The sequence below is a fragment of the Balearica regulorum genome, chromosome 16 (assembly GCF_011004875.1).
Source record: "Balearica regulorum gibbericeps isolate bBalReg1 chromosome 16, bBalReg1.pri, whole genome shotgun sequence".
NCBI classification, from domain to species: Eukaryota; Metazoa; Chordata; class Aves; order Gruiformes; family Gruidae; genus Balearica; species Balearica regulorum.
Genome location: NC_046199.1, coordinates 16,014,353 through 16,158,531, shown reverse-complemented (window position 1 = coordinate 16,158,531; position 144,179 = coordinate 16,014,353). Strand labels below are relative to the sequence as shown.

The 144,179-nt window shown below is 45.0% G+C and overlaps 2 protein-coding genes and 1 long non-coding RNA gene across 6 annotated transcripts in view; all 3 read right to left on the bottom strand.

Moving 5' to 3' along the window:
* Window positions 1-8,481, bottom strand: part of SALL4 (spalt like transcription factor 4) — a 15,158-nt gene extending 6,677 nt beyond the window's left edge. The window contains exons 1-2 of one of the 4 annotated variants that reach the window (XM_075769092.1): window positions 7,993-8,481; window positions 1-39 (exon numbers count right to left, since the gene is read on the bottom strand). The exon at window positions 1-39 is cut by the window's left edge and continues 2,496 nt beyond it. In XM_075769092.1, the coding sequence (XP_075625207.1) occupies window positions 1-39; window positions 7,993-8,062 (109 nt within the window). In that variant the 5' untranslated portion in view covers window positions 8,063-8,481. The other 3 variants (XM_075769094.1, XM_075769093.1, XM_075769090.1) reach the window with 3 other exon arrangements.
* Window positions 8,482-34,318: 25,837 nt separating this feature from the next.
* Window positions 34,319-102,797, bottom strand: LOC142604189 (uncharacterized). Its single transcript, XR_012838068.1, has 5 exons — window positions 102,548-102,797; window positions 58,305-58,369; window positions 45,073-45,124; window positions 43,550-43,583; window positions 34,319-34,406 (listed from the first exon to the last, which is right to left on the bottom strand). It is a non-coding gene; the product is annotated as an uncharacterized LOC142604189 (long non-coding RNA).
* Window positions 102,798-123,126: 20,329 nt separating this feature from the next.
* ZFP64 (ZFP64 zinc finger protein) lies at window positions 123,127-133,733 on the bottom strand. The gene is made up of 6 exons (XM_075769095.1): window positions 133,565-133,733; window positions 132,722-132,961; window positions 131,184-131,345; window positions 130,111-130,173; window positions 129,274-129,525; window positions 123,127-125,171 (listed from the first exon to the last, which is right to left on the bottom strand). The coding sequence occupies exons 1-6, from the start codon at window positions 133,617-133,619 to the stop codon at window positions 123,871-123,873; spliced, it is 2,073 nt and encodes a 690-aa protein (XP_075625210.1). The 5' UTR covers window positions 133,620-133,733; the 3' UTR covers window positions 123,127-123,870.
* Window positions 133,734-144,179: the final 10,446 nt, after the last annotated feature.

Here is a 144,179-nt window from a genome sequence, read left to right as displayed (position 1 = left end):
TTTCACCATCTCCGTCACCTGGGACGTCTTGTGGACTCCCTTAAAATAAAAGAAAGTCACATTATTAATAGCTAGATTTAGACCGAGTATTTCCTATTCTTAAGATCACTGACTTCACCCGAATTGCAAGTTAAAGACACAAGACACCGGAATCAAGTCTGCAGATCGATCTGAACTCCTGCTCTTTGTTTTGCAGCTAAGTCATTTGCAGCCCCAAAGAAATCTGCATCTTAGTTCCGTTTTCAATAAAAGCAATATAAAAGGAATCTCACAAGGCTTGGTGGAAAGAGGTTTATCGCAAATCCCTTTGTACAGGTAGAGACAGTGCAGCAAGGCAGCTAGCACCCGCAAAATAGCTTTAACAACAGGAACACGACTCAAGGAAGACAGAGAAGGCACCGTAACATTGAAACGTCACATAAACTTATTTTGTGTTTGTCCTTCAGTCTGTAATGCTTAGCTAACCACCTCACAGAAATTCATACAAGGTTGTTAACGCAAGACCTTCAGAGCAGATCTTAGTTGTACGCCGATCTATTAAACGACATTCACTCTGCCATTATGGAAGTACCTACTACCAAAGAGGGCCGACAAAAGCAAAAGTAAGTCCAGTATTAGCTTTTAAATACTTCAAAAGCACGCTCACATAAAAAACAACCTCTAAAAAGCCACAGTAGTAAAGAAGAGACGATTACCTTACAGAGCCCCACATGTGGGTAGGAGCCTACATCGATACTGATGATTATTAGAGCGATGCAACAAGTCCTGCTTGCAAAACGCGAAGTCATTTCAGACCCGCTCGGGACACCCTGTTTAGCTGCATCCGCCACTCACCCACTTTTTGGGAGGGGGAGGGAAAGCAAAGCTGGTCTGTAAGTCCACTCCTGCCCTCCCTCCATCAGTGCCCCACAGATTACGCTGAGCAGAAATTGCACACGGACCAAAAAAAAAAATAGTTCAGGGAAATATCAGAATGGGGAGAGAGGTTAAGAGAAATTCTACACCAAAACAGGATGTTTTTGCTCAGTCTAGCCATCCTTCAAACAACAAACTCGCACCCAGCTCGAGGCAGGCGAGTGCACAGGAGGCGGGAGCGTTGAGAGGTAAAGCTTGAGGGGAGCGGGAAGGACTGCAGACGCGTTGCAGGTGAAGCATCCTGAAGCTCCCATTATTGGGTCCAATTCTGATGGGTGCCAAGGGTGCAGGAGCCAAGCACGTCGCTCCCACCCCCGCAGCGGGGCTCACTGCGGAGCTCCACCAAAACGGAGAATTTGTATTACGAGATCTCTTCTGCTCAGGTCTGACATCTCCGGTAACTCATGTCGGGGCTCAGCTCCGGTTCCATGTTACTAGCCCACACCATGTTACAAGGGGAACTGAAGACTCTGCAAGCACAGGAGCTATTTGTGGCTTTCATTTTAAAGGTGTAACTGAACCACACATCTGATACATGTGTATATCCTGTACATGGCGGGGTGGAGGGGAAGCATGTCCAAGCAACGACTCAAGCACGTTGACTTACTGTTTCAGGGTAGTGTAAAAGCTCTGTAAGGGAGGACATTGCAGACCTTGGCATTTGTTAGGTTAACAAGGGTATTAAACAAATCAAACTTCAACTGTTTAACGCGAGTGATGGAAAGTACATGTGATTTAAAAAACAAAACCAAAGCAACTTGATCCATTAAAAAACGCAAATATCAGGGGCCTGATATGCTATGGTGTGCAAAGCAAAAACTGCACATCCATATGTACATAATTCTGTTAATCATGTACACGTCAGGGTTACAAGTCCTTGAACAGGGAGGAAAGGTGTTCTTGGCACAGCTATGATCAAAACTGTTTGGATCCCTCATATCTAAACAGGGAGAATGAAATACTTTTTTCCCCCCCTCCTTTAGCCCAAACAACTTCCACAAGGGAAGGAAACAAGATAAAAGCATAGTTCTAGCATACATTTCCCACCCCAAATATTATTAAATTGATGCCTCTGAAGTTGATTTAACTCTACGGAAAAATATACAGAGAAATCTAGTCTGCAGACACCTACAGAAAGTACATGATTCAGAACTTGGTCAATAGAGTCAACTGAGGCCAAGAGTAGATGGTTTTAAACCCACCTCTGCAAGACTCTGAGCAGGTATAATGGGAGAGAAAGCACTGGTGTCAGGGGGAAAAAAAGAAAACCCGAACAAAAACCCCCAAACCAAAACAAAACCCCCAGACAAGAAGCATCTATAACTACTGTGTACACTGACTCCAGAGGTCTTTACCTGACTCCTTTCCTATTTCCATCCAACAGGTATTTCACAGAATAGGCTAAAACATCAAAACCTCTCTTACAAATCCTTCAGGGCTTTAACAGTCCCATCTCCCAGGCCCAACTATACAGTTTCTCCGTGTTGCAAAATAACCATAAGTGTTACGTGAGAAAGCACAAAGCTCTTCCTTCCACAGCCTCTCCTCCATGAGCACACACATTTCACACTGCAGTTTGCACCTCCACAGTGGCCATGCAAAATGTTTCAAGTGGATTAGAAACGTCTGCGTGAAGCGACTGCTGCCACCCCCAAGCAGATACTCCAGGATAACTATGTCTAGACAACCCTCAAACTTTAACTGCTTCAAAGCATCTGACCATTTATCTCCCTCCCATTGATAGCGCTTTCTTATTTTTCCACTTTTCCACTGATAAGACCACGCTAAATTCAAAGCCCCCTTTTCTGAACTCCAGCACAGCCCATGCCCCTCATTTTCACCGTTCTGAGGAGCTCCAGGGGTGGCTCTTCTGGTCCCAAGCACCAGCTGCCACCTCAGAGAAACTCCAACACGCTGAAGGCAGCTGCGCTGGGCAGCAGCAGGCAGGGTGGCAGCGCTGCCCTTGCCCTGCCCGCTCTCGCTGCCACACAGCTTAGTTCCAGTTCCTCGGGGCTGACAGTAAGGCACTAGCTCAGGACTCCAAATAAATTCAGTATTTTGTAGGGAAGAGTTATGCCTTATTTTCCCTTCTACCTTAGAAAGAGCGAGTACAACAGCTTCCCCTACCTCAGAAAGCATTTTAAAGATAGTCAGTAGAAGCAGGATGCTTAACTATTGTGTAGTAGCTGGAATAATACAGGAGCAATTTACTGTTTCTTAACAAACCCAACAGCTTCTCTGAAGCTCCTCATCTTGGTTTCTAGCTACATCCTCTCCCCAGCCTCGAAGCACCAAGCGCCTGCAATCAGAGCACCGCATTTACCCAAACCCGCGCTGCCCGTCCCCGAGCACTTATCACGGACACGAACGGACGGTCTGAAATCGCGGCGTTTCTCCCCAAGGAAACCTCCCTGGGCGGCCAGCTCTGTCCACGTACTGTACGGGGATTTGCCGAGAGCCCTGCCACAACAATTGCTTGTGCACTTCACTTAACCCTCTCCAAAGGCTTCCCAGGGATAGGACTTCTACTGTTTTTTTTATCTCCCCACCCCCGAATTTCAGGAATGTTATCTCTCAGCATCTAGTTATCCAATAAGTTAGAAGAATGCAGTAAACCCAGCAGGGGGGGTAGATTGAATCACTGGCAAATGGATGGAAAAAATCCACTATTGTGTAGGACAAGGCGGTCATCGACAAGGAAGGCTGATAAAATCCACACAGCTCGAATTAATTTTTTTGGAGGGGAAACCAGTGAAAGAGGAGTGAAATAAGTCTTGTCTGGTTTTATGTGATTTCAGAAAGGGTGCTGCTGGTATACCACTCATCTGAGCACTAGTGATTTTTTTTTTTGAACTGTGATATAATTATATTTCACTTGAATTGGAAGGAAATGGTCAGAGCTCAACCTTTCCTCCCCATTATTTTTTTTTTTTTCCAAGAGTTTAATACCTTTGGGTGAGCTTACTTTTTCCACGACTACACTTTATCAACTTCTTTAACATTAACATAACCGTGCAGCTGCACGTTAAAAATCAACTCATGCAGGATTAGCAAGTACCACTGCAGCCAGACACGAGAACCTCTGCCACCAGCTCCGGGGGCTCTCCCATCGCGCCTCCCTCATGACCCCCCCCCCTCCTGTTCCCAGCTGAAAAGCTAGGGCTTCCAAGAACTTTAAACTGTTCAAAATTTCCCTTCTTCCCCCACTATAAAACACCATTTGAAGCATTTTCTTTAACTATGACAAAATCACTTCCTTGAGTAAGCAAAATACACGACTGATTACTTACAGAAATATTCCACGGGCCTTGAGGTTTTCTGCACCGAGTTTATCAGCAGCATTTTTCTACCCAAGAACGAGCCAGAAACGCGTTACACCTAACAATTAGGATTTCGCATGCTTTCAGGTTACTCTCCCAAGGCTTTTTTTTTTTTATTATTATCTACCTACTGATTCACCCTTTTGATTATCCACCTATTAAAGAGAAATATTCGGCCAAGCACAGAATAAACTATTGTGCGTAAACGCTTCTGAGGAGCCTTAAAAAGAGTGTTAAAACAGGCAGGAAAACGTAAGATCGGGGGCCCTCGCATCGAGCGAGGCCACGGCGCGGCCCGAGCAGCCCCGCGGCCTCCTCAGCCCCTGCCAGGGGCTTCCCACGGCCGGACGGGAACCCCGAGTGCGCGGGTGCCGACAGACCCCCCTTGGGGGGGGACAGAGCCCCCTTTTGGGGAGGGGGGGGAGCAGAGCCCCCCTTTTGGGGCGGGGGGGGGAGCCCCGGCGCTGCCTGCGCGGCGCACGGCCCGTCCCCGGTCGGTGGGGGGCACTCACGGCCTGCGCTGCCCGCCCCGGCCCCCGCGGGCAACCGGCCGCCCCGGGGCTGCCCCGCTCGGCCTCCCCCCCCCCCCGCACCCAACCGCCAGCCCGGCGTTGCCCGTTACGATGGCTTTTATGGGGTGTTTTTGAGGCAAAGGGCGAACGCCGGACCCGCTCTGGAGGTAGGAACAAAAGCGGAGCGTTCCCCAGCAGCGGCAGCGCGGCCGCCCGCCCTCGGCCCTACCTGCTCGGCGGCGGAGGCTCCGCGGCGGCCGGTCCTGCCCCACCGGCGCGGCCCGCAGCTGTACGGGCGGCGGCCCCGGCCCACACTTAACACTAGTACAGTGTTTAAGACCCGAGCTAAACGGCACAAACCCCGCTGCCAAGGTCAATTGCATGAGAGTCCTAATTGTAAGCCTGACATCAACTTACCACCCACAGCAAGCAGGAGGAGGCAAAGGTTACAGCAGCAGCTCTGTCAAAACGTCACATGCCGCCGAGCCCGGCAAAAGGGCTTCATCACTACAACCAATATAATGTTTCACTTACGTAAAAGGAAAAACAAGCCGGGCACGGCCGCCCCCCCCCCCCCCCAGGCACCCTCTGGCCCTCCGCACCGTGCAACCCCCCGGCTGCCAGCCCAGGGTGCTCCCCCGCCCCGCCGGCGGCTTCGGGGAACAAGGTACAGGAACCCACGGCAGAGCTCGGGCTCCTCGTCAAACACCCCGCTCTCCCCTCGGGCAGAGCTCAAAGCACGAACCGGGGAGTTAAATAAAGGAAACCTCCAATTTTACCCTGAGACAAAGTTGCAGTTTGATACTGTATTTTTAAGAATGATTCAGACTTTTAATGGCAGCAATCCTGCACAATGGGCATTTTCAAGCCCTTTGTGAAAATGCTAATTTTCAGTATGTAGCATTATCCTCCAGTGACCACCTGCTGATTTTTTGACCTGTTAATTGATCACCAGGTTAGCAGAACCGTTTCTTAACGCGCCGCATTGTTCAGAGTTGGGTCCCAAATCGCTTTGCAAAAAACTCGAACAAAAACCCCTCCCAAAAAAGGAACACTTGCTAAAGAGGAGATAAAGGTTTGATTTTATTATTATGATTATGTATATAGTCGATAACGTCCCAGGCAAATCCCTGCGGTATTTCGACTTTGTAATGCAGCTTCATCACTCGTTATTTACCGGCACACCTGGAGCGGGGAGTATCACGACTATTTCGGAGATTCGCGGGCGATAAGAGCCATCGCAGCCGCGACTGTGATTTCTGAGAGCCGGGACGCAGGACGCGCCGGACGGGGTTTCAGCGCGGGGACCCCCGGGCGGACCGGACCGGACCCCGCCGTCGCCCCCGGCCGCAGCGGAGGGTCCCGGCGGAGGTGGCCGCGGGGCGGCGCACGGCAGCCCCGGCCCCCCCGCTCCCCCCGCCCCGGCCACCGCCGGCCTCGCCACCCACAAAAGACGGCGGGGCGAGAGCTTCGCCAGGTCCCCCCGGTCTGTGCAATCGCTGCCCCGGCGGGATTTTCATCCAGGGTTTTGTTGTTAAAAGAGATGGGGAAAGAAAAAAAAAAAAAGCCAAAAAAAAAAAAGCCCCAACACCAACAAAAAAGCAGCTGGCCATTGCCCCGCAGAGCACGGTGTGTAGCGATCCTCCCTCCCTGCACACCTCCCCCGCCCCACGCGGGCCGCACCAGGAGTTATTAACCCTTTTGTTTCAGCGCAGCCCCGGAGGTGCCTTTCCAGCAGCGGGCAGAGATTTACATGTGGAAACATCACCTCCATCCCCCCACCTAACCATATGCACAAAGGAAAACAGTCATGCATTAAACATGGGATTTATTGCCTTCTGGCCAGCTTGCTGTTTCTTAAGTCACCATTAACCGGACCCAACAATCGCGCATTTCGACTCAAAGAAGAGAGGGGGGAGGAGGAAAAAATGAAGAGCCCGAACCTCCTGCGGGCTGGGAATGGGCAGCTCCTGTAAGGCGCACTGGTACTGCTCAGTGCTGGGATGGGAAAAACCTCCACTAAACCAGCCCCTCGGGCAGGCGGAGAGCCCAAAGAAAGTTCTTGAGGGACACACAGACGTGTTTGGGCACAACGACCACAGCAACTCTTGCTACCAAACGCAGCCCAGGTCAGCCCACCGCCAGCCTCCCCTTCCCCGCCCGGGACGTGCCCTCCCGCTCCACTCGCGTTTCGGGGAGGGACGGAGCTTCCCCCGCTCCGCCGCACCGAGGGCGTCAATACCGGGGGGCAGAGCCCGCACCGGAGCGCGGGGAACCGCCAGCCCCCCCCGACCGGCTGCAGGCAGCCCCTGCGGGGAGATGCTGCTCCGGCAGCCCCGGCCCTTCCCCGCTCCCGGGGGGGCCCCGGCAGGCGCCCTCCGCCCCTTCCCCCGCACGCCCACCCCGCCGGGAGCTCAGGGCTAATTCGAGCGCAAATTTATACTTTATTCTCCCCTTAGCAAAGCAGAGGGCTACGAGCTCCCCTAAAAGGAGGGACAGCGATTTGCAGTAGCAAAATCCCCCCCCCCCCGCCCAAATACAAAGCGCTCACGCACACCCCACATTAGCTCACCGGAGTTATTTTAGGAAGTCGGAAATCAAAGATGGCTGGAGGTCAAGCTACAAAAGGTCCAGGGCGATTGTGATCTCCAACAAAAATAGTCCGAGCGCTTTTTTTTTTTTTTTAAAAACCCCACAAAAATCCTCATAACTACCGAGAAAGTGTTAAATACACCGGGCAACCCAAACTCGAGCCATTTCCTACTCCTGCAACGACTTCGCAATTCCTTCCTCCCCCCCTCCTCTGTTTGCCGCCCCCCCATCTCCCCCACCTAGGCAGCCTTTGGGGTTCACCTCCCGTGAGGCTGCACCCCCAGCGCGGCAGCTCCGCGGGACCGGGGGGGGGGGGGGGGGCGGGGCATTGGGGGGCCGCCAGCCCGGCAAGGGACCCCTCGAGCAGCACCGCGCAGAGCTGCGCCCCGGAGCAGCCCAAAGCAGAGCCCCCCCGCCCCAAATACCGGGGGGCCGGTGCCCCGCTCGGCCCCGCGGAACAACACCGCGCTGGGGCTCCGCAGGGCTTTAACCCCCCCCCCCCCCCCAAAGCCCGCGGGGAGCGGGGGGCCGGGCCCCTGGCAGAGCCCGCAGGGGAAAAGGAGCGAGGGGCGAAGCACGAGGGTGAAGAACCCCCCCGGCCGCCCCCGCCGCGCAGCAGCGCAGTTGGGACCCGCCGCGGCTCCGCGCCTTACCACTTCCAGCATCTGGGGGCTGCTCCTCGGAGTTGATGTGCTGGGGCTTCGCCTGCTTCCGTCGCGACATGGTGCACCAGCATCGGGAGCAAAATAGTAGCAATTATTTTCCTCTTCACAACAAATTCCTAGAGTTGGGAAATTACCCCCATTGGGCGGAATGCGCATGTCAGAGTAATTATGATTATCAATAATGCATTGCGATTTATCATGGGTCCCTGACAGCTGATTGGCCTGAGTCCAAGGGCTCACAGATTATTCAAATAAGGGCCATTGATCCGGGCGCAGCGGGGCACGCTGGGCCATGTAGTCCCGGCCCGGCCACAAAGGCGGGTGCCCGCGGGGATGGGGCCGCCCCGGAGCCCCCCCGGCCCCCCCGACAGCGGGGCAGGGTCCCGCTCCGAGAGTAAACAAACAAGCAAGCCGGCAGCCCGGCTTTCCCGGCTGGCGAGGGACAATACCTTTGTTATCTCACCTGCGCTTTTTATATTGTGCTTTAAAGACTTTTTTTTTTAACTTTTTTTTTTTTTTCCCCTCCCCAAAGCAAGCAGAAGCGCGGGACAATGCTAATTCTTCCCTTTGTCGTTAGATAAGGTGGAAAAGGAAAGAGCACTGATTGTCGAACGGGCGAGCCCGGGGTCTCCCGGTGCTGTGGGCAAGTCAAGGGGCTTTAAAAGCGGGTCCAGACGGCGCGTGATGGTGCTTGGTGTTGGTTCGTCTGTTCAAAGACTTCTTTTAAGTCTCACTTGCTGGGAAGCCGACAAAATCGAGCCAATAGTATTTTTAACAGCAAATAAAAGCGTTAGACGCGTAAAAGATTCATGAGAAAAACTCGAAGCAAGTGAAAAAACGACGCTTTGGAAGCGTGCGCCTGTACCCAGCTGGCTGCAGTACACCCCCGCAATCCTCTTCGGTTTTACTCCCCCCTTGGGCTCCACGCGAGAAGGCACCGCAGGGACACCCCGCTCCAGGGGCCCCGGTGCTCGGTGGCACGCCGGGGGCAGGACCTGGCTGCGGGACCCAGCTCGGCTGGGGCTCGGATTTACCCTGCTGGAAAGCTCCCGGGTGTCACGGAGCAGAGTCACCTCCTCCCCTCCCATCCCCACTGAAGCCAGCTGGACCTTGCATAAGCAAAAATGTGAGGATCCTTGAAAAAACGGAGCCACGGATTGCAAAATCTTCGCGGGAGACACGGTTTCTGTTTGCACGTAGAGCACCTCCCCTCCTGGGTCCGCTGATGAGAACTGAGATGGGGTGCTCAGGGCATTGGAGAGAGATTGATTTGGTGCAGAGATGATTTTGTTGACTTGGAGGAGCAGGGTGCTGGGTAAGCGTTCGGAAGATCTAGGTTCAGCCAAAGTCGGACTCAACACACACGTGCCGTTGCGTTGATCAGCAAACAATTTACCAGGGTCCGTGCCTCGGTTTCCCACTTGTGAGCTGAGGATGACGTTTCCCCAGCTGCAGAGCTGCTGTGAGGATAAACGTCCAGCCGAGATGGCGTGGGGTTCAGGAGGGCGATGCAGGATGGAAAACCCAAATCTTGCGAGACGGCAGGAAGCAATGGTACGGAATGAGGCCACACGGTTGCCACAGAACGTTGCACAACACCACAGTATCATTTTACTGGTTACTTTACCGGCACTTTTACTGTGCAAAAACCCTGGGGTTTGTGCAACGTTTATTATATTCTAAAGTTTGTTCCTGGGCGTAGGGTCATGCCAAGTGTCCGTGGTACCGCTCAGCATTATGGGGGTTTTTTGTGATGCTTGAGAAGGGGGCAAGCTGTAGTTTGCATGGGACAGCCATGAAAATATATTAACGTTGTAGACCAATGTAAACAGCACATCATGATTTAATTAGTTATATATCCTCTTGGGGTTTTGTTTTGTTTTTATAGTGTCTCATAAGGGGATTTATTTAGCTAAGGATAATACAAGCCTTAGAAAAACCCGTGCAGAGCAGAAGGTATCGCCCTCCTCCTTGGACAATTATTGAACATGGAGGTCAGGGGACAAATTTTGTTTTTCAGGCCACTTTCCTTGCTGTTTCCTCTGCAAGCAAATAATGGTTTTACAAACCCTCACTCTTGATACACTTAAATGGACATGGTACATGCAGAGAAACTCTGTGTTTACTAATATAAAATAGAAGAGATTAACGGGTATTTAAAACCACTCTGACCATTTTTATCTAGCGATTACTCCACCCCCATGTTGCCCAAAGAGCTTCTATATACGTGTTTGTTTAACCAGCACTTTGAAATGCTCTTTTGTTTCCAAAGTGTGTCCTGAGGAAATAGACTGTTAAACAAGATTGATACCAATTGATCCACAGATAGATATTTACATTGATGAATTTTCTCCTTTTACACTTGATATGCTCAGTATAACCAACAGATTTTCGTTTATTAGGCATAATGCTACCAACCCACACCAGCGAATTTATTAAACACGCTGTTTTATGTATCAAGCTGAGAGACAGACAGCCCCGTACAGTAGATCCATATTTAAAATAGACGACTCATGTGGAGCATTTGTACTGAATTTAAAAGAATATATTATATGAAATCAATGGAAGTTTTGGTATTGATTTCAGAGGACTGGGATTTCACTCGGTATGGCTATAACACACTGAAAGAATAGAAGACGTGGGGAGTGTTAGTTTAAAATGAAAAATAAAAAAGCAAGGGACGTGGCTGTGTTTAAGGCTGGGAAGACAGCAAAAGTAGGGAAAAGAGCACAGCTGGCTGAAAAATATAGGGAGGAAGCAGAAGAATGTGACCAAGGAAAAACTCTCCTGATGATATTTTTCTGGGGAGGTGTTCCCAGCCAGGGGTGATTATAAATAGGCTACGCTGGGTGATTACATCATATGCAAAAGGCATGTTGCTTGGCTTTGGCACGATCGTATGGATTAGCATGATTACAGCTTCTGGATTTGAAAAATAGCAGGCTTCCTTTTCTGGCTTGACATTTATTTATTTTTTTAAGAACAGTCCAGAGGGACAATCTTCTACCACCAACAGAGCGGAGGCATCATCCTCGATAGGCAGACGTCCAGCAGCAGCCCAGCCCCACCCTCGGGGCTGATAAAAGGCTTTTCGAGCACCCAGCCCCAGCAGCACCTGGAACGCGTTGCCACAGGACGCTGTTGCCAGCAGCAGGAACCACAGCTCTGCCCAGCCCGGGAAATTCCTGTCTTCAGGAATGTCACTGCAAAATGATTACCACTATGGAAAATCTGATAACTATGTTTGTGGGGAGATATATATATATATATATATATAAAAATAGACATACACATTTGTATGTGTGTATACATATATATCTCCATGTGCACACTTACTAACTCCCACCAAGGTAAGGAACACCATCTTAAATCCTGTGCTGTCCTACTCCCATCAGCTCACTTTATTGCTGGGAAGAACACACAAATTAAAAACTTAGTTCATCTGTTCTTCAAAATTCAGAATTTAAATGTAAATAAAAATGCCTTTTCCTAAGTTGCACCTATGTATTACTTACCTCCTTATAGTTTGAAGAGAAAAAAAAAAGGATATACTTCGAGGCACAGCAGTTGACTTTCCTCCTGCGTTGTTCCCCTGTTCCTTACTGCGGCTCACCGCAAGGCGAATCCCCCAGCGTAGGCTCTCGGGGCTTATCTCCACTACAGGGAAGACAACTTGAACGTTACCCTGTTGGAGCATGTTTAGGAAGCCTCAAGTTTGCTGATATGAAGTTGACCATGGCTCTGTAGGCAATGTAAATCAGGGTAATTAACGTTCATTGTTGGGCCAGTTAATCAAGATTGAATGCAGAGACCCAGACATTCAAACTCAGAGGTGGTTAATAAGTGTATTAAATTGCATCTTGGTAAGTACTTATGACTCCTCCAGATGAGACTAACTGAGTCCAAAACCACGAGACACTCTCTTGAAACAGTTTTTATACCATTATAACTATGGTAATTAAGGGATGTATTTTTTCCTACTTTGTAAGAAAATAAGGGTTACGTTTTTCCTTGGTCCATCCACCCATCTTCCTTTTTTGAACCTGCTGACCACTTCAGTCAAACCTGACAGTAGGGGAACAGTTTCAGACACGAGTTTGTGCAAGTTGTGTGACAATCAGCACCTGGATAGGGAAGCAAGATCCAAATTAATGTCCTCGTTGAAAGAATTGTGGTTCGAACCCTACCCACATGCAGCCAGCAAGCCAGACAGCACCTACGCACTGCTGGCCCATCAGCCAAGCCGTCGCTCCAGACCCGCACACTCGCACCGGCACTGCGCACCCACGCGGGCTGCGGATACTGGGCTGAGCAAGGAAAACACGGGGGAGTGGGAGAACGCCGGAGCACAAGCCTTTCGAAAGAGGCTTCCCTAGCCCGCGACTCGGGGAACAACTCGCTGCTTGACCTAGTGATGCTCTTAGTGCCGCAGCTAATGCAGCCGCAATACAGCTTAAGTACCTTCCGTGGGGGAATTGCTACTGCAAATACAACTGCCCTCACTACCTCCTTCTTTGGGTGCGTTTGCAGGGCAACGTCACTGAGGGGACACCTGCTCATTAATAAGCTTCAGGTTAAATTTAGAAACTCTCCTGAATTTGCTTTATCGCTGCGCTAAAATCTTTGATGTCGATTCTTTTGAACATCCTGAAGGGATCTAGGCACTCAGTCCTAAATATTTAAGAGCCAAAATATTAAGTAAAGCAGTAATGAAGAGCTGCAACAAAGGTATTAACAGAGCGTCATATTTTCCTGCCATTACTAAACAAACACGCTGTCCACGTCACAACATCACAGAATATTAATTAATAACTAGTTGTTAAGCGTGAGCAGCCGTTTATATTGTTTTGAAATGCTCCGATAGCAGCAAGCCTCTTGCTTGTCATCTGATGGCCCCACGCCCTCTGTTCGCTCCAGCTCCGTTAGCTGGGATCACTGTGAGAAGGTCGCATTGTTTCACCTGATTATGTTTTAGGAATAATATTTAGACATCCATGATGAGACCGAAGAGGGGAGGAGGTGTTCTGAGGTGGCAAGATTTTGGCACCTCCATTTCAGTAGGGAAAGGTGAAGCAGAAGGAGATGACATGGGGTGGAACAAGTAAAAAAAAAAAAGGTAGTTCCCCTCCCCCTTGTGAACACCGTCTCTTGCACTCAGGCTGACAATGCTGCCAAATCTAGGAGTTTATAAACACCACAGAAACAGCACCTTCGCAGTGCAAGTAACGCACTGCTGATTCCCATGGGTTCTAGGCTCTCACCTCTAAAATGCATTTTACCCAAGATGCGCTGACTGGAGATGCAGGACGCAACTTGATTTCAAACCTCGGCTCTCCCGAGCCAGGGAAGGGGAAACAGCGGCATTGTAACTTTGGGAAGAACCACGGCTGGCTCCGCAGCCAGGAGGAATGAGAGGCATGTGGGCTCGGCAGGTAAACAAACACTTCTCTGGATGTTTGTTAAAATGCCCAAGCGTTTCATCTAGGCAAGAGTAAACATCGCCTCAATTTCTTCCAGCATGAAAAGTGTCCTCGTGTAATATCGTGTGTTAGGTGGCAGATGCAGTCTGGAGAACGAGAGATCCAGCTCTGCCTGAGAATACAAACCAAGGCTTTCAAGGGATGGAATAACTGTGTGTTAAGTGAATAGCATCCCCCCCACTCCACAGTATTTGTTCATTTTCAAACACTTACTGGCTTCTGAATAAACGTAAGATCAGAGGTAAGTGTAACTTGTCATTGCGGTGCTGTCTTCACTGAATTTCATGACCCAATGATACATCACAGATAGTAACAGGAATCCTGTGAGATCGTTTCCTTCCAGACAAGGTACACAAACCCTTTTTTTAGCACTAAGCTGTAATGGAGCCTTTGGAGATGTCTAATTATTATCCCTTTTTACAGGGGGATGTAGGGCCAGCAGTGGTGTAAGGGTCTCGAATAACCCTGTGAGCCAGCGGCATAAGGGCTGCATTTGCCTGCGGGAAATCCCCTTCAAAATTAGGAACCAGGCTGATGGGATTTGATTATGAGGTATAATTTTTTCAGTGAAAACCAACCTGAATGTGATGGTGAAGTATTTAATCAGATGGCAATGATAAATACAACTTAGTAGGTGACAAATTAGGACAACTCCCCCCGTGTCCTTATCGTCTCAGATAACTGTGATTGAATCGCATGTAGTATTGCTTCATAATCAATTGGTCGATACCGGGTGCCATTAGGTTTTCCTCAGTGCAGCTCACGAAAGGCACATGGAGCACGTTGCCTGTCCTGGCAAAGGACGGAGCCTGGCTGCAAACGTCTCTTCCCAGGTCCGTGTTCCCGGCGGTCGCACAGAAAGTCTGTTAGCTGGGCTCAATGCCTGCGGTCGTCTGCAGAGATGGCTTGAAGCGACGGCTCCGAGAGAGAATTATGAATTTCCTTGTTCGTGTCAGTGAAGCACCAAGATCGAAATTGAATTATTTTCAGATGTCAAAACACCACTTAGCAGGGGTCTTTTACTTAGTAAAATTAGCTCTCATTCTCTGCTTTTACGACTATGATTAGTAAGATTTTTAATTTTTTTTTGACATTGTAGACCTAATTCCATTTCTTTTGTTACAGCGTTTTTTTCCATTTACTTTTGTCAGTTATATCCCAGTCCTCAATTTGCCTAGTTTCCATGTGGGTGAACTTGGTTCATGCCATACCTAACAAAGGACCGACAGCCAATTGTTAGTGGAGGTTCAGAGCATTAGCAGGTTTTGGAGGTGCCATCTAGTCTTTGATGGCTCAGCTTTTAGTTAAAAAGTAACAAAAATTAACAACAACCAAAAAAAATCCCCAAGCCCTCTGTCTCCAACTGTTATGGTTGGAAAGCAGTAGGAAAAAAACCACCAAAATGTTAACACTTAAAACTGTGAATAGAATGAAGTCAACACAAAATTATCCCAATGACAGCCTAAAAGAAAAAAGGACCAAAATCTATGAATTGCACTTTTTTTTCTTTGTGAAATGTTAGCTTAGTTGCAGAATGACTTAAAGTGATCAGGCTCAGTACTCTACTCTTTGTGGCAGGAATGAGGGGAGAAAGGGAGGGGATATAATAGTATGATGGCTCCTGAACATCTGAACAATTTATTGTGAGCAGTATCCTATTTTCACAATTTATGGATCTTGTACTGAGAGTGAAGTTTGGAAGAAAGTCATCCCTTCCTTCTCCTCGTGCCAACTTTCCTACAGATCAATTCTTCCCCAAGACTCAAAGACGGTAGTGTGTTCTGTCTGCCGTAAGTAATATTATCTCAAGAAACTCTGATTTAAATGCATAGATCCAATTTTGATGAAATTTCCAATACCATTCTGTAAATACATGTCATTTATATGTCATTACTGTATTTAAGAGAAGGCATGTGCCTTTCTAAACAAGTCAGGTCGGATCAGAAAGTTCAGGCCAAACTGGGGTAAACGGACATTTGCTGCAAGGTGTTCCTGCTGTCAGACACTACTTTCAGCAAGAGACAGCATTGCTGCTCCGTTTTCTTTTCAAACCAAGGAAATTATTGTTAGTTCATACATTGTCTCCCAAAATGGTTGAAACAGACTTTAGTCTTCATCAGGGCAGCTTCAGTACAGCCCTTAAAACTGAAAGAGGGAGCCAGAATTGGTGGGGAAATACACTGAGGCTGAGCAACTGGCAGCTGGGACAGAACTAATTAAATTTAATAGCTGCCCCCAAGTATGATTGAATACAATAGGACATCTTTGCTGTTTTGTTGGCCAAGGTCACTTCAGACAGCCAATTCTGGTATAAATTTTTTTAAAAAACCCTAAACACCAAAACACCCCCCCCCATTCCCGCCTACAAAGCGCAGTTGTTGCATCGTAACCCCATGCACACGGGCTGATCAAACTGGTTTGGGACCTGGTGGTTTTAACATCGGCCAGTTAACTCATGATCTGAAGTCACACTGACGCGGCAGCGCTGGCTAGCAGGGCTACCCCCGTCTGTAAAGTTCCCCTGACAGCTTTTACAATCCGTCCGCTTTTATACCTTACAGCCCCTTAACGCTGTCCGATCGTTCCCCGCAGCAGTGTGACTGATGCACCACAACTGCGGTGCGTCACCGATGCACGTCAGGTCACCTACCTGCTGTCCCTCAGCACGCACTGTCCACTCAAGGGCAGGGGGCTCTTCGGGTGAGGCTTTTTCGGGGAGGTGCGCGGGTGAGGGGGGGGTGTGCGAGGCCTGGGTGTCTGCCTGGTTGCTCCAGATGTGCCGTGGTTGCTCCAGATGTGCCGTGGCCACACCATCAGCAGGTGAGACGCCGCGCAGCTGCTGGGCCACGTGCTCCAGAGGGCTGCAAGGGGATGCGGTTGTGCAAGGGGCACGGCGTTAGTGCTCCCGAGCCCACTGCTGGGGGAGCTGGGACGAAGCCTTCGAGAGGAAGAAAACAACTCGGCCAGGCTAAGGTGGTTGTATTGAGCTCAGCCCAGAAGTAATTTTTAAGGCCCTTTATAATTAGGAGCTTGGCAGAGAGTTAGCTGCGAGTAGAACCGACGCAGGGTTTGGACGTTACATGAAGATCAGCCCGTTTACCTCGCAAACCTCCCGCTTTCCAGCTAGTTCTGGCTGTAACTTGGTTATCTCTGATTACAAGTGTCCAACAGCTTGAATGTTAATTTAGTTATGTTAGCTAAGGTGCAGTCTACTCTACAGACTTTAACTAGATTAAGAGACAGATCAGCTATAATTGGAGTCCCTGATTGAATTAGATTGGGATTACAAATATAATTGGATACTACCCTATTTGAGACACTTCAAAGGAAATATATCTCCAGAGCATGAAAGCTGAAAAATCAACAGAGCTTTGGAAATCCTCAGTCCTGTTTCCTGTGTGGACGTAGCCAGTCCTGCGTCGCTCCAGTGCCTTCTGCAGACAGATATTTTTAAAAAGACAATTGCACTGGTGGAAACTATAAACCAGACTTTTGACACACATCCGCAAGTCAAAGGCAACATAACCTTGCAGCTTCATAATCTTGCCCATGGTAGTGATACAGCCAGATTAGGGTAAAACTGTGCCTGAAAGGAGCTTTAAAACCTAGTAACAAGTCCTAAGTATGGACTAATAGGCCTCAGGTTTTGTTGTAGGATATAAGCTAGGAGCCACAGTTTAAGCAAAGAATTCCTTTTGCTGACATGGCTTTTGCAGACATTTCCATTTGAAAAGAGCAGTTGGTTGAACAATGGTCTCGGCCCTGGTTCAGTGCTTGACACCTTGCAGCATGTAAAGGACAAAAGCCTGAAAACTTTTTTTTTTTTTTTCATATGATATCTTTTCCTGTTTGTGGCCTTTAGTCTTTGCACTACTGTGAGCCTCCAGCCACCGGAGCTCTGGTTAAGTAGGTCACACCATAAACAGTCTTATCAGAATAACAACAGGCTCAGAACCGAGTAGGAAAAACCTAGAGAATACGTTTTGCGGAGGGGAAACAAAACAACTCTCACAGCCTCTTCACTGACCAGCCCTGTGACAAAATGAAATTAAAATTCAGCCCTCAAAATATCTAGTCTTGTTCCAGTCCGAGTCTCCACGAAGATACCGACAGCATTCAGAGCGTGGCTGTGATGCTCCGTTCTGCTCCCGGCACGAAATGACTTTAGGTCTCTTGAGCCTTCAACGCCCTAGCCCCGTTTGGTCTCCTTATACACGCTCCTCAAAATCCCCAAACATTCAACCTGGTGTGGAAATTCGTTACGTGAGAGGCATTTTCAGGGCGAACACCCAGCTTGGGGTGCTTTTCGTCCTTTTTTGGATGTTCCCTTTTTTTTTTTTTTTTTTTTTACCTTCTCCTTTAGGCTTCATCAAAAACTTGCCCCTCACGGAAAGAGCGCTGGCCCAGCTGTACGCTGCTCGCCCCTGGAGTCTCAGCGTGCCTTCCACGTGGGAAATATTGTTTAGAAAATAAAAATGGCCTCAGCAAATCTATAATCCCTTGACCCATTCCTTGTAACGCTCAATCCTGGCTCCCTCCACAAAAACTCAAGAGCAGCCAAGCGCCTTTGCAGGAAGCTCAAACAAGCTGGAATTACAGTTAATAAATTGTAACCCACACACTTGTGTTGCCTCACACTCTTTTTGCTGATTAATTGTTAACAGCATCTCTGTTTAAAGGTACTCCAGGACAAATTGGATCCTGATTTATTTTTCTGACATCCCACAGTTAGGTATTTTCAGGGAAGAAGACAAATGCATTAAAGTAATTCCGTGTCCCAAAGTGAGACCTATAACCATGGAAAAAAAAAGGAGATATGGGACTCTTGGCTCCTTTGTGTAAGAGATCATGGATATCTAGGAGAGGTTTTATTTATACGTCATTTGTATACACAAGATTTATGCTTGCAATTAAGTTTCAGTGTAAATTAGCCTAGCCTGTGTGTCTGTTTAATTGCAGGTGCAAATCAAGTCAGTAAAACATCTTTTTCTGCCTCTCTTGGGTTTGTAAGCAGCTCACATCTGAGCTTCAAAACTCTCTGCGTATATTTTGCAGATGATGGTCGTGCCTTGAAAAAAGCACCGCAGATCCTAGCTCTCCTAAAGCTTCAGCCAGTAAATGCTCTTTTATACATTTTAATTAAAGCGGTTATTCAACAAGAAGCCCTTCTTGTTAAGTTTAGGTGCATAAATTCCCTCAATTTTGCACATCAAGAGAGTAAATCGTATACAAATATTGATATATGTCGAAACTATTGATACAGCCGAACAGGTATCTGTCTTCTACTCAAGATTTTCCAATTTCTAAGCCTGGTGTTATGTGACAACTTTAGCATGAGCAATCTTTATCTCTGTGCTAGTTAATTGAGAGGGGTCAGATTACTTGAAGGAGCCAGTCACTTCGGGGTGGGGGTTGCTGTAATTTAGGACATCAGGAATTTTGACTCCAAGAACAATTCCCTTCAAACGTCTCTTTTCATCTCCGAGATTAACTTTTACATTTTCGAGGAGGAGGGGAGGAGAGATGGGGTGGGGGAGCAAACCAGAAGCACCGAAGAGATTGGCAGTCACCTTGAGTGTACTAAAGAGTGACCAAAGAGAGGAAAAAATTGCAATTTCCTTTATTTACTAAGCTTGCTACATTCCCAATTGTGTATGACTTGGCAACGATATATTGATTTTTCAGGAGTTTCTTTTTACAATTACAAAAGAAAACAAAATTACTGATTGGGAAGGAAAACTTCTTTGTTCTGTTTTGTAAAAGAAACAGTTTTGTGTGTATTTGGAAGAAATAGAAATGTATTACAGGAAGAAAAAGAGAAGGAAGAAGACGATGCCACAGAAATCAATACAGAGAATTAGGTGAAATAGAACATCTTGTATGTTTTTTAGAAAATCATTTTTCATACACTAAATACGTTTGCAGACTTGTTTTCTACAAACCTTTTCAAGTTGCAATTTGAGTCTGAAGCTATACGCCTCCCGAGAGGTTTCCAGATGGCTGAGAAATCTTTTTTATTATTTGGGGAAAAGCAAAAGATGAGGAAGACCTCAGGCCTTCAGAGACCGTCTGAAGCGATCGTAAGAAATGCACGTGTGTTTGTCATCCCTGCAGCCATGTCAAAGAAGCTATAAACTTACTGCCGGGGCGTTGAAAGCCCTGATGATGCGACATCACGGTGCAGGGTGTTACCTCCCTATGACATAGTGAGAGGAGACCTCAGTGCCGAGGTGGCACATCCTCACCCACCGTACGCACACCACTGAACGCCCAGACAGGCTTTATGAGAGAGCGTGGTCTGACCTCGCTGTGAGCGAGTGATGGTGAAACCAAGGCTGAACAGCTGGAATTTTGAATGCTAATGCTGCTCTCAGAAATGGCATCACCACCTACAATGATCAGGGAGCAGTCCAGCACCTCATTCCCCCCCCCGCTACTTATTTTGCAGCTCAGCGTGCTCAGGACGGTGCAGGCACAGAAGATGGCACAGCCCAGGTGGCTTACAGGCGGGAGACCCGGTGTTTTCTCTCAGGGTGAGGTTACAGTTTGGGATGAGCCAAGATACCTACTCACTGCCGTCCCTGTGTCCAGCCAGGGGCGGGAAGAGGAAGGATGGGGGCACCAAGTCGTTAGATCTGGTTTTCATGTTCACGGAGCCAGAGCCTCCCAGGTTAGTTTGATGACATTTGAGCATCAGCGCTAACCAGCATCATGGCTAAACCAGCCTCTGCTCCCACCTCTTTTTTGTTCTTTTTATGCTGCACTGGCTGAAAAATAACCCAGTAAAAAAAAGTTGCTAGCTCAGCTGGACGTGTTCCTCGGGCCACGGCCACACAGCGCGCCCGTGGGTCCATGTGGCGAGGAGGGGGGGCACGTGGGGCCGGACCATGGGCTGCAGCTCCGGGCATCCTCGCTGCCTGCACCAGCCAGGTCTCTCCCGGTCCTGGGGTCTCGCTGGTGCAGCCTGGACCGGGCAGGGTCAGGTCTCGTGTGTGCAGCAGCATTTCTGCTTCCGAGAAGGCTGTGCAGGGTTTTGCTGTTTTGTTTTTTTTTTGCCATGAATGTAACTTCACCTCTAGGAAAGGGGAAATTAGTCTGCAATTATGTAATTATCAGCCACCCTGAAGCTCAATTAATGCGTTCTGTAACTCTTCCAGAAAAGGGGGAGGTCTGTTGGATGCACGGTGTAAATAGAAACGATGGGAATTTCTCCCTCCAGCTTTGTTTCTCTCTATTTTTAATTTCATTACTAAGGGGGCACGTAAAGAGGGCTGAAACCAGCTCAGTTTGGGTTTACAGCTGCAGCTCCTGGCCGGCGCTGGTTTGCTGCGCGTCGCCGGACTGTGCGTTAGCGCCGGCCCTGCCCGTATGAATGGAGTTGCTTCAGCACGAGGAATTTTGCTGCGATAGCCTGGGGCAGCCGTACACAAACAAACAGCCTCTCGGACGGAAGGAATACTCCCGATGAGTAACCCAGGATAGAGTTTCCCGGGCTCGGGTGCATTTACCTCAGTCGTGGAGTTGCACAGTACGGGTATAACCTTTTTTTCGTTTTAAAATCCCCTGCCCCCCTCTTTGCGGTGAATCACTGGGGGTGTTCCCCGAGGTTAAGCAGCTTTTCAAATATTTAGGGATCTACAGAGAGTTAATCCGGAGCAGGGACTCCAGAATAAGGTTTCACGTAGATAAAGACTTAAGAAGGACTTGAAATTTCACGAAACAAGGAAAGGCTTGATCACGTCACAGCACAAACACCACGTTCGCTTGTCACCTCCCCTCCGCGCTCTGCCATGGCTCCGCGCGGTGAATTTGCACCTGAAAAACCCTGAGGGTGCTGATTTCCTTCTGCACCAGGACCCGGTCCAGCCAAAGCACGCTACTGTAATACAAGAGGGGAAGGACAAAGTCACCCATAAATTCACCTGTGCAGTCTTCATAAACCCTGAGGAGTGGGATGTCCAGCTCTCCCCCTGTGCCGTCGCTCTGCGGAACAGCATCTCCTCCCGCGTGCACCCTCCAGACCTTTGGCTTGTTCCTCGCCCGGACGGGGTGGGTGTAGGTGGGCTTCGTCGCCAGCGCTGTGACCTAACAGCCAGGCTCTGCCCCGCAGCGCCGGCAGCCCACCGGCTTCTCTTCTACCTTACCCCCTACTTGCAATGTTTATCCCAGAAAAACTGATTTTATTTAATCGAGCCCTCTGTGTAATTACGTGCTATCTGTGAAATACGATGGAAGTTCCAGCCATGCACATGCAAAAAAAGAGGAAAAAAGTTTTAATTTGCTAGTGCCTGTTTGAGGAGATATTTACGCAAACTTCCATAGTTTTGGGAACCTACTATCACATGGGCAGCTGACGGCACTTCTGGAAATGAATGGCTACTATTCAGAGCACGCAGTGTTCATATCGAGCAGTTTCTTGATACAAACTCTTCGGTTTTGGGTTACTAACTCCCACGATATTTGATGTTTCATTTAGAACTGAGGTTCCTAGAGAAACAAATGGTTGTAAGAGAAGTCTTTCTTCTGTGGATCTGTAAAGTAATCTTAAAACATGTGATAATAAAGAAAAGCTTGAAAACGTGGGGTCTCTGTGGGGTTCACCCCAAGGTCACAAACCCCCAGAAAGTAAACAGAACATTTCCAGTATATATATATATATATCTCCAGTATATATATTTTTTCCAGTATATATATCTCCAGTATTTATATATATACAGTGTGTATATATATATAAAAATGTCAGATAACTTTAAGATAATTTCGGAGCTTTTGGGGTAATTGAAGCAAATATTTGTTTTGGGGTTTTTTGTTGGGTTTTTTTCCTCTCTGAATACCTGTGAAGCATAATGCCGTGTTTATCATCTCACTCTTATGTGAAATTTATTCATCCAAACGCAGTGCATATTCGTTTTTTCAGGTACTGTCAATGATACATGAATAAAACAGGCAGAGGAAATCAGATTTCAGCCTGCTGGGAATATGAGCTTCAGCCGCTTTCTGGTTGTAGTCTGATGATCACAGCGGGTAAATAGATTGTGGAGATACAACTTGGAAAAGGTATGAAAAATAAGGAGAAGAAATCCCAAGGGAGGTAGATGGCAGGAAGTGAAGGAATAGGCAAATAAAAAGAACCACACATTCTAGGGCTGGGGAGGATGGGACGTCACCGTGATCGATTGGCTCCGAGTGACAGAGGTAGAAAGACGCCTCAGCGAGATTGGGTTTAACTAAGTGGGCAGATCCACGGTGGGCTTCTAGCCATGAAACAGATTTGCCAAATTGCCTTTGATTCCTTATATTTATGAGTTTTAAAAGCATGTAAAATATTTTTACTTTTTTTTTTTTTTTTTTCTCCAGGAAAGAATAAACGTAAATAACGCAGGAGAAGGCTGAGTTCAGCGGTGTGGAAGCGGTGCCCACCTGAATCCTGATGAATCTGAGATTAAGGCATGTGGGATTGGGTCCGTGTGGAGTGGGATGCTGGGGACAAATCAGAGCATCCAGGGAAGAAAGCTTTTGTCTAGGGAGCTGGTTATTGCTGTGCTGGTAGAGCTCATTATCTCTGTCTTCTAGAGACAGGACATCTCTGCAGGGCATTTGCACAGCGCTTTTCCGGCAGTGCCTGAGCACCAGAGCTTGATTTTAGGACAGCAGAAGTTACTATGCGGGACCAAACGAGGCGGGGGGAAGGTGCCCATCTCAGTCAATAGCCACTTTTGATACTGGACATCACTGGATGCTCAGGGAAGATGATGGTGTAAAAGACTCTGCAAGATAATCAGCCACCACATTAGGTTTCATCTTGACCTGAAAATCAGAGTGTAGATTAGACCCTGAAACCTGAGGTTAAACAACCCTTGCAGAAATGCCATTAACGATAACGGTTAAACAAAGATAGTTCTGTCATCCAGTCTGTGCACAAAACTTTTAAAATCTTTGTCTTGGTGGCCACGAGTCCCACAGTGCAATAAATCACTTCACTGAAAAAGCGTTTCCTATGAATTTGCTGTCTAACATAATAAAATATCTCTTGAATGTCATGTCCCCTTTTTACGTGTCTCTCTTCAAATTTTAAATGATTTTACTTCATGCTGGAGTTGGGCTATCGTTCAATCTTTAAAAGCTTCTTGCCTGATTTTCAGAAGTGCTGAGCACCCACAAACTGAGTCAGCGGGCTCTGTAAATGTTCAAAACCCTTTTAAGACCAAGGCCGGTTGGGATGTGCAGCCAGTTCACCGATGCCATTGATTTGAGCCCATTTGATGGCAAGGATGCGCTTCGGGAATACCTTGGGAATGTGTGCTTCAGAAAGGGATACAGTCACCGCTCTGAAGAAGCATTTAAAGAATTAAACCCCCAAACGAGCCCAAACCCCAGTTGCTCCAGCTAACAACTTACCTTCCACAGCTCTAAGTAGTATTTAATCTTCTGAAGAATAATTGCTGCTTGCAAACATGTTAGCAAGAACAGCACAAGATCGGCCCAGAATCCATATGTTACAATTATTGGGTCTTGCTGTGGTAATGTGGGTGGGCTGAAGGCTGATTTTTTAAATAAAAGATGCACAGGGAGAGAGCGAGAGTGCAGTTGAACCGGCCCGGAGCGCCGAGGCTGTTCTGTATCTGAACTTACTCAATGGAAGTAAAATATTTTGCTTATAAAGAATTTTCATAAACATGTCTTAGGATGTGTATTAGAGGTACGTCTTAGGATGTGCATTAGGAGTAAGCTAAACAAGATGGTATAAACACAGGAATGGCCTGTAATAGGAGGATGAATGGCCTGCCTCTGCTCCCGGCAGCACCCCCGGCCGAGGCTGCGTGCCCGGCTGGAGCGAGGAGCCGCAGAAGATCAATGCCCCGACCAGGCGCTCGCTGTTTAAATCTGGGAGAGAGATGCCTAAATATAGAAGCGCACGGCTAATTCCAGGATCCCGGTTGCAAAACGTCTCTAAATTGTGACCGCGTCTATCTTACCTTCAGCTAAAATTAAAGAGGGCAGATCTCCCTCAGGGGACGTCTCGCCAGAAATACCTAAATTCTGCTCAGGCAGAGGAAGGAACAAATCAGAGGGAACAGAGAGATTTTATTGGGTTTACTGTTAAACATTTATCCAAAGTGTCCTGCCGGATTTTGAAAGGCATTTAGGCGTTGGAAGGTACAGAGAGGCACGTCAGAGGGCTTTCAAAAGAGCCCCAGCAGGTCAGGTGCCCGGTTCCCATCGAAATTCAGAAATACCTCAAAACTAGTTTCCCTTTGCTTTTATCTTCTGGCCTTGATTCCCATTAAACCCCAAGCTTAGGGGAACCTCAGCTTGAAAAATCAGATGTTCAGCATTTAAAATCCAGTAGATGCCTAAATATAGATGCAAATGCCTAATTTGAGACTTCCACTAAACTTCTGTTTTAAAACTACTACCACATCTAACCTATGTAAAGACGCAAATCCGCCCTGAATAATAATAATTGAATTCAAATGCTTTCATCCAGATAAAGTGCAGCAATTGAATTAAAATCTGCAAGGATTTTTGGAGCCGGGGTGGACAGTGTAAGTTATAATCTAGTTTATGGTATAAAGTACTAATTATATGTCCATGGTATTCATCAGGCAAAAATGTTTCCTGCGTGATGTAAAATAAGTATGGTAAAGATTAATTTAATTATGCATTTTATAGATGAAACTATGTTTCTAATATTTTGTAACTAACAATAACTTTAAAGGCAACAGTAAATGTATAGTATTTTGGAACCTTAAGAGATTAAAATAAATAACATATGGACCAAAATCATGTGTGAGGCCTGGATTACAGTTTTGCTAACATCCCTTTCAGAAGTACGATACTTTACTGACAAATAAGGCCAGCAAAAGAGCCAGCTCAATATAAACTCAGTAATACTGGCCAGGAAAGGACTTTTTACTAGCAAAACCAGGAACTGATTTAAGCTCAGCTGACAAAAAGCCAATATGTTTTGTGCTGGTGAGGTTCAACAGTTCCGAACCAGTCCGGTTTCTGGCACCGCGGTACGAGCAAACCTGCGAGGAATGAGCCGCGCATTTCGCAGCTGTCAGCGCTGTCCCTTGACAGGTTACCAAATAAATTAGAATTTCCACCTCCTTTATCTAACTCTCATCTTCCTGCTGGCAGCTCTGCCAGGGTGTTTTGGAGCAAGGCGCACGATTGAGTTCTCGTGCCGTGGCAGCGCCTGGGGTGTAGCGTCCTCCCCCCGCGGCGGGGTCTGCTCTGCGCCCCGGGGCCGGTGCTGTGCGGAAAGGTGAACTTCAGTGAGGTTGTAGCGAAGGGAAACATCGCTCTCCTTCTTTCTCTGCCTCATCTTCAGACGGGAATTAGCGTCGTTACCTCATCACCAGCGGCTCCCGGGCGACGTATGACAAACGCATTAGAGGAGGGGCCGTGCTAACAAAACAACAAGAAGTTTGCTTTCTTGACGGAGTAATTAATTTTGACGATTCTTTTCTGAAGCAGTGGCTCTGCTCTGTGGATAGGCGTCAGGTCGTTCCGGTGAGAAAGGTGGCGAGGGGCACGAGCAGCAGCTGTGGAAACCATTGGCGCTCTGACGGCGCTGCTGGCGAGAGCCCCGCCGCGTAACGAGCCCAGACAATTCCCACGCGATAGCGAACAAAGAAGATCTACATGAAGATCGTCTATGTGAACTCACTCTTGTCCAACCTTTTTTCTTTTTTTCACCCATTCCCCTGTTTATTTTGCAGCCTTGGCCTGATTAAGGTCCCCGTTTTGTGTTTCTGCTCGGTCTCGTAGGCTGCATCGCTAACAACTTGGTGCTATTTAGTTTTATTTGCTCTTAAAATGAACAAGGCATTCTTAGGATGTGTTATGTGATACTACTGTTTTGTTACTTCCCCCAGATAATAAACAGTCTGGAAATTAATGATTTATAAAGGGTTAGTGTGTGTGTGACACAAAGTGGGACAAGTGGCTTGACTCGGGTCCCGCTTGCGCCTGTAACTCCAAATATTTTAGATGATTCACCTCCGATTTGCATTTATTCAGACCCCTGCCCAACGCGCTTCTCTTAAGACACGCAAGTCGAACATTTAGCACTAAGGAACCTGGCAGAAGTCATGGCTGTATTTTCTTTGCAATGGAATACATACACAGCTGAGTTATATTAGAGGGACAATTCTGCGTGGTAAACCCCAACCGGGCCTTGTTTGTTGTACAAATAAGCTTCAGCCCTCCAGGATTTAGGAAGACAGAGCATCAGCCCCTTGCTCAGCGCTGCTGGCAGCCGCTCACCCCTGGGCTCGGTCCTCAGCTGCGACTAACCTCGTCTGCCAAGTCACGGCGAGCTCCGAGGCCGCCGCAGTTCTGTGATCCAGGACTCCCTCCACGTTGTTTCCTCCGTGCACCACAGTCCTTCCTGCGCTGGCACGTCTAGTTGTGAAATCAGTCTGCCATCCAGTTTGGGGCACTGATCCAGCTTAAAAACACCCCCACCCCCAAGCAGGGGATGGAGAGCTCGGGAGCGGAGCTGGGGAAGGCGTAGTGGGGCAGGAACCTCTGAGCCCCTTCCGCCACCGAGCCGTGGTCACGGATGATGCCACAGTTCAGTCCGCAGGTTTTGGACATTTTGGGTAGCTACGGGTTATGTCAGACACAGTGAGGAATATACTGCCTGGCACATAAGGCTTGATCCTGCAATCACACTTAATCATTTATTAACTTAAGGCAGCATTTACACGCAAAAGATGAACGTATTCGTATCTGGGCACATCCTCATGCTGCCTTGGACTTGATTTAGCCCTCGCTGAACCGTACAAGATGTCTCCCACCCATATACCCTATTTAATGGAAAGATACTCAAACACACCCTTAATAAATAAAACTGAGTAATACTAGGTGTTACAACAAAAATTTTTGAGATCACTGCTAAAAGTCGAGTGTTGCTGGGAACGGCTGTTGCTCCAGCTGAAGTCTGGAACAGTTCTGTAGATTGAGAGAAGAGCCCTTATTTAAGTTGTGCACCTGCACAAATGTCCTTACAAGTCCAAACAGAAACACTAGAAAGCAGTTCTCATGTGAACTCACCAACACTTTCACGATACAAGCATAAGTCCCGGGCCGAGCACGTGGGATATGTAACACCCTCAAACAATGGGCTTTTGTTAATGAGCTCAGGAGAGGCTCCAGTATAATTTACCATACAATGGTGCAGTGTAAGGGATGTGCAAATCCGTAAACATCCCCCCCCCAGGGTTCTGTGGTTTTGAAAGAGCACGGTAAGATCACATAACCTGAACTGCAGATGTAGGGACAGAACGGACGTATCGGCCACCCCCAGCTCAATTACCGAGACAGGGTCGATGTCTTGAAAATACTCCCAGCGGCATGGATCAGCGGCTGTGGGAAAAGGAAGAACACGATGGCGCTACGCGTGGGGCTTTGCTCACGCGCGCCTGTAAGCGCTGTACAAGGCTTGATGTCTTTCACGAACTTTCTGAGAATCGCGTGTGGACAGGAGTCCCTCGAGCCGTCCCGGTTTTCTGCCGAGGACCTGCCCTGGGAAGGGACGCCTAACCAAACTTGGAGGTTTTGGTACTAAAATCCATTGGCAGCTTGTGAATGGAAAGATTGAAAGGTGCTATGAAAATTGTAAATCGTTACTGTATTTTTCTAAAAGATTAATGTCAGCTCCTCAAGACAAGGGCATGTCTACAGGCTGCTAATTTATTACCAGTAAAGCTTGGTTTAATAAACTTGTGGTAAACATTTTCTGCTTTTAAGACCCTTTAAGGCTTCAAAGGGTCCCATTTGCTTTAGGGTCCCTGGGGATGCTGGTGCCAATGAGACATGTTTCATTAATTACGTTGCACAAATAAGCCAAATATTGCACAAATGTGTGTAGAAACATTGTGAGGAATGCAGCAAGGACTCTTCCTGACTTCACACGGAGCAGGAGCCGCCCAGCTGGGTGCTCTTTTGAAGGACAGCTAGGGCCTGAAGCACACGCTTGGGTCCTGTCCACACCCCAAAACTGGATCATTACTGCTTAGGTCAGCACAAAATTGCAAATAGTTTTCCCTCTGGAATTCACAAACATCAGGCTGTCTTTCCCAGTGCACAGCACCGTTAAAATAGGAATAAAAAGGAAAAAGCGCTCTGCAGAGATATCACAGATCCCTCACACCTCATTTGGTGAGAAATTACGCAAATATTGTGAGATACCAGAGAATAACGACGTCTGAGGTCGCGTTCCCACAGTCGTCCTTGCCCGCGAAAGGTTGAAAGCGGGGCACCTCGCCTCGAGGGGCCTGGGGTGAGGCGTTCCTGGCCAGGCTCAGAGGCAGCGTCCTTCGGTGCTGGAAAATGAAGACATCAGCGCTGCGAGCAGGTATGCTGCAGCAAAACTGGCTGTCTTGGGGCAAGGGAATAACCTGAGGTGTTTCACAGCCATTAGTAAAAGGTCACTGAAGCCACACGATGATTGCACCTTTCAGAATGAGGACCGTTGGGAGAGCTACAGGCAAAGATGATTTTCCCCGGAGGAGCACACAGGGATAAACCCTCATTTTGATTCTCACCTTACCTTTTTGCTTGCGTAACTCGCACATAGAGCAGCAAAAAGCTGCGTCTCGTCTGAGCAGGTGAAAGCCCCCTGTTAAACAGGCAGTTGATAAACTGAAAGGCTGGAGATAAACTCTTGACCAGCCTCTCTCTAAACCAACTATTCTCACAATCTGTGTTTTCCTGGTAGCTGAGAGGGAAAATTAGCAAAAGCTCAGCGATAACTGGAAAATGGGAAGATGCTGTTTGACTGGCCGGACGCAAGAGCAATTCCAAAAGCACACTGAAGTACTTACAGCTGGGGGAGACCTTAAGAGCATACGTTGACAGTGTGCCATATGTCCGGGCACGTGCTGCTTTATATTACTTGCTGCAGCTTTGTGAAGGAACTGTACTTGGCTTGCGTATGAATTTTAAATGAATTGTTAACACATTTTTATGAATCTGGTAAAGGGGTGCTGATGTGGGAGAGCGTACATGTCTGTTCTGCGAGATGCAGTAAATAAATCATGACTTTCACAAGATAAAACTTTATTGAGTAGCAATAAACGACAGAAATACTTCTAACAGCATTTAAAGCTGTGTAAAAGCAAGCACGAAGGGCTGATTGCCCCCGAGTACGTGTGCTTGTAACAGCTCGTGTTGCACTGACGGGAGCCAAGGTGCTTTGCCAGGGGAGCACCGGCTGTCACGCTGGCCCACGTGCCGTAACTCCCTGTGTCTTTGGTCCTCAAGGCCTTTCAGTACCCACATTTGCTGCTCTCAGCATCTACAACATTTTGGTGCCTTTCCCTAGACATAACCCTTCTCTCACTCTGCCTTTCCTCGCCATAAATTCCTCTGCTCTTTTGTCCTGAGGACAGTTTTGGACCAGAGGACACGTCAGCTGTGCTGCCCTCCTGCCTGGGTTCGTTCTCTGGAACGACACGCTCATCGGGGATCGGCAAGCCAAAATCAGGCTGAAAAGCAGGCAAAACAAATCCCCAAGATTGTCTCTTAAAGTTCTTCCGAAGAGTACCTTGACTCTTGCCAGTGCATTTTGGCCATCCGGGCAGGGCGGGTGGGAGCTGCCTGGTGGTTCCTCTGCAGTCGGGGATGGACTCCAGAGCATCTTGGTAACACGTGGGAATGGTGCCGCAAACGTCACGTAACGTGCTGGTGACACTGACATCGTGCTGCACGCAAAGCGTTAGGGATCTGGAGGAGAAAACTGCCTGAATTGGTATCAAAAAGCTCTGGTAACTTGAGCAGCGTGAACCAGTGTCCTAACGCAAAAAAAACAAGGCACCCGTTCTGGAAATATTTACTCAGCTTTAAGAAACACCTGCGTAGAAGTTGGACTCTGAAAAAAGCTTTTGCTCTATTCCCACCAGCGAATTTAATGTCAAATCCTCTCGGGCAGCAACAAATTCTTTTGATGGAAAGTAACCTAATAATTTATCTGGACTCTCAAAACTGGAAAACTGTAGTTCTGCATTATTGACAGTAATGTTATAGATTTACTTTACAATTTTATTCATGAGAATCTCTGAGTCTAAATGATCAGCTCCTGGATTGCTCGCAGGATTGCTGAATTCTGTTCACATCTCAGGTATTCTCTTCAGCACCTCTCTGTTCACAAGGCGTTGATTTATGCTGCTAGAAGCCCGCTTGCCTCTCTTGCCCTGCCCTATCATGGTGGCTCTTAGCGTTTGCTTTTGTCTAAGACTATCACTACTCATTTTATAAATAAACCAGCTATTTAAAAAGATGATTTCTTGTTCTCTGCTTGTACTTGTTTGTTTGCTGTTTGGAGAAGAAAGAATAGGGGAATATGGAGGTGGTATTCTGGGGAACATGGTGTCTACCTGCGCGTCTTTCCCTTCTTCGCTGGGTTGTGTGTCTGAGCTCACCTGGGTCTCCAAGAACCTGCGGGTCTCTTGAAAGTGCATCAGCCTTCAACAGGCTCCGCACCTGAGCGAGCTCTGGAGATTCCTGCTTTCCAGAAACAAAAAGCCTGCAGATCGGCCACGGGACAGACAGTGCCCAGGTTGGTACCCAGGGTCCTGCCTTTTCTGACGTTGGCTCCTTCCGTCGGTGCTCTTCCTCTGCAGCGCTCTCCTGCCCCTGCACCGCTCAGGGACCAGCTGCACCCTGCGAATTCACCTCTTCGTGTACTAAGGACACTGAGGAAGGTTAGTTCTGCCCTCGGTGGGAGCTGGAGGCCCGGACGAGCTTGAGAGCGAGCCACGCTGGTCTTCCCGCAGAAGAGTTACAAGGCAGACAGGCGATGCGATACCTGGAGGTTTTCGAGAGCCAGGACTGATCTCCACACACCATGAAGGTGAGCAGCAGGAGTGAAAATTTGTACCAGAGCATTTTCTGTTGTTTCTCTGGAGTGCAGTTTGTACCAGGAGATAATGCAGAGTCCATACTGCAGCTTCAGGGCTGGAACAGTCTTGATACAGACCTAGTGCTGTTTTGAGAAGTAATTTCCTTTCACCATCAGGAATACGGACTTTTACTGGTGAAGCCGAGTCTGGGTTCATGCAAAGATCCCTCCACTTCAGACGTATGTTACCAGTCAGGCCTGGTAGGTCTGTCCTTTTAAAGAGCTTAACTTGAAATACTACAGTGGTGGTATCCGTGTTAAGATACTACAATGAGACAGCACAGGTCTTCTTAATCAGGGGGTTACTCTGCAGAAGGATTTTTTTCCCCGCAATACTGAGTCAAAGATACTTATCTAAACTTACCCAAACAGCTTTTACTTCAAAATCTTATGTAAACAGGCTTTTATAAAGTGAGAAATATCATTCTGCTTTACCCCAGCCCTGTCAGATTTATCAAGAAACAGTTCACTAAATTTGTAGGTGCAGTGGTGACCTGGTGAAGTCAGCGGCAACATTTCCACCGTGCTCGGTGGGACTGGGATTGCCGTCTGTGATTTGTGAAATTAGGATTCTCTAGATTTAGGCCTCTGGTTTGATTTTGCTCCAGAACTACAATCTGATCTGTTATTATTATTACTTTCCTCTTCATGGATATTGGGATGATCATAATAGGTCAAAACTAGGAAATAAATTAAAAAAAAATTCCAAAGTTCTCTTGTACAAAGACCCAGGCAACATCGCTGTATGCTCCCAGGGAAAGTTGGCACTTTGCACAGACTCACATTTCACGCAACTATTCCCTTAGCTCAGCGCTCCATAAAGACGAGGAATTTCCATCATCCCAAAAGTTTCTTGGTTCCCAGAAAAATTCCCCTCAAACCTCAGAGATACCCACAGAAGTGGACAGATGAATCTTTCTTCTCAGTAAAAAAAAAAAATGTTTTGTAGGGTAATAAAGTTAAAAAAAAAAGTCACTTGCCTGATTGATCCCTTTTGGCTGAATGTGGAGTGGAATAAACCTCTTGCAATGGGACAGTCTTACTTTTCCTCTAACGCACTCGCTGCCGGCTGCAGCCCAATAAATCTGCTCCTCGCCGTACCCTCAGTACCATCAGCTGGTCGAGGCTCAGCCGAACGCTGTACGCGTAGAGATGGTCTAACAGAGACCCCAGATAAGTGACTTTATATAGACATGGCAGCGATCCCCCCTCCACTCTGAACATTTTAAAAACATCTTGATATAGAATTATACCAGAGAGATGTGAAAAGAGGTAAAATTTTTCAGGATATACAATGGAGGAATTTTATTACCAAGCTGACTGTGTTATAAATCAAGTGCTCTGTAAATGCAATAAAACAATTGTTTAGTCTGCATGATTCATACCACAAACCTCAGTATTCTGTGTTTTGATCTTATTGCAGCAATAAACTGTCTAGACAGCAATTAACAAACTGTTTTTTCTTCAGATGTTTGGAGTGCCTTTGCTGCCTGATCAGCACTCAGAAATACAGGGCTTTTTCTCTATTCCTATTAATTATCAGGTTGATCGAGAAGCATGGTTAGCCATTGTCTGTAATTGTACAACATTTCTCTTTAAGTGAATTGCTGTAGGAAAAGTACCGATAATATTATTTTTCATTAGTATTAAGTAGCTAAGATAAAGATTTATTTTACCATGGTGCTCTAGAACAAACTTTAATTTATACTGAGCTATAGCGTGCCATTTGAGGCCCCGATTCAACAAACTGCTTACGCATGTGCCCAACTTTAAGCATATAAGCAATCCCAGGAGAATGCGTGCATTTAAATTTTGGTGCACGACTCAGTACTTTGCTGAATTACAGCCAAATAATTGATCCCTCATATATAGTTATCCCTTATCTTTTTACACAGTAAGTGGCGCAGATGTGTTGAGTTTTGGACTTCAGCTTAATGGCTCACGGTCCTAAAACCCAGGACAGCTTCCAGGGGAAAACAGAAAAGCCTGCAGAAGAGAGATTAAAGATAGCTTCTTCAGATACCCGTTTTACATAGGTGCTACAACGAAGCCTTTAAAGATCTGTATTACAACTACACCAAGCTTTACGGGAAGGGGAACAGAATGGTATTTCGCACGGTGGCCTGCGCAGGCAAACCCTTCCTTTCCAGGAACCATTCCAGGCGCGAGAGGCATCCACGCTGCAGCTGAAGACGGGTGTCACGAGCTGCAGTACGTTTGTTCAGCACAAACACCGAGGCTGTAAACGTACGCGTCTGTGTGCGTGTTTGTGCTCATAAAGCAGAGAGTGACTCACTGCACATCGTTTCCCTTCTACAGCCCCTGGCGTTGGAGCCTGATGCAAGTCTGTAAAATTTACAGGAGATGAAAACAAACAGCCCCCGATTCTCGCCTAGTACAAACCAGCAAAGCAGCGGTTCCTTGCCTTCGGGGACATCCCTGGCCGCTCCTGAAGCCGCTCCGTGCCGGGAGGCGCCGCGCAGCGCGACGGCCGCTGGACAGCTCCTGCCGCCGGGCTGGGACGGGCTGCGGGATGGATGGGACGGGACGGGGCTGCGGGGATAGACGGGACGGGGCCGGGCTGCGGGATGGACGGGACGGGGCCGCGGGATGAGACGGGACGGGACGGGGCCGGGCTGCGGAATAGATGGGATGGGACCGGGCTGCAGGACGGGATGGGCTGCGGGATGAGATGGGACGGGACCGGGCTGCAGGACGAGATGGGACGGGACAGGCTGCGGGACGAGATGGGACGGGACCGAGCTGCGAGATAGATGGGATGGGACCGGGCTGCGGGATGGGACCGCGGGATGGGGCTGCGGAACAGGACCTCGGGATGAGATGGGATGGGACTGGGCTGCGGGATGGGACCAGGCTGTGAGGCTGCCGAATGGGGCCAAGCTGCAACTGGGCAACACTGCTCACCTGCACAGGTACACAAGGAGAAACAGTGTGGAGTGAGCTCAAGTCTTCATGCAGTGGAGATCCAGATAAACATCCAACGGCAGCTGGAAGAAACACATAGGAAACTAAGCTAGGGCACTCTGCTTGCTTTAGCTTGCAGAAATAATTCCATAGGATTTGGCTATTTTGACTAAATATGTGAGATCTCAAAGGCAAAATGAAAAAATTCAAGTTGAAGCTGCTTTTCAGAAGTTATTTGAATAATAACCCTTCTGAAAAAAAAAAAAAAAAGAAGAAAAAAAGAAAAAGTAGGTTCCCCTGCCCCCCAGTGTTTTCTCTCATTCTCTATTGAGGAAATGGAAAGGGGAATGAGAAAAACAAAACAAAACCCCACCAAAAAATGTACAGAAGAGAGGAAAACTACAATCAAATTTGATTTGATTATCCTCAAAAATGGAAAATAAGAAATTAGTTGAAATGGAACTTTTCAGTGTAGCTTTCATTCATAGTGCAACAAAACAGTACTCCAGAACTATTAGAATGTGTGGAGGTAAAATATTTTATCTCAGTGTAAGAGAAAACACTATGGGTCTAGTCCTGACAAACACTGTACAAAACACACTTGCCACTCTGGCCAGCAGCAGCAATGCAAGTGGTATTTTTAAGTCACAGGTTGCAAACAAAGACATGAAAAATACACTGAAACTTGGGAAGTTATTTTTTGAGCACTACATGGTTTATATGAAGTACTGGAAGGCATGTAATTTGTTAGTGATAGCCACACTCCACAGCATCTTATAATAAATCACTGATCTCTCGGCCAGTGGTGATAAGGTGACTGGTTCCAGCGCACTTGCAGAGGGAGCGTACAAGGCTGGTGTTCAGAGGCGAGGGGGTCCGTATGCCTCGGTTATTCATCCATCTGTTGATGGTGACCCTAGCATCGCAAAGATTTCTTTGGTGTCTGTCTTGCAGCTTCCTTTGCTTTCCTGGGAATATTTGCAACAAATAAGCACAGTCCTGTTGAAACTAGGAGCAAGTTTCGGGGTTCACATTTACATCATTTGTCTCTACAACTTAAGAACATAGACGAGTAAGAGGCTTAACTGCCCTTGAAACATGGGCAAATGGCCTCAGTTCATTCCCGAAACCTAGAAGCAAAGAACCCCAAAGCTTCGCCATGGTCCATTTCATTGAGCACTGGCACAGTAACAGGGGGAAAAGGAAGATTCTGCAAACAGATATAGGAGGATACGCATCTTACAGGTTATTGATCGAATAATTGATAAGTCCAGCACACGGTAATTACAGTGGAGAAGTCTGGATGTCAGGATTTGTCAGTAATATCTGGAGGGGCTGGAGCAGATGTGAGGGGAGTCTGTTTAAATGTGACCCTGGGAAGTGTGGGAACCACTGCAGGAGTCAATCAGTGCCCCATAATCCACTGATAAATACTCGCTATGTTTGGTTTTTAAATTTCAAGGAGTTTTGCTTAAAGAGTTGTACACCATTTATAAAATCCTTCTCTTGCTTCAGTTGTGGTTTTTTTTTTTTTTTTTTTTTTTTTTTTTACCCAATCTCATTCCTTTGGAAAGCTTGCAAGGAAAGCTTGCTTTCATTCTAATTTGCTTTTCCTCTAATATGAATGACCACTAGGCAGATTGAGCAGGATTGACCATGAAGTCAGACCTGCAGCTTTGATATATTTTCCCTGGAGAAATATCTTTGTCTTGAGGAAGAAAAAAAAAAAAAAAGAGAGAAAAAAGGTAGAACTATGCAGACTTTTCAAACAGTTATTAGGAAACACGCACATGCAGTCAAATCAAATTCTGAGCTTGCTAACCTTGACAGTGTCCCTTTAAATTAACTTTGCAGCCTGGAAACACACAAACAAAACGTTTTACAGACTTTATCTGAACGAGCAGCAGTGGCAAAGCTGAGGCTGCCGCACCGCTGCCCGGCTGGAGAGCGAAACCCGGGAGGGCTCAGCGGCCCCCGCGACATTCCCGGGTGCCCCCGGCAGCCCCCCCCGGGCAGCCCCCCACCCCCTCCGGGCAGCCCCCCATCCCCCCGGGCAGGGAGGGCAGCACAGCCCCGGCTGGGGGGGGGAAGCGCTTTTGCTCGGGGCCCTTCGCCAGGCCCGGCTCAGCGCGGGTGCCCCCCCGCTGCGGTGCTGCGGCTCCCCCGGGCACCGGGTCCCCTCACGGCTCCAGGGCATCGCCCCCCCCCCGCCGCGGGGGCCGGGGCAAGCTGCCTTCGGGCTGGGAGGGATGAGGAGCGCTCCGAGGAGGGCCCTGCGCCCTGGGCTGGGTACCCCCGGGGTACCCCCCCCCCCCCCGGGGCGAGGAAGGACTCGGAGGTGCGGCCGGACCGCTGCGGCCTGAGGGCAGGGCCGGACCGCAGAGTCCGTCCTGGGGCTGCAGCCCCTCTGGCTCCCCCACCCAACTAGGCACCCTCTGCCATCCATGATGGTGTTTAGCGCTTCCAGAATATTTTTAAACGCCAGTTCAATACAACTTAAATCTATTTTTCAGGTTTTCATGCAGAAAAAATATTCCTAGCACAATTTTTTCCTAGAGAGTTGGTTTGTTTTTTTTTTTTTTTACTTTTAATCTTGGGCATGCAAACACATTTTCCCTGTTCACTTGTAAATTTTTCTTTGGCTTAAAACCCCCCCAACAAACAGAGGGTAAGGGCTGTGCTGATGAGTCTTAGGAAGGTGGGTGGAAAGCAGAAGAAAAAAAAAAAAAAATCTGATGTGTCTTTTGTGCTGCTGCACAAAACCTGCTGCCTGTAACACTACAGCCAGGCACGCTCATTGTACAGCCAAGCAGCGGAACAGTAGCACTGTTAAGCTGGATTGCTGGATTTAATTTGTTTCTTTTTTTTTTTTTCCCCTTTTCTTTTACACAGGGGTAAAGCCATATTTTTACAGAAGGCAGAAAAGAAGGTTTTTTAACTATTTGTCAAGATTTTCTGTAGAAGCACAGAACAGCTTCTACAAAAGGGAGATGCTGCTGCTGCAACTCTGCCAAACTAGATGCAGCTGTTACAAGTTTATTTTTTCTTTCATATTATTTTTTGTTAATTAACATTGGATCTTTCAAATAACAAATAGCACTCCTGGCACCCGTCTTGCAGCACAGAAAATCTTGGGGGGGGTGGGGGGGGTGGGGAGACACTAATTATTAGAACCATGGAAATTGTTAAAAACAGAAGTAGAACATCCCACATAACTCACTTGCTTTGCTCCAAGCTCTGTATTCAGATCAATTCCTTCAGCATGCTCCCTTTCCAAGCAAAGCCTGCACTCACCAAACAGCAAAAGCCTTATGGTAAGAGAGTCCCATCTAGCTCAGATTTATAGCCAAATCAAGGAAAAATAGTTTCACCTGGTTTTGACTCAAAAAATCAGGTGATGTTCATCTATTTCAGATAACTATAAGTTCGAGAGTTAGCTTTCCTTTAAACTTTGGGAATTTCAGTGGATATTCATCAGGACCTGGCAGAATATCCTAATAACTGCCATTTATCTCTCAACATCAAGATTTACACAGCTCTCAACGCAGCCTTAAAGCAAGGCAAACCAAACCAAGCTTAAAATTTCAATATTGCAAATACATTTCTTTGCATTTTCTGCCAGTTAATGCTGCCAAACAGTGAATCTAATTAACTGGACACAGGAGGGCCTTTATGAATGGAATGTAACGTAACCATACAAAGTAATCTCGTTACATTGTAACAAGAGGTTAAATACCACTTCCTGCTATGTAGTAGCTGTTAAGTATAGTATTGATGAAAAATATGCTAATAACACCTTCTGAAAAGAATAGCTTAGTTCTTGTTAGCTAATCTCTGCAAGCTGTTTGGTAAGCTGCTTTTGTGGTATGGTTATATCACATGCACATCAAGCAAAACTATTCTGTTCTGTCTATCACCCGGTTTTAAACTACGGGATTGTTGTGGGTTTCTTTCCCTGGGGAAGCTTTACATATATATACATACAAATATAGAGGCAGCCGAATGGGGGGTGTTTTGCTCTGCTCCTGCGCACCCTGAGCAGAGCCTTCCCGGACAGGCTCTGCGGGTGGACACACGGAACGGAGACCCGGCCTGGGTTTGGAACCCGGTTGATGCTGAACATCCCCAAAGTTCCAAGCGGGGCTTTGGTGCACAGATTTATACCGGGAAAGGAGAATCGGGCTGATTCTTCCACTTGTAAATCAACAGAAGTCTGCTCGTAAATCATTACTATTTGCATCCGGGGGATAATTATTAGTCAAAGCTCACAGTTAAACCTGAAATTTTAACTTAAGAATAACGTCAAAAATGTTGACTGTTTTAAATCGCAGCAGCTGGAATGGATTTTCAGAGTCACTGAGGTGATTTGCAGTTGTATTAGTCGATCAGCATCTCTCATTAGGTGTCTATAATGCAGGCAGGGACATCACGCTAAGCCCCTGGGTTTCTTCTGTGCATGGGCCCGTCTTTATCCGGAGAGTAACGTTCTGTTTTCTTTTCTCCCTCTTCATTTCCATAAACAATATGCACAATTCTCTGAGCTATTCAGTCTGCAAATAAAGGCGGAGGGCTAAGTAAATTTGCTTCACACCAATTATTTTTGTGAGGTCACTGAGTTAAGCATTAAAGAATACTGCTGTGGATGAGCACTCGGGAACAGTATGATTTGTGCTATGAACTGGACAAAAGCACTCGGCGCATAGCAGACTACGACATTTATTGGGAAGCTTTGTTCCACGATTTAACAAAAGAATAACCCTTTTCTTTTAACAAGTACGAATTACTCATTTTACCGCACAACCCGGCCGCACTGTAAGTCACTTTTGTAAGTCACAGCACAGGGAAGAAAGTGAAAGATGTGTGATTTCAGGGAAAAAAATAATAATTGATTGCTCAGTTCAGTATTAAGCTGTTTCGCTTCTATGCGCAGCGTGAGGGTGAGTAGTCGTCAAATTATTGTGTTGTGTTTTTATGCAAATAGAATTACAGAAGGAAAGAACATTTTTAAATAATCTGAAGCCAAGTGAGGAGCCAAGAATCCAGCTGTTGTGGATTTGCATCACTTTATTGTCACACGTCTCACAGCTGCTTACACCAGCAAGAGGCTGGCCCCACATTCTGCTGTTTACTATGTATGGCTGGCTTGTGAGCGGTAAGTAAGTGTGACAAAACGCTCTGCACATGGGTAATTGCTGATGATTACATTTCAGACAAAGGACTCGGGCTTGAAAAAAACAGCAAGGCAATATTTCCCTGATGGAAGACAAAATTATACAGCAGTTACGTTGCTATTAATGGAAGAAGGAGTAAGTCTTAAAGTCACTCCACTCGTTTCAGGATGTGAGGTCAGAATCAGACCCTGGCATTTCGGGGATTTAAAATATCCAACTCAAACAGGAAAATATGATTGTGTCTGAAAAAATGAGAGATCAGGCACAGGCTAGAATCAATGGAAGTTTGATCTGGAAAAATCACTGCAGGATCTGATGCTTTATCATGCTTCCTAGGAGACAGGGCTAAAAAGTGGTACTTGCACCAGCATCTTCAGTAAGACCAAGCTGCTTTATTTTTGGACACTTTGTTATAGTGGAACATTGGTGACTATTACGTGTACCGATAAAAGAGAGGCAATCAAATCACACATGTTTGACTGTTTAGTAAAAAATAGCTTTGAAATTATACATCCAGATGCAAATAAAGCACACGGTGTGCCCTTTGAAACCAGATGAGAAGCCGAACGTAACTGCGGCCTGAATCCTCGCTGCCCAGGTCTATGTGTGCCTTTTACTCCGGTGGTACCCGGGTCAGAGGTTGCTCCCTCCACGCCCCCGTGGAGGTTTCTACGGCCCCCAAGGACCAAAGGAAGGGGAGGGTCCCCCCGCCGCCGGGTTGGGTGCAGCGGTGCACCCCCGGGGCTCCCGCTCACCAAGGCTGCTCCCACCACGCTCCCTGTGGATCTGCGTCGCGAGTGCAGAGCCCCGCACCGGAATCAGGCAACGAGCCACCTCCTGTTCAGTTCAGGGGGCTTGGAGCCGGCTACAAACCTTCTTTTGTAGCAGCTTTGGGTTTCTCCTGCTCTCTTTTTAACTGGCGCCCACTCAGCATCTTCGGGGTGACATGCCGGTATCCTGGAATGACGGATCGTAGCGAGAGCTTCTTATCAGAGGCACAACAGCATTTAGAGCCATTTGTTGGTTGGGTCGTGGTGGGGTTTTTTGGCCGCTCACTATATCAAGCTTCCCCAGGTGCTTTCATTAACCATTTGAATGACGTTTCCCTGCTCTTAAGTGTGCTTCAGTTCCGGGTGCTGGGTGACCGTATGGGATGCTCGTTGTACATCCGAGCGCGCTGAGATCATATGGCCAGGCACGCAAGGGAAATATCACCGTGGAGAGTGCTGGGGGTTTATTAAAAGAGAATATGTCCTGTATAAAACCTGACTTCTTAAAGAGAGTTTTTAATCTTTCACTATTTTAATGCCTGCCTTGTTTTCATTAATAGTAGCAGTGATCACAGCTCTCTCGGAATGGGAACAATGACAACCGCACTGGTGTAAGGCCTCATTGGGTCATCTCTTTGTTCAGACAGTGAGAGTATCACTTAATTACTGTCAAACAGACAAACCTATCCCTCATCCATTTACAGTATTTAAGTTAGTAAGGGCTGAAGCCGATCAATACCCGAGCCTGGTAAAAGATGTCATTTTGTCATTTACAGTAAGAGACAATACAATGAATGCAATATTTGCTCTTTTCTTGAGCCGTCTGGGTGTCAACGATAACATCCAAGGTCTTTGCCTCTGTCACAAATATTTGATTGTCTCTTCAGCACCCTCAGTCACTAACAAACACCTCCGACATTTACTGGCTGCTGCCCATTTTCAAAGCGAAAACAATGCCGAGAACCACGCATGCCTCTGCTGCAGAAACTTGTGAAACTCGTTGTTTCGTTTTTTCCCCCGCTGTGCTGAATAACCCCTTGTCCCATACGTCGGTAAATTTGAGTTCCTTTACGCTTTCCAGATCTGTGTGGACCAGGCTAATGCGACTAGTGCTGACAAAGGGACTGCTGCCTCTAGATATTAATCACGAGCACTGCTTGGAAGAAGAAAATTAAAAGGGTTTTGTAAGTTGATTAGTGTCTGCTTGGAATTTGGTGCTATTTATTCAATCCCGGGAATGAATGGGGAATTTTCCTTGAGTCATCTTCCTATTCTCTAGTGCTGCAGACTGGAATGAGCATGCAGCGCAGGCATGACATTGCTGCTCTGAAGGGGAACGCGGAGAGTGTAAACAGTTCTGAAATGAAAATAGCAAATTCCACAGTTATGACTCCAGTAAAAGTTACTCAAGCATTTAAATAATGGGACTTCCTACTCCCCAGATATCTTCCTTTCTGAAGAATTGTCTCAGGAAGGGATAGCATCAGGGATCATAAATTGTCTTTTGGCTTTTCAACACTTTACAGGCTCCCATGCATTGCCAACAATAGGAGTGGGGAATGACTCTTAACAGCTCATTAAGGCTGTTTTTGCCAAATGCAAATAATAAAAAGGCCTCTTAAGAGGCTGTCTCATTTTTATTCAGAAAAGCCTACTACAGAATATAAAAAGATGCCATAAAATGGAAATGCAATAGAAGAGCCAGTGCAGTTATCTTTGGTGTCCTTTGAAAGATTTCCAGGCTAACTTCAAATCTCATGGGCATTTCTGGGTGGATTGCTGAATGATTCTGCTCTGCAAATAAGATGGGTAATTCAGAAGGGCACTGAAAAAAAAAAAAATCAGATACAGACACTGTGCTGGCAACATACACGTTTCTGAGGAGTAAGGGAGCGGAAATAAATAGGAAAGAGCGCTCAGTGGGCTTGCATCACATGTGCCACAATTTTTTAATATTAGCTCCCAATTCACTTCCCCTGGTTTGGTCTGACTGTAGCGCTGACTCTTTCGTGCTTTTGACCTTCCCAGAGACAAAGAAAATACACTTTGGCTAGGCATGAAATGCGGTTTGGTGTCCCCAGACAGGAAACTCTCTCCCCATTTGTATGCTAAGTGTTGGACTAGAATTTCCTAGAGCCGGGGAGCGATGGCAGGAGCACCCCTCCGAGCATTTGCTGCAGTTTCAGGGCTATTGCCCCCTCCAGCCTCGCTACCTCCCTGCTCCGCTCGACTCCCATAGCTTGGGATGCTCACTCCCACCTAACCCTCCGCGTTCAGCATCGCCGGGTCAGACACGATGTGTCTGCGTGCGGGTGCTGGTACCCAAGTTGCCTGTGAGAGAAATACGTGCCGAGGCCTAAGAGTTTCGGCACTGATATTCCTTTCTTTCCCTCCCCAGGATGATGCACCTAATTTTCAGAGGTGTTAAACACCTAAAGCTTTCCTTGATTTTACCAGGGGACTTGAATGCTCATTACTTTCTAAAGGCAGGTCTGCAGGTAGTCTATGGTACCAATCACTGAGAGACCTGAAGATTGCATTGCAGACGGCGATAGTCTAGTTTGTACAGACAGGGCCTTTGGATCCATCTCTATTGTTAAATCCACATGTGTGCCACAGTCCTTAGACAAAGATGTCCACTGAGTTCAACTGAATAAGACAATTACTCCAGCACAGCTTTAGAATAACTCTAGGAAAACTAATAGAACGACAATTTATATCGGCTGATGCACTAGTCCAATTGATTTACACAAGTGCCCAAAGTTAATGTATTTATAAGAGATTTAGATTTACTTCCTTTCCCTCTCAGAAATATTTTCTTACAATATTGGTTGGAAAAAAATTATTTTCTGAAAGCTGACCATTTGCTTAAATCTGAATTATTTGAATACTGGTAGGTTTTCCTTATCTTTGTTATAACCATTGTTATTTATTATGTAATAACACTAGAAATCCCGCAGTGAGAATCAAGCTGTCGTTGTGGGAAATGAGTCCGTTACCAGAATTCCCCAGAAGCTCACTGAATGTCGCCATGGGGAGCCTGTAGTCTGCAGAATTAGGACTCTTCATAAATTTGTTCGACTCTCTTAAATCAAGCTTAAGTATTAACATGAAGATCGGACTTGGTAACTTCTCTCGAGTAGGGCTTGAAAAAGAAAAGAAAAAAAAGAGAAATCCACTGGGTAAGGCTGCAGAACTTGGCCCAGCCAGGATCCATCTCTGGGAATTACTCCTGAGCCAGTGCTGGCCCCTATTAACTCCTACATCACGTTCCTCAGTGCTTACCATTGTCACATCTCTACATCTAGGTTTGATTTTCCTGAAAGAGAAATGGGGGAGAGAAAAAGAAACAAAAAATATTAAAAAGAAGAAATGAAAAATTATGTCTGTTTTTGAGTTTTTCTCTGGTGCAAAACTTGAGGCTGCGTCCCGTACAGTCGCTGCTGTCGTGCCACACGCAAACTTACACTGTGATTTATTGCAGTTTTCACTACCTTGGCCTTTCAGAGTGGAAGGGACGGGCAGACTTGACTTTTTAAAATGCAAATGAACCAGAACCTTGAGGGGCCATGGAATATTTTCCTGACTTCCTGAGAGCCCATAAAAACGTGTCTCTAACATTGTGTTATGATGGGAGACCCCCAAGAAGCAGCATAATGAAACATGGTGCTGAGTTTTAAGGGCAGGAATCCAACCCATCTCCACACTTGCTGCCTGGTAAGTTAACTTCTCCTGCGCCTGCTCTCCCTTTCCCCACCCTCCCACGCTTAAAGACTGCATTGATTTGATAGTGCTTCATTGGCGCTCTGCCCTCTGAGGAAAGAGACAGTGGGGTTAAATGGTGAATAGCCCTCAGTTTTGAAAAACTGCTGAGGTCCACCATATGGACTGCTATATGGCAAGGAATATGCTTTATTGGCATTGCTTGGAGGTTTACAAGCAATCTTCTTGAAGTTTTAATGGTTGCTTGGGTGATTTATCCCATCTTGAGAGTCAGTGCTGTTAGGAGGCACCCAATTCTTGAGCTCTTGCTTTCCTTTATTATGAAAACCTTTAATCTTTCCTACATGTACCATAAATAACCTCATTATGGCCACACAGAGAAAATGTAACAGTTCCCATGTAAGTTTTGACTTTTTACTTAACACTTTTATGAGCTACTTTAACTTCACAAGGGGGATGCATAATATACAGCAGCAGAAATTTGGGGGCTGAGGAGTAAGATCAAGAATGAAAGTGTCATATACAATTTTGTGTCTTTCCAGCCATTAAGTCCAGCATCATTTTTCAGCCAGGACTGCTGGCATCAAGACAGGCACTCTTTGCTTCCTCGAAATTCTCAAGGGCATCTTGTGCCGCTTCCCCCAGTGACTGCTTCAGAGCATTTGGTACCCCCATATCTGCACCTCAGCCTAATATTTCTCCCCCAACACATTACTTAAATCTGTTCTGCACCAAAGTGTTTTCCTGGAAAGAGAGAAGGGCTGCCTTTGGAGGCTGGGATGGGAAGCACTGATAGAGTTAAACTGAAGACAGAAGTGTTGAGGTTCACAGCAGGAGTAACATTTACTTCAAGTTATCACCTGCACGTATTGAAGACAAAATCCAGAAAAACTGAAGGACATGCAGGAGAAAGGAAAATTATGATAACCCTTGTAGCTCAGTTATATCACCCTTTTATATTATCATTTAAAGAAAAATGGGGCATAATGTCCTCAAACCCATCAGATACTCCAAATCTCCATATCAAATCTGTCTTTGTCCAGGTCTATCAGATGTAACTTTCTGCTCTTTGCCTGTTCTTGTACCTGTAAAATGCAGATGACAACGTTTACTCCTCTTTGTGAAGCTTTGTGAGATCTATAGAGAGAAGAAGACTGTATTAATGGTCAGTGCTAATACTGCTATTTTTTCTTTGGCTTTAGTGATTCTGCCTCAAGGGATTTTCTTTAACAAAACCTCGGCCCTGGCGAAGAAAAAAAAAGAGTTAGCCTTTGGGACTATGTGGGATGTAGATCACCACACCCAGGGGTGGAAAGCATGAGACAAATCTCAGATAAGGAGAGAACAATTAGAGAATTCAGATTGATGTTTCATGCAAAAGGACATTCAAATTAGCATAAAACAGCACAGCATATGACTTGAGATGGAGGGATCTGTAATTGAAGCAAAGGTCTAAGTGCATCTCTTGCCCTAATTGCCATCGCAAAGATTGTAAAAAAAGAGAGAGGAAGAAAAAAAAAGGACTGGAGGGCAAATTACAACTTTGGAGTAGGGATGGACTAAACTTAGAGGATGCATGTGAGAGTTATGCAGGGAATTTGCAAAGGGTTGGGCAGTGTTTTATGGAACATTTGCCTTTAAGTTTTAAATATGCCCTTGGTCGTGTAAGGGGGATGGGGAGCGCAGGGTCGAAAATATCTCTCTTTTTGGATAGAGGACGTTTGATTTGCAATTAAATAGAAGAAATATATAATGCAGAATAATAATGGATTAAAATAGACCATCATTTACTTACCGTGACAGCAACCCTTATGTCAGATGGTGAAGACTAAATCCAAGTCCCCAGTCCCACGTACATCACACCTTTACCTGGGAGGTTTTCACGTTGCCCAGCGCACAGACGTTGCTCCCAGCCAGGAGCAGGAGCCCAGGTCTGACAGAGCAGGGGCAAGCTGGCGAACCCGACGTTCCCGTATAACACATCAGCTAATCACCACTGGCTTAATTAGCAGCAGCTCATATCTTTTGGAAGTGCATTAGTGCAGAATGTAGAGAGGGATACTTTATCAACATGCCCAATAAGGTGTCCTAAAAAACCCTAATAATAAACATATATTGCAGAAACTTCCAGGGGTTCAGACTATTAACCCAATCCATTTGCTGTCTGTCCCACCTTGTTATCTTTTCTCACATAGAGATTGTAGCAATTTGGAAAAGGAAGCACCTTTTGTGCTGGCATTATTTCCAGCACCCAATACAGCTGAAATCTGGGATATTATGAGAGTGCCTGTGTGCTCCTGCAGTATGGAATAAACACCTCATATTAAACTAGGATTTTAGGTCTACTTTACAATTGCTATCAAAAAAATGTCGATAACTCTTTTCCCCTTTGTGAAGCTCGGTAAGGTCTATGGATGTAAGAGGGATACGTGATGTCAATAGTAATCTTACTATTTTTCTCTTCTCATTCAGTGATTCTGGTAAAGGAACTTCCATTAACGAAACATATGCCCTGACAAGATAGCAAACCTGTGTGCATTTAGCAAAGCTGGGAAGAGTTCGCTCTGGAAGAAGCATGAGCGTGGTGTGCCAGGTTATGGGAACCAGAGACCATCCCTTCGGGGAAGGTCAGAAACCCAACCCAACCGAAACGGCTGGGACTGCTTCCTCACCTCGAGTCTGGCTTCTCTGCGTGTCCCCGGGGAAGGGAGCAATTACTCACCCTGCAACATGGTGCAGGAAAATGAACTTAATTTGCACTTACGGAGAAATAGTCCATTTTGGGGAAACCCAAACCCAAACCAAACCCCTGATGCCCATTGCAGTGGTTCATTCAAGGGGCTGCTTTATACACCTCATCTTACCCCGTCTACATGCTGCACTGATGGGTGCGCTGTGCGGCGAGAGCGCGCTAACTCTCCTGGCACACGCTAAATTCTTACTGTAAATGGCATACTTGTCTGTGAGGATTTGGTCTTCAGAGGTCATTTGCTGGGATAAAGACAGATTATACAAGTTAGTAATATATTGTCAGGTATTTTCAGATACTATTACTATCAACACCATCAGTTATCGACTTTAACAAGCTGATCTGGCAGACAAACGTGCTATAATCTCTCCAAAAGTTCATTTTCCCTGCTTGGGTCTCAGCATCGCGCCCGCCTGTGGTCGAGGCCACACAGTCTGGGAGAATTGTTTACTTAACGCAGCAGCATATTCCCATAAGTCTGGGGCTATTTCCCAATTTTGAAGATGGTGCGGGGAGGGGATTGGGAGCTGATGATAACGGGGATGGAGGAGATTAGGCAGCTAAGCCATCCATTTTAGTTCCAGTGATCAGATTTCACCGTCTTTATCTGAAGCACTGACTAGCTAACTTTCAAGTGAGGGTAAAATGAGGGAGCGCAGCTATAACCAATAACTTAATGCATGTTGATCGCCACCACAAAATTGCCATCTATCCAAAGGTGCTTGTGTCTTTGTGCTGGCATGTGTGCTTGAGCTGGGGAGTTTGATCTTATAAATGCTTATTCTTGTTATCTATAGAATTACTCATAGCAGAAAGCTCTGCTCCCAGTTGTGATTGCAATCACAGTACTCACAGTAAGTATCGCAGCAGAGAGATGAGGTTTGTAAAGATCAGCATAGATACCAGGGACCAGATTCTGCTCTTAGGCAAACAAAATGCTTAAGGATTGAAAAGCAAATGCTGAACTGGACCATTAGGTAGAAATTTCTTATCAAGAGGGGAAAAAAACCAACCCCAGCTCAGGAGAATTAAAAGTCAGTGTTGCCCAGACGTTTTACAAGGAACTGTAAATGCTTAATACCATGGGTGCCAAATGCTACGAAATACAATTAAATGTTATTAAGCTTTTCTATGGTAAGAGGGGACTTTTTCTTACAAATAGTTTTTAACTAGCAGCTTTACTTCTTTATCCTCAAAAAGAAAAATCTTTACAGGTTTTATTTAAAACTAAAAATGCCGTGTTATACATATTAACATTCTTTGAAAGCTCCCAAGAGTTTTCCAGACCTCCCATAGGTACCCTGAGGGGAAAATCAGAACCACATATGGGGAAGTGTGGGGGTGAGAAGAGAAAGAAAAGTTAGTTCCAGGTGGATTTTAATGCATCTGATCTCAGGAGGCATGAAAAAAACAAACAAAAAAAAGGTGCATTTTACAAGGTGAACACTGTATTGATTTGAGATCTTTGTATCGGAAGGAACTCAATTAATCTGATTTCAGTCGACTGCTAACACATCCCATTTCAAACCCAGAAGCAACTACCATAGCAACAAAATACAAATAAACGTACGCAGCAAAACCCACCGTAACAAAAGATAATGATGCATATTGTTAAAAATGGAAAATACTGTAGTTTAGGTCCCAAAAGCTTCACAAGTGTTCACAGTGGTATTTCTGGTAGAGGAAAGACGTGAGGTCAGTTTTAAATACAGATGGTGATTTAACTGTTTTGTTACTTTATTCTAATGATTACATGCTCTATAAACAGAACTAGACAAGTTTCTTGTGAACTGCTGGAGTAATAAACGCACTATTTAAATTAACCCTGTGGACTGACTGTATGAAGATGAAATGAAACCAAACAGTAGAGAGGAGAGGTGAGAATTTGGTAACAAACACACAAAAATGACAAGTCTCGTGGCTGCCGTGGGATCAGAAGCTCCCGTGCACAGACGGCGTCAGGGCTGCTGAGGCGCTGAGCTCGCGGGAGCAGCACTAACGGCATTTCTCCCAGGATTTGCACGGACACCGTCACGATGCCTGCCTCGCACAGACGCTTCCAGCGTTGCTATTGGTATTCGTAACCTGGAAACCTCTTTTTGTTTGCGTGTGGCGTAATATATGTGTGTGTTCTGGAGTTCTTTTGGCTAGTTTGACACCGGAAGATAAATAATACAGCACCATATGAGAGTTCGGAGTCAGCTGTCGCCCCATAATGAACAAAGTTATTCGGGGGTGTTGCGGCAGGCTAAAACTTGGCGCAAAACTGCTCCGGATGATAGGTAAAATTTGATCAAACTGGCTTCATTCATAAGTGGGTAAAATCAAGAATTTTTATGCCTATTTAAATACATTAAAAGTTTAATTTTCAAATTGGATGATAATAATTGATTTCCATTATTTTACTGTTTAAAAAAAATACAACAAACCAAACCCATGAGAACAGTAGCTTAAAACTCCGACACAGGTTGTTGAAAAGAGCTGACACAAGGGTTCGGGCTCCAGGGCCACCTTAGCACTGCAGAAAGGTGGCAGAAGGCGCCGGGCAAACAACCGTCCCCTTCGCCAGGGTCCACGATGCTCATTCGGAGACCGTCACCCAACAAAGTGCCGGCACTGGGCCAGGACACCACGCGGGACATTAATCTGCTACAGCCCAGGCACCTGCACACCAGAACATGACTGAGACCTTCCTCACTCCTTTCTCAAAAAGGAATTTCAAGAGCAGGAATGCTTTCTTATCGAGAGCTGCAACTTTCCGACAGGCAGACTCATGACTGCTGGATCAGATAAAGTAGCTATGGAATTTATATGGTCCCCATCAAGGAGTATCTGAATATGATGTGTCACAACATCACGCTGACATTGGGAAACATTTTAATCTGCGCATTTCCCTGTATAAAGGGTGAAACTGAGGCAAAGGGAGCGCAGCTAAGTTGCTCAGGGCTGCCCAGGGAGTTTGCGGTCAAGGGAGGACCTGAACATGGGCTGTCGGGGTCTGCAGCCAGCACGCTCCCCTCCGCACAGCTCCTCCTAAGTTGGTGAGATTTTCATTGACGATGGTGTCTGACGAGCTATGTAAACTACACGGACATGTTACAGCTGATGGACAACGTGTTGTCAGAAGTCTATGAGGCCCGCATCGTGCCAGACGCACGCCTCTCATGGTCCGTACAGAACCTGGGCTGAGTCCTGTGCCACGGTGAGCAGATCACGGACAGTGAACAACTCAGGGATTGTAACGGCAGGTCGTGTGGACCGGTAGCTAGATCATACCGTCCTGCTCAGCTGTCAGCTCTTGGCCGTTTGTGTTTAATACAGCTGTGAGAGTGAATGATGGACTGGAGCTGCCCTGCGTCACGCTGTAAACTGTCCACACCGTCACACGGGGAGCGTGACAGCGCAGGGTTTCCGACGTGTCAGCAGAGTGAGTAAAGACACAGGAGGCACGGGGCGGGGGTGAAGGCAGCCATACGGCTTTAGCTGATAGAAAACAATGCTCTTCGAAACCAGCCAGCCATTGACGGTCACCAGTCTAACCTCTTAGCTTCTGTCCTCGCTCAACTCGCCCCACGCATCGGGGCCAACTTCGACACCATTGCTCGCTGGCTGGAAGTCGAGCATTTGAATCTGACACGTCTCCTCTGTAAAGAAGTAAACACGAAATCTCTCTCAGGGCCTGATGTAGCTCACAGACGCAATCTGACATGCTGCTGATGGAAAGACATCCTGACCTAACTGAACTTCCTTGCTTTTGCTCGCAAGAATCAGAAGGTTCCCTTTGCTTTCCTTTGTACATCAGCCCTACCTGCACTGCTGTATCTGTGATTTGTTGTAGATAGGTTTCTACTAGTTCCTTTTTCAGGGTGAACCAAGCACTTTCTCTTTTTGGTTATTGCGTGACCACAATAACGGCCTACGTTACGCTGAGGAGCAGTTAGGCCTGAGAAGAGTGAGGAACGCTTTGTGCTTAGAGAGAGATGTTATCTGTCGCTCAGCAAAAGTCATTTTGTGCAAGAGGAAGAGATAAGATAATATGAAAAACATTAGACATTTATTTCCATTTCTTATATTCAGATGTACAGGGGTTTAAAGAGTGTTTTAGCACTTTCTTAAGATTTATTACAAAAGACATTTTTATATATTACCAGTCTAAGAAACAGGCATGCTCAGGCAGCAAATTAGAAGTCGATAGACACTTCCGACTAAGTTGAATTTACTTATGTTCTAGCAAAACCATGCCAATAAGTGTTTGTTTGTTTGCGGGCATACTGAGAGTGGGTCATATGATCATATGCCTTTTGTAAATCAAGAGATAAACCTGGACCCTACATCTAAAATCTCCTGAGTTGAGTTTGGAAGCTGATTGTAACCAGTCAGTCAAACACAGGTTTCCTAAGCTTTCACAAACCATGAAAAGACAAACAATCCCAATGTACTCTCTCTAAAGAAACAACAAAACCTGCTTTTAACTCAACAAGTTTGCTTCTGACACAAAGTCGTACTCAACGTGTTAAGAGTATCAGAGCCCACCATGCAGCTGTTTCAGTGCAGCAAACCAGGGTTGGTGGCTTTTGGTAAAGGCTATTCAGAAACAATGAATCCAGCCCCAAATCTACCTGCTGATACACAATCCATGAACACATCCTCCATTTCCTCATTTTAACACACTTTTATCTACGCTTCCGATGTACTTAGTGAAACTCCATGGGCTGCAAGCCATGTACCAAGCCTGAAGTTCATGCACAGGCTGTTGAGATCTGAATGATGAATAACACAGAAGAAAAATTAAATAAAAATAGTTTTGTATCATTTTTCTCTCAATATCACACGAGAAGACAGAGAAATGGAGCTCAACGCCACACGTCAAATGGATATAAGTATGCTAACTTCAGGGCTGCAAACACATGAAGTCCAAGGGAAACTTCACTTCTCACGCACCAGAAGTAGCTTCTGGTCATCTGAAGTCAGTGTGAAGTTCTTAAGCGAGACGCTTAAGCAAGGAACTTACTTACATGCTTCAAAGAAAGATCTTTAATCTGAAGTCCAAATCTTAGAGCAGAATATGCTGTCCCTTTGAGTCAGAAGCTGTCTTGGTACTGGATTTGCTCCAAGAGCACAAGGACAAAAATGCAGACTCAAAATAATTGTGAAGAATCCCACGGCCTTCAGATCGGGAAGAGATTTCACAGAGGCTTTTACCTGTGCTGGAGATTCCTGGAGTTCTAGAAATGTGACTATTCAAAATTTCTGTAGATTAGAAAAGGTATTTATTTAATATAGAAACTACACTCTGGGGGTGTGTGTGGTTACAGATCTAAAAATGTTCTGTTACTATGACAGTTTATGAGTTTTGAATATTGAGATTTTTAATACCACTTTAAATTTTAAGTTAATTTATCTTTGCAACAATTTGTCTAACTTGACCACAATGTTTTTGTTTTGCTTTGTTTTTCTTCAGAAGGAATTAGAAGCAAGAAGCGGCCCCCCCTTTTTTTTTTTAATTTTAGAAGACAAATATTATGTTTGTGTGACCTAAAAAACCAAAATACCCCCCTCAAAACTTATGAATTCTCTCTTTGTTCCAGATGACTGTAATACGTCTGAATTAGGCAAACCATTTGGTGTGTGCGTGCGAGACCGTGGAATGAATTTTATTACAGCTACAAAACAGATTTTCAGAAGTCGCTTAGTAACTGCGAGCAGATGAAAGGGGAACCAGCTGAGATCTGTGCACTGCAAATTGTTTCCCCATGATTAAACTATTTCATCCTCCGGGCTAACATCTCTGTACTTGTTTGGCAACAAGTGATAATGTCAGTGATAAAAGTCTCTCCTGCATGATCAGGGAAGGATGATAACAGTTATTATTAGCTTTTTTTTTTTTTTTTGTGGTTAGTAAACACTTACCTTACAGATATTTTGCCAACTGCAATGAAATATGAGGGATTAAAATAAATAATAAGAAGAGACTAACGTTGGCAAACTGCAGCGTGGGCAAAGCTTGTGACGTGGTGCTAGTTCTGCCTTGGGAAGAAAGGCGAGAGCACTCTGTTAGCACTTAAAGAGTATCCAGTATGAGGCTGTGTTCCACTTCAGCCAAATCATTTTTTCTTTAATAATCACTTTCTTGTCTCAATTATGAGTACTTAATGAGATTATTGCTATAAATTACTAGTGATTATAAACTAAAGTTTACAACTCACAACAAAACACAGCTAGCTACTAATAACATGCCTCCAGAGTGAGAGAAATACTATTTATCCCCAGGATAAAAATAAATAAATAAATAAATAAATTAAAAATGTTGAACAAATTATGTCAATTCCTTTGCTTATCTGTTGTATTTTTGCACTCATTTTACAGGGTAACAGTTTGGACAAAGCATTGCAAATTTATGGGCATCATTTTCAAAAGTGAGTCTAACCCCAAACTATGGATTGATATTTTCATCAGGTCAATGGGAATTCTAAGCATTCAGTGTCTCTGCAAATCCAGTCACATTTTTAGGTGCTGTAAGCCTGAATTTTGACTTGTACTTAAAAATACAGTTTGAGCTGATGTTTACAAGCATTCCTGAATAAAGGCTTAATTATCAATTCAAACACTAGTTTTCAGGCATCCGAATTTACAGTTCTGGCTTAATTTGTGTGTGTGTGTGAAAACTTCTGGAAACATTTGAAATCACAAGTTTAAAGAAGTATGGATAAGCCAAAAGATAGATTTCTGAGCCATTTAAAGTCAGATAGAGATTTTTAAAAAAAAAAATAAAAATTCACAGAAAACTGACACCAAGGTGCAATCACTGCTACAGGAATCTGAGCACTTGGGCTCCCAAATGCAGAGGTGCTGCCTGCACATAAAGACCCCCCTTATTTCAGCTTGCACGTGGAAATGTGTGCTGGGGTGTGCGGAGGCACCTGGGAAGCCGCTTCCCAGCTAGGGAAGGTTTATACGCAGCCTATTCAATACCCGAACTTTTGCTACTAAATGGCTTTCAAATACAGTTCATTTTCATGCCACGATCTTTAATGAAAAGTGCCTGCTGAGTGCAGTACAAACCATTTGGTGCCCCAGTGTCAGGGGAGGAAAAGAACAACATTCAGTAAAGCTGAAGGTTTTTATTATCACGTCGTAAATGAACAAATGGCATCTGTCAATACAAAGGAACTCATAGGGGGTATAGAAAGGAAGCTTAGTTATTACACTCAGGGTGTGCTGCTGAAGTGACAAACTGGAGTTTTATTAACATGCCAGTTATAGATCTCCTCTTCCTCCCCCACCGCCCCGACCCTGTTCTTTTACCTCCTTCAATTTGGTACATACCAGAACTGCTGTAAAATGAGCTTTGGTCAGACAGCGCTCACCGCTTCATGCTGGAAGTTGCAATCATCGCTACGAGTAATTAAGAAGCGGGGGCCTCTGTATTCAAAATGAAACCCTGGCCCCAAATTTGGCCCTCCTTTGGGGGACACCACTGCCCGAGACCAGGCAGCGAGCCTCCCGAAGCACTAATCCCATCGTAGTTTTTGTATTTAGGCAATAAACATCTTTCACTGCACTGATAAATGACAAAGGTGTTTATGAGCGTCAGGAAACGTTTATACCAAATGTATAAAAACCAGAGATGGGATTGTTCGTGCTAGCGGGGCACTGGGTCCGGAGCGGAGATGCAGAGGGGAAGGGAAAGGGAGGCGCCGGGGGGGGGAACCTCGGCGATGATTTTCACCGGGAGGTACGAAGGGGGTTTTCTCATAAAGAGTTCAGTGGCCTGGAGCAGGTGTGGCTGCAAGCTGGCGAACGCCAAGGAGGCAGCGCCCCGAGGAGAGCCGGGGAAGCCCTGCGGACCCCACTCCCGCCCGGCGAAGGAAGTGGGGCTGGAAGTGCCCCCCCGTGCCCCGCTGGGACGCTGAGCCCGGCTGCGGGTTCACAGCAGGAGCGTTTCGGTGCCATAGAGAGGGGGAGAGCTGGTGTTCCTCTTTGGAAAAATTGTACAATTAGACCTACAGTACACTGAAAAGAGCTTAGCAGGCCAGACCCAAATCACGTTAGCAACCGTGCAAATACGGGACATTGAGCATTTTTAATGGAAACAAGAAAATCCCAGAATTGCGTGTGTGCTTTTTCAACTGCAGAGACCAGTTTGTATTTTATGATTAGGAAGCATCAGAGCTGCATTTCAAATGAAGCACGAAAGGAAGTGCCTTTCGGTTAAAACTATAAACAACAATTTCAGTGAGACTTCCTTTATAAACTGCCCAGCGCACAAAGTCGAGCCGTTTCTTGCTGATACGCTAAACGCAAGCAGGAGTTTCGTACTGTCCCAAAAAGACAGGATTCCATGCAATGAAGCCAAAGTACCAAACCCATGAAGTCAGGAGATTCAAAAGACGCACAAGCAGCTCTAGATCAATTTGCAACTCAGACTGACCTTGTAAACCAAGGCTCGCTGGTGCGTGGCGGTGCGTGGGAACGCCGGGGTGGTTCCCTTGGGTTCCCTCCCCCCACAAAGGAGCACGCTTTACCTCCACTTTCAGAGACTAGTAGGGGGGACACGGCCCCCCCAAGTTCTCAGGGAACATTACAGTTCCCAAAGGGTGCGCTGTCTCCCGCAGTTCCCACTGGGACGATGCACACCCAGCCCGTGTCATACCTCTGGCAATGAATTACGGCCGTAAGCGTTGGAGCAAACTCATTGCAAGTGGAAATTGTGCAGACACTGACACAGGCTTCTTGGGATAACACCTACTCGTTACTTTTCACCTTCGCCTCCTGATTCCACCTTGCTCCAACACTATTAACACGTCACGAAAAGAGAAGCCAGTCTCTCAGATGGGCCACGATATTGAAAAAACCCTGTTTTGTCAAAGCTATTTGGACGCTAAGCTGCGCTTTGCTCGTCTCTCCAGCGGAGATCGTACCCTCAGCCGACAGCTCAGTCGGCCGCAGACCCTTTTCACGCCTGCAGACAACCTACCCCCGCCACATGTTCAGTGCCGCTTGTCATGAAAAGATTTATCAGAACCTTTGCACAAAAGTCGTGTTTCCTTTCACCGGTCGACAAATTAAAAAGCCTCTTAAACCCAGAATAATCTCAGGGATGTTGCCTTTTGTAGGGGATGGCTTTATGCGCCCGCTTCCTTCCCGTGCAGCCTCCTGCTTTTACAGCTTAATGACAACCACCGCTCGGCTCCAGCGTCTCTGCCGGGAGGGGAAGGGAAAGCAAATCGGGGTACCTGGCTGCGAACGTCCTTCTTCTCCGGCTGGCAGAGTAGCATCTCTCAGACCTCCCTCCCCTCCCTGAGATGCAGGCACACACCGGTGTGAAGGCTTGGCTGAAACCTGGTAAGTGTGAAACACCGGAGCACTCCTTCAGCCCCACTGAGCACAGAACATTTCGGAGGGTTCCCAGAATATGAAAGCAGGAATCTTCCCCTAGTAGCCAACGTCCTACAGCGGGGTTACGCTGGGTTTCTGCAAGAGAAGTTACCTGTACGCTGCCAGGGAGGTGGATACGCTCTCTCAGAGAGCGGGACTTGCCTTCAGCAGAGTTTTAATTCAAAATCAACATAAAGAGCTAATGGCTGAAATAAAGATTGCCAGGCTGTTTCAGCAACTTGCTTCTTTTTTGGTTTTATGTGGTGGGAGATTAAAGAGCTTGTGTATTTTTGGCAGATGGAGGGCCGGGAACAAACTTCCATGTTTGTTTCAAGTTAAGAAAAAATCCCAAATCATGGTGATTTTACTTGGTTGTCTCCATGTCCTTGTGGTTTCACCCCCTCTAAGAGATGGGGGCAAAATCTTACAGAAAGAGCAGCTGTTGTTGTAAAAGGGAATGTTTAGGAAAAGCAACTTTTAAATTAATAATTTACACTGGAAACACGATTATGGTCTAATCTGGGAACAACACATAATCTTTGACATCATGGGTCTTACACATCTCTGGACCTGTGCACGTTTCAAAGCTTTGCTGAACCAGGACCTTTAAGGCTTTGTCTTCACCGACACAAAGGTGTCTTTTTACAACCAGCCAGCGAGCCTGCAGTGGGGATTTTACAGTGAGATAACTAAGTGGAGACAAGGCGCTTTGGTGTTTACGGCGAGGAGGTGACGTCATTGCTGCCGCTGCTGACCTCACCTACTCACCATGCGTTCCAGCAGCACTGTCTCCTCTGGGGTTTTACAGCAGCGAAGCTGCTCCTGATACCCGCTATTTCCCTGTGGAAAATGAGGTGTTGTCAGGGATGCCACAGCACGAGGATCTGCGCTGGGATTGAAGGAGGTGAGCTAACATCTAACTAGAGGTTCCCGAAGGGCTGGATCTCATCAGCCCATCATCCCATTCTGTATGAAGAATTCTTCCTCCTCTCAGGAAGAAGAACAGCGATGATGTATCAGCACTGGCAGCTCGGTGAGCGCAGGACGAAGCAGGTTCCTGGGGAGCTCTTAGGCTCTCGCCAAGCCATCTCACGGGCGCAGGGTGGCTTAGCAGTGAGCTCGGTCAGAGGACCTCCAAGACAAGCTGCCATGAGCTGCAGGCTCGGTGGTAAGCCCCCAACTGGAAAGGGACGTGTATCCACAGCATTTCGCGCAATGTTTTATCCTTCTGGTCTTTTCTGTTGCAGAGCAATGAAATTAATGGTTTCCTGCCTCGTACGCAGTTGGATACTCCACAGTCCAACAAAGACAGAACACATTACAGCCCTTTCTGCAGTCTGGAAATACAGATGCCCTGCTCTGATATACAGCTATTTTCATGAAATACATCATGATCTTTGAGACTTCTGTCTCCCCATCAAATTTAGGTCAGACCAGGCAACAAATTCTAGAGTTGCTTGAGGAGAAATGTCTACAGAAGGAGACAGACACCACGTTATCGCACGGGTCTCCTTTCCTGCATAAATCAGGACAAAAGGCTTTAAATTTATAAAGACTTACTTTATACGATGAGAACGAGAGACTGAGAGTACTAATACCGACTATTCCTGTAGGTACCACAACGTGACCAAAATGTTTCTTTTGCCTCATTGTTTTGACCTTGATCGTACAGTAGTGTGAGATGGCTAATGAGTTAATTATTGTGAATGAGATACCAGTCACGTAAAACTTTCCTATTTTCTCTGCTAATGGAGATTTATACATAACATACCAAAGCCCCTTTTGTAGCTGATATGCATGTGACTCAGTCACATGAATAGTTTAAACACAAAATTCTCCCCCCCGCAAATTGTCATGTACAAACAAAGGAAAAATCCATTCAGTGGAGAAGGGGGAAAAGCTTCAGCTGAGGGTGGGGTTTGTTTGGGTTTTGGTTTTTTTTTTTTTTAAATTTTTAAAATTTTAATAAGAAAGTAATTGTTTGAATCTTGTGAGGAAAGGGTTTGTTATGAAAGAAAGCCCAGGCAACAGTCATCCTTATCTAAGGACCCTAAAATAAATAGGGTGAGATCATCCAAAGAAGTTATTAACACATCAGCTATGCTGAGTACAAGCACTGTGACCCACGGTCATCTTTAGTGCAGTGTAGTGACTACAAAAGGGATATAAAATGTATGGAACTTTTTTCACCTTTTAGCTCATGCAGTGGTAAATTGTCTCGTCCTGCTGATACATTGCTGTTTGTCATGAGTGATCTAGAAATGAAAGGAACAAACACAAAACAAATCACTGAAACATTTCACACCTCATCATCAAACCCATGTTCAGAAACGCTGTGGAGAACTCTTTTGTTGTGCTCTACCAATAATCAGGAGGGGAGAATCAGCCCATATAGTTTTTATTAGAGGCACTAAAAATTCTGCTTTCGCTGGATGAATCTATAGTATAGATTTATAAAGTCAGTATTCTTTTTTAAGAAACAAACCAAATACTGATATACTGGTTCTAATACTTGACACCTTTTCTAACAGCTTTCATCTAACAAACTTCACAACCTATTGTAAATAAGGAAAAATACCCTTGTGGAAGGAGTATAATTAAACCTAGGTACGTGATAAAACCGAAGCACTGAGACAATTTCTGTACGTTTTCCAGCACAACTAACAGTATGCTGGGAGTTCTTCCTCTACTCTTTGCATCTGATAGTTTATTTTACTATTTATTTAACATACTTTTCTTTTGCAGTTCAGCGGCAGCACTGCTGGCGTTCTGGCGTTGTATTTGCACCAGGATCAGATAAGCCCCAAGCTCACTTACTGCAGCCGAGGAGCCAGACTGATCACATTTAGGGTAAGAATTTCCCATAGTGTTACTATTCGTATTCAGAATCAGAGAAATGAATCTAATCTCTAGAAAAGCCTGTTGGCATTGCGCTAAAATTGGCAGTACTTGCAAGTTTCCCATCAGGGATGAGACCAGGCTTTTCTGCCCAGCAGAGTCAGCAGCAGCGCTGCTGAAGTCGCATCTGAGGTCCAGCTGCTGGTGGAGAGGGGATGGCAGCTCCCAGCACCCCCTCGCAGCCGGAGGACGTGGCCCCTGAGGACACCAGTTAAGCAGGCACACGGTGACACGTCTGCCGGGGCCACCCCACGTCTGCCAGGGCCATTTGGAGAGCTTGGGGTTTGTCCAGAGGCCCCTTCAGATGGCTGGGGCCATGCACAGCCGCCACGTACTGAATGGGGCCAATCAGGAAATAAACCAACCTTGATGTGGTGTTTTTGCTGAAGTTTCAGGTGGATTTTTCCCAGTGCTTTTTCTGCATGTCCCCGCAGCAGCTGTGCCGGTGCACAGAGACAAGAGTGGCTAAGCCCAGCGTTATTACACGCACACACCTGTACGTATATACAACCAGTGATAACAGGCACATCGACGTAAGTCTGCTGGCAGATCCCACACCCGGGCTGGACGGAGGCCTCTTCTGCTTGGGAGCAATGCAGCTCCTTCTGCTTCAGAGGTGGGGACACAGCCTCATTTTTCACAGGTACAAAGAGGAAAAACTAACTTACATTGAATTGGAAGAAATGCATTTGGTGTAAATATCTTTTACCCTCTCTTGCCATCCACCTCCCCTGCTTCTTCTGGCATAAACTATTGCATTCCTTTAAGATTTATGAAAGATTATTTGAGTGAGAAGTGAATGTTTCAGCAAATGACTAACTGACCTTCCACCTATGATCATGACCCTAAACCAGATGAGTCTTTTGAAGAAATATTTTGGATTCAATTAGGAAATGGCAGTGTCATGGTTTAACCCCGCTGGCAACCAAGCCCCACGCAGCCACTCGCTCAGTGTCCCTGCAGCAGGATGGGGGAGAGAACCGGAAGGGTAAAAGTGAGAAAACTGGTGGGTTGAAATAAAGACAGTTTAACAGGTAAAGCAAAAGCCACGCACACGAGCAAAGCAAACCAAGGAATTCATTCCCACTTCCCATGGCAGGCAGGTGTTCAGCCATCCCAGGAAAGCAGGGCTCCATCACACGTAACGGTGACTTGGGAAGACAAACGCCATCACTCTGAACGTCCCCCCTTCCTCCTTCTTCCCCAGCTTTATACACTGAGCGTGACTCCGTATGGTATGGGATATCCCTTGGGTGATGGGGGTCAGCTCTCCCGGCCGTGTCCCCTCCAACTCCTTGTGCACCCCCAGCTACCCGCTGGTGGGGGGTGTGAGGAGCAGAAAGGCCTTGACTGTGTGTAAGCACCGCTCAGCAGGAACAAAAACATCCCTGTGGTATCAGCACCGTTTCCAGCACAAATCCAAAGCACAGCCCCGTACCGGCTACTGTGAAGAAAATTAACTCTACCCCAGCCAAACCCAGCACTGGCAGCGTAACTGAGACAAGCTTGGCGGGGCTGTTCAGCTCTCGGAAGGACAATGCCACGGTTAGGAAACCTTTGTCTGCTGCTTTGTCTTCTGGAGTGAAGTTAATGGTCGATTTTTCAACGTACAAGATAAGACACAAGGAACTTTTCAGATTGTAGTGGTAATAAAACAAATAAATAAATAAATAAGAGTAATTTGTTTAAAAAAATTATTTCATGTCCAGAAAATAGCTTCCATCAGGTCTATAAATCAGCTACAAAATAAAGTACTTGGAAGCTGGTCTATTGCTGCTGTTAGTTTGGGGTTTTTTTGGTTTTTTTTGATTGGCTTACAGCAAATATGTGACCATATTTCTGAACAGGGAACGATGGGCATCTAAGAGTTTGTCTTTCAGTCTGACAGGAGATACCCAGGCATTCAGATAACCGGTGTTGCCCATGTTCCAGACCTTCATATAATAAGAGAGAAACTGGTAGGAACACCAGTGACATGAGATGCTGCGGTAAGGAGAGAAACTGTGCCTGGAGCCTGTATAAATGATGGCACTTCAAAATTCTCAAGAGCCTCCGAGCCAAAGGTCTCAAATACAAATGAAATGTTCTACTACCCCTATGAACCAAAGCAGGTTTTGCTGCTGTTTAGTCTTTGGTCACTCCTCTCAGAGCCACTACCGAGGTGGTCAGAAGTTACCTGCACAGACGTACCTGTGAGCCAGCTGATGGTATACGCAGGGCTGTGTTTTGCTGCCGCATATCGGGAAATATCTCTAGGGGAAAAGGCTTCAGTGCTGAACAGCATCGAAGTTATTTCTTTGCTGTTTACATTGAAAACAATGATGTTAAGTAGGAAAAAAACAGAAGAATCTCAAAGGCTGATTTCATAAAAGGATTGACTTGGGCAAGAACAGCTGAAGTGAAGAAAACTCTCAGTTAAGACACAATGAGTTTACAGACTATCACTAATTAACCCAATTTACAAACTGGAATTCAGCCCACTGCCCTGGGCAGAGGGAGCAGTTTGCGTCACCTAAGTTTTGAAGAAAGATAATTTTGAAAAATGCAGTAGGGAGGGATGTGCACAGACCAATACTCTTGACCTCCTTAGGCTTTTTTCTTGCCCCCTTTTTTTTTTTTTTTTTTTAAATTCTCTAAGTGCTTCACTTCTGCTTCACCTTCAATATTGTTGCCTGAAATGGGCTGGTTTTAAAATTCCAGGCTTACTCTCTTTTTGCGTGTTTTAAACTAGGGAAAAAAACCCCAACAATTTATCACAAACAGCAGTAAGATACAGCTATAGTGCAAGGTCTAGTCAGACATTTTAGTATATGACCTTCATCTTTGCAAGGATCTATTGTTACATTCCGTTTATTTTTGTCAATATTGACATCTGACCATGGACACAAAATGATCTTTTTTTCTTGCCTATACTCTCCTGTCCAACTTTGCATTAAGAAAGCAATTGAAAAGCCTAATGCATGGAAAGTGAATCTTTTGTATTCACTATAATGCCCAATTTTTCCTTCGGAGTTACCAAAGCTGTCCAAACAAGAGCTAGATTTTCCCTTTCAGGAGAGAATAATGGAAACTTTAAATGAAATCAGAAGGTTACTTGACCTGTTAGAAACTCTGAGGTAAAACTGATGTGAAATTATAACATAAAGCCATGTGAGGCTGTTATATACACCGTAGTGCATTACGCAATCTCATATTTTCAACAGAGCTACAAATGAAAAAAGCTTGGAAACTTGGCATGATTATGCCAGCTGCTTAACTATCATATTTTGTGTTGTTGCCAGGATGCGAACCTGAATATGATTTTCTTTCAATTCACTCACGGTGAAAGATTATGAACAATGAATCTACCAAAAGGCCTTTCAAATAACTATGAAAAAAAATGCCGCATGCAACTGAATTTCACCCAACGCTTTGCAAGATGAGTCTGCTCACCCCAACCCACATTTCCACAAAAGCAAGTCTGGGAGTCCTCAACCTCAGCAGCATTTTTACATGCGTCAAGTCCTAAACGTGACACAGAACTTCAGACAGTCAGAGCCCAGCTATTGCACCGACAGAGAAGGACTGTTAGAAAGCAGTGATCCCACCTAGGAGAGTCCAACCCCTCCTTGCAGGCATCTTCCCACCCTCTGCTGGGAGAGTACAGTGGAACAGAGAGGGCAAAAAACCTGATTTTCACCCACTTCAGCAGATCTAAAGCCATGGCTTTACCACTGAATGTGCAGTAGAGATGAATTTGGTACTTTTGCGCCAGATTAGCTTGGAATGTGCTAAATGAAACACCGTGCTAGAGGTCAAATCCTGGAACAGAATCAGAAGGAACGGCGCTTACTGCGTTAAATCTTATTCTGGCCCCCTAACATTCTGTGATAGGCATCCACAAAGAAAGGAGGTTGCGCTGTCTGTGGCTCTCTACAAGAAGGCAAAAAAGGGGAGAATTGTGTTTGTAGACATTTAACCAGTAAAACCATTTAACATCAGCTTGTGTCTCTGCTGTGCTTGTTCAGCGAGACGGAGTTGGGGACGTCCAAGGCATTGCTCATACTCATCATAGCTAGAGAAGGAATCACCCTGCTTAAGATCACTCCAAGTCCAGACCCAAACTCTGAATTACGTCATGATTACAGAGCTGCATAGCCAACTAAACATACTTTTCCTTTAGTTCCAAAGAGAAAGCAGAATTTGTCATGTTATATTGCTATACATTCATTGCAAGCTCATACGTTTCCCAGCATTATACAAATGGGAACACATGAGCCTGTCTTAATCTGCCTTCCACCCACACAAATACATATTCTGAATAGGCAATGTGTGTGCAACACAAATCTTTGATATAGTCAGGAAACACTTCAAATACTTTGGGAACGTTTTGTTAAAAATAGGTTACAAAAAAAAAAAAAAAGCATTTTCAACAGCTTTTTTTTTTTAATAAATTGTATTTTTTATTGTACAGGAATTAAAGAGATGGTTGATATTGTCACTGCTAAGAAGTGTGTTCAGCCTTTTCACCTTTTCATTTTTGTATGTGCATTTCACCATCATTTCTTTTTGAAGAAAGTGTTTTCTTCCCCAGTTCCGCACATTAGTTTGACAATGCACAGAATTGCCAGACAGTTTTGTCGCTTATGCCATAGACTTTACTATTCCTTTGAACCCTGCTTGGCCTAAAAGAAGTTTTTCTTAATAAGTAGTTGTTCATCCTTTGATATGCACATCTGGATGTGCCTCTTATCTGCAACATGGTAATGCTGCTTCCTGAAGATAATGATAAAAGAACAACTGCAACCCCCCCCCCAAAAAAAACCAAAACAAAAAACAAAAAAAGAAAAGCCCCCAAAGCCTTCAGATTTCTTTAAAAAATACCAAGGTGGAGAAAAGGGGAAAACTCTCTCCCCTCATTTCTTTGGCCTTTTGTAGTAGCTAAACAAACAAACCAACCGACCCAAAAAGCAGAACAAAGAAAATAGCTGAAAGATTTACATACAGGAATCAATGGCATTATATGTTTGATGATATCTAATATCTTTGAAAAGTCTTATATAGCTCAATTAAGACCTTCTTTGGCTCTCAATTTGCTACCTATAATAAATCATAACATAAATGTGAATAGTCACCAATTCAAAAACATATTTCCCATTGCAGCTGACAAACTGGTGAGGAGGAAAAACCTCTACGGCTGGGACCAAGTTCTTCCAGCGTACGATGCCGTACTGTATTTTCTGTCAAGGGATTTGCAATATTTTCCTTAACTTTAGAGAAAAAAACTGTTTAGCATCACTTTTAATCATGCCTCCACCAGTTCTCCAATCAGTTCCTAATCGCAGTTTTTTCATCTATTTTCCCTGCTGGGAGTTGAGGAAAATGGTTGGCGGGGGCAGGATCAATCCCACCGCACACAATACACTGCCGAAACGTGTGATCCGAGGCCCCGGCGCTCTCCTGCAGAAGGTGTGATTTGCCTTTCCACTAACTGCCTGAAACACGGTGCTCCACACAGAGTTTCCAGGTCCCCAAGTTAAGTCAAATTCACAGAAGTCTCTGCTTTCCCCATGACAGGCAGCTGAAGCAATTCCCTTATCTCTGTGAATATTTCACAGCTGCTTTTCCCCGGGACAAACCAGAAAATAGCAAATCCATCTTTTTTGGTCGCTACATTCAGTCGTTAGCTCTGCCTGCTGCATATCCCCACACAGAGATGAACACAAGGGGAACAGCAGCAACTCTGCCCCTCAGAAAACTCTGCGCTGCGACCGCAGGGCTGCGGACGGAGGTGCCCTTCCAAGTCCCGAACGCACCAGCGAGCGTGGTGCTGGACCCTTCTCAGCCTTACAGATAACAGTCATGAATTGATCCCTCATTAGTATGCAGCAGGCATGGGAAAATGATAAACTCCTATTAACACTGTCATGGCAACTGAAAAAATGGCTGCTTTGGAAGAGCAAGGTCCACAACAGAAGAAAAGCAAAGGCCTCTTTCCTTTCTTCTGTTTGACATCTGTTGTTTAACATACAAAATTGTATTATAGTGACACACACTAGCACAGGCATAGTTAAAGGTTTGTCAGCGATTGTTATCATTATCAGCTCCTATTTTCAGGGCTTACGTGGCTCATCTCTGAAATTTCACTCTGGGCTGCAACCTGTCATACAGGATTTCAGCCTAGAAGCAAAATTTATTGTACAGATTTTGTCTGGATTAAGGCTAAGCAGCGAAGAAAAAGAAAAGTGGCCATTAATTAATTCTCCTTTGTGACAAAACCTCAGAAAATACACTGTACATTGTTTTAAACCAAGTTAATTTAAGTATACCTCTCGAGAAATTTAGGAGTCTAAGATTTATTTTTAAAATCCCATCAATTTTTAGGGTGACATAGGCACCTAAATCAGCTAGGCACATTATATTTGTTAATTGTTACAACACTGTTAATGTGTAATTTTATGTATTTGACATGAATTACAGTTCTGCCCTAATCTGCTGAGTTTACTTCCAGAACAAACTGCGTGTGCCATTTCCTACTGCGCTTGTGGCTCCTAACGTGGGTTTTGTGGCATACAGATGACGCCTTGGGCCGTTCCTGACTTGGTCGTTCTGCTGACCTTGGGGCTCCATTTTCTTGTTTCTGAACTGAGGATAATCACCTACAGTTACAAAATATTTCATCTGTCGCCCCGTGAAGCAAAATAAGTGCTAAGTATTGTCACGGAGTCCGAATCGATTGGTCAGAGATTCAAAAGGCTAATAATTAGTCTCCCTTCCTCGTTAACCAAATCCAACCAAGGGAAATCCATAGGCTGCGATGCTGTACTCCTGAGGGGCTGCGGGAGGGCAGGGTCCCGCTCCCCGGGGCCGGCTCCTGCCCCCCTGCCCTGGTCTGGACCCTCCAGGGGAAAATCTAACTCCTGCACGTTGGCACAAAAGCCAGCTGCAGTAAAACCACGGGGGACAACGCGGAGACCTCACCAGCAAGTCTGGGCAGCGAAAGCCCAGACCTCAGCACCCGCAATTACAACCAACCGCCATAATCTTTGATATTTTCATCTCTGTGCCAGGGATTATTGTTACCCAGGCTGTTATTGTTACCCAGGCTATGTGCCCAGTTACTGACCCACACTTCTCGCCCAGCGGCGGCCACATCTGCTCCCGGCCTCCGCTCACAGGGCCAGGCTCTGGGATAGCCATCTTCTGCTTTGGCCCGTTAACTGGTACGTTTACAGGATTAATTCCTCTTCCAGTGCTTTACGGTTATGTGTTATGGGCTGAGATGCTGCTAAAGATGTGACGGAAGGAAAAAAACAAAATCCAGCCCACCAACAAATCTATCAGTACTGAGGATCTGGTTTGGATTTTATCCATGTCTCATCATCTTCATTTCCATGGGTCTGGGGCAGAAAGTTCCTGTTGACACAAAGGCCCTTCTTCCCATGGCCTCCTGTCCTTCTTTCAGAAGATCCATTTTCTTTTAAATACAGCCTTCTCTCCTCCCGCTAATCACACACATTCATCTTACCGAGGATGCCTCTCATCACTCTTAGCTGCAGCAAGACCCCGGGATTTTCTGGCATTAGGACACCTCCTTTTTATTCGCCTGACTGCTATGGGACACTGCATCAGGCGAGACTACGATACCTTTAACAGGTTTCCACGTGAGCTGCAAATGATTTACATCTTTACTACCTTACCCAACTGCATCTCCGTTACCTTTTGAAAGGAACTCTGGAAAAACAATACATTTTGCTAATTATGGAACTTGTGTGAAATAAATCACCTTGTATTTGTGAAATCTGGTGATTAGCATGCCAAAGAGCGACATACGCCTGAATACCATCTGCATCTTTCAGAGATCTACAAGAAATGCATTTTTTTCTGTGCACCTGCATCTATGAATTGCTTTCCCACAAGAACTCCCTCTCCTCAAGACTGAAGCTGTGCTGTGTGCAGATAAACGCGCACAGAGGTGATCTAATTTAATTTCCTCTCATTAATAGCCTTCCTCCATGGCAACATATCAACTGTGACAATAAGGACACCTGAGTATACACATATTCTGTGCAGTCTCCTTTTGGTGAAAGCATGTCAGGCTTATTATACAAAACAAAAAGAGAATTTTTAAATGTGTTTCAAGCAGTTTGTTGAGAGTTACTCGATCAGGGTAGTGTTTCAAGGAGAAGGCATGGGCTTATACGCACTTGTAGGCAAAACCTAGAAGACAGGCCTAGCATTTTAGCTTTTTATAGCTGCTGCTAGATCTTCGTTATCCCTGCAAAGATCTTAAACAAAGGGGGGAGAAGGGCTGCCCCCTCTTAACGGGGCGGAGGGTAGGAGGCGGCAGCAGACCCAGCCGAATAAGGGCCAGGGCCAGAGGTGTGAACCCAGCACTGCCATCCTCCCATTACTCTCACCCAGTTGTTAACTACAATGCTGGGCTATTTAAATGCTAATATTATTTAGCATGAAACAATCATTCAGGTTGGAGTCCCGGATTTTCTGAGGGGGGAAAGAAAAAAAGAAACTTTGAAACCATTGCCTTGCTGTTCCCCAGCACAGCTCCTCACTCACACGTAGTTTGGGAAGGACGCGCTGACAGCGCCTCACAGTTGATACATGGGGTTTGGTTTTTTTAGTTCTCCACATTTTCAGCTGGATCCTTGTTAAATATAGACGAGTTTTGCTTTTACCTATATTTCTGTCCTTTGTCTAAGCGCAATTTTGCAGGTTTTCTTTGCATCAGATCCCGTAACACTCCTACACTTTGTTATTTTTCAGAGGAAATTTGGAAATGGAAAACCCATCACAACTGGATAAAGTGCAAGCCCCAAGTTGAATTTCATTGTGTTAACCGATTTGTGAAGAGGAGAGGAAGAAGGAAGGTCACAAAGCGCACTTTGGAGTCTGACCGTTTCTTAGATAGCAGTCTCTTTACAGCCCGTGTGTTGAATGTCACACCACAAAACCTGCCGGTGTTCAGATCCCAGTGGCTGGTCCCCGCGGACCACAATCAACACTAAAAGAAATCATTGCTGACATCACAAAATAGCATCCGTGTAGAAATGCTGCACTCCAGTTTGCATCACTGGAGCTAAGATAATGCTCAGAATGACACCAAAATCTGCTGCTCTCCAGAGAAGAGAACAAAACCAGAAGCCTCTGAGGTGGTCGGACAGGAAAACCAAGTCAGATGAAGAGCTGAACAAAACTCACAACTTCCTCATTGCAACACCGACATCCTGGATTTAGAAATTCCTTTCTCAAAGCAATTTAATTCCCCTCAGCTTCCAAAAAAAGAAAGAAAACCTGAAAGTGCAAACGTGCTCCCTTAGTCCCCAGTAGCTGCTGAGTGGAACAGATGCTGCTTTGCTGGCCGCCTTTCAGGTGGAAGCAGCACTCCTGGTTTCTTGGAAGGGGGAAGGAGACTGGGAGACAATTGCTCTGATCTGGGGATCTTTGCTCATCCCAGCTCGCAGCCGGTGGGGAAGGAGCTGGGCGTACTGGTCACCCTGCTCCTGGTACAGCCTGCCTTGCAGCTCTCCCTGGAGCTACAGACGTTTGATGCCAAGACTCACAGGGTGGTTGTCCAACAATAATACAGACCTCAGCAGGAAAAGGGAAATAGAACTGGAGATTTCTCTCCCTGTCCCCCTTTTGGCGTTCCGTAGTTTGAACTGGAACAACATTTTGTGTTCCCCTTCTCCCTCCCCATTTACCGGTCTGGTAAATGTCTATGCAGTCGGGGAGCGAAACTGCCAACCTACCCTGGAGGTCCGAAAATTCAGCGCGCCATCCCACAGCCCTCTGAAGACAATCTGTCTGCGCTGTCACGCTTTCCCAATTTCAGTGAGCTCTGGTTAGCCTGTGTATAAGCCGCTTTCACGTTTATGAGTGCTCTGAAACTTAGTGAGAGAATGTTACTTGGTCTGGATCTGAAACTTGTTATTAAACTTAAATAAAACAACAAACCCAAACATCACAAGTTTTTGTTTTCAAATGTGATTTTTTGTCCCAATTCTGCCAACTCAGGAGGTTGAGAGGTTTGGGAAAAACACACTTATCTACAGTGAATACAAGCCCTGAGCTTGTGACGACTCATGTATTGCTAGTTCCCACGCATTTTTGTTTTCGAATTACACAGTATTTCCTTCGAAGAGTTTGTGAAGGAGACAGTACCCCAACGGCTTTTTTGGAGCCAACAGAAGCACCACAAGTTGTACAGCAAAATGGATTTTCGTTGACGTGACAATCTCCTGAGATACACTAATATGTAAAGCAAATCTAAATTTATTCCTTCAGAAGATAATTTGTTGCATTTAGCCCCAGTGACAGTGGGATCAGAGCTGAGCACAGCTGATCCTTTTCCTACAGAGAAATAAACTAAGTGCACTTTGAAATTAAATTACAGTATTGGGAACTTCTCCACCACCAGACACTACTTTATAGCAGTGCACAAATTAACAGAAGAATTTCCTTGACAGGGTTTCTGCCCTGAGAAGTGACAACGCAAACGCCATTTCTGTGCCATGCAGCTCTGCTTCCTGGGCCCGACTCAGACGAACAAGGGTTGTTCTCCTTTCAGTGGGTTTCCATGGGTGGCAGCGCAATTATTGCTGATCAACGGTGGTCCAGGACAAGATCCATCTTTTGGGACCGGTCTGAAGTCCTGCCTGATTACCGCAGTGGCTGAGATACAATTTTACTCCTTTCAGCCTTGCAGGACATAGGCAGCACAGCTTTCCTCAGCACTGGAACAGTTTATGAAGTCACGGCAACGGGGCCAACACCCCCGTTTTGAAGGCTAGACAGAGAAGAAAGCAGATCCCCAAATTCAGACTACAGGAAGAGGGAAGAAAATCTATTTTGCCTTTCTCTGTTGCTTGTAGAGCTTCACGGTTTATGCCAAGGGCAGAAATTGTGGTTTGCCAGGGGCAAACACCGGGGTTTATTCCTAGTTGCAGCAGTTTGGGAGCTGAACAAACGCTGTGCTGCAAGCGGGCCCTTGGCACAATGTTCACGGCAGTGTTATCGCACTGCTGTGTTCAAGTCATCCAATTCCAGCCATGAAAAACGCCACCTTGTCCTGCCAGTTTTACAGGTAGTACCTAAAAAATCTCAGACTTGCATTCCCAGTGTCGTTGTTATTATTCCAGTGTGCATCAACAGACCTGTTTCACAGCCTGCAACTATCTTTGAATTACATATTACTCCAGAGGTGCTTGGGGTCAGATAGTAACTGCATTTTGTATTACAGACATTTCAAACTGGAAAAAAAGAAGACCAAAAAAAGAAAAAAAAAAAGGCCTGTACCTGATGGTGGTGAAAGATGCTAAGCTGGCAGCTTAAAGATGGAACGTGCACTATGTGCCTAGAAATAACAAGGGTCCCTAAGGTCGGTCTGACCTGTCCTGTCCCAGAGAGGTCCCCACTGGGAAGAAAGCTGTTTAATAGTCCAGAAACTCCTTAATAACATTGCCAAAACCAACAATAATAATAAAAATAGGGTACGTGGTAGTTAGAGTGAGACTCCCAGTGTCTCAGAACAGACCATTAAACAGTAAGCAAATGCGAATGGCTGGCAGGGATTGCTGCATGCCCAGAGCAAAGTGCCATCAGAGCCCTAATAATACCAGGAAGTTCCCTTCTGGAGGTATTGCTCTATAAATGTCATGGTTTAGGACAGAGGGTACAAAGAGTTCTTCATTTCAGAAGACGCAAACAGTGCTTAGGGAGGCACCTGGTCCCTATAGGAAGGTGGCTTTTCTTCCTGACTAACTTAAGACATCTCTGCTCAGTGTGCTGGTTTCTGCAGAGCCTGAGGAAAAACATCTCGCATCAGTCGTGCACCATGCAAGGCGCTCAGGGGCCGCCTCCAGGCAGGGTCTCCACTGCTGGCCAGGCCACCACAGGGCGGGCTTGGTCAGTCTGAACAACCCGGAGGACTTGGCCCTAAGTAGCTGGGAAGATGTTTGGAAGAAAACAAAACGTTTCCTAGCCCTCAGCATGACCCTGTCACCAGGGAGGCTGCGGAATACCACCTGGAGAAGTCCTGTTCCTCACATCCCCTCAAACCTCTTTAGGTCACTGGTGGTGGTGTTGGAAGGAAAGGGAAATTCTTAATATAGTATGTCTTCTCCCTCTCCAATTTTACCCGTTTCATGGAAGCTGACACAACACTTGAAAATGCATTTTAAGCCATCACATCACAATTCAACGTTCTGGATTTAAACCGTAAGACAAGAAAGGAAACAAAACCAAAATAACACTACACATCCTGCTTTACAGTCACTTGAGTCCATTAAAAATTGCCAGAAACATGCAAGAACTTCATATAGTTCCTCATTATCCTGTGCAGTTTATCATATATATTTCCTCTGCATATCTCTGGTCACCTACTAGCTGAATATCTTTTAAAAAAAATCAAAGGCCACCACTGTGGGAACACGCTGTGAGGTCTTCCTTACCGCAGAGACAAAACTCCAGGTCTGGCCTCGCAGAGATCCGAGTGCTCTTGCTACAACTCAGGGGAAACGTTTCTGTATGTGAGTCATTTTAAAACACATGAGGAATTTCAGGAGCCTTAGGTCATCTGAATAATCTGCGAGGATACGGCGACTTCATTAAATCCATGATGCATAGCCATTCACATCACATGATAAAAACTGAAGGGGACCAAAGCCACCCTGTTAATTAACGGATTTCACCGCTAAAGTTTTTCCCTGCCCTCATATTAATAGAGACCTTGAAGCCTGTAATGGCTGTGATAAGATATTTGGTTACATTGATGTAATGTACTTTTTCTTATCAATATGCAAACAGGACCCTAATCTATTTATCTCCTTCACATTTTATTTGGGGTTGGGGGGAAGGAGGGTTGTCTTTGAAGGTTGCTTTCAAACTTCAGTGTCTAATGAAACCAAGTTGACTTCTAAAGCAAATAATAATTGTTGTGTGCAAAGACAATTGTTTTCTTTTTCAGTAGTATTTTCCAGGTTTATCAAACAATTTTTGGAACAGGCTGCAGTTATACATAGGATTTACCTTCTGCAGAGTGTGTTTGCGTAGGTCAGCCGTTACAAGCACCCTTGTCAAAACAAGGCACAGTAATGCACAGATGTCCCTTGGGAGAGCTAATGTATCAGGCTAAGTATACAATAGTCTTTAATTTTTCAAAGGGAAAAAACACTTCAGAAGATGCTGGGGGGTTAGTGCCAGGGAGCCAATGACGTCCCGACAACTGCAATCAATTAATTTCAAGAAAAGTACAGTGGTTTGGACTGCAGGAAACATTGATCTGGGCCATAAGAGCTCCTCCGTGCCATCCACCCCTCCCTTGGCCCGTGTCTCTCAGTTGTGTCTGTGTGCGACTGCAAATCCTTGGCTCGGGGACAGCATTACCAGCATATGCTCTTGAGGAGGTTGAAAAGGGAGCTAAATAGAGCAGAAAAAGATAAACTGATTTTTCTTTCCCCATCCATTTTATCTCCAATTTATTGCTATTCCCTATCCCCATGTAGCAGTGCAGATTTTTTTTGGTCCAACAGATCATTGCCAAATCCTACACCTCAGGCAAGTGAAAGCAACAGCACAAAATTTTGCACTTGCAGAAGGGAGGCTGATCTTCTGTCCTCATATTTTCCTGATTTATTTAAAGGCAGGTCCTATTCTACTTCTGTTTGAATGATCAAATCTTCCTCTTGCTCTAGGGGGAAAAAAAAACCCAACCAAAAAACAAACCACAAAAGGTAAAGGTACTGAGATATCTTTTAAGTAATTTAAAGCCAGAGTATCTCAGCAGGGAAGCCCTGTAGGCTGTTACGGTTATAAGGACCATCTGTAATACCACTGATCCTCAACTGCTCCCAGTCATTTACAGTTATCCCTTTGCTCTTTAGGCTCTTCTTTTCAAAATAATAGCAAATCGATGGTGTGTATTTTCCCTCTGTTATCAGGGGATCATTTGAAGTTGAGCCATCTAATCCTGAAGATTTTTTAGCTAAACAAAACTCGTGCACTTTATTGACTTGGGCTGTGGCACGTAACCACTAGTCCGAGCTGGGGCTGGTGGATGGCCAGCGTGCCCTTGGGGAAAGGAGCAGTTCCCAGCCAGGGGTGCACCCCCCGGGGGGTTACCAAAGCACGTGTATGCTGCATTTTCACTGCAGAATTTTCACCGCGGCTCTCCGTTGCATCCTGGGAGATTCACAGCGTGACTCCCAGCACACCACAGGGCATGCCATGCCATGCTTCTGTCATTTAAACAGTTCAAATCTTTATTTTTAAAATATCTGTAAGGAATAATGCCGTGTTTAGCCCTGGTAGATTATCTGGGCAATGAACTGCCATCAGCCAGAAGTTTGCACCTTATTCCTGGCCAGCTTCCAGCCATTAGATTTCCTACCTTCATTTATGAGCCCTCTATTTCCTTTCGTACTACAGGCGATAAAACTCCTCTCCCCTCACTTGATGCCTTCCACTTCACGCAGCCAAGAATCAAATCACCAGTTTTGGCCTTGCCATCTGAGGAGGCAGAAGCTCAGTCTGTTCTCATAAGAAATGACAAAAAATAATTGCAATATAATGATACGGGGAACCCACGTTATATTCTTTAAATCTGTGTCACTATGCTGAAACTCAGTAGAAGATCAATATGCTAAAAGCATTGGGCAGCTCTTTGCTGCGTAAGACAATTTCAGCAGACTTTTACCTGCCCCCTCTCCTTCATTTGGATTTGGTATTATTTTACCCCATTTTTCACTCATACTTTGCAGATGTGGACAGTAACAGAGCTTGTAAACAGGGAGAAAAATAAAGACCGAGGAGAGCACATCTTGCAGTTTCTGTTAGTGGAATTAAATATGCATATCAGGGAAAAGAGAAAATTTCCAGCAAACCCATTGGCTCCAGTTCTAGGAATTGGCTACAAAAAATTAATTTAGGCAAATGTAATTAAATTGTGGACATTCTGCAAACAGAACAAAGGTTGAAGAGTCGAGAATTTTTCCACAGAAGAGTTGGCTATATACAAACGAAATCACACCTGCTTTCCGGCCACTCCTGCACACACGGATTGATCATTCCCGTGTTTGGAAGATTTCAACCTGAATGGACCTTTAGAAACACGAGAATACGCGCATTGAAATTGGAAAGGTGTATAATTCCTCTTCATCTGAGGAACAGGCAGGGTTTGGTTCGCTTCCAGCAGAGGACAGAGAAAACGTTTTAGCACCTGCAAACACGCGTGTCCTCCGCACACCTTTGGTCTGGACAAAACGAACCTTTTCTCACCCTGCCCTATTTTCCCGGGGAGACAAATGCCGTTTTATAATGACCAGTTACCTGCAGCACTGATGAGATATCAAGCTATGGAGGACGCAAGGGAAAGGTTTCCAGAATTTCGTACGCAGAGGGAAGATTCAGCGGGTGCAGGAGCGGGCTGGGTAACCGGGCTGCAGAGCCCCTCGCTGCCTCCGGGCTCGGCACGCTCTCCGGGCAGCTCTCAGCCGCGGCCTCCCAGACACGTCCAGGGAAGCCTTTTATAGCCACTGCAGCCTCCACAATTCAAATTTCATTTTTTGTGCGCTCATACAAGGCTTGTCAGGCTGCAAGGGGACTAGAGAGCCCACTGCTGTGGGACTCTGCTCCGGAGCTTGCGCTGTCTGCCGTGGATCCCAGCCACGGCAGGATGCTCTGGGGGGAGCAGGGTGCTTTCTTTTTCAAGACTAGCTTCTGCTTTGTAATTTCTCAGTTAAATCTTTGGCGCTGTTACTCAAAAGCAAATATTTGCATTGCTCAATCATAAGAGAATATTAAGTACTTAATTTCCACGTGAGCTGCCGTTCGCTGTATTCAAATGGAACATTTCTTTCACACCATGCAGTCCCTAGGTCACTGGGACCCCGAATCTCTTTGGTTAGACAGACCACTGGTCTTGCACAAATACAGATGTGAACGTTACTGCCTTGCCACCAAGAAATTATTTTTGAGCATAACGCTTAAGAGTGTTTACAGTTCAAATACTAACAAAACATTTAGAGGTACACATTTCAATACAGTATATGGGAAACACCTGGCCTCAGAACCATTTGGGTAAAAATTGCTGTCAACCTTCTGTTTGTCAAAAGGGTATATTTATCCTCTGACTTTTTGTCATGACCTCTGCATTCTGAAATGAATTAAAGGTTTATGTGCAGGAATGCAGAGAGCAGGAAATCAGGAAATAGCATGGGAAATGGCTTTCCTGTCCCGTTTCACTGCTTTACGTACTGTAACGTCATCGAGTGCAGAGATTCTGTCAGTTTATGTTGGCGTCCTTAATTTGGGGTGTGCATGTCATATTGCTTTGTTCTCTGCTTCTGGAGTACCAAGAGGATCTATTAAAGGATACAGTGTTGATTTAATTTCACTACAAGACAGCAAGACACATGGTCAGATTTCAATGGTGATTCGTTTATGTGGTTAACGGGCAAACTAGACATGTTGGAGTTAGTTAGACACAATTAACACGCACTCTGAACCATTGGCCCTTGCACACATTTTTAAAAGTAAGAGCAGAAAGATCAGCTCTACCCAGGAAGCAGATGATTCACCTAGCACCCTCATTTTCACAAACTCATTTCTCTAAAGGGATATTCAGCGTGGAAGTGGAGTTCGTAGACTAAGAGTGAAAGGCAATAATTTGTATTTCATAAACAATTTTCTGTAAGACTTCGATGCTTTTAAGCACTACAACAAAGAACCAGGTGGGCAAAGTGCATGACCTGTTTGGTGCTTAACAGCCTTATTGAAATGCATTGAAATACCGAGCTGGGTGGAACGGCTCAGTCTGGCTCTCAATGGTAGCAACAATAAATTGCCTGGATTATTTTCAAGTTGCAGCATTGAACTAAAGGACATATGATTAAAAAAAAAAAAAAAAAAAGAAATCAAACAGGTTTTATAGTGGCTGGATACTTTCCATGAAAACTTATCATCAATGCTTTCTAAAAGTATTTGGTAACTGCTGGTTAATAGAAGATGGAATCTCCAAATATCTGAAATATCAAATCTCTTTCACTCAGGTACTTAAATATGATCTAACTTCAAATTAGCGACTCTTTGGCTCGGTGGCCTTTTGAATGAAGTAACGTCAGCGGAAATGGGGAGAGCTCTGAAAGCAGCAGAACTCACTCAGCACTTTGTAACATGAAGTTCTTAAAGACAGCCCTGAGACTCTTAATTCTTCTTGCCTTTCCTGCTGAATTTGACAAGAATTGCCATATGTAGGACAGTAAGAGAGGTCTTACACTCAGTTTTCTTAGCAATACCTCACCTAAGGGAAAAAGGGCCAAATACTAGTCTTAAAGATGATCACAAAATATCTTTTAATACTGCGCTCAGCTGAGCTTTTCCTCTCTTAACACTACTGTAAACAAAATCTCAGTCTACCTACATCACTCAACTCCCTCCTCCCCAGAACAGTTTTTGTTATTCACTCTATATATCCCGTATCTGGATGGAAAAACAATTGATTCCGATTTTTAATATTTTGGTTTCTATGCCTTTGTTTTAAACAAATCTACCAACACGGCTAAAACATGCGGGTTTTCATTCAGCTGTTTAAATGGAGTATTTGGAAGTAGATGGGTGTTTACAGGAAGCTCCAGAACAGGAATGTATATTTTTATGCAGTAATTAGTGATTGTTTAATATACCAACTGGGAAGGCAAAGAACAGCATAAACACATAATTGTTACCAGGCAGGGAGAAGTAGAGCATTAGGAGATAGCATAAATAGTCAAACGTGACCTCGAAAGGTCAAAAGAGAACTAAACAATTTTGTCACAGCACTTGCTTATTTAAGTCAATGCAAGTCCAATTTCCTCTCTGCTGTTTTGCCTGGTATTTTATACTGTCCAGTATTATTCTTATTTGACAGAGAAACACACTGAATGAGTTGTCCTAAGTACATTTACAAATGGTGTGCGACTATTAAACAAGAAAAATCTAGAGCATTTTGCAAGTCAAAGATGACTATTTTAAACATAACGCCATGTAAAATGCTGAACAAAACCCATCCACATTATATTAATTTCTAACAATGATTTACTGAGGTCAATGACAATAAAAATGCAAGTCAGCTATGGAGGCATTTTGTAACCTAGTTGATTTTTTTTTTTAACCCCCTTCGTGCTGCTGTGTACAAGATTACCTGGCACTGAGTAGAAACAAAATTTAAAATTTAATCCCTGCAACAATTTTCACTAAATTCATTCATGTTGTGATCCCCACTCCCCCCTGAAAAAGAATCCCCTTTCTATTTCAATGCAAGGCTAGGATTTCGCTGTGGGCGAATAGCCCCTATGTGTGAGCCACATGGAAGACAGGATTATTTGGTTACACTTTAAATCATGTTCATTTTTAGAGCCTGTTCTTCATAACAAATAGGGCATTTTATCCTCATATTCTTTATCTTTTTTTTCCCTTTTCTTTTTTTTTTTTTTAAAGTTTCCTTGGAGTGATTATAAAAATCACTTAAATCCTGAAGGGGAACTATGCCTCAGTGACAAAACAAATTTGCCACAAATCATTTTACAAAAGAACAGCAGGACTTTAGACCAAACTCGGGAACTGTTCCTATTCATCATTCATTTGTTTTGGAAACTCCACCCTCCTCCTGCCATGTTCAATATCTAATTGGCATTCTGACACTTCAGATAACTAAACATCTGCTGCATGGATGCTTCTCAGAAGTCTTTTGTTCTGTAAGTTGGAGTTCAAGGGATACAACTCACCGATACACTAGATTCATGCCATTGTTAGGGCAACTACTCTTCCTGAATGGAGAGAAAACAGTCAAATAAAAGCATTTTGCACAAATACTTCCCCCTGCCCTTCTGATAAGCTTCCTAAGGGGTTAGTGTATTAAAATTCAGATGTCAGAGTACTGCTGCTTCTTAGCTATTTCCGCCGTTTAGGAAGTCAGGGTCTTTGCAACCCTCCTGTTAACAGCTGTTGACAAAAGGTTAATTTCTGTTGCAGTGACAAGCAGGTTTCATCACTGAGTAAAACTGGATGCAGATTTTGTTTGCTTTTTTTTTTAATGTAGTAGTTCGATGAACATAAGTGAACAAGGTGGGTAGCTACCATTCGGTGCTGCTGTGAGACCTTAGGAATTAATATTTTGAAAGGAGTTTGGAACACAGAGATAAAAAGATGGTGTAGATCTGTGAAGCAATATTATTATTGGATCAAGAAATAAATCATATATAAAATTTTGTGAGCATGATTTGCATGTTTCTGCTGCTAGGTGTTCTTTAGCCTAAAGGCTTTATTATTTGATGCATCCAGCCAATATTGCGAATACATTATCTGTACTGCAGTAGCTTCTAGAGTTTTCAGATTGGCCTCTGTGTGCTGGGCCCTGTTCAGCCCACGTAAATGAGAAAAAGTCACTGAGCTCACGAAGGACAAGACTGGCAAAGGCTGGGAGAGGAGGACGGCACATGTCGGCACCTAAGCTACGACGTGTTTTGGTGAATGGCCAAGGATAAATCCCACATCGACAGGGTCCTTCTGCTTCACTGTTAGACTTTTCACAGTGTGGTTCCTACTGAATTGCAGCCGAATCTGACTCTTATCCAGCGGATATTTCCCTGTTCATAACCATAGAAAGGACATTCCCTTCCCAAGTGTGGCCTTTGTTTCTAGAAACAGGTTTTTAAATGCCTGAAGGACCTGGGCAGAAGAATTCCCCACGACCTGGAAGAGTGCAGACCTCAGACCGGGCAGTGCCTGGGACTCCTCCCGCTCCAAAGACTCTTTTTGCCAGGCTGAGCAGCCGCCCAGGTGCTACAGCAATCCCCTGCCTGGCCACATTTCCAAGCCTTGCTTGATGCATTTTTTTTTTCCCCCTTCTGAAAATCTAACACTCTCTGAAATCAAGTTTCTGTAAACTCTGTGAGGCAGGTTGCAGAGGAGGGCACTGATGAATGCCCCTAAAAACCCATTGTGCCCACGCCGCTGCATGAAAAAGACTGCTGAATACACTGCATAGGAAACAACTCACGTCATTGTGCTTCTGCACACACAATCACTCAAATGATGCATGTAAATAAGAGATTTTATAGGCACATTCACTTTGCAAATCCTTCCCATCTATTCCAAAAGAGCCACATTGTAAACATTAACAGGCTGATCATAAGCCTGAATTTAGCAGAAAGGCTTCCAGTAACGCACGAGTGGGACTGCATCAGACAGACTTCTGTATTCCAGATACCTCGCTGGTTACCCACCTCGGACTTTGGCCCTTGCGAGCATTCAATGTGCACAAAATCTCTTCCGTAACATCTAAATGCACCAGCCAACTATCAGAGGAAGGAGGCAAAATTGTGTTAAGCATCTGTGTAGGCAGAGAAAGGGATAGAAGAAAATAAAATAATCGTGGCTACTTATTTTAATTAATGTCTCTTCAGGAGCTGACACAGACAGTACAGTTGATTCACAAAGGAGTCACATTTGATATTTCCCTCTGCTATTTTTGATGAAGAGCTGGGTAGTTATAAAGAGCTAGATGAGGTAGGTGAAAGTGGAATAGCCATTTGTACCTCTTAATAACTATGGCCAAAAGCAATCTTGTCCCTCGTTAAATGTTGATTTATATTCAGTGTGGATGAGTCCAGACTGGCAGGATGGAGCTGGATTATGGCTTTGGGAAATATGGATTTAATTCCTTGCTTTCCTAAGCAAAATCTTTCTTGATCTTGGCCAAGTGACTCAGGAGTTGGACCTTCAATATGTATAGTCTAGTGCTGCTGAATGTAAAACACGTTTGCAGCAGCGCATGAATTGGCAAATGCATCACATTTCTCTCTATTTTCTCAGGGGATATCCTAGTGCATGGCTAGGAAAATTAAATTCTCCAAGGAATTTTACTGGGTCTAGCACTGGGTCAGCTTGGCCAGCCAGGCAGTGAGTGCCACCCCCATGGCCAGGATCAGCAACAGCTCTTTGCCAGGAGAGTAGGAACTGAACCACGTGAGAATCAACATTTGGGAATTTGGTACCGTCTGGATGTGGACCAGAGCCCATCATTTGAGCAACTTCATAAAGCACGTTGTAGGACATGAGCTTCCTTTCTGTTGCCTGGAAAACACACTGTAAAATGACAAGTCCTTTTAAGGCCATTTCTGTGCCCGCTGTTGAGATTGCAAACCCCGTGGCACCTTCAGATACACATCTCTTCGTCTGAGTCAAAGCACTCAAAGCGGAACATTTTGGGTTTTCCCAGTTCAGCACACAGATCTGGATCCAAGAGGCGGCACTATTTCACCGAGAAACCTTCAACGACATTTCTGCTGCTCCACAGAAACTTCTGTGTGCAACTTTTCTGGCTGATAAGTCTTTCTTGTAAAGCAATTGAGAGCCTGCCAAATGAAGAAGGGGAAGGAGCTGGAGCTCTGTGCGCGCCACGTCTCCAGTTCTCCGCTCTCAGGCTCGTAAGACCAGGTCTGTAACAGGAAGACCAAGGTGAAGTACTTCCAAATCAGTGCCATAGCTCCCACGAGTATGCTTTTCCATTGCTGGGCCCAAAGGGTCCCTCGAAGCAATTTTCTTTTCCTTTGTGCCCCCTCTCACGCCTGCTCTCACGTCCTCTCACCGGACACGGCTGTTGGGGCCTTCTGTCAGTCTGTCCAACCCACTTTCTCTTTTCTACCCCCTGCCTTTTTTTCCTTGTAAAGAAGAGAGATGAACATCTATGTCAGTGAATCCCTGACCTACATAGGCTGACCCCGAGGAGTCAGAGATAATGCACAAGAGTAAATGAGGTAAAAAATGGAGAGAAGCCCCCAGACGGTGAACTCCCTAGCAAGGTTTAGCCACACCACGACTTCCTGAGAACCACTCGGGGCGCAGTTCAGTTTGAACCTCTCTGTGTCCCTTAAGGGCCTTTCAGATTCTTCATGCAAATTTTTGGTAGGGTTTATTTCCAAAAAGGGTAACCCTAGAGAGAGGCCGATAAGGGAAGATTTCCTCCTGCTCTCCTTCCTTCGCCCCTCCGCAGTGCCGGCACGCTTGAGTGGACGTGACAAACTCGGTTCTGCTGAGGAGAAGGCGACGCGATGGCCCAGGGGGTCCCGCGCAGGACTTGTCCCTCCGCCGGGCTGCTGAGGGGACGGCCGGTCCCCGCTGCCCTGCCCGGGGAACCCAGCGACACCCCGTGGGGCCACCGCAACACCCTGGAGATGTCGATGCCCAGCAAGGGAAAGTTTGATCTTCTCCGATTTACTGGGACTGATTTTAAAAAAAAAAAAAAAACCTATAGATAAACATAAAATGTCGTTCCATGTATTTAAGCTGCTCGTACCTGGCAACAAGGATCATATGCAAAACATGCGAAAGCATTTCGTTCGAATGGGACAGCCTGCAGCTTTCTCACATACAAAAAAAAAAAAAAAAAAAAGAAAAAAAAAGATCCTTTCACAGAAGAGGTCTGAGAAGTCTTACCTGTCGCTGAGAAAGCAACAGTGTCAGAATCATATATATTCATCCCCAGCATGAAACAGGCTGCTTTACTGATGGTAACATAACATCCAGGTGTTAGGCCTCAACCCCACTTCAGCTATTGTTTATTGCCATTGCATGGATTAATCCCTGCTGTCAGTCCAGTCTGCGAGATGCTCTCAGAAAGAAAGGTCTGCATAGCATCACGAGTGTCAGATCCTGCTTTGATACACTTTATCTTCCCTTATCCCTTCAAACTCACCATGACTACTCTGCCTGACATGCTAAAAATGCTTTAGAATTGGTGCATATAGGCTAAACTCTGGTTTCAGGGGAAAAAACCCTGTCCACCCCCACTTCTTCTTTTTTTTTCCCCTTTTTTGACAGAAATCATTGTTGATCTGATAAGAAGTTTGTGGAGTATCCAGTTACAAACTGAGAATCCCCAGAGTCGGTGATTCATTAGTAGTTATCCTAGTGTTACAGGAAGTAAACAGCTTTTAGATGTGCATTTTGCATCTAATTATGTCACAGTCCACTGGCCTTCTCAAAGGTGTGTTGTTTTTCAGGGTAATACATTAAAGATAACAGATTTTACAACAGCAGCTGGGAAAAACAAAAATAGATAAGTCCTGGAAGCTTTTCAAAAGAAGTGGGAGATCTTTGCTACCCAAGGGGAGACGACTGGGTGTCGTTCGGAAGGATGTGAAACTTTATCCAGCAAAAAGGTGCCTGTCAAAGCATCTCTATTTTTATGGCTCATATTCTCCTTCCAGAAAGATCCTGAATCCATTTCGTTTTGTACTTCCCCACTAAATGATTAATTTCGCTTAATGCTCAATGGCTTCGTTCTGTCCTCAGATTCATTGAAGCAAACTATTCTGGATTTATACCGCAGCACGAGAGGACGGAGCTGAGCCCAGTGGGATTTCTCCACTTAGAGGTTTCAGTTTACTACTAGGGGTCAGGAGCTGAATTGCTGTGTATCTGACACTAACGATTTTTTAACATAAGTTATCTGTCATTTTAGCTGAGTTGAGTTTGTCAGGACTCAAGAAGCGTTTTCTCTAACAGCCTGGATGCCAACCCACCGCTCCCATGCGGAGGCTTCGCCCGTTGCCCATCGCTCGCCCGCTCCAACGCGAGTGCGGCAGGGGATCTGGCACAACCCTGCTCGCGACAAGGGCGCCGTGACCAGCACGGTGCGGGGCTGACGCCTCAGGCCGTGCCCAGCCACGGGCAGGGAAGAGTTCGGGCGCGCTGAACGTGGGTCGCTAAATCACAGGGCTAGAAGGAGCCGGAGGGGTAAGGCAAGGAGAGCAGATCCTCCGGGACATGGGCCAGCGTGCCGGGAGAGGTGCGCCCGCAGGCACGGCCTGCCGAGACCCGGTACCGTCTGCAGTTGCCACGATCTTCACTTATTTTCAGAGACGCTGCGAAGAGGACAACAGCGCATTTTGGACACAAACAACGACATTCCTGTGAATGCTGTCCAGGATGTGTTTAAGTAGGGGATGACGGATCCTATTAGTCTGCTAAATCCCAGACTCAGGGGTGCACAGAGCACCATTCTTAAAAAACAGGCAGTTTTATTTAGTTTTGCTTTTAAAAATGCAATTAATAGTCTCAGTTACATTGAGGTAAATCATAATTTGATAGTGAATAAAAGTCAGAGGTTTCATTAAAGCCCTTTTCCCCTGCCATGCCTCCCAAAATTCTGTTGCCCACGTGGCAGGAAAAATTGCGTAGTGATTTTAAAGCACTTGTGCGTCCCTTTTCAATTCCAGGGACTACTGTTCCGTTATTTTGCTCTGCTATGGTTTGCTGGTTTTGCGCAGCCCAGGGCAGCGTGGTCAGGCTGCCTGTCCTCTCTTCTGCTCTTTCACCAGTTCCAGCCGTATCTTAGAGAGCACCAGCATGAAATATCTCCCTCCTTCGCCCATTCGTAACGGTGGGTAGCAAAGAGAAGCTCCATCTTTTACTAACCTATGCACCTCGGTTTGTGCTGTCAGCTTGATGAGCTAAACAGGTAATGTTGGGGTGCCCTTGACTTCCCAGCAGTGTGCGGATTCACAGGAGCTTTTTCCTTCATGCCCCACCACACTTGTCCACAATCACCTGCCTCCACCTCGCACCAATCTCCTCCTACTTGATAAAAGCAAGGGTGGCTGTCTGGACAAATTTGCCTGTTCCCAGCTCCTCCTGGGCTGGGAATGGAACTACAGGGTGGAGTCAGAGGATGGCTTTGGTCACTTGGGCTTTTGCCTTCCATCCCCTCCTTCAGCACCTAAAATGCTGTAATGCCACAAAGACAACACAAAAACAAATAAACAGCGAATACAGCTGGGTTTCCATTGCTTTTTTGCCTGTGTGGGTTCTCCTGTTTCTACCAAGGAAAACCCAGGCAGCTGCTCCTGCCTCCGTCAGCGCACTAACGAGTTACCTCCTTCCTTCCACTCCGCACACAGAAACCCTGGGAAATTGATCTTCCTTTGGGACCTCTATTTGTCTCAAATTGGGTTGAAATCAGACAGTTTCTTGCAGTGGGGAGGGGGATGAGGGAGATGGGCACACATTAACAGAGGCGCAGGGAGTACAATCACGTACACATCATTTCCGTAGGAAACCGGGCTAAGCTGAGGCGGCCGGGGAACCGTGAGCAGAAATGGGCCCTGGGGATGCCCGAGTGCTCTGCCGGGGACCGGGGCGGCATTTCGCTCAGGGACAGTGCATCCCCGGGGAATGATGTCCTCCTGCCTGGCACGGCGCTGCCCGCTTCAGCTCTTCCCAGCCTCGGCAGCAGCACTGCACAGCACCTGCAGCGCCTGCCCCAGTTCCTCCCAACCGCGGAAGGGAAATTAAGACTTCCTTCCTCATCCTGGCAGGGCATTGCTAAGATCTTCCTACTGTATGTGGAATATTTAAAATCTGCTGATGAGAAAGGCTACAGAAGGCCGCGTTATTTCAGCACTGCGGCTGGACCCTACGTCAAGAATGCTTATAGTATGTGAATTTAAAGAATACATGTGGTTTTTTCCATTTGTTAAATCAGCGTTTCACTAATACAAACGGAATTAATTTGTTTGAACTCACAGCTAGAATAGAGGTTATGTTTCTAGGAAACTGCAAAATGAAGGCGTTTTAGAGTGCATTTAAAGAGAAATGCAAAAGCCCTGCTGGCAATGACAAAACAAAGTTTGAGCTTAGAATAGAAAATGGATGGGTTGTAAATAACAGTGATGTTAAAACCTCAATTGATTCAGTTCCACAGTTAATCTATTATATTCTTCCCATGGAATTTGTTTTGCTTGAAAAGGATTATATGAAATCATAACCTTCATTAACTTTGAGTGATTCATTTTTTTCTGTAACCAGATGTTTAGTTACAGCTGATAAAGCATGAAAACCTGCATTCCTCACAGCTTGCTCTGCATGGGTGTGTTGGGTAATGATGACAAATATTAAGGTACAACATTGCTGCTCTTTGCTGACATAGCAGTGACTGATTTGCTTATCAGATTCAGCTGGGAACTGGAATGCCAAAAGAAGGGAAAATATGAATGTAGCTGATATGAGCCTAATGGATCCTGAGAGTATTTACAGCTCAGAGCAGATTGAAAAAAATGAAATGCAAATAAATCTGAAGAGAACCCATACTGCCATTCTGTGGGGCAAAGAAGGCATCGCATGGCTTTTGAGGAGATGTGATTGTTATCTCGACTGTATACAAAGGTAAAAATGCAGCTGCAGTTGCTCACAAATGCTGCAAGAGCTCCGTCCCTCGCAGCAGCCCGTGAGCCCCAGACGAGAGCCGAGTGTCTCTGCAGAGGGCCCTGTCCAGGGGATCCAGCTGTGCCTGTGAACGTTCCGGCGTGGGCAACGCGCTTACACAAATGAAACTCCTACGTAGGGTTGGTACAAGCCTGGGGGATGGGAACGTGTCTTGTTAGTATTGCACTACCAAGTTTTCAAACACATTCAGAACCCAAAACTTCTGTTGGTTGCGGAGAGGTGCGTCACGGTGCCGAGACAAACTGGCTGCTCAGGGCAAGTAACCCGTAAGAGCACAACCGTCCAGTCTTCGTACGTGCCAGAGCACTGGGATCGGTGTTTCTTTGAATAGCAAGTTCTACATCTTCTAACAAATGGAAAATGTAACTCAGTCTTGAAGAAATCAATGAAAATGTTGAAAGAAACTTCAAGGCTTTTCTTAACTGAACTTTTTATAAACAGATTAATCATTTCCAGAAATAGAAAATGTCAGTCAGATCATCTTGTCTGACACAAGGTCAGCTTTCTGCAAATAAGGCCAGTGGCATGTCAGATGTGGAGATAAAATAACAGCTTTGCATTATGCGAGCCCAAGGTGCAGTTACCTGTGAAGGGGTTTCATTTCATTTCATTTCATTTCAGTGCTCTGCCCAACCCTCCCTGGACCAAATCGAGTGTGCAATTTTATTATTGCTCTTTTCAATGTCTGTGTTTAAACTGGTAACGCCAAAGGAGAAGCAGTCCCCACAGACCGAGCACGCGTCAGGGTCCAGGCCCACGCTGCGGAAACGGATCTTCTGACAATTTCAGAAGTTACCACCCTTGTTTGTTTGCTCCCACCTCTCAGCTAGTTATCACCAACCCAGAGTCAGTAATAAACAGCGGCAGGCAGGAACTTTGTGAACTGCACTAACCAGACCTGCAAGGCTCTGTCAGTCAACACTCTTTGTCCTGACATACTGCAGCTCCGACACCCCCGTTCTGGCCTGCGCTTGTTCAGGTACTTTTGTTCACACCACGGTGGTGCATTGTACCAAAGCACTACAAACTCCAGTTCTGTTGGGAATTGTGACATGACAAAAGTGAAGTGACTTAAAAAAAAAAAAAAATAATCTTAGTTTTCATTAAGGAAAAAAAAATTTTTTTTTTCTTTTTTTACACAAGCCTGATGGAAAGAAAAACTCTGATATAGAGGGCTCAAAAAAGAGTAAAGAAATTAAAAAATGAGTGTTGAGTCTTTTTTTAAATCTCACGATTTAAAACAATCCCTGACTTCAGATGTTAATGCGTCTTAATTAATAAGGTATGGATGAGCTATACACGTTTCCTGCCCAGCATTTCTAGCAGGACCATTCTATGCCCACTTCCCAAACACTCAGGTATACCTCGGACCCTTGCCTTAGGCAGTGAGCGCTACAGACAGTGATACGGAAGAGAGAACAGAAGCAAGACCGTGTAATAAAGGTTATTGTTTTCCCCAATATCCTTCATTAGAAATTGAAATTGGGTTTTTTTGAGATGAAAGCCCATAACGTCTATGTACTTAATAATGAAACTTAAGTGACTTGCAGTGCTTCTGCCAATGAAGATTGATGTCTTACTGTTAACTTTGCCACCCGAACACGAAGGAATTTAAGACTGTATTTCCTGAAATACCGGCCATGAAGAACACAGAACCACTAGCGTCTGGCCCCAACAATCCTCCCAGGTGTTTGTTGCCCTGCTGGCACGTTGCAAGAGCGATTGTTTAGCCAGGAGCTGAGGGAGCCATCCCGTGCAAACGGAGTACGTACTGCCCTGCAGTCCCTGCCCCTCGGAGTACAGCTCTCCCACTCGTACCTCCGCCTTGACATCTGCTGACACGTGTCACAGCACCAGCAGAGCAGCTGGACAGATGTGGGCAGTCGCTTTTTCAGTTCTTCTAGGAACCATCCAGAGGCCCGAACGCCTTTTATGTCAAACTACTCAAATCAGTGCTTTATGAGCGTTCACCCTCTCCTTCCCAACTCTCAAAAACCACTAGTCTCTCCCTCTAGAAAGCAAGCTATTCTACCCCGTGCGTTTTTCCTTCGAGGGAGGAGGACGGACAGGCGCCGCATTGATTAGGGACATCACTTACTGCACTGCCGGAAGATGCGCAGCTGCTTCCCGACAAGGTGAACAACGTGAGAACTTGCAAAGTGTAGGTTCACGTTGGCGTTAGGTAAAATCTGGACCACGAGTAAGTTAATGTACGATAATAGTGATAAAACACTGCAGAAGCCAAAAGGCGCACACGCGGGGAAGAGCTAACGCCTGGTCGTGTCGTAATACAGACTGGCCACGGTGCCGATCTCTGTGAAAACGGTCACTTGAGTCGTGGTAAGCACGGCTGGCTGCAAATCACAGTTTCAGCACTTAGTGACAGGTTGGCAGGTAGAAGGATTAGCAGTAGCATGTACAGTTTTATGTGCAGCCAGCCAGCCCTGTATTCCCACAATTAACAGGTTTGCCCTTCTTGAGATCCCAGATGTATTTTGTGGAACTCGGGTACAGTATTGCCCCGCTCCAGAGCCTTTGAAGTCAGCAGAGATCACGAGCTATTTTAGCATTTGCCAAAAGTGACAGTGTAATCAGCCATGCCTGAAAATAATGGGAATTGTCAACAGTTAATAAAACTACTTTAAGAGGTTGGACTGATCTCTTTTCAAAGGCAATCTTGCACCTGTGAAAACTTGTCTATAGCAGCATGTATCACCAAATTGTACAATTGTTATTGCAGTATAATCATCTGTTTGCACCTACAAAGTTGTAATCCAGCTGACTTGAGGGCAGGTGAGCCCAGACCTTCTGTTTCCTGCAGTTTCTTATGATTTTATGATTCAGAATGCAACATTAGAAGAGAAAGAAAGCTCCTGTGGTAACTTATCTGTGACTGCTTAATAAAAGTAATGGAAATGTTTGCTAAAGCAGAGCCCCGTATTTGTTTACCTCTCCCAAGACAGTGCCCTGACCCTGAGGTAGGAAAATTGTATGTATTCTTGTTTGCTCCTTACAACTCCACTTCAAACTCTAATTATTCCATGAAAAGTGAAACAGTTCCAAGAGGAAGGACTGAGAACTCGCTCCCGATTAAGACGCACTATTGCCCCAGGCTGAGAAAGGAGGAGATGACCCGACACGTGGGTGACTGCTCCAGCCACAGAGACCTGGGCAGGCGGGGGGATCCCCTCCGGGCACGCCGAGACCCTGCCTCCGCAAGGAGTGCTGGCAGTAGAACAGGACGTGGCCCATCTGCGTGACCTGACTACTAAACCTAAGCGAAAGCCAGAGATGAGGCCCTCAGTTTCCATCTCGTCCTTCTTTGTGGGACGGGGACCAGACGGCTTTTACGCTAGAAGTGACACTTGGAAACAATTGCTGAAGCTGCTTTAGATGGCACTGGCCTCTCCTATCCTTTCAAAATCTAACCAGAAGTAACACGATACGCTCAAACCCTCTCATTGCAGGAGACATTTAATGAACCCAAGGACTAACTAAGAGACTTAATTTCTTTTTTCCTGCTTTCTTTTCTCCTCCCCCCGACCAAGCTGGGATGCATTTCTTATGCAATGCTTATATGAATGACAGCATGCAGAAGGCATAGCAGAGGATTTCCACAACACCCGGGCTTGTATTGTGCTTCACCTTATTATCATTCTCTAACCCTGCACATATGGTCATCTTCCATTCTTCTAACTGGTTCCAGGGCCCTGGAATTCAGCATGACCCCTGAGGGCTATTCTAATGCAATCAGTAGGAATACTATATCCAGGGCCAGTCCAAAATCAAAGGCCTGGCCAAAGCCCAGGATAAATTACAGCTGTTATAAAGAAATCACCTTTTCACCTTGGCCCTCATATTCTTTCAGTTTACAGTCATAACTCAGCAAGGCCAGCAACATTTGTCATTAATAAACCTGGTTGGATAAACAAGACTGATGGATTAACAAGTCACATGTAAAGAAATCTGAGAAAGTGAAAAGCTTTAGACAGAAGGATAAGCTGAAAATTTTTTTTTGAAGTGAGAGAAAAATTGATATATTTTTACATCTATTTTTCTGTACATTATCTTCACTTGCAACACGTGCTGGCATGACTGACAGCTGTAAGTACAGTAGGTCTGAACAACTACTGGAGAGGAGACACTGGCCTACGTGATCTCGGAATGCACGGATGACGTGTGATCTATGAGCCTGATGTTAACGGACACCCTGGCTTCACTAAAGGAGAGACTTCTTGCCAATATTTATCTTTTATCCTACTTGGACACCATTGTTTTCCTCCAAACAAAACCCTTTTGTGAGTTTAAGTGAGAGGAAAGGATATCGGACTTAAAAAGATACATAACCAATTAAGACCCTCATTTCAAATTGAATTAAAGAAATACCTTGCATAAGAGTTATCTGATTAAGAGTGCTAAACTAAAGTTGTGCCCAAATGTGCAGTTCTGCAACTTTGGCAGTATCTGATTTTCCGTTAATGAAACATCTACGCCATGGCGGGAATGGCATGCCAGAACGTGAAGGGTTAAAGAGAGCTCTTGGAAACCTGTGAGAAAGAGGAAGAGCAGATTATATTCCCTAGCTCTCTTGGGAAAGCCTGTAAGGGCGTGATTTTTCTTTATTAATCTCTCTGTGATTTATAGTATCTTGATTTGAAAATTGTTAAGTATCTGTTAAAAATAGGAAGAGCAAATGCTGTGAAATACATGTAGTATATTAATAGTTTATATAAAAGATTATACAGGAGTATATTACATAAAAAAAAAAAACCACAACCAAACTACTAAATTTTGTTGTAAGGGGGAAAAAAAAAAAAAAGAAAAAAGAGTTGAATAGTTGAACTGTACAGTAACAACAAATATCCACTAATGATCTGAGATCAAAAATCCTCCCCAGCGCTGCTGTGACAGCGCAGGGACAGCAAGGGACAGGACAGTTCAGTTGGCTTTAAGAAAGTGAGGTCCAGGTGTTCAGAGATGTTTGCATTGAAATTCAAACTGATTGAGAAGTCTGTAATCTCTCTATTTTTGTTTCTGACACAATTTGGTCTAATTAGTCCTAATTTGCCACTCCGGGTAGTGGTCTCCATGCAGAAGGGAGAGGGTGGGCTGGCGGTAGCTGTGAATGACTATGCAAACGCCATGCTAGAAGCTCAAAACAATATCCCGGGGAAAAATAATTTATTAGGGTTTCGATGGGTGGTTTTTTAAAAACTATTTGGCCTTAAACTGTCTTCATCTGGACATCAGCTGTTTACTCTGCAAACATCCCCACCCAGCCGGCACAATGCGAGGTGCCGCTGCGGAGCCGGCAGCTGCAGAGCACCTTTTGTGTTTTCAATTTAAAGCCTTTGGGTTGATAGTTCACATTAACATGGAGAGAAATATACAACTTGTGAGTTTGAAAAGCAGTTTTTACTCATAAAAACCTTTGATAGTTTAGCCATCTGGTCAGAGTGAAAGAAGCTCATAAAAGAGGCCCAAATAGGGTCAAAGGTCTCTTGCTACGTGGGTCAAGGGGGCCGAGGAGGGTTTGCTGTAGTGGACTTTACTAAAAACTTGTCAGTGAGGATCTTTGACAAATTATGGCACATTCCATGGCTTTTTGGGAAAGTATTTGATTACAGTGTGCAGGAATGTTGTTGATATTTGCAAGCTTTAGGGAAAAAGGCATTTAAATCAGAAGCTGTAAAGATCCTTTAGGAATCATCTTGTGAGTGAATATGCACAGGGAAGATTTGTATTTTTGTCTGATTTAATTTTTTTTTTCTTATTTTTTTTCCAGTATAAAAAGATTCAGGGGAAAACAAAACAAAAACCTCTCTACTGCAGAAAGCACAAAGGCTTTGACCTTTGATTCAGGTCATTTATTCTTTTAAATGGTCACAAATTATAAAACATCCAATTACTTTTTTTTTTTTCTTCTTCCAACTTTTGGTAAATGACAAAGCAATAAACAAAACGGGGGCAAGGAATTAAACATCTACCTTATTTTTCTGGTTTGTTCATATCAACCTAGTTAACTATACTGGTTTTATTTGTAAGGGGTTGTTATGAAAAGTAACAGGATTTAAGCAGACTGAAAGCAATTTTCTTGTAAAGGTTCAGAAGAAAGCAGAGGAAATAACATTATTTTTATGAGGTGTTTCATGGCACAGCATTATAATAAGTCATAGTACAGTAGTCATGTCTGAAGGGACGAGGCTAGATCACTGAAAAACACAAAAATAATTGTGTCAAAAGTTTTGGTTTGTTCTTTCATCCTGGAGAAGGGGGGGAAAAGTGGCAGAGAAATGACTCAGTTAAGATTATGTCCTTAAAATATCCTATACTAACATTCCTTAGTGGAAATCCACCTATTTCAGCTTAATCCAGCTTCCAGTTGTGCAGCCCCAGAAAATTGGACACGTATTTGTCTCACTTGGAGCAAAAACTGCACATAGTTTTCTGAAGACCAACCTCAATGAGGGGAAAAACAATAAAAATTGGGACTATTGGAACTTATTAAAAACTTGGCTGGCTGGGATGACAGTTTGAAAAGCATTTTGCAACTTCTTGATTTAAAGGTATTTTGTTGTTTTTAAGGTTGACAGGGCAGTTTATAGCTACTGTGACTGCGGAGGAGCTCAGTGTTGCAAAATATCTGGTTTTTTCTTTGCGTGCACACAAAGCAGCAGTGTGTGCTTCGTACACTACCTTTCTTGTGACATCCGAAATTAGACTCTGACCTTAAAACAGTGAAACATCGTATCTACGAGTGCAAAACAAAAATGCAGGATTACACCAAAGCAAATAAAGATATGCATCAGTTAGTTGTCACCTGACTGTTTTTTAACAAACATAAATCAGCTTTAATAAGTTGGATTAGTCGTTAAGTTTTCTTTTAAAGGAACTCTGATTTCTGTACATACTGTTGACCCTGAGAAGCCTGGGTGTCATACAAACATACCAATTTACCCGACTTCTGCATATACACGTATCTCCTACCTCCTGGCTGGAATTTATTTTAGGTGGAGATTCTCGGGATGTAAATCAGCAGAGCCCCATTGATTTCACCAGATCCCGGCTGCGGGGGGCACGCCGCTGTATCAGCGGAGGTTCTGGCCTATGGCATTTATACTGCCCCTAAATAAATGAATAAGAAGCATTAAGAGGTGATTATGTTTAGAGTGCAGATCTGCTCGCGAGCAGGTTACAGAGTGACAGTTAAATAGAAATCAGGGCTTGTTAACTACTCTTTAACAGACTTTATAATAAATAGGCTTGTCCATTAGTTGTAATGATCGTTGCAGAAGGGCATTGGCCACGCTGTCAGGCTTTCTGAAATTAAGAAAGGAATAAAAAAAAGTGTGAGGGCAAAACCCGAACTGCTGAGGGTGTGAAGTAGTCCTGACCTGACCCACAGGGACAAAATAATCCCTCGCAGAAGAGAGCGGTTGTGCACTCAGTACAGTATTTCGCCCCGATTGCCACGCACGCTGGTACCTTGTCCTTCTCCAGGAAGGACGGACCTTGTCTTGGAGACCTGCTGGAAGCCATGGGCTGGAGGAGTCATTGCCCTTCCTTAGGCTAGCGATCATTTGCTGACCTTATGTATCAAATCACACTGGGAAGAAATTACCTTTCTTGAATCTAGAGAAGGTAACTAGTAAATGCTCTTCTTATTCATGTGTCTAATCCCTAAATCCTACTAAACTATTTGCCTCAGTAATATCCTACTGCAGTAAATTCCACAGGTTAATCATACACCAAAGACAAGATTATTTTCTTTTATCCATTTTTGTTGACATATAAAAGGACATTTTAAATTTGCCTGCCATTTATCTTTAATCATCAGATGAGTAAATAAGTGTAATTAACCACACAACTTTATTGCACCACATGCACAGAAGCACCTCTGGTACTCATGGGGAACGCTAGCAAGATGTTTGGAGGCCTCAGTCCCCATACCCACGGGCACGACTGTGGCACTGGATGAGACGCAGCCACCAGGACAAGTGCAGCGCCTGGCTGTGGCAGGGAGGACCTGCTGTAATTTCTCCTGAGGAGGAAAGTTGGTTTCTATCCCTGAAATTCCTTAGAGATCCATTCGGTTAATGTGGGGCATCAGTTGCCCTTTGATGAAAGAGCCCATGGAGCCTATATATGCCAGCAGCTGCTCTTTAATTATAACATTACCCCGGGACCTATAGGGACAAGCAGTTGCAATCTGGCTGAGGAGCATATGTGGGTCAGTAGCTGATGAAGCTGAAATTTATCATCGGAATGATCCCCAAGTGCTTTGCAAAGCAGGAGAATGATTAAGTATGAAGGTAGCGCTAAGCAAGGTTTAAAGATTAAGGAAGAACAAGCTCAGATGAGAGGTATTTAAAATCAGATAATGATGTGAAAGCAATGGACAGTACTCTTGGTAAGATGTTAAAGGTTAGAAATACAAGGTTTTACAATACGGAGGCATCTCTTGGATCAGGAAAGCCCTTATGCAGTCAGCAATAGACCAAATCAACTCTCAGTCACACTGGGTTAAGTCACAGAGTTACTCTCAGTCATTCCTGCGTAAGGGAAGTTGAACTTAGCACATCACTTGTTCTCATCTTTGGTTTGTTTTGTTTCATTGGCACGTACAGATTTTGCTGTGTCCTAACACTGGAAGAGAAATAAAACAAAGAATATGCAGATATGAAGATATATTGTCTCTGCATCACTAGTCAGAAAACTGAAGAATGGTACATTATATTTCTTCAACAGGAGTGGGGGGAAGACCTATTCACAGCACATATCATGGTGTTTTCTTTCACATTACTAATTCATGGACCTAAAGTTGCCCTGAATGAGAGAGCTCATAGACTCTTCGGTGAGTCAGAAGTCCCCAGGTCTGTTCTGGTTGAATACCACCTTTCAACTGGGCCAAGATACATGTTAAAAATTATGCACACATTTACAGTGCTTTTCCTAGTCAAGACCCCGTCCTGAGCACACACTGCGTTTCTCTTTTTGAGACCATCCTTTTCCACAAGGGAAAAAAAAAAAAAAAATAAAAGAAACCCCAAACTTAAATCAATAGACTGACAGGTAAAACCAGGGCAAAAGTTGGACTTACTGTATTGAACTCAATTATGGGCAGCTTTATTTTTATATAAAGACAGCTCAGGTTAAGAGACTTCTCTGATAAATACAATGGGAAACACACCACAAGTGACTAAGGTTTGAGTCATCCACTTGAGATATTTCTTCCCAAGAACAGTTTGATACAGATGATATTCCTGACTGTCTGCACTGCAGAACAGTTGTTGGTTTTAGGTGACTGTTTGACACAAACAGTCCCACGACCACGTTTTTTAAACAACCTCCAACTCCTGTTACTCAGTTATCAGCTGGCTTTGTGCTTAGCGTGGTGGTTAACATCGGACACCTGCTTAAAAATACTTGCTATTCATAATATTGCACAGACTCTAACACGACAGACGTGATTGTTTAGCTGCTATTATCACCTGATTTACACTTCTTGTTTTGTTCTGTTGCCTTTTTAATCAGGATTTTAGATGATCATCTTTCCAGCACAACAAACAAAACACGAGTGTTGCGACGAACTTATCAATCTCCATTAATTATATCAGCGATGTGGTGAAATCATCTATTCTGTCATCTCTGGAATATTGCTTGGCTTCAGGTTTGGTGCTCTCAATCCGATTTGTAGATACTTATTCTTGCACTCGTGACCTCCTGATTGGATTATTGGAATTCTTTGCTGACAGCTCTTCCTGATAAGGCCTCGCACAGGATTCAATTAATCCAAATGCAGCAGTGAAGAAATTCTGTTAAACAACTGTTCTCTCCTTATGATGTACATAGCCCTTTCCTCGCCTGACGGGACTGTGTTTTAGGTGGCTGCAGAGGCAGCCCATACTGTACCAGGAGCCAGCAAACATCTCGCTCTTCGGTGTGCCTCTCGTCTGCCTTCTTCCTGCCTCCGCAGTAAGATGTGCTGACCTTTTGGGTGCTCTTAATCTCTTTATCTACTGACCTCCCACTTACTATTTGTCCTCACTATTGAAATAATTTCATCCTCAGTATCACTCCGTGATGAAGATGTGAAGTTTCCCCCTTTGTGTTTGCAGGTGGTGCTCAACCCTGTGGTCTATACAAAGTTCGGTTTCCACAGCAGGAGACCGTAAGGAGCATCACGTAGTGTCCCATCCCTCGCTGCGGGCAGCTGACATCACTGTGCTCTTCCCACTGGCAGCGGCCTGGGCTGGGGAGGGGCAGATACACCCCCCCAGCAAGTCTACCGGCTCTTTTGGTAGGTCGATATGGAAATTGCAGTGCTAATCCCAGTTCCTCAGGAGTTTCTTTAAATGCTGTATTTATTACAACAGAGATGGAATCTTAAAGTGATCCTGAGTCTTTTCAGATGCCCCGCAACAGCGCAGAGGGTAAACTGCTGCAGAATTTAAAGCCAGGCATTGCAGTCTCCAGCCAATACAGTTTATCCAGCGGTAGGCAATGTGCACGCATGTTTGACTGACAACGTGCTGAGCTACTGCTGTGATCTGTAAGAGCCCTACTGAGAAACTGGAGGAAAGAAATAGGAGCCTCCTATTTTTTGAAAGAAAAAAGTAAATACACTCAAAGATCAGAAATTCAACAAAACAAAAAAAAAAAAAGGCAAAAGTTTTAAAATTAAATTTACAAAGTAAGACTCCACTGAATATCCTTGAGGTTTACTGAGTAATATATGACAAACTCTTGCCACTATCTCAAGGCAGTTGGAACCTGGTGCTAACGTAAAGCGGCCTGGAGTGCAACGACACTGCAGTCAGAAATGCTGGTCAGACTTCTGAAAGATCAAAACTTAAAGCATAAAGTTTGCCACTAGCTCCTAAGGAAAAAAAAAAACAACCCACAAAATCACTGATAGATTCGAGGGCTGTATTTATTTGGACCTTTATCTTTAAATGAAAGAAAAAAGTCTGGATGACACCTGCGTTTGCACAGAATTTGACTGATTTCCCTGGGATGGCAAGCTTAACGCTTGCACGGATCTCTCCCAAACCAAGATCAAAGTTCTCTTTTGTTTTCCTTATCATTCCAAAAATATCTTTCATCATTGTTTTTAATACAGCCTGTTATAACAACAACGGATATGACATTTTTATATCATAATTTCTACCTATTAAAATATCTGACTTCACTGACATACACCAGAAAGCCAGGAGAAGTATTTCTGTTCTTTTGCACAGAACGTTGATTGTATTTATTAGTCAAAACCTTAACTGGGGTAAGGAGACACGGTTCTTAACTGACACTAAACAGATTTAGACCTCCTCGGTCGTATTTTCAGTACCCAGTGGGTTGGAGAACCTGGCAAGCCGAAGTCCTGCATCCATTTGGGTAAGACAAAGGGGAGAAGCTGGAGGTTATCCATGCTATGGGTAGCCACGTGTCCACACACCCTGCTCACACACAACCTGTGCAAATATTTTTAAAATTCCAGAGCCCATAGTGTGTGTGGGAGGGACGAGGGGACCCTCATGAATCTTCCTAGTAAATCCTGAGGCTTATCGAATATTTATCAAAACTTAGCAGTTGTTTTGCCAAGGGTTTATGATAGATAGAATTTAGATAACTTCTGAAAATTAGGAGTGGATAATGAAGTTCACATGAGGAATTTGTTGTTGCTGTTCAAGAGTGTCGTCTGGCACAGAGTTCAAGGGTCCTGGCCTACTGATATTTAAAGAAACTAACATTTCACTCCAAATTTCAGCTGAGTATATTTTACACCACAGAAAAGCAAGCTTGTGTCAACCAAGTGTAATGTAACCCAGAGCACGCTACTGTTCCGTGTGAGGCTATTGCAAGGGAGCTCGGGAACTTCTGAAACATCGATGCTGGAGCACTTGGCTCATAAACAAAGCACACGACCCTCCGCATTCACAGCCCGCAAAGCTGAACCAGCTACTTCTCACTGCTGCCAACTAGGTGGCATGTTCTCTTATCGTTCCTTTTTCTGCTCCTCCCATCAGCCTAGCTTCTGCAAGCCACCTAACCCTAGAGGGGCCGTGGGACCGGCGTCCCAGCGGGACACACCGGGTTCGCCCGTTCAGGGTACCCAGATGCCTTAACTGAAACGCGCATCTCTGTGGCCACTTTCCAGAGAGCGAGAACAACGATGGATGTGCTAACATCCATAAAAGCGGTGTATATTGTGGCCTCTTTTTTCACAAGTAAGATGTTCCCAGCCAGCGGATTATAAATGCCATGCTTCATTACATTTTAAACAATAAAAATGAATGACCCATCTCCAGCGAGTGTTATATTTCTGGAAGGGAGGATAACCTGTGTGGTTAGGAACATGTCCTAAATCTATCTGCTCCATTAACCTGTGGAAGTTGGAGTAGTTCTAAGGTTTGAGAAGCAATTAATATCTTGCAGCAACAACATTCTTGAATGGATGACCCAGGATTTCAGTTACACCTGAGCAGAAAGTAATACCTCACCAAGCTCTCACGGAGGAAAAAACCCTCATTTGAAAGTGCAGTGAGAGGTCATAAAAATTGCGGATTACTTTAGTTAGTCATTTGTAACAGGTAAATGCAAGAGTAAAACTTCCTGGAGTGGGGGGAAAGGTCTTTATGATTTTTCCAGGGTTATGAATACATAAATAACAATGGTCACTTAAGAAGGACAGAAGCTTTGGGATTAACCTTTCCACACATTTCTAAGTAACCTGTTGACCCAGTAAAGGATTTTTTTCTTGTTTGCTCTCCACATCAATCATATCTATAGGAGATGTAAACATTTCACCATCTGGTTCAAAATGAAAACTAGAAAATAATAACTCAACCTTTACAATTAGTTATTTACACTCAAGCTGCCTTTCGATACATGCCTTACTACAAGAATTCTTGTGTAAGAAGTGAATAGTTTTAGCTACGTCATGTATTCCGCCCATTTCAGACACGAGTCCATTCCCCCTGGCAGGTTTACTGTGACCTTCCCCACTGCTTGAGGTACAAGAAATCCCCTCCCCACCACGGCACCTCCGTCAGGACGGGATGAAACTGTGGGTCTCTCCGAGGAGGAGTGTGGTCTCCACGAGGTGCACACCTCTCCACGCCCACATCCAGAGTGGCTCCCCACAAAGGGCATCTCCTCGTCCCCAGTCCGGGGCTGGCCACTGCCAGCCTGTGCAGTGGAGTCATTAATAACAGGCCTGAACATTAACCAGTACGAACCCGGGGATTTAAGAGTAAATATGTTGCAGTAGCCTTTGCCAATGAGACCACCAATCCACGATGCACACATTTGCCTGGGAAGAGGAGAGGACCGCATGATTCAGGCCACATTACTGCATACCAACATCTGGAGCTTACAGATAACTTATAAAGCTTTCCCATGCAAGTTTTCCAACATAAAAATAAAATTCCTTGTCCAAAGTGGTCAAGTCAGATAGCCCAGATAGTCCAGCAGCCTATGAAGACAGCCACCGATTTCCACTGGCACTGGGATGGGCCTTTATTGCCTACCAAATGTTGAGTAAGAACTAATTAAACTGTCTCTGTTCAGACATTGCCTCAGCCCAGGAGAGTTTTGCTCATGGATGATTTCTAAACACAGCTATTATTTATAAATCGTGAGTCAGATTGAGGGACACAAAAAGCTCTCTACTGTTGCTTTAGAGGAGCCTTCATCATTCAGTAAATAACCAGCGAACAGGGTTTGTTGATCTGAAAAGAAAATCCACTCCAGACCAATGGCTCCCTCATAATCACAGAGAGTATATTAATCTCTTAATAACACATCAAACTTCCTTTAAACTGGAGGATTTCTGCCTCTTTCCACAAGCTTTTTGAGTGCAAGGGATTCTTTCCGGATTTAGTTTGTTCTGGTTTTGCTTATGCCTTTATAAGGTAGGCATCTAATTTGGGTGCTCAACCACCTTCCCTGAGGGTACCCATCTCTTCCCACTGACTTTGTAGGGCACTTAACTTTCATCCTGTGAAGGACGCTCGTCTTAAACTGTGGTTCAATATCACAAAGCGCTCAGCAAGGAAAAGCAGCTTACGGCATTGCCACCCGAGCTATCCCTCACCTTGGACCCAGCGCTGGAGCTTTCCATCCTTCCCATTCAGCTGCACTATGAGCGCTGTCAGGACAGTGGTCCACGCTGGAAAAAAGCCCCAGAACAGCTCAACAACTGTGCTGGTCTACCAGAGAGGCCAGCACACAACAACGAGAGAGAAAAGGGTGGTGGAGGAAAGGGAGGCAGGAGCGGTCGTTGCCCTCGCAGCATCCGCACACGGGATGAGGTGCCTTGAGCAGCCTCAGCACCCATCAGGTGCCAACAAGAAAACCGGTGGGATCGGTGAAAGAGGCACCACTGACTTCGGTGGGTTCTGGATAAAGAATTCTGAGTCCAAGGTAATCAAAGCAATGATCTGGCTCTTAACTGGTGGTGTCACTGAACTCCTGCTGCCCACAGCCAGTTGCATATATGGCGTCACATAAGCTGCAGTATCTACTTTACAATCAGTTAGGCTTATAAAGAAGAGCAGGCGCAGTATTTGAGGTACAATAAACACCAAATTGTACCTTTAATTTGTACCGGCATTTTCCATGAATACATATGGAAATAAGTAAATCAAAACCTAATTACCTAATCAGCAGTGCCACCGCTGCTGCTTGCAACTAAAGCACATCCAAATTCAAAGTAATCAGAATGGAGACCTCAGAAGTATAAAAATCAAATTTTGCAAGTGCACAATTTCACAGTGCAAAGACACATGCAATGTTTAGCTTAATTATTTTTGATTAAAATACTAAAATACCACAGATAACTATGCCACAGCTATTCAGTCTGAGTGCTACCAGAGAGTTATGTTTCCATTTGGAGAAGAGAAACAAATAGCCATAAACAGACATAAATAAGATTATTTATTTTTCTGTAAAGGATGACTAAGCACTTGCATCAGAGGGGCTGTGGTGCAGAGAAACATAATATTACCGCATTTCAGACAATCTTGAAGATTGGTAAAACTTGGCCAGTGAACGTCTTACTGCTTCCTTCCCCTCACACTCTACATAAGGCAACATCATTTGTCTATTTGTTCTAACAAAGACCCTTTTTTCACTATTCTAATGGCAATAGGGCTTTCTCATCCTCCCAGTTTAAATTAAGTAATTTTTCTAGCGTATCCGCTGCTGAGCTGCACGCTGTGGAAGGAGCAGGTACGCTTCCTGAGCGGCCACCCCCGTGCCAGGGGCAATACGTCTCATTTTAAGAGGTATTTCGGTTCACTGTACCATGATTCTCCTCTCACGGTGCTCGAGCTCAGGAGCAGCACCCAGCACCGCCACGCAGCATCGCAGCCCCCTTCCCTCTCCTCCTTCCCCTGCGGCTTGAAGCGGACACCGCCGGTTGGACCTCAGCTTCTCTTCAGAACAGTCATGATCAAAATCGTCCTTCAGGAACAAGCCTCCCCCCGCTACGCACCTTTTCCTCTTGAATGAGGGATGTGAAAGAGTGCGAGAGTTGGCACTGCTTATTTTCAGTGCTGCCTTTAGGTTAACACGCCATAGGAATTCCCGGGCGGTTAGGATTTACATTCAACTCTGTCAAAGCGGAGAATGATTTCAATCCGGTCCATCAAATCACAAAATAATACTTTATCATAGATATATTTCAAGGAGGGCAATAAAATGAAACAAATAGGCTAATGAGCCAGAAATCCAACACAGTGGGCGGAAAAGCCCCAAACTCCTTGCTTTGAGAGTGTAAAACTGGATTCCTAGTTAATAAAGCAGACGCTTTTATTAATGTCCAGAGAACAGCTGAAGTGGGGCAATAATTGGCAGGGACTGACCTTGGGCTAATTTGAACAAACCAAATTCAAAGGAAACTTGTGCTTTCATGGAGCACCTCTCTCTCTATTCACATTCCTCCATCCCAAGCACAATTTTTTTTTTTTTTTTTTTTTTTTTTTTTTTGGAAAAAACCCCTATACTATGAAAGGATTTGAGGTTTTGACGTTGTTGAATTGTTTATCTCTAAAAACAAACTTTTGGGCTTTATTCCCCCCCCCCGAATACACACATTGCCAAAAGTTCCCACAAGTTAAATGACAGAATTGTCTTCAAATGGCAACAGTACCAAGGCTTACTGCTAACGAGTTGCAGATCTGCATCATAATTGAACATCCAGATTTCCATTTACAAAAGAAGGATGTGGTCAACAAGAACAAATAACATTGCAGAGCCAAAAAATAATAATTGCAAAGAAATTTGCAGAGTCGAGAGTACAGTAACTGACATAAATACCAGCCTAATTGCTGAAGACACGATGCATGAAAAGACTAATCAATATGGCCAATGCTTCATTCTTTGTCTGACTCCAGAAACGATACGTGGTAATAGCAGCTTTAATCGCACAATCCCCGAGAAATGTTTGCTGCGGCGTTTTCGTGCTTCTCTCCCCCTCCACAGGGCAAAGTACTCGGGAGTTGTGTTCATTCTCCCGAGTCACAACGCCCGCACACACACACACAAAGACGACGGGGAAAAAAATGACACAAATAAAAGAAATTAAGCTTGCCATAATGTCTGTGTTTCATGTTAACAGGCTCACTGTCCTGCTGGGCTGTCCATAATACTCTATCACAAGCACTGGCAGGGGCCCATGCTGGGTGGCTAATTAAAACAATTACAAAGACAAAGAAGGTATCAATAGCATTCCAAGCAGCAAACAAAGAGATAAAGTAGTGAAGATTTAAATCATCAACGGCTGATCTCTGCAGGACAGTTTTGCTGTGGGGACCACGGCCCCAGCGCTCCCCGTCCCCTCGCCGGGCCGGGTCTCCGCTCCGCGGCCGCCTCCGCGGACGGCTGCGCGGTTCGGGAGCTGCTGCCTTGTGACCTCGGCATAGCTCTGTGTTCGGTTTTACGAGATGGTTTGTTTCGAGCCGGCTAAACAGATTACAGCTTTTACCCGCAAACCCATCTCTCTTCTACCAGCAATTACGGGCATAAAATAGAAATGCTTCGGTTTTAATTCTAGGTTTTCACAGGCGGGGAGGATAAACATATATCACGGAGGGAATCAATAGAAGGAGAATAGATGGCCGCATAAATTAGGCGAGTTTCTCAGATTCTGTTAAAGATTTTCCCAAAAGTTTTGATAAAGGCAATTCCACAGAGCGGTCTATATATAGAAAAATGGTAAGCAATCTTCAAGTGTTTGCAAGCCAAGCGGTAGTAATACTTTGGACAAACACGCTTACCTTGATTGAAGAGCGTAAACAGGGACAGTTGTTTTTCTCATACACTAAAATAAAGGCAGCTTCTTGAAAAGGGCCGTTTCTCTTCATACCATCTATTTGCCCCAACACAAAATGTTACTTTACGGAAAAACACTTTTCAACAAAAAGCTGTTTAAAAGCCTTTGTTATACTGACTTAGTTATCTGCAGGACAGTTTGCCCAAGGCTTACTTAAAACTATGTAGCAACGGTAGTTTTGTATAGGCAAAAAGTTATGTGAGTTTACAGGAGTTTCATTTGCTAAATTAATCAGAGCAAACCAAAGAGCCGAGCTGGGTGTGGCAGCTCTGTAAATGCATTCTGACTTCCACTCAGCTGTTCTTTTAATCATCAGGATAAAGAGCCGAAAACTCCAATTAGCCAGCAAGAAACCTTGAGGGGCAATGACAGCTTTTTCTGATTGCTTCCTCTGATGGAAGAAAAGTGATTTGGAATGCAATACTTAGAGATCAGCAGCTGAAATAAATAAGTAAATAAACTGTTAATATGGAAAACTACGAATACGGACCATTTTTCTTAAGAAGTGTGCCTTCAAAAGCGTCTTTAATAAACTTGGATTAAAAATTTGCATTGAAGTGTCTACATAAACGTGCCATTTCCCTCCAAACAACTACTGCAACTATTATTATTATGAAGGCACAACCACTCTACACACATTGGAAAAAATTGAAGGCTAAGGATGGTAAAAGCGGATCTCTGCTGTTAATGGCTTCTGAGAACTCTGTGGGCAGCCTGAAAAAACATGATTCTTTGTCAAAGAAGATCGTAAATCAGATTTTCATTGCAGCCTCCGTTTGTGTACATTTCTGTGTGTGCAATTCTGCACCGATGCCGAAAGATCCCTGTAACAGGGAAAGGGAACAGAACGTAGTTTTGTAGCTTATTAGACACATTTTGACATGGGGAAGTTTGTTGGTTTTATTGCCTGAGCACGCCAAAATGTAACAGGGGTAAAAAAGCACAAGCTCTGAATTAGGCTACCAGAGGAGGTCTCACAATTTATTTTGAGGGAACTGAATGACAGGTAAAGTCTATTTGATTTTTTAACACATCCAAAACTTAGTATAATGTTCTGAACAGCTTTCAAGAAATGATCATTGTTATTATTCTTTCATAGCAAAAGCTCCACGAAACCTGTGATTCTGTCGGGAGATTTCATGCTAACGTTGTAGTAACTTCAACACGAGCGGGATATGAATAACCTGAAGATTTCATAAACGAGTGACTCTCAAACACCAGAAGGATTAAGCTGACACTAAACAGTTTGGCTACAAGCTGCTTTGCCAATCAGAAAACATATATTAGAATCCCAGAATCCCAGAGTGGTTTGGGTTGGCAGGGACCTCCCAGCCCACCCAGTGCCACCCCTGCCATGGGCAGGGACACCCTCCACTAGCCCAGGTTGCCCAAAGCCCCATCCAGCCTGGCCTTGAACACTGCCAGGGAGCCAGGGGCAGCCACAGCTTCTCTGGGCACCCTGTGCCAGGGCCTCAGCACCCTCACAGGGAAGGATTTCTGCCTCCCATCCCATCTCCATCTCCCCTCCTGCAGCTTCAGGCCATTCCCCTTGGCCTGTCACTCCCTGCCCTTGGCACCAGCCCCTCTCCAGCTTTCCTGGAGCCCCTGCAGGGACTGGAAGGGGCTCTGAGGTCTCCCCGCAGCCTTCTCTTCTCCAGGCTGAAGCACCCCAACTCTCTCAGCCTGTCTCCATAGCAGAGGTGCTCCAGCCCTCAGGTCAAAATGCTCTTCCTTATGTTATCGTGGGTTCGCAGGTGCCTCGCAGTCACGGTGTTCCCAGCCCATTGGTATAAAAGCTGCCAACGTCCTCACTTGCCTGTTGTAGATCTGCCTCCCTTGACCACCTGTAAATCCCACCACGTTAAGCACTGCTCCCCTGTCATCACGCTGACTCCTGACATTGATCTATTTATTCTGTAGTTGATATCATGAACAAGAGAAGCAGATTAGGTTTAGGAGTAAATGTCAGGTCACTGAATCAAAGTCGAATGGAAAAGAAAAGGAAGATTTGCTGGCCACGTGTGTGTTGTATATTAAAGCTGTTGCTCCCACAGCAAAATCTTCTTTTATACATTCGTCTGTGTTTTCCTCCCTTTGCCAGTTTTATAAAGCCCCTGTTGGCCATTGTGGTTGTAACATGGGAATTACAAATTAGTTTTCTTAGCTCTAAGTTGCAGATATTAGCAAAATTAGATCACATGGTTTTCTGAAGAGGCTCCATCCACTCCCTTTTCTGAGAAAAACAAAACTCGTCCCTGAATTTTATTAACCAGTGCAATTGCTTTTAACACATCAGGAAGAAAGAAGGACTTTAAGCCCTGTTTGTATAATAATGGAGACACTGTGGTTTCTATTGGGGGCTAACTCTTAAAACATCACATCTTTTGTCTCTGGCCCCCAGCAGTAGCCGTGCAATCCCTGACCCACAATAGTGCCCTGTAACACTCCTTGGCTGCTGTCTAGATTCTTGCCAAGCTTTTCATCATATCCACAGAAAAGAGATTACATTCATATAACTGCTAGTGTCAGTTCATATAACTGCTTGTAAAAACTCCTTAGTCAAGCGTGTAGGTCCGTTTCGTAGCAAACATCTGAATCCAGAGAAGACGGTTAAATCTGCCAGAGGTGCAGTCACCTATCGCTCAGTGCTTGCTCAAACCCCAGCGAAGGAAAGCTGGCCGTAAGGCTCCCCCCCAAATCTTCTCAGGTTTGCTGCCACCCACTCACTCGGAAGAGCACTAAACACAACCGTGAAAGCAGCCCGTACAGATACATGTTTGATAACTCAGATTGTTGAATCTCATAGCCAAAGGGCACTGATTCCAGAAAGGAATGAAAACACTACAAATGCTTAGCTTTTGGGGGACTTCTTGAAGCTTTTCTGAAAGTTTTGGGAGTGTTTACAAATTCCTTCTTTCATGGCACAAAAGCAAACCAGGATACTGTAGTTATGCTTTTATTACTGTGATAAAGATTGTTTTGTTTTTATGGAGGTATACTTAAAAAGTATACAATACCTATAAAGTGTGATTCTGTGGCAATTTTCAGAAGTGTTAGAGATGGGTGTTCGGCTTCTGTAGCAAGTTCCCTGGGCATGCGTGTGCCTTTCCGTCGACACAGCTGTCTCGTGGGCATGCTGCTGGGTTGAGCAGAGGACAGATGAAATGGCCCGTGACCCGTGTTCTGGGAGCCCCTACTCTCCCAGAGTTGCAAACACAAGACTAGTGTACGTCAAATTCATGCTATGCCTGCTTCATATTTTTCTGTGAGCCCCACATTATTTAATCTTATGAGGATTAAACCACTCTACTTAATGCCTGATAATTTTCTTTCAGCAGGACCGGTCACTTAGCAAACGTTCTTGGTGGCAGAAGCTATCTGAACTACGTGACAGCAAGAAGTGGGGAAAGAAAATGGAGCAATTCCAGATAAAAACCTGGCACAATTAATACTACTAATGTTTGGGAATTCACCAGTCAGCTTTGGAGATACTCTGCAGATGGGAATGAGGGCTAGGAAACCGAGCTTCTCTTTCAGAAGAAAAGTTCTAGATCTGATAAATGAATCAGCTGTTGAGCTGCACCAAAGGCTGTGCCAAAAGCCCTGGGGAGCCGTACCCCGTACCCCCAACACCGAGAGCCGCCGTACCCTGTGATTTGTTGCTCCTCAGGGCAATAAGAGCTTAGGAGTGTCTGTCTAGGCATTAACGGCCTTGGATCACTTCAAAAGTCACAGCATCCCCCTAACAGTATGTCTATGGGAAACAAAACTAAAGTTGCAAAATAACAGAAGAACTAAAGCTGCTGCTGTGTTAGACAATTCTAATGGACATAAAATTAAAAATTCCCTAAGAAATAATTCCTTCTGCTTTTAATAATAGCTTCAGAGTTAGAGACCTTTTATATTTAATCAACCTGCTTGAAATGTCTTGCCTCCAGCAGGAAAGAATCTCAATCAGAGAGAGACAAACATTCATTAAGCCTTGTACAATAAACCTGCTCTGCAGCTGAAGTGCTATTAATATCATTTTACAGAAAGAGGAAATGGAAGAATAGTGAGATGGGAGTAACTTGCTTGGGGTCACAAAAAGGTTCATGAAAGCATGGTAGAGTAGTAAACCTTGAGTCAGAGACCTCTACTACAACCCATGCCCGCATGCCCTCTCTTACCCTGCTGTTCCACATTGCCCGGTGGTGACTATTTTTTTTTTTTTTAAAGCAGTAAAGCTTATAAGATGTGAATACATTGTTTTCTTGAAGATCTAAACATTGAACACCAGCACTTTAAAGTTTCACTCCACAACACAAAAGCGATTCTTTTTATACTCACTTATTTTCCTAATTAATGAGCCCTGTTAAAGAGGTGTCCAGCCCCCTCCCAGTGCCCCCAGTTGGCCATAACCTTTCTCTCCCCCAGTGAAGGAACCTGACAGACGGCAGCTTTTTCTGTCCTGGCAAGGCTGTGCCAAGATAAGTGTGCTTTGAATCCTCATCGAGTGAAAAGAGACAAAACTTGAGCCGTGGGACGATGGCTTTGGTGACATATGACTTACGTCACCTTAGCTGCTAGTGTGCGACGTGCGGCTGCCCTGTTTGCTGCTGGCAATATACTGTACAGGAGTAACAGATGTCTCTTGCAAAAGCCACTAGTTGACTCCTATAACCATTTAAAATAATTCTACTGGTAGGGAAGTAACATGCAGACCAGATGCCAGTTAATTAATCATCTGTACAATTATCCAAAAGGAGTGTAGGGCTAGTGTTTCTAGGAGAGAGGCTGGAGCAGCTGGTGGAGCAGGAAAAAACCCAAACCAACAGATTAACAGATTTGGTAGAGTTTGTCACAGATTTGCACTTCAGTAAAGTATGCTTTGGGAAGTTATACATATATTTTACTTATATGAATAAGATATAGATATGGAGTTGTTCATACTACGTTATACCGGCAGGCCAGGAAACAGTATGTTAGTGCAAAGACAACTCGACCTGCAGCGTCTGACAAAATATTAAAAAAATCATAATGATTGGTTTTCTAGAAATACCATAGCTATTTAACAACTGTAAATATAAAGGACAAAGGAGCTGAAAGACAGCATATCTTTCCCAGTTTAATCTTTATTTATTGCCAGATGCTCAGGGCACACACAACATGTCTTAATACACTAGAGTAGAATTTCTAAGTTATTTTCTTGCCTTTCCAGTGCCCAAACACCTGCTTAACAGAAAAGACAGATCTGACACCAATCCCAGCTATATGGATGTCAGTGTGATGGATGCTACAGATCTAATCTGAAGATGGCTGGAAGGCATCAGTTGTTTCTGACTTCGGCAAAGTTGAGGATGGCACCAACAAGATCCAAAACAACTGAGAGCTGAAGAATCGGCAGCCCAAGGCCTGGCACTGGTTATCGCACACCAGCTGGCTTAGTGCAGTCTTATCCCACTGCAAATGTAACATGAAACATTAATTTAACGCACGCAGACACCTCCCTGCAGCATCCCCCAGGACCAGGAGCTGCAAGGACCCACCCTGGAGCAGGTATAATGCAGCCCTCCTGCAAAACCGCTTTCTCCCAGTCTCCTGTTGCATCCATCCATGCACGCTCAATGCAAGTACCTCAGTACACTAAAACCCACCACGGCCTGCTGCTGAAAGAAAGGCATTGCAACCAGGATTCAGATCGGGCAAAGGGGGAGAGAATAAATTGCAGCCTCTTGCTGCGAGCAAAGAGGAGGCTGACACCACAGAGGTGGCCGCAGCAACTCGGTGATCGCGGAGTGGTGAAACATTAGAAAAAGAAGGAGGGGGTTGAAAAAAGAGGGGTGAAAAACTCTGAGATGCTTAACATAATCCTGATAATAAAGCAAGCATTCAGCCGGGGCCCTCGCACGAGCACCGTTTGATGCAGCTCGTGCACTGTGAGCAGCCGCACGGCTGCGGGCGCGGAGCCCGACTTCATCCCCAGCACAGCGAGCGGCGGGTCGCTTCGGCGCTCGCCTTCTCTTCTTGCACTTCCCATTTATGTAAGTTAGCTGTCCCTGCAGAAGGAAATGGAAACTAAAAGGACTTTTAGTTGACTTAATTAATGCCTGTAACACTAGCCAATTGACATCAGCACCTTGTCTGTCACTCACTGTGGGAGGGGGGAGATGTGTTAAAAAATAACAGCCTATTTCCGCTTCTCCAGCCCCAGCTCCGCTGCAAACCAGCAGAAAAATCCAAGGCCAAGTCAGTTAGTGACATCTTAAGGCTACTAACAGAACTGGCGGGGTAGTTTATTGGGTGCATTTTGTATTATACAAGAGAAGAACAAAATAGTGCTGTTCCTCAACAGGGTACTTATAGTCAGAAACACCTGGGCATCGCTCGGGTAACATGCTGCTTACCCAGAGACTGGTGTTGAAATACACAGCTTACAAAGAAAGTGCAACTTACTTTAAAATTAAAAAAAAAATTAAAAAATCTACATTTAAGTCTTTCTGCTTTTAAACCTGAAAACAAGTGCCTCTAAACTGAGCAGCACGGATGAAGGAAGGGAGTCTCTTGACACATCTCTTGTCTTTACAGGGAATTTTTGCAAAGCCCAACTTCACCCTCGTGGATTTGATTTCACTGCAAATCTGTGCAGAGAGAGAAGCTCCTGCAATGGGTGAGTCAAAGCTGACGCTGTTCTGACTCAGCCCTGGAGAAAACTGTTACCCTCCACTGATACGGCGCGGGCAGGGTGTGATTAGCCTCATTAGTGATGGCCAGCCTTTGTGACTATCCCATCAGTCTAGATTGCAGAGTTATAAATGGAGTTTTAAAACAAAAATGTTTTGAAATGATTATTTCTTTTACCTTCTATTTGTCAGCCACTAAAAGAGTAGTAGGTGCTTTACAAATAGAACAAGGCCACTTTTGTCACCCTAAAGCGATAATTCTGCAAACTTCCCGTCTGCACGAGGACTCACTGATATCAGCCACGACCAATATTTGGCAGGATGTTCCCTCCTGGAGCCAGCCCGGCCCAGGGCTCGGGCGAGAGGCTCACCGGGGCCGTTCCAAACATCACTGCTCCCGGCCATCTCCTGCTCTCTCTTGGGTGCTGCTGTTTCCAGAGCAGAAAACTTGCCCCCATCATCCCGGCTTGCAGCACAGCACAATAGCTTTAACCGCCAATAGCAAAGTTATTTTCTTTAAGAAGATGAACCAGAGCAGCAGCAGAGCAGCCAAATGCGCCCCAACCTAACTCCAGCTACCAGCACGGTACCCCTGCCTCGGGAGGTAGGCGAGGCCGTGGGGCAGGGCACACCAGCATCTACACGGGCGTTTGTCAGTGACGGCAGGTCCCAGCGAGGAGGAGCTGGGCCTGGAGGACGCACCGAAAGATGGGATTGCAAGGGTGGCGAGAGCTGGCACGATCGAGAGAGAAGGGACGTGCACCTTCTCCTGCTGTGGCCCCTTCTCCCTAAGGGTGAGAAGCAGTGGGTGCTCCTGCAGGCATTGCTCAGCCTGGCCTTCAGCTGGGGATGATATGAAAAGGAACCAAAGTACCGAGTACTCTGCAATTATCAATATAAAGTCACTGATCTAATTCCTACGGGAATAGTTGTGACTGCAAAGCAGTGGAGGTTTTTCAAAAGTCACTGTCTATATATAATGTATAACATAGCTGCACCTCAGCAAAATAAGCAGTCAAACCCTTTGGAGAATTCCAGCGTTAAATTACTTCCTCCAGTCTCAGGGTACCGTAATTTATGTGCGACACAGCTGGGAGAATTCAAAGAGTGAGCTGTCCTGGGGGATGTTTCATTTCACAGCCCCTGGATGCACACGCGGGCAGAACAAGGTGGTTAAAGACAGAGGTTCCCCTCACCGAGCAACACCGGCTCAGCGCCTGCGCTGCGCACGGAAACCGGATTCGCTGCTTTACATACAGTACTGTCTTAAAACCATCCTTTTGACAGCTTGCCTGACCTTTGCAAGCAATTGTGATATTGCTCGCTTTACGTGCTGCTGATTTAAGAAGTTTAGGTGAGACAGGCTGGCTGAGTGGCTTCATCCTGCTACGCTCCCACACAAAAAAACGTATGATACATTTGAATAGCCCACCCCTGGAAAATATAAGTCTTCATGCCTCTCGGTGAGACGCACCTTTACCTCCTGTGCTATCGGTGGTGTGTTGGGAGCAAGAGCTCATAGGCTCTATGACCACTGACATCTAGCCACGCAGCTATGAGCTATGTACTAAATCACTGAGTACTGAGTATCTCTGGAGAGATTCCAAACCTGCCCGGACGCGATCCTGTGCAACCTGCTCTGGGTGATCCTGCTTTAGCAGGAGCGTTGGACTAGATGATCTCCAGAGGTCCCTTCCAACCCCCACCAGTCTGGCATTCTGTGACTCTGTGTACAGAAAAATATAAGACTTCCTATGTAAATATGAACAAACTTCTTCCTTAATCTTTACTAGCGGTTTTATCCATTATTTGACTGATGAACTCCCACAAGAACCTCCGGCACCAGGCAGGCTGGTGACTTGGTTCGGCAGCCCAGGCTTCTCCACTGGCATCACCAACGGGCATCCCTCAGAGGTGTGCGAGTGCAGGCTGCCTTCACATTTTTGTGCTTGATAGACGCTTATTTGAGTAACTGAGATGGTTACTCTTATCAATTTACCAACAACCAACATACCCTGGCATCTGATCCCTTTAAGCCACGGCTAGATTTTGTCAATCGAGCCTGTTGGGACCTCTGGCACACAAATGACAAATCACGGTGTTAGCAGAACTATTGACACACATTTTTAATACATAACTACTGTTGTTATATATAATCAGAGCTGATAGAGTTCAGCATAAAAGGGTATTTTAAAGTGCCAATAAAACCACTTAGCTTTTACAACACACTGCGCTTACTCTATTCCCCCCCTTCCCCCAAAAAAGCTTTTCTTTTGAACTAAGCAATTTATATATTGGGTTAGTGTTATAAAGTAGGTATTTATAGCAGATTTCAATGGAGTGGAAGCTGGAATAAAAGCAACTTGCTTTTAAATGCAGCACGGAGGCAACTTTGCATTGATAAGATTATCAACTGTTTGTACATAGAAGATGATGTGGTCACTGAGGGGCCTCACATTCTCTTTCTGTAACTGTAACCCAAATTATTTGCTTTTCTAACAAATCATTTATACTTGAGCTTTTCTTAGACTCGTTCAATATCAACTGAGCAACTTGTTCAATGATTAGGAGCTGAACTAAAGAATTCTGCTGATAACACCACGCTGTCATCTTAATTGAATCCTTTTCTTTCCAAACCCCACAATAAATGCATGACCAGGCTAGTGATAAAGGCAAGTCTAAGCTGTATTATCACTATAAGACGATCACATACGCAGACAGTTGGCCATAACTTGTGCTTTGTAAGGCCTCAGGGTTGCATTTATCTTGGAAATCAGTTTGGTATTGATGGCATAACTCATCAGCCATGCTAACTAGCCCCTTACTGCCAAACTGCTTCAATTACCACAGCGATCCCTTCTTCCTTCAGACAAGCTAGCTCAAAGTAGCAGGACAGGGGTCCCAGCAAATTAGCGAGCACCCAGATTTTTACCAAGTCTGATTATGGAAAATTATGTGCAAGAATTTTAAAGATGCTCTGTTTAAATAACAGGAATAGGGATTAAGTTTTTGGGAAGTCCCCTCCAAAGAAATTGTGTTTTGTAATTGTTTTCCCCTAATAACAACACAGAAAGAGAGAGAGGAATATTCTTAAGTCCATGGTACAGCATCTGTGTCTAAATGTGACCTAAAAATAATGATCATCTTTGTGATTTAAAGAAATTAACATCTTTATAACCTGGAATGAATCTTTGGATGAACTTGATTTTCTATATGAATTAATAATGCTTTTGTGGTGGGTGTGTTTGTTATTTTTGTTTGGTTTTTAATACTTAGTTATCATAGTAAATAGAAGAATTGTGCATGGGGTCTAGTTTTCCTCCAAATACAAAGTATTTCTATTTAACAAGTGCAAAAATTGAATGCATACAATGGAATGTGCATTGCAGATGCACGGCAAATAATAGACATTTGCACATGCAAATAAACCAATTATGCATGCATGTGTCAATGGCTTGTGAAACAAATATTTGAAAACTTAACCCAGAGCAGGAAACTGGCATGGCAAAAAGGTAACAGAACAAGTAAAGCAAACTTCTTGTTCTGTTTTCTTTTGTGTTACTGCTAGTTTCTGTACCAGTCACATGACCAAGCACATTTTAACTAAGGATCTAACATAAAGCCGGGTCAACAGAAAGATTCCCACAAAGTTCAGTGGCCACATGAATAATATACTCAGAGCTTAACATAGACAGAACTTTGTATTTCTGCACATGGATCCTTTTCATACAAACTGGATTGATAGCTGGATTTATTATTAAAGACTTCTCTACATGAGGAGGAAAAGAGGATTAATTCAAATTTATATATATTGCTGCAAGTGCTGTGTACTCGCTGGTGTTCAGTAACTCCGCAAAGAGTCCGCTGGCTTTCTGCCTGCGCACGGAGGGGTCTCCCTCAAAAACCCGCACCGGCCCTGTGCCAGGAATCCCCGCTCGGCGCTGCTGGGTGCTGCCCGTCGCCTGCCTGCTCCCAGGACAGCGGGCACACTCAGTGTCTGGAGGGGGTCAGGCTCCCAAAGCTCCGGCAGCGTGAGCCCCTCACGGCACGAGCCTTCTCGTCTTGGGCCTTTTCAGTGCCGTAGCCGGTCAGGTGAGGCTTCTGGATCTGCCGGCTCCTTGTACATCCTGGGGAAATAAAAAATGGGGGAGTGAATTCAGCAGGGGAAGGAGGCGTGGGCGCATATCCGTTCCTGTTAAACACGCTTTGTGCACTTTTCTTAATTTTATATTGGAAGGAGGATACAGTTTCACTGGGGGGGGGTTATCATGGTTAATTCATGGTCCTGCCCTGGAGGACTGAAGGACGACTAAAAGGCAGGTGGGCTTTTCCCCGGGTGTGATACCATTTTACTGTGGTCAATGCACCAGTCAGCACTCCTGAGGGAGTCTGGGATTTATTGCAGAGGATTTATAGAGCTGTGGAAGTTTAAAAAAAAAAAAAAAAGAGAAGAAAGAAGAAAAAAGAAAAAGATAGGCTTGGATGACCTTTACTCTATTACACAGGAATATTGTGCCATTGGAGTGGAATTTAAACCTAATTTAAACAAAAGCATTCTCCTGCAAAGGACTTGCTGTTGAGAGAGAAGTGCAAGGTCTGCGCCCCTCACCTTCCCTGTCTGAAACATTTTGGCTTCAGCTTAGTGCCCAGAGACTGACCGGTGCTGCTTGCTCCGGCTACCCAGCTCCGTGATGACGCTGGAGACACCGGTGAGGTCCAGTTCCTACCAGGCTGTTGGTTTCATTGCTACACATGATGAGCTGTGCCAGGCGTTGCTACAGCTGCAGTAGTACAAACTATCTCCTGTCCAAAGACCTTATGTAGATGATTTCAGGAACTGATATGAAAAAGTGAGTAGAGGACAAGGGGTGGGTTTTGCAGAGCGTGCCAGTCCCTTGTGGTGGCCCTTGCTCTGGTCAAACACCTTTTCTACCATTACCAAGTATCCCTAATTCTTTACCTTCCTATTTTCCTTCGAGACCGACTCTCCTTCCTTGATCTGTTTCTCAATAGCTTTTATGCTGAGCATTTCCCCTTTTTGTCCCTTATTTTTCCTTCCTTTGAAAGTCTGGAAAATGCTGGGCAGTGGCTGGACTGGTATTCCTGAGTGTTTGAACACTTGAGGACTATGCAGGAGAAAATGAGCAGTGGCTCTCTGGGGCTTGGTTTCCATGGCAACAAAGATTAAAAATGAGAAAAAGACACCTACTCCTAGTTGTTGAGATGTTTTTGGAGATGAGGAATTCCTTGCCCACCTTTTCTCCCATGGGCGGTGGAAGAACAGCACGGGGACCAGCAGCACTCATGTTGACGCTTAGCAGAGATCAGCGGCTCAGTACGAGATTACAGTTTGAGATTACAGCTCCTCTGCAACATATTTTAGCGTGAGACAGAGAGGTAGCACTACTCACCGACCACAGTTTCAGAGCTCTTTATGTAAGCCTGGAGAGCCGATGGAGAGGTTGGCTGACGGGGCCAGAGTAGCAGATGCATCTGTAACCCTGCAGGCAGTTCTGGTGGTCGAGTCGCTGACTCACGCAATCAAACCCACACTTACCGTGGCTATGTAAGCAGTCCTGGAGCACATTAGAAATTAAACAAGATGGTAATGAAGTAAGAAACTTGAGTTGCTTTTGGACAACATTTGATTTCAGTAGTTTTCTGTTTTGAAGAGCCTTTCCCTGGTGTTAGGATGCCATTAGGATGGCATTAACCGCTTGCTCCGTCCTCAGTGAGTGCTTTTCTCTCTCAACGTGGTGCAGTTGGCATGTGAATGTGTCACGGCCAGTGACTGGGAGAGTCCCACGCAGTTCAGGCAATGAAGCCAACGAAGATGCCAGCTGTGATGTGACAGCAATGTGCAAGGAAAGGATAGGGCTGAGGGAAAGGGCGAAAGAGGCAAAGCGCCAATGGCAAAGCACGTGGGCTACCTCTGCAGGGTTCTGCAGGCTGCCGCAATTCAGTCATTCTACAGCAAAGATGACCAGCACATCATTGCTGAAGGAGGTCTCAACTATGCAATCCTGAATGTCCTTTTATTGCCTCATCTGGTTGCAAGATGAATGTCAGGTTGAAACTTGTACTCACCATGCCAAAATCCCAGCCAGCTCGTAAAAGGGATGGGGCTGGCGGCATGTTGCCAGGGAACCAGAGTTCTGCCATCTTCGTTACCTTTATCTTCATGCCACTTTGGTGATTCGTACAAGGCCTGTGAAAAGCCAGCCTCCACCTTCATCCATCCGAGCAAAGGCACCCAGGGCAGCTCCTGTGCCCGGAAGGTTGAACCTCCCCAGTCCCAGCGGGTCTCCACATCCCAGGAAATGGGTGCCCAACCAACATGTCTTCTCACACCAATGGTGCCTGGCTCACGATGAGGTTTTAGTTGGAAATGTGAACTTGGTTTTCCAGAGAACTTCTCTGCTGTAGCTTCATCAAAAGAGTGACTTTATGCCGGTGCCTTCAGTGCTTTGAACTTTATTCCTGGCTCCCAATGAAGCACAAATGGGAGCTGTCGACACTGTACTGAACTTCTAAGGCTGACACGCTATTTAGCAACTTATTAATGCTAGATCTTTTGGGGAAGTTCTCACTCACCTCCACTCTAAAGAGCTTTGTCAGACTGTAACCGTTTTAATTTTACCACAATTGTCCCTGGAGGAGCTGGTGAAAGTTATACCAGCTGTACATTTATTTTACTGTTTTTACCTCCCTTTTTTCTGATCATCAGTCTTTCAAGGCTATCAAGATTTACATTTAAATGTAAAACTGGACTGTCCACCAAATAGCCTTTGAAGCTATTAGCTGTGAAAGATAATCAATTGGGAATGGGCCCCTGCAGAGCACTTTTCCAGCAGAGTCATCACCAAAAAGCAATTTTGCTGGCAGGCTTTTTTTTTTTTTTTTTTTAAAAAAATTGTGAATATCCCTATCCAATTAAAGTTATATCAATGGCTGATCTACATGATTTTACAACAAAGGCAAAATTTAACATTGTTTAGGCAAATTGATTCACATGATAAATTCTGAACTTTTTAGGAGGGACTAAGAAGCAAGGATTGGCAACTTTTTATAACCCCCCAGCAACTGTAGGTACTTAAAGAAACAGAATGATCCAATATGTCTGGAGACGAGGAAAAGTGCTACTACTCAAGATAATAAGCCTTACATCAGTCTTGTAAAAATTTAAAAACAAGGTACATTTCTGTCACCTCTTTAGCTTTACAACTTGAACATGGCATCTTACATTGTTGTTTTTCTAAAACTATGTCACCATTTACAGTCCCTTTCCTTTATTAAAATAAAAAAGCATGTTTAACAAAGAACTTTAATCTATTAATTATGACTGCTATGCATTATGCAGTTTAGCTTTATGCATTCCTGTTCTTTCAAATTTTCCTTTAGGCCATCACGAGATGTGACTATCTCCAGTATCTATCTAGGTATTTGCATCTCGCTCATCACTGAGGTATCCAAGTTATTCTCATCCTCACAATGTACTTCTGAGGTGCAGCCACCTTCCTCAGGTGGGGAATTCAGCAGTGCTACTCCAGGGAAAATACATATTACTAATACAATATTTAAACACGGTCAGCAACAGTAAGTGGAGACACACTTTGGAAGTACGAAGTTGTGATGGGAGTTAAGAAAAGGTGGCAGATAGCTTGTTTCTTTCCCAGACTGTCATTTAAAGGGTGCAAACAACCCAGGCAGAGCGGGGTGGCGGCTCGGGGCTGGGAGACCCGCGGGGAACACAGCCGACCTGAGTCCCTGGCCCGGGGCTTCCTGGTCTTGATGAGCTTCCCTCTTGTCATCAAAAGAAAACGATAGAAAATTGTCTGAACGGCTTCGACCAACAGGGATACACAGCCCAAGTCTGCTACGTAGGGCCAGCCTTTAATTCCAAGTGCTGCCTAGACAGAGAGCACAAAGATTTTAACAGCTCTCCTTCATTTCGAATGATATCAATGGGAAACTCAGGCTGAAAATGTTGGAGGTTTCTCCAAGTTTTGTTTTGGGTGTCTCTCACATCAGGTTTGATAAACTGAAAGACATTCATGGCATAACATGCCATTTTGTGCAGGAGCACAAGGCGGCACGAATGCATCTGTGTATCCTTAAGATAAAAAAAACCCCAAAACAACAAGCCAAAAGAAAACCCAGCAAAACCCCCACAGGTCCTCAGATAATTATTTCCCAGATAATGTTCAACTTGTACCTAGGAAATTCACCCACTCCTATCACTACCCAGGACAGCTTTCGCTTTCAGGCATTAAAAGTAAGTTTACCTGAGGTCTGACACTAGGAACTTAGAGCAATCCCCACAGCACCTCTGCCAAAGTTGAATCTGTACCAGTACGTAATTCCTGTTTCTCAGAGGCGACCCAACTCCTGAAGCTTATGGAATAAATTATCCAGTACCACAGGTGACAGAATTCAGTGGCGTAACAGCAGCAGACCCTGAACATACGTGTTGTTACTTTAATGGTACGCAGCATTAAAACCCCCAGCTTTGCTTCGCTGTGGAGTTTTTTACTTCCCTACGACATTGCGAAGTCTCTGAAAGATGAAAGACAGCCGTGTAACCAAATACTGTATGTTTTATGAGTCCTTCTCTGGGTCTAGCAACTGGAATAAAGACGAAGGCAGAACTGGATACCTGAGAGAGAAAAGAAAGCTTTTCCTGCGACAGACTTTTAATTCACAATGATACCTGAGACATTATTTCCTCAGGTCACTACAGTAACCTTTATCCCCTTATGAAAGCTCATCGGGATAAGTGACAGGAGACATCAGTTTCTCGTAACAATATTGGTTTCTCTTCTTAAAATTTAAATAACAAGGCTAAAGATTTTCCAACTAGAGATGTAAAAGGCCATTAGAGTATCCAGTCAATATTCCTGAAATCACAGGATAGAAGCCTTTCCACTGAGGACACAGCAAATATTTTTACAGACCCCAGAGCATCGCATTGCAAAAAGGCTGACTGACTATATTTTGACTGTAAACACAAACAAATAAAGGAAGACTCAGAAATACAGAATAAAAGAAACACATATAAAAAAGAAGCCTTTCCCCAGTTGTTAGTAATCTAGAGAAAAATGTCTTGGCATGCTTCTAACATTTTTAAAGAATAATTTAAAACCCCACAGAAGAAGGTACTTTCCAGTGCAGTCAGATCCTAATAGTAATAAACAGCTCTGCCAAAACGATTAGGAAATACTCTGATTATAATTTTAATTGGAAAACCCATGTGTATTCAATAGAAGTTTGGTTTTCCCCTAGATCCCAAGGGACCTAGCTTTGGGCCAAGTTCTGCTGCTTTTGGGTCTCACCTCACATGAGATGGTCCCATTCACTCCCCCAGGAATGCTTCCTGGCGCATGCGCGTGTCCAGCGACCCCCTGTGCGCCAGACAAATTGATGTGGGTTTTGAACAGGAATCTGCCATTTTGATACAAACGACAGTTGTTTATCAAAACTGCATAAAAGATACCCGTGACACTGATGGAAGGCTTAATCCAGAACACTGCTGGTTATTGTTAACGCTCCACACCGCGTCCTTCCCAGGATGCCGTGCAGGAGCTCACGCAGGTATCTCCCACCCCGAAACACAATGACAGGTGCCAAATTTTTCTTTGGACTTGGGATTTTTTTTCCCTGCTGGTAGAAACTCACAAGAGCAAAGAGACAAGCACAGTCCAGCAGGTCTTGCTGAAGTTAAGCCTCTGCTCAGGTGATACTTGGGTTTGGTTTTAAAAAGCAGCGTCATGGAGTAACAACAACAAAATCAAAAGAGGTTGGGAAGGACGGAAGAGCAGGGGGCTGTTCTGGTTGAAGGGCACACAGGCTACGCACAGCTGCTTGCTTAGGGTGCTGGCTAGTGTCCTTGCTCTGTTTAACCTCCCTTCTTTAAGCAGTCACAGAGATTCATATCCACAGAAGAGGGAGGACTGTAACACACCAACTCACAAATGGGACTCCACAGTAAATTGTGTAAAAAAAATAAAAAATTATGAGTCTGTGCAGAGCAAAACCTGCAATGAATGTGTCGAGGGAAGCTAACGGTGGAGTACTTGGTACTACATTTGCCCCAGAGCCAGTCCCGCGTGATGCAGCACGCACATTAACCGCTGCTGTAACGAGTGAGCAGGAGCGGGACGCGCTCCCCAGCAGCCGGCTCTGCTCGCTGTGTGCCACGCAGGCGCTGCAGGGCTCGGTGCTTACTGCTGGGCTTGGCCATCCCTGGGCAAGAACAAAATCCACCCAAATACTTTCTCCTGGAAAGAGACAACTTGCTGCAGAGCTCTGAGGCTGTGGCAGCACTCTGGGAAGGTATACAACTTATTTACCATGTGCCTGAAAGCAAGCAAGCTCTACAAGAGACACTTGTTATGAATTACCATGCTCTCTCAAGGGATGGTTCTGTTGATAACATGAAGAATGTATTAAATGAGTATCAGAGATTAAAACAATATGCTTCTGCCAGCTCCAAAACCCAAACACCATTACAGTCATATACAGAAATAAAGCTAGAATATTGGAACAGAAAATGGAAAAAAAAAATATTGCCCCCCCCTTAGCCTTGGTTATCAGCTTTTCTTTTTTTTTTTTTTTCCCCTTAGGGTGGAGGAAAGAAGTCTCTACTTTGTTCACTTAAACATAATGCAATCAGCTAAACAATGTTAAGCAGCAGCCCTAAGCTTTGCCTGTTCATTCACACCATTCTGCTATCTTTCCTGTTTATCTCAGAGGTACACATAGGACCAGAATGAAGGTTACTCTTTACAATATGACAAATATACTGGTTTCCTATTTTAGGAGGTACACAAGCCTTTTTGTGAAGCTGCAATGCAGATAACAGAGCTGGGTAACGTTAAGTGTGACATTAGATTGAACGTGAGATTCCTGGACCTGGTGGTGCATCCCCTGGGTGCAGGTCTGTTGGCCAAGTGCAAACGCAAATAAATTGCAATTCAAACCATCAGCTTCGTCAAAATCTCTCATTTTGTGTCATTCTTGTAGTGCACTACAGTTCTGCAGCTGCAAACTATGTACAGATTAAAATTAACAGGGATTCAAAAATGACCAGTTTAACATAGATTGTGAGATTACATTCTGGCCATACATGGGATCTCAACAGCAGAAAACTTTGGATTTATTATTTGTTGCTTTTTGTCTTAAATGAAAGTAAGATTTTTACAGCTAAGCTTTCTGTAACTTCTTATAAAAATGGATTTTGAAATGTGTCTATCCGGGAAGCGTTAGAAGCTGGCGACGTTCAGCAGGACACACACCAGCTTCTCTGGGTCTCTACCACCACCTATAGATGACACCAAATACTTCATGCTCCTGAAACCCTGCACGCAGAGTTCACTTACACCAGCGAGGATATGAAAGTCAACGTTACTTTGTAGTTGCCAAATTGTCGTCCATTTGCACTTAGAAGTTTTCAGGCTTGGTACAATTTCCTATACCTGAAAGCTTGCCTATCAGCAGCTTTCTCACTACTTCAAACTTTTACCTTGAAATACAAATACTCGTCCTCTGTAGGAGCGTACGGCCATGGCTCCAAACCCAGAGCAGCACATCTCCCCCAGCTCCTGTCCCACGGCCCAGGCTGGAGTTTCTTGTCCAGCTGGAGCACTGGGAAAGCTCCGCACTGCGGGCTCCCGATGTGCAGCCTAGATCACCAATGGAGTAGTCACTCCTAGTCAAAGGCCTAGCACAGGCTTTGAAAGCTGACGGCATCTGAAGAGGTACTTTCCCTCACCATTTGTGTTGCTCACTGTTACAATTACTAGAAAAGCAGTTGGAAGAAGTCTCCCAGCTGCTCCGTCTCTGGTTTGATCGTGGTCGTAGCTCACCACCTACTTCGCTGTGCTGGCCCAAGCAGTGGTTAGACTGGCCCACCGAGATGGCCTGAAGCAGCCCCCCCCACTCAGGACAAGGACACTGGGCCTTGGCCTGCACCGCACCCTGCCCGGCTCGCTCTGCGGCCCAGCACCCGCAGCCCCTCGGCACCGGCCCCCACCCGCGCTCTGCTCCGCTGTGCAGGGCCCGGAGCCGCCGTGAGCGGGGTGAAAACCCCGACCGTCCTGTGGCCGGGCAGAGGGGGCCCGTCTCTCCCCCACGTTCACGGTAACTGTCGGCCCAGGGCAGAGCAACACTGCGCAGCCTGATGGTGCGATCCTGCGCGTACCTACGCGCACCTGGAGGTGGGTTAATAGGGAAGAACTGCTACTGTGCCACGCATTTTAATTCAATAACAAAGTGTTAGACCTCTGCCGCCCCAGTGATCGTTTACAACCTGGATACCAGGGACCACATATAATAAGATCAAGCACTTACCTGTGATGCCTTTTATCTTCCAAGTGCTTTACACGTAGCCTCAACGCAGCGCAAACGCAGGGATCGGGTCTGTGCCACAGGCGCAGCAATGGCACGACAGGAGAGCCACAGACCGCAACGCCAGCGTTAAAATTCAAAGTGTCTAGGCTTTCAACTCATTGTTCTCAATGACTGTTCTGCAGCGATCTAACGTAGTAAAAAACCTAATTTATATAAAAATAGGCGTGCTCCGTGACTTGGAACTGGGTCTTGTCAGCTCCTTAAATCACCTATCTGTAGGGAAGGGATAATTAACAGGTGACAAACCTGTATCACCAGAAGACTTGGAGAACAAGTGTAGGAAATAATAAACCCTGAAATACGACTGTCAATGAACTTGGAACTTTTGCTTCATATTTCAGTGCAGTGTGGGGCTGGAAAGCAAGTCCTTCATAATGCCTTTTTAATTAAGCATTTATGAAGGTGTGCCTTCTAACAGCAGCGTGGTGTTTTCTGACACCCACAAGCAGCAGGCACACTGTCAGATGGTGCAAATCAAACCCCAGATTTTAAAACCAAGATTATTGGGAAGGGTTTTTTTTGTTTTAAAAGAACATTATTTTAGAATCAAGGAGTAGGAAGGCAGAAGAGATATGGATCTTCAAAAATACTATTTCCCATAACTAATGAATACAGTGACACTGGAGCAGTCAAGTTTAAACAACCCTTATTTCAACAAAAAAGGTCACATTTTCAAGAACAACCTGTACAAATGTACTTGGGAGATATGATTGCATTTCTGTACTCATCCTTGTAAAGCAGGAAGCCTTACACTGCAGAGTACATACCACACAGAGGGAAGGAGTGGGGAGCACCCCCACGTACACCAAATAAAGGCTGTACAAGCTAAACATTTCAAACACGAGGCGTATTCAGAAAGTGACCCTGATTATATAATCTTTACGAGTTTTCCAAGCATGTTTCTGGCACACAAAGCATCGCTCAATGCCTCCCACTAGCAAACACTGTGAAATTTAACTTGACTTTGATTCCCCAAGAGGGAATCTCAGAGCGGGCTTTGCTAACAGTCTCTTTTCAGTCTTCATGTAAGTTAACAATTGTCCTTGGGATGCCGTCTGGCTGTGAAATGATCTCCAATTTTTGCAGATCCAGGCACCTACGGAGCCGTCTATTTTCCCAAGCTGAGCGTTCGGTAGTGGAGATATCATTAGCTACCACTACAAGAGTGCTCAACAGGTAGGACTATAATGTTGCATAGTTCAAAATACAGCCTAGAATTCATTTATTATAGAAATGTGCATCATATAATGGTAAATTACTATCTCATTGTGATCCAGTCTAGATTTATGCTAGAGTTTCAGACCTTGGATTAGAATCTCTTATTTTTTTTAAGTGAAATGAATTCAATCTTTTCCTTTCCCCCCCCTTAACGTGAACAGAGCCAAAGCATAACACACTTTTACCACCCCTGCAACCACAAACAGGCAGCATCAAAATAAACCCAAAATTTAAGTAGTGTTTGTAAAAAATATATTTGCAGTTGTTTTGCTTTTTAAAACACAGGCGCCTCTGACAGAGATCACTGTGCAATATATATAATTTGCAATAGTATTCTTGCTAACAAAGTTAGTTATTACTGATGGACAGACAAAATTCTTTTGTTTTCTAAAACAATCGCCTGGACTTCTGTGTAAGCATTTCTAGATTAAGTGCCAGGTGCTAGCAACTTCTACAGATATTAAGGAACAGCCCTTCACCACTTGAGTAGGGCTGAGCCAGACCCCGTAGCAGACATTTCTTACAGCTCAGGTGCAGCGAATGCATATGTAGCCTGTAACCGAAACAGGCTTCCCTTAAAAATACACGGCAGAGGTGCTTGCACTATTACCTTTTGGTGTGTGCATGAAAGAACAGCTCTGCTGCGAAGGGGACTCATCACAAGGTGAGCCTTTCTCATTTTAGCCAGCACAATACAGGACTCATTCTGGGAAGCTCACTGCTTGGTGGAATCGGCAACAGCAGCTTCCACGCTCAGACTTTACAGAGAACACAGCCGATTTCACTGGAGGCACATGGATACACGCACCCTCTTCTCACATACAGGATGTACGCTTCCATGTACGGACAAGTAAAACGTGTAAGTGGAAGGTACGTGGCTTTGCAGGTTAAATCCTGCTTTCACTTAGGTCCTGTGCATGTCTGCTGAATTCAGCACTGCCTCCGAGACTGAGAATTGTTTGGTAATTGTACTCTGCGACTAATCCGGTATGGAGTCTGCTGGACACAGCAGAGCTGTATGGGCTCCACTCTGAATGATGGAATAGGTCTGCTTCGGGGCTTCTGTGTGCGAGGATGACGAAAAGATAGGAGGAGGGGGAGCTGAAGTGGACACTGTAATACTCTGACCTCCGTCGCTAACCACAGTCACTTCCGTTGCTCCTTCTTGTATCAAAGCATTAAGGCCTTCCAAGTCAGAGCAGCTGATTCCGGAGCTGGTGATGAAAGCTTGGTTTGCTGAAGCCTCATGACTGCTGACGGAAGCAGCAGGAATCAGAGTCTGATGTAAAGCGCTTCCATCGCTTTGGTCATGGGTTGTGAGAAGAACCGCTGGCTGTGCCACGGGCCCGGCTTCGCTCTGAGCTATGGGCGGCGGAGGTGGTGCCAACAGACTGACCTGGCCCAGCAGCTGCAAGCGGCTGTTGGCCGAGAGGTCTTCCTGACTCTGGCCGACTAAGGCAGGAGGCACGACGTTCACCGACGCAGCCTGAACGATACTGTTAGTCTGAGGGACCTGGTGACCCACGATGATCTTGACCCTTCCCTCGTTGTACGGGGACACCTGAGCAGCCTGCAGCGGGACCTGGAGGTGACTGACGGTAATTGGGGCGCTGGCCTGCCGACTGGGATCCATCTGGAGCTGTAGAACAGCCAGTTCGTTATTTTTAGATCCATTATACATACTGTGCTGCTTCTTATGACTCCTAAGAGAATCTTCTCGGACAAAGGAAGCGTCACACAGGTCACACTTAAATGCTTTCTTGGCGTCCAGTTTGGCAACTTGCCTGGAGCCCCCTTGCTTTGGCCGATCTCCTTCCTTCTTCTCCACCATTTGCTTCTTGGTCTTGACTTTGTCACCGTGAGCTTTCCTCACATGAGTTGTCAGGTTGCTCCGCTGCTTGGTGTCAAAGCTGCAGAATTCACATTTGAAAGGACGATCTTTGCAGTGAATTCGCTCGTGCACTTTCAGAGCTGCCTTGTTGGAGCAAGAGTAGTTGCACTCTGAGCACTTCACTGGTTGTTCGGGCTGATGAGTTCGGATGTGGTGCCGAAGGCTGGTTTTGTTTCCACACTGGAATTCACACTCCGGACACTTGAGAGTGTTTTCCATGCTGTGCTTGATACGAATGTGTGATTTCAAGTTTCCTTTCATGGCGCAGCGGACCTCGCAGAACTCACATTTGTAAGGTTTCTCACCGGAATGCACACGCATGTGCCTCTTCAAGTCCGAGTTGATTTTAAATTTAGCAGGACACATCTGACATTGGAAGGGAGCATCTCCTGTCAACAAAAAACACAGTTCAAAGTACAGATGAGACACCAAGATCCACTGGAGAAACCAATGCTACAATGAATTACGCACAGCTGACTTGTGCTAAATACCCGTAAACTCCCAACATATTTTCAAGATGTAGAGAACTTTAATGGCACAGTATTTATCACCAGGTCTGACGTATTTGCGTGCAAACTCTCCACGAGCGTGCCTGCCCAGGTTTGTTGCTTTTTCACGTCTGCATCTTAGATATCCTCCACTTTTAGTTCATCTTGCGTGTAAAGCTGTTCAGTGTGCTCCAGAGAAGCGACTGAAGTTTCTCATTTGTCCCTCTTTAGCAACAGTCTATCTCAACTAGTGTTTAAAATTAATAAACACTGTAACTTTAACAGCTGCTCTATTTTTGAAGTCTAAGAAAACGACACAAACACATCCATGTCTGAGGTTTACACTACCAGATTTCCAGGGAGGCTTGTAGGTTAAGGAAACGAGGACAAGAAGAAATGGTCTCACGTTGTGTCAGGGGAGGTTTAGGTTGGATATTAAAAAAAATTTCTTCACTGAAAGAGTGGTCAGGCATTGGAACAGGCTGCCCAGAGAGGTGGAGTCACCATCCCTGGAGGTGTTCAAAAAACGTGTAGATGTGGCACTTTGGGATATGCTTTAGTAGACATGGTGGTGTTGGGTTGACAGTTGGACTTGATGATCATAGAGGTCTTTTCCAACCTTAAAGATTCTATGATTAACTTTAGGCCTGGGTAACTGGAGGCTACTGCAGGAACAGATGCTTAACAGGCACCAGCCCTCCTGCTCAGCCATATATTCCTTACTGCCCTTCTCCTCCATTTGTTCACGTGGCGAGTCAGATTGGCTGACAAGAAAAACTGATGACTTCTTTTGGGCCGGTTCATGTGGCGTGGCACAAACACTGCTGCTGGCACAGGAGGGCAGTGGACACTCCTGCCCAGAGCACAGGGAGGTGCAGGGACAGAAGTCCATACCTGGGTCACTCTCAGGTGACTGCACAACCAAAGCATTACTGCAGTTATTGGGGGGAAAAAATAAATAAAGAGGGATCACAGCTACATAAACGCAACTGGAAAAGATAAATGTGAGATTAATGAAACATGCATACAAGTACGTGACTCTAGGGAAATGTGCTTACACAGAGAAGTAACATTAAGCTTTTGTTTTTCTGGCATTATGGCAACCAAGAAAGAGTTATTTGCACCATGTATCATACCTAATAATGTTCCACAGATCACTTCAAGAAAAATCTAATATCAGTTTGTATTCATGCAAACAGGTATAGAAAATATTCATAAGTGCCTTTTTTTTTTTTTTTTTTTGACAGCAATGCTGATCCAGAAACCTAACAATAGCAGGTGAAAGTTGGGTCAAATTCTTAACTGATAAAGCATGAAAAACAAACACACTCATCTGCAAGACCTCTGTAAGCCTATTTATGTCAGACTACCTACAGGAAGAGCCATTTGAATTGCCTGGATTTAAACCACCATTTTGCATTTTCTTTATTTGCAGGCTTGTGTCACAACATGCACGACCAAATTAAGCTGCAGCTCTGCTGAGTCCGGAATCAATGCCAGGGTGAAGACCCGTGACTCTGTTCTGAAGTCTTTAAAAAAAAATCCAAAGCAAACCTATCAACCCAACTAAATAACTGTTCACTTTTTTCTTTAATCTAAACGTGTAGTTCTCTAAACTACCTGAGCATGAAGTCTTTAGGTAGGTATTATTAAGTGGAAGAATTGTGGTGTTAGGTTCTAAGACACCCTTGGTGGGGGAAGGAAAAAGAGAGTGTACTTAATTCAGCAAGCATTTATCTTCTTTAACAATCAAACTGCAAATGGCTGATTTATTTTATAAGTTAATATTTTATAGAGTTTGAGATAGCTGTATAATTTTGCATAATTTGCTTATCCAGCTACATATGCCATAGGTTTAGCTGCATATTTTTCAAATCAAGTTGTGGCCTACTGTGCTAATCCATGTATCTGTTTAATAATTGAGATACATGGGGTATTATCTATATTAAACAGATTTTATTAATGAAGATGCACTGTTTGTTCATCTAGTTTATTTTACAGCCTCAGCTGCACACTCAGCTACTGAATTTTTATCTCCTTTGCTGATGAAGGCACAGTATGTATTTCAATGACTTAATTTTCACATACAGGATAGCACAATATATAAAGAATTAGTAATTTTACTGAATATAGCAAAGTATGTTGGTTCCATTTATTTAAAGAGTGGTCTATTCATTGTATTTCTTTAAATTTCTGTCCATACATAATTAACACTGACAGATTATAGCTTAAAAAAAGTGTCTGATCCTGGAATTATAAATTGTAAGAGTAGTTTTAATCAAAATAACAGGAACCTGATCTTTAGAATGACTAGTCCAACAAGTAATGCTACGCAGATGATCTCACTCTGAGCAATGTAGATTACACTCACCTTCTACAGAATGACTAATTTAATTCCTGTAAGCAATATATTCTACACACCGGCCTTACTTTTCCCCTAAAATTGGCTGTGCGCATAACTGCTTTGTAACCTAACAATGATGAAATGAATGCTTTCAAAATTCTTGTGCCTCCTCTCAGTGAATCAAAAAAGTCTTTTTACAAAAGAGGATTTACTTTGGAGAAATGGAAGAGACAACAAAACTAAAGACTAAAGAATTTTGCATAATTCAATTGCTTAAGATGTAACAGACTGATCTGCCAAAAAGAGAGAAAGTAGCCTAAAACCCCTTCCCAACTATTGCAATATTTAATGCCCAAAAATCTAACTCTACTGGAAAGACAAGAGAACCATGATCATTCATCGGTTCTCCCACAGCCAAATTCAGAGCGTACCTGCCCATGCACATAAACGCACAAGTATGCAGACTCCTATACGTCCTGGGGAAAATGCAATACCATACTCCTCGACTAGTGTGTTCACCAACAGATAACCTCTCATAACAACCCATCTGATTTTGACTGACCATCTTACATAGCAAGAGGGGAAACTTGTAAAACAACTGCCTGACAGTCCTGCCTGTTCCATCACAGCAGATTTGTGAAGTATAAAAGATTCTTTTCTACTAGAGACAGATTAGTTTAACCCTCCCTTCCTTCACAATGCACAAGGGATTTATTTCTTTTATCTACTCAAAATAAATCCCATCTCGCACACATCTGAACTAATGTTGTTTAGTACTTGAATTCAGAATCAGATGTAGGATAGATTCAGAGCTAATCTAGTAATCACTGAACCATAACCACCTTGCAGCTAAAATTCACAGAACTAATCAAATGTATAAAAGACAACACAGAAACTAATCCAGTACCCTGGATTAGGTGAAAAACAACATACAAAGACAACTGTACAGCAGCATCTTTACAGCAAATCTCTTCTAGAACAATCTACAAAAGAGAAATCTGATTAAAATGAAACTTGGGCAAATAATGCAAATATAAAATGATATGATGTTTATAAGCCTGGAGGCTAAAGCTTTCTATTCATAACGCAAAAATTATGTAGGCAGAATATAGTTCTGGCTGCTCATACTACATTGTTAGTGTCCATCAGTCTGCTCATGGAAGGTACCACAAAGAAAGGTCAAAAAAAGATGTAACTTAAATTGCTAATTACTTGCTAATTTACTGATGCAAGAAAAACTAAATTACGCAGCTGAGGTTTGCACTGATATAACTAGTTCAATTATAAAGTAATTTCAGTGTTTCTAATATAGTGGACCAGATTCGAGAGACACAGATAGCAACCTAGATGCTCTTAATCAAACAATCAATCGGATCCTGCTGTTCTACTGGTTTAAGAACATCTAATAGGCAGTTTCAAAATCAATTTAGAAGAAAATCTACCAAGAGTCAGATCTGTCTTCCAATTACTTCCAGGTATTTTTGGTAGAGCTGTATTGCCGTACTAGATTCTATGCCCAAGAACTTCACAGAAGCTGGACGCCTAGGTGCCTTTGAGAATTCAAAAAGGCCTTTCTGGCATCCGGACACCTGTATACCTCTTAAAATCTTCCCAGTGACCTTCAAACCTTTACAGATCTGAATGTCAGTATGAACTTACCCGTGTGGGATCTGAGATGTACAGTTAGCTGGCTCGAGTTGCGGCTTGCATAAGGACAGATCTGGCATTTAAAAGGACGCTCATCGGAGTGAATGCGCTGGTGCTTGTTGAGGCTGCTGCTGTCGGCAGCTGCATAGTCACAGTGTTTACATTTGTAAGGCTTCACTCCGGTATGAGAACGCATATGCATCTTCAGCTTATCTTTACGACTAAAACATTTGTTACAAACTTCACATTTATGGGGCTTGTCTCCTGAAACAAACAGGAGAGCATCAACACATCAAGAATTTTTGCACCATAAGGATGTTGCTGTAATAACACCCCCCCCCACTGAACACTTAACAGAAATGGGACTAGTTTTCAAAAGCTGGACGTTGGGTTTCAGCAGCCATCCTATCAGCTAAGAACTCTTCTATGCTCCGGAAGGCTCCATGCACAAGCACAATAAATTTAGGAGACCCTTTGGAACTTTCTCCCTTTAGAAATCTGGAACTCTGGCTTAGGGGGAAGGGAGGTGAAATGTTGGAATCGTCATTTCCCATGAAGGACAAACTAGGTTTATGCACCACCACCACGACACTGCGCCCTGACAAACACATGGTCTGCACCTCAGAAATTTAACTGGGTCTTAAAACAACGTAGTGTTCATGTTTCATAGCTGTGAGCGGTACTGCCCATAGCGGGACACGGCTTACCCAGAAAGGGCAACTCCCTGGGCACAGAGAACTACAATATTAAGATGTACAGATGTACGTGTACATTCTATCCAATTTATCCACAGATACATTATTTTGTATGGGAAACCAACCAAAAATAAAACATAGCAACTATATAAACCTGTGTGTGTTCGTAGATGACGTTCCATATCCTTCATACCATAGGAAGTCTTGAACTGGCAACCTGAAAATGGTGAGATTAAGATCATTGAATTCAAGGAAAATCTAACAAAATAACAAAAATATAGTCCCATATTCTGGGCATTATGTTTCTTTTCAAGAACATTTTATTTAAATTTCAGTATTAACAAAAAAAATCTGAATTCCTCATCTTGTTTACTCACATCTACTTAAAATAGTGACCGTCTTACCTATGAACTATAGTTTTCTAATGCTTCCCCTAGGAGGTAATTCGCTGTCTGCATTACCATTTTCTGTAAGCTTTGAAACAAATTCTCTGGAATCTCTGTCTAGGATTTGAGATGCTCTTTACAGCACACAGGGGATGCCAGGAGAACTAATTAATTCCACATATGACTTCAAGTTAGTGCAACTGGGAACTCGGGTAACAGCTCACCATTCAGGAATTCTGTCCAAGTGGAAAGTGCTACAGTTTTAGAGCACAGAAATGAATGCTAAGCATTTGAGATGTGCCTTTCAAATGAAGGCAAGCCTGTGAAAAGAGACTGTAACTTCTGCTACCGTTAATATGACTACTCATCTACGTGGCTGTCTCTGCACAGGCTTTCTGCGTATTGCCTGGGTTTTACTCATTAAGGTCTCCAGATACTTCAGTTCAATCCATCCTTATCAAAAATGCTAACTGACCAAAGACAAAACAAACAACACAAAACGCTCGTATAACATTTCTCACATATAACAATGGCAGTTAGCAAAAAGGTAACAAAACTTTGCTCCTACATCGCTACAGGCGTGCGCATCGGCCAATGTCTATCCGCAAACCCACCGCGGCATGGCCAGAGTATATCACCACAGTATGGGACCATCGTCTGAGGACACGTGAAATCAATAGCAAAACTACTGCTGCTATCAATGGTAGTACATCACACCCTTAGTAAGTAGGTTCCCTTCCAGTTCTGCACTGTTTAAGACAAATACAGCTACCGTGCATATCGCTACATGAAACCTATCAACTTTAGAATGAAAAGGAAGAAGGTATAGTTCATGTCTTACCTGGATAGCAGCAGTTTAGTTTCTTCTGTGTAAGGGAGGAAGTGGATTTTCTTGAACGTGGTTTTGGTGGTGTGGAGACGATAGCAGCAGTTGGAGGCTCGCTGCTCTCACTGGGCAGGTACGTTTGATAGCCATGCTCAAAAACAAACTCTGGTGCAGAAACTAAACACATAAAAGAGGTTAATTTGAGAACATTAACTTCTCCCATCGTAAAAATCTAATTATTTTCTAGTTTCATTAATTACTTCTCTATTCTGTTTTTTCCAGCAACATTCCCGTTCCTGCTCACCTGGGGCAGGGGGGGAAGGAAAAGGGCTTTTCTCTCCCTTGCTATCCTGCGATCAGCGAAAAGCCCGCCAGGCCCTGCTGAGCCACGCTGAACGCCGTACCACCCTACGCAGGGCCACTCGCCTCCCTCCGAATCCCACCCCGCACCGTTCAGCTGCTGCTTCAGCTCAGCTTCTCTGGTGCCTGTCCAGGTCTTTCCTTACCAAAGGGATGTTTGTTTGTCAACACTGCTTGTGCTGCTGCCCAGAGGGGGGGAAACTCCAATTATTTGTATGGCAAATGCTGTCAAAAAGCATCACGTAAACCATTTTTTGTTTTTCCAAGTTGTTAAAAAAGTCCAGCCTCTTTCAACTATGCTGCTTTTAGCTGTTACTCACAAGAATAACAGGTGAAACTATCTCAGCCAAAGCAGCAGCTTTTAAATCAATTAAGCAACGCTGTACCCCAAAAGGGCAGAAGGATGTAACTGCTCTCATTTTAAAGATGAGTAAATATGAAGCAGAAAAATGACTCATCCAAAACCCACAGCGAGTTGAGGGATTATAATACAAAAATTCCTGGAAGTGAGCCCTGAATTCAGTTTGTTTCACTGCTCTTCCAGATTCTCTGCCCTAACCTGTCTATCCAAATTAAAGTCAAATAATTTGGATTTTAGTAAGGTCCCAGACCAAAATAAAATAAAACTACATATAGAAGGGCAAGCCTTCACACACGGAACAAAGTTCTGGTTTTATTTAAATGTCTGCAGGATCAGGACCTCACTCGAGCCTTCGCACAGGCAGAAATTTTGAGTAATATTTTTCCTGCCAATTCGTTGTGGGAGCAACGTTAGGGAATGCAGTGTTCTCACATAAGAAGGCCTGGATTGGTGCCTGACAGCAATTCTGTGTCTGTTTTTCATCAAGAGCGCTCTTAAAAAATAAAATGCATAGTAATTTGATTATTTTTCGTAAGTATTGACAATTGTAATTAGTTTGCACAAGTTGGTTGCACAACACATTAGACTTAAGCAATTCTCTACGTGAACTTGTATCTCAATTAGCAAATTAAGGAACCGCTGTCGTACCAAGGCCAGGGCGGCAGCACACCACCTTTTTTTTGCTTCCTCTGCTTGCAGGTACGCACCAACTACCGTGAAAACTGTTCTTTCAGCTGAGCGCGATGGGGACGCGCGAGCAGAGGGCTACCTAACGTTGGCACCTCGCACGACTCGAGCGCTTTCAGGCTCCTGGCACGTAACACCACGATACCTGTGATGGTTTGGGTCTCCGACGCGATGGTCCTGGTCGTGGTTTGTGCCTGTGCCGGCGGCACCGTTTCTTCCGACACAAACTGGACCGTACTGGTGGCCCCGGCCGTCGCACTGGTGAGCTGGCAACCGCTCTGCTTGTGCCCAACGAAGGCATCGAGGTTATTGAACTGCTGCTTGCAGATGCCGCAGATGTGGATGTCGGGGGTGAGCTCCACCAGCACGGTGGTGCCGCCGGGGACTGCGGGGACAGGAGCGCGGTCAGGAGCTCGGCGGGGGGCACCGGACACGGGGGGCACCGGACACGGGGGGCACCGGACACGGGGGGCACCGCTCCAACCGGGGCGGGGGGGTGGGCAGCCCTTTCAGCCCGGGGCGGCCTGGCCCTGCCGACGGCTGCGGGGGTGAATTAGGGCGCTGCGGGACCCCCGGGGCGCTGCCGGCAGAACGGGCCGCCCGCGCCCCCGCACCCGCTTCCCGCAGGCCCCGGGGTCCCGCGGGGGTTCCCCCGCCACCGCGCGGAGGGCACTCGCCCAGCGGCCGCGGCCTCTCTCCACAAAGCCCGCCCGGGGCCACGGCCCGGCACCCACGGCCCGGCGCCCACGGCCCACGGCCCGGCACCCACGGCCCGGCACCCACGGCCCCTCCCGGCCCCGGCGGGCCGCGGCGCTCACCCAGATTCCCGGGTTCCCCCCCCTCCCCCCCAGCCAGGTTCCCGGGCTCCGCTCCCGCCTGTTTCTTGCGCTACTCAGGTTTCGGGGCCTGCCCAGGCCCCGGCTCAACTCGGTTTCCGCCACGCGGGCCCCGGAGCGCGCATACCCCGCTGGCGCGCAGCGGCACTTACACTGCACGGGGCCGGGGAAGGCCGGCGCCGCCCCCCCGCCGCCGCCGGGGTTCATGGCGGCAGCGAGCCCGGCACGCCGCCTCCGCTACCTGCGAGGGGCTTATTACCGGCGGGAAACCTCTCCCCCCGCGCCTCTCGGCCGGCGAGCGGGGGCGGATGTGGAGGAGCCGAGCATGCTCAGTGGCAGCGGCGAGGCTGCGGCTGCCCTCGCCAACCGCCGGGCTGAGGGCTCCCGCCGCTGCCGCCCCCACCTTGCTGTAGTCCGGCCGAAGGTGCCGCTCGTTGCAGCCGGCCTCCCGGGCAGGCCCGCGCAGGAACATCCCCGACAAGCCAAACCACCGTTATTAAACCCGTGAGGAGCCAGCTGCCCCACGCGTGCCACCGCTGTGGAGCGGGTGGCTGCTCTGCCCGGTGCTGAGGCGGCCATGCTGCCCGGCCCGAGGCCTCGCCGTCCTTCAGGCCTGCTTTCCACAGAGGCCTTAATCTGAAGTTAAAGCTTTAATTTGTCAAACAGTACTCGCAGGAGTTTGGCAGCGAGTTTGGGCCCATGATGGGATTAAATCTTGGGGCAGTAGAAGCAGTGAAATGTAGTCTTAAGATCAGCCTTTTGGGTAGCGTTCCTGGTCTTCGTGTGGGATCCACGTGCCTTGCTAGTGCGACGCTAGTAACTGTGCTGAGAACCAAACTGGTTGCACAGATAAAACTGCCAGAAAACCACTCTGCTCTTCCAGCTCTTACCAATCTTGCTTTGCAAGTCTTCCCTCCTTACAGACCACTTGTCTGCAAGCCCTCCACCTCTTCTTCGGTCATGCTCACCCCAAACCTCAACGATTATTACGTTCTCAGTGCCAGATAAGAACCTGATGCCACTGAAGTTGCTGGAAAGCCCCTCTGTTGTTTGAGCGGGTTTCTAGAGGTAGATCTCAGTGTGCATTACAGGCAGTGCTCCTCATACTTCGGGTTATAGAAAGCTCTTCCGTGTAAGATGACCCCCGTTTTTAAGGGGATTGACGTGTTTTGTGCCAAGCGCGTTTGGTGCTGTGCTGCAGCAAAGTGGCTCAGCTGATTTGGAGTGCCAGCTCACAGAAAGCTACATTGCTTTGCCCTGTATTAAAAATGCAGCTGTTGAGGAAAGACCCACAGCATTATGCATCGCTGAGTACAAATGGAAATTTGGAAGTCTGGTGGCCTTTACTTGGGGTAGACACCTTTGCTACTTGAATTTCACCAAGGTGTAAGACAGAAAAAGCTCCATTTGGGGGGTGATCAGTAAGGACTCGGTGTTTGGCAGCTGAAGTCTCTGGCAGGCACATTCCATCTGCACACACTTTGCATCCCATTCCGGCTCCTGCTGCCTTCAGACTTGTGTGAGGCGCTGGTATTCCTTCTGGCTGGGGAGGAAGACACTTCCCTGGTGTCATGGGTAAAGCGGCTGCAGAGGCAGGAGAATGGACCCACGCGGGTAACTGTAGGTCTTGTAGTGTGGATGAACACGAATGGGAAAACGAACTATCAATTCTGCTTTCTCTTACAAATTTGGTTCTGTTGCTTAGTGGTTTTATAGCTATGTAGATGTAACTGTGTATTCATTAATAAATGCAGAATAGCCCATGTATGCACTAAACATAGCCAAAATTTCAGATGCCAGTTCATGTTACAGTTGGAAGTTTTATTTTCCTGGGAAAGCGGTGTCCGCTTGACATTTCCGTTGACCCATTTTGCCAAAACAATATAGCACAGACGCGGGATTGTTAGGGGCCGAGATAAGACACAAAAGGTGATAATCCTAGTTCCGGCCTTTGAAACCTGCTGACTGTGTTTGATAGCACATCGTAGTGCTGATTGCAAGGATCAAAGTTACCTCACGTCAAGACCTCGAGTATATTTTAATCCAATTTTAGATTAAAAATTTGATTAACACGTTAAAATACTAATGAAGAAGGAAACCAAATAAATGCGACACAATGTGTATTGAATGTGGAATGCTACCAGGAGTTCAAAAATTTATTCAGAATCCCCCCTCTCCTCCAAAATAGTAAAAATTAAGGAATTTACATTGATTGTAGAAATACAGATGGTTTTATGCTAGCATGGCTACACAGCCACTACCTATAAAGCACAGCACAGAAATAGGAATATGGTTAGTGGTGATGAGACTGTTTTAGGAATATATCCAAAAGAAATTAAACCTTAGAGTAAAAGTAATCAACCTGAGTCTATTTTTCCACAGTATAGATAGAGCTGTGGAACTGAAAACTGACTTATAACTCATTTTGCTGTTTTTTCCAGAACACCGTGTCCCATTTCCAAAGCTGACAGAGTGTCTGCCTGTCTGTCTGTCCACCATAGCTGCAGTCACAGGTGTACTTTGGAGTATAGCATAATTTATTTTCATCTCCCTCTCCCTTGGTTTAATGCCTTTTCATTCGAATAGAAGCCTACTTGACTTGATTAGGAAAGAATAGGCATTGTGCTTGCTAAAAGCGGATTTTCACTTGCCCAAGGACCTGCAGTGACAGGCAGGCAGGCACTGTGCCCCGTTCGACTGCCGGAACGAATGCAGCAGGGTGAGAGCGGTGCAGCTGTACTCCCTGACGTGCTCCTTCCCTCACACTGCCTGGCAGGGTAACGGTGTTTAGTTGATGCAGGATGGTCTGAGGTTGCACTGCTGAGTCAGATATGAATGGTTTCGTGTCTGGTGTGTTACCAGCTCTTTTAGAAACATTAGCTACATTATTCAACTGGGCATTATTAATGAGATGTGTTAAATTAACTTACAGGAAAAGATTCAGAGCTAACTGTACTGCTGCAGCTCACATCCCTCCTCCCTTCCATCGTTCCTTCCACCTGACTTACAAAGTGCTTGGTCAGTAGCAAACCCAGCTGCATAGTTCCCTGTGTGGGGAAGGGCTGGGGGCACTCAGCAGGACAGTGCTCAGTCTTGGGCCGCTCTTCGTTGTTCTTCCCACCGCCGGTATTTCCCTGCATGCTGCAAATACAGCTTGGCTGGGAATTTTCAGGCTTTTTCATCGGGGGAAAGAGGAGGTGGGGCCAAATGAATACTTTTCATAGGGACATGAGAATGAATTTTGGTAATGTCTGTGCTGGGAAAAGTTTTTTGGGTCCGGGCAGTATGCATGGTTAGAAACAGAAAGGCACCGGCAGAAGAACAACCAGTAGCTTGCAGCGCAGGCCCCTGCGGTTCAAGCCTTTGGCCTTTTATAGCTTAAGGGAATATTAACTGTCAAATCAGTCGCTCTCTGGGTTTTGTTTTGATTTTGTTTTGCATATATGGTTAGAAGAGAAATTAAAGCTGGTCAATAGGCACTGACTTCAGTGTAATGCACAGCTTGAAATATTAAAAAAGAAGCCTCATGTCCTTGGGACGCCAGCCACCTTCGGCTCTACTGCTATTGATGAGAACTGACATACAGCACTCCCAGCTGTAAGACCGTCAGGGCCTGTCTTTAAAAGTGTTGGGCTTACAGTATATCACCTCTTTGCCAAAGACCCTCGTAGCGCAAGGCTCTTGGCAGCACACGAGGGTGTGCAGACCGTGGCTCGCAGAGACACCGGTCACCGAGCGTGCGCTGATAGTGAAGGCTTTTGGAGCTGGCACAGCTCGCTGCTTTGCGTTCCAACAGGACTTAGCCCAATAAAGGCTCGATTCTGCATTTGGCGTGAGCATTGAAAACATCATTATTCTCTTATTAATAACTAATAACACTTACAGATCAAGACTTTATTGAACGATGCTCTGGACAGAGAGTTTTCATTTTACTGGATGAGGATTGATGTGTGAGAGTGTAACACCATGCCGAGCACTTGAGTCATCGAGCAGAGCTCTGCTGAGATCACACTTGACACTATTTCCAGCCTCTAAGGCATAAATCAGTATGCATGTGTAATCTTCGTCACCCTTAACCTGACTGAAATGAAAATACTGCAGCGCTTCAGGCTCCCTACAAGTGCAGTGCGAGCAAACAAGGCCCAGAAAAGACAAATGTCAATCATGAGAGAGAAGGGGAAAAATCAGAGGCATAAAAAAGTCAGGCCTCATCAGAGCCTCGGAGACAGGCGTTCCTGGGCACCGTGTTGGACAGCTGCGCCCTCGGTGCTTTCCTGGAGACAGACGCTTATGTACGACAAGAAATGTGTAGACTTTTCCCTTCGCACAGAGCTTCCACCCCCCCCCCCCCCCCCGTCGTCTGAGATCACAGAGGGTAACGTGTCCTGCCTTGCAAGCTGCGGGGAGAAAACAACAGCCCAAACCTATTGAAGTAGTGGGAAGGGAGTTACCAGTTGGGCTAGGCAGGAGAACAAACCAGGACATAAAGAGATTTCTCTAAAATGTTATGCCATTTATTGTTTCCTTTGCCTCTCACAATAGGTGGAGGAGGATAGATTTAAAAGAGGGAAAAAAATGGTAGAAACCAGAGGTATAAATGTGTAAATAAACAGAACGTACCAATAAGATGTGAAAAAACCCAACAGTATCGCAAGAAAAGAAAACAGACTTGGTTATAAGCTTGTGGTCACTGAAGAAGGAAAGCTTATCTCTCCTGAAGGGCCTGGTGCAAAAACATCACAAGTGGGGTTGGAACGTGGCCTAGGGGACAGACAAAAAAAGAAATGTAAATTGTAATTAAAAATTTCAGACGTTGAGGATGGAGACAAATGAACAGTGGATTTAGAGAAAAAACCTAGCCAATTAAAATAACTTGAAGATTCAAACCCCAATTTTTAGCATTTCATAATTATATTGATGGATAATGACATACACAGCAACATAAATGCACTGAGCTCAAATTAATTATGTTAAAATAATAGGTAATCTGTCTCTGTGTTGATAACATGTAATTATGATGATGTTTTTCAAATGTTTTAAAATAATGTCATTTCAATTCATAATGCAAGGTAGGGATTTTGCTGTTTAATGTATTTGCTATTTATACAATATTTTCAATGTCATTGCTTTCTTGTACAATAAAGTCTAAATATAATCAGTTAGTACCTTAAGATATTTCTTACTGCCGTATGAACTGTAAAATAACTCAATGCGAAAATATTATTCACTGAAATAGCACATTGACAACTGCGATTAAACCTCAAATGAATACTGTAACAAAACAGAAATGTATTTTTGAGATGTCTAATTATTCATTGTCAGAAAGCAGACCTAAATCCACACGGGGGGAAGTTTTTTAAGGCTTTTCTGGGGTTAACACCGCAACTGCGTTGCTGCCTTTCACACCACGGCCGGTGCACAGTTACGATTGGGAAGGTCAGCTGTGGTGTTTCACAGGGAATCGCTGACGATCTCCAGTTGCTTCCAGCCCCGGTTGGCGCAGTCGTGCTCGGTTACCGTGTCATGGGGGTGGTGGAGGTGGGTGAGATCGAGTGACCTGTCCCGTGGGCGTACGTGTGCCTGAGCTCTGCATCCCGTGGGTCTATGCACACCCGAGCTCTCCACAGTGTGAGTGTACATGTACCCTAGCTCTGTGTCCCGTGGGTGTACGTGTGCCCGAGCTCTCCATGGTGTGACTGTACACCTACTCGAGCTCTCCATGGTGTAAGTTCGTGTGCCCGAGCTCTCCATCCCGTGGGCGTACGTGTGCCCGAGCTCTGTGTCTCTGTCCCCGCCGCAGCCGGGTGTGCAGGCAGCTTCCACTGCTGTGGGCTTTGTGCGTGAAAATGCTGTCCTGGTATCAGGCGCTGAGGAGCCTTAAGAAAACGTTTTGTGTCCTTTCGTTGCCGGGAGTCGTGGACTTCAGATCTTTGCTGAATTGGGGCATCCCTAAACTGCTCTAAAATCATTGGATTTTTTGAAACTTTAATATTTTCTTGCTGTTTTTTTAATCTATTATCTGCAATTCACTTTTTGCTTTGCAAACCTTCCCTTCCTTCCTGCACCTCTTATCTCTTTGCATTTGTTTCAGTTCTTTTTTTCTAAATGCAAATTGGCTGCTATCGTAATCTGAACAAACTTCTAAAACAAACTTACATTACCATGATGATGAATGTGTCACACCTGAAAATAAACTAGTTAATTTACAGAATATGTTTCAGCACATTTTGCATAAATATAGAAGTACAGTAAAACACCGCTGGGATAAACATGATAACAAATAAATGCTGGATCTAGGATTGTACAGCTCCAGTCTAATGTTTAGTCATTTTTATTATTATATTTGGGTTAAAAATGGAAAGCAACACCAGCAGAGGGGCTCCCCTGATACTTGGTGGAGTTTTGCCATCTCCCTGGCAGGGCATGGAGGTAATTTTATTCTAGAAGCTTTTGAATGCTTTACAAGAAATAGAAACCAAGTGGGAAAAGCATATTCCATATTTTAGCTCTGACATCCTCATAGAAAAGAATATATAAAAAAAATTAAAGATTCAAAATACTTGCCTGTGATTCAGTACCTAAAGACTTTCTGGTGTTTTTCAGAATTCCCTGGAGACCTATAAATGCTCCTGAGCTAGAAGTACCCAGTGTAGCTATAGTCACTTATGCCACTTCATCAAACTAACGAGCCATTGAGTGATGCTATTCCCTGGTTCAACTCTGCCGGGGAGGGAAAGCAGAAAACAAACCTGAAATTTAGACAGAATGGAATTCCTAAGAGCCAGGACAAATAGAATTTATTAATTCACACACTCCAAAGCTTACCAAAAATAAGCTGCTTCCCTCAGACTCTCTCCATAAATCATACCATCTTTCAGGAAGTCTGTGCACACAGAGAAGGCTGCAGAATTTCAGTACAAGCAATGCCTCTCAATTCGCCACAGACCACCTTTATCAGGCTTCCTCCTCACACAACCAGGGCTTGTGCAAATTCCTTTTGTATTGTGCAATTATAGACATTTATTAAATTCCATGTCCTGGGCACTGGAGCTGCAGCTCCTGACAACGGCAAGTTTTTCTTACAAGAAAAGTCCTGTTCTGAGTTTAGTGGGATTACTCAAGTGAGCAAGACCTGAGTTTCTTTTTACGCTATTGTAGATTACATCTGATGCAGTTAGAATGATAAACAAAGTATACAAGACACTTTTTTGTGTGCACATTTTAATTAACTTGGCCACGACAGAGAAGTAGCGTGACTCCACATCTTCTCTGTCAGAAACAGTGTGCAAAGAACTCTGGATTTGAACTGTGTAAATATATTGCTGTCTTACGGAGCACCAGAGGATGTTCCAACTAGACAATTCTATCTACTGATCTCTAATTGTCAAGGTATTTAGCTTGGTCAGTCCTGATGTAAAACAATAATAATAAAGAAGTATTTTGGTGTTGCACCACAACTTAATGCTACTATTCTGGAGCTCTGTACCACCCACTGCACAAAAAATTAATACAAAAATACTAATCCTTCTGAAAGAAGGCTTGAGCTTTCTGTTCATGTCACAAGGTGTTGATACTGTAATTTTTCAGGCACTGAAAAGATCACGAAAAGGATAACAAGCTTTTAAATTCCTTCAGAATAACATCTGCATGCAAAAATCACAGCTAGGGAAATACTATCTGAACTTCAGCTGCTACTCATCTTCATTTTACAATGAAATCTTTATCATGATAATATTCCCCATGGTCATATGTGTTTCTGCTTTCCAGGAATCCTGTAACAAATTCATCCGTCTATTTTCAGGCTTCATGAGTTTCAGAGACTGTGACAGCATATTCATTGAAAGCAAATTTTAAATTTGCCTTGGAAACTTGTACTTAAAAATATTCAGTCAAGAATCAGAAACATAAGAGCATCTTCCTGAAGAAGACAGAATATGAAATACACAAAACATTTGCTTATAGTTACAGAATAAAATGTAGCTCCACAAACTATTTTCTGAACATGTATAGCAGAAGAGAAGATCTATTTATGATAAGTTCAGAAATAGACACAAAAGAACAACCTACTGGATACCAAAATTATTAACCCAGCCCTGTTGAGTGACCCACCTGACCTCTGTGAGTGACCTCACAGAGCCGATAAAACTGATGAAAACCTTGCATAGCTAGGATCGACTTTTGAAGCAATTTGGCTCTCTGTTTCTGTTGATTTGTCATGCTTTAACCTAAAACATACAGAAAAAAATAAAAGGAGAGTCATACTTTCTATGTTTTCTTGGAAAATGGAACATGAAACATTACCTACAGCATCTTACCTTCTCCCCCCTTCTCCTGCAGGACCCCGGTAGCTCCTCTGGCTTGCTGCACCATGAGGAGCGTGTCCGGGGGTGGTAGTGCCCGGGAGAGGGTGCTGTTTGGCTGGAGTTGTGATTTTTTTCTGTTTATACGGAGCAGCTGATACAACTGAGCATACTTTGAAATCTCTTTCCACGTATTATTTTATTTTAGGCTCATTAGTGTGAAATTCCATTTTAAATAGCATAGCCTAGCTCTGAAAACTTCAATGCCAGCATAAATTCTTGCTCAGCTGTGTTAAGCAGAACACCTAACAAGTTTAAATTCCAAAGGTCCTTTGTGTCTTTTGACTAGTTGCTACCTATATCTTATGATATAAAGGTAACTTCAGGTAATATAGTTGCTGTTCCCTGGGGTTTTCATGAAATTCTCATGAAAATGAGATGCACATCTTGCAAGGCTATTTCTGTGAATGCTCACAAACTAAAAAAAAAAAAAAAAACCTCTGAAAAACAAGCAAAGGAATAAAACCACATTGCACACCAGTTAGCAATTTTTCAAGTTAAAATAACTTGCCTATCAGTGTCTAACGAACAATCTCCCCCTCCTTGGGGATGAATATGTTTACCTGCACTTTGCACACAAGGGGAAACCGAGGCAAAGGGGACCTTGCCACTCCAGCAGCGTGACCGAGGCGGCAGGCAGCACCCTCCTTCCCACCCAGCCCGCAGAAGACGCTGCCATCTCCAGGTCCTCACTGCTCCCTGTGCAGGGTGCTCCCGCCTCCACACAACGGGGCAGTCGGTGTAAACGCTGCCTGCTCTGTTTCAGATGACACATTTGGGTAAATCGTCTTTGCTCACTTGGTTGGTTTTAGGTGGAAGGTGGGACCCCGGCAGCTCTGCGGGGGGCTCAGGCTGGCCGGTCCATGCAGCCTTCCCACTCACCCACCAGCCCCAACAAACATCCTGCTTCCAGCCTCACAGCTGCAGCCCAGGTTTATAAACAGACACACCAGCTGATGGTACTGTGGTAATTACCTAATAATGAGTGCTCAGGGAGATCAGGGCCCATCCCAGGTTTGTGGTACACACCTCAGCCCCGTTTCAGCAGCTGGGGCAGGAGAGAACGTCTCTCCATCGGGATCACACCTGCGCACCCAGCTCGTTCCCTGAACTCCGGTGGGCGTTCAGGCCCAGGCAGGAGGGCTCAGCATAAAGCGTGCGTGCACGGCTCGGCATAAAGTGTGTATGCTTGGGGTGCCCAGGCTTGACTTTCACCCCAAGTCGTTCTTGTGGCGCTCCCGCTGAGAGGGTTGGCGAACTGCACCGGCCGCCTCGGGCTTTGTGGAGGTTTGAGGTTTTGTGTTGCCAGATCTTTTGGTCACACTGAAATTCAAAAAGAAGTCGATACCTACAACTGTTACCTAAAGCCTCTTCATCTTAAAGATCTCCAAAGCCTGACTGTGGTTAGTGACAGTAAACAACTACTGTCTGCCCCGTAAGAGGGATTGTTTTCTGTGGAAAGCCTGGGGCACGAGTTAAATGTGGAGCTGTTACTGGGCTAGATTCAGCAGCTTCTGTGGGCGACTTATTTAATGGTGTCAAGCCGTGATTCACGTAAAGAACGTCAGTCAGTCACACGTACATCTAAGCATAAAACGGTTGCCTTTTTGAGGAAGAAAACCCAACCCTGCATATTTTTCTAGCTGACATTCTTTGAAAATCAGTTAAAGTTTGTGTGGAACATTTCAAGAAGAATCGATCAACGTTTTCTAGAATTTATGGGACAAACCAGCTTTGTGTGGAGTTGACATCAGTAATGTCCCCTACTGATGTTCCACAAACCCTGATCTCGTAGGCGTCGTGGTGCCTTTGCCTTCAGTTCGTGCTGCAGCTGCTGTGTGCAGTAGCTAAAACGAAAGGTTTTCACTACAACTGACATCGCTGCACCGTGCGCTGCTCCTGACAGTCCTGGTGAAAAGTACCAGGAGAAGGGTGGGAGCCCACTGTAAGAGCCTGCCCTCCTCTTTGCGTCGGCATTAATGTGCTTCTCAACCTGGCTAGTGAAAACATCCCTTGAAATTTGCTTTTTGATGGAAAGTGACTTTTCTGACAAAAATTATGAATTTCATTGCTACTTTTGGCCAAAAACTGAAGGAAAAAAGGTCATTCAGTGCTTTTGAAACTATCAGCAAACAAGGACGTTCTCCATCTGTTCCCAGTGAAAACTTCCCAGCTTTTCAAGACTAAAACCGGTTCACAGATTTAACTTTTCCTATTAAAAATCAATTTTTCACAGCAAGCCATTCTGATCAGTTTTAATGAGAGGTAAGCAATTGTAAATGACACCCTGTGTCTGCAAATCACTTGTTTGGGTTCAGAGCTGCCCCGCAGCCTCCATTGAACACCAGAAGGACCCGGTCGTCTTCTCTACCACAGACGCGTCAAGGATGCGCAGGAGCCGGTTTGC

Coding starts and splice junctions, on each gene's coding strand:
- ZFP64 (XM_075769095.1), bottom strand. CDS start 133,619: ATGAACCCCGGCGGCGGCGGGGGGGCGGCGCCGGCCTTCCCCGGCCCC. Junction 132,962..133,564: donor CTTCCCCGGCCCCGTGCAGT/GTAAGTGCCGCT, acceptor CTGTCCCCGCAG/TCCCCGGCGGCACCACCGTG. Junction 131,346..132,721: donor GGAGACCCAAACCATCACAG/GTATCGTGGTGT, acceptor TTATGTGTTTAG/TTTCTGCACCAGAGTTTGTT.